This window comes from Phasianus colchicus, chromosome 3 (assembly GCF_987193195.1).
Source record: "Phasianus colchicus chromosome 3, bPhaCol1.hap1.1, whole genome shotgun sequence".
In the NCBI taxonomy this organism is placed as follows: Eukaryota; Metazoa; Chordata; class Aves; order Galliformes; family Phasianidae; genus Phasianus; species Phasianus colchicus.
The window spans coordinates 64,116,431-64,227,403 of NC_143438.1; the positions used below are offsets into that span (position 1 = coordinate 64,116,431).

Consider the following 110,973-nt stretch of genomic DNA (forward strand, 5'->3'; position numbering starts at 1 on the left):
TCTGTGCCTGTGTGAGCATTTATGGGACAGAACTACCTGGAACAAACTGCGATATTGTAACATTGCCACCATTTCCAACGCATTGAAGCCAATATTCAGCTCCATACACTCTGTTACCTAATTTTAATTTGCTAGTTCAAGTGGATGAGTCGATCAAGACACTCTTCATTTTGTACCATGACAGCTGTCCATCTGGAATGTAGCTTATCTCTCATGCTGCAGCCACCACTACTGAAACACACCACCCACCACCTCACTGTGCTCACATCTACTGTTTGGTCTCCGTAAGTGTTTAGCAAGCCTTGATGAATGTCAGTGCCATTTTTTCCACATGGAGGAGTTCTTTGACACACCTTTGCTTCATATGCACTTCCATGTCTGACGCCATTCTGTCAGACTGTAACTCTGCTGTCATCTGTCACACAGCAACAAAATATTGGATGTTGGTGGAAACATTCAGCTTCTACTGTCATACAACCATCATCTGTTCCTGATGTTGTGAGCTGACGTAATAAAATAGAAGGCATTACTTTCTGAACAGCCCTTGTAAAAATACATTTTTGGAGGAATTTTCTCACAAGTGTAGATAAAATCAGAGGGAGAGGGAGGTTCTCCATATTTTTATAAACAGATCTGTAGTGATACAACAAAGATAAGATCAGTGAGTGTTGGATTTACATTTTTTGCTTCTTTCCTAGCTACCTGTGCTATTCAGAAGTCTCCATCACTCTGCTTGAAGCAAGCAGCTGGACGCCTCTCAGGGCTTGCCCTCATCTCTACAAGAGAAGCTGAGCTGCAGAGCTTTTCAGAAATCCTATCCAGAAGTGTCAGTGGAGCTCCCAGGCAAGAAAAAAGTGAAGTGGTTGTGCAGTGTGTCATGCCACGGGAGCCATTGCCTGAGTTAAGCCCACCACTGCAGGCTGTTCACAGTGCAGGGTGGGAGCTGGAGCAGGACGCTGGTAGTGGTAGTCTGACAGAGCACTGTGGGGATGTTCCAGGTGAAATCACACATCCCAATCTTTACCTATGCAAACATTTATTTGCTTTTTTAACCCAATGAAAGGGAAACACAAGAAGTAGCAAAATTGATGACGTGAGTTCAGAAGATACACAGGGGTGCAACTGTGCAGATAAAGACTCTGCAAAGAGCAATCCATTTCAATTACAATTCATCAATGTTTGAGCTTATCTTTCTAATTCACAGTAGAAGAATGAGTCTTATCTTAAGCAATATGAGCTAGATCATTACTAATCATAAAGGATTTTTTCAGTTTGATGAAATTGATCTGCCCCTACTGGTTATTGCTAAAGTATCAAAAAATAACCTCTGTTATCAGCCCATGTCAGTGGTGAATCACTGGTTTCCTATATCTTCATTAAATTTTTTTTTTGAATTGCCTATACTACTGCCTATACTGATTATTTTTTAGATTTTGGTGTTTTGGAAAGGAATTAATTACCAGATATTTATCAAATGTGTTTTGGTAAGACTGCATATCTTACCGATGCTAAAAATAAAAGTAATTCAAACTGACTGAGGTATAGAATTATTGTTGCCATACTGAAAATGTCACTGTGACAGAATAACAAATTCTAGAATAATGAGCCTCAGACATCTGTTAGTTTCTGAACTGTTACCATTCTTTCACTGTTGTGTATGATTCTTATTTTTTTCTGTACCACTTTTAGATTGTTTTTGTACCATATGAGCATCTCTTGGTATTTGGGAAAAACTTAGAATGGAGTCACTGTGAGGTACAAACTCTGAATTGAGGTGAATTCTTCCTTCTAGTTTTGCTCCAAATTGCAGGGAGCATGGTCCATGCCTGGAGCAAGGGAAGAGAAACTGAGCAATGTGTTTGTTTATGTTATAGAAGGTGCTGCCTGCTGTTGTACCCCTGCTAAGTCATTTAATACCTCCTCCAATTTTCATCTTTCCTTCCTCTCTCCTCTGCCATGTGCATGGCATGTGCTGCATGAGCAGGTTTGTATGATGCTGTTGTCACCAGTGGTGCATGATCTGCATCATGTAATTACAGCTAAATATTTACCAAGATGAGAAGTCACACTGTTCAAGAATGATTGAGAGGTCAGTTCGACTATTCCTAATACTCTGTGCAATCTTTGCGTTAAATTCAATTTGTTTTTTAGAATTTATAACATTATCATTCAGAAAGACATATTTTCCTAAGTTGTAAGTCTAAGTAGAAAACTCTGGCTTTTTTATCCCCTCCCCACAGAAATAAGCTGCTTGCAAGCTGATTTATTACACTCAGATCATCAGTGATTTCCATTTCTCTGATGGAATCAAATTCCACTGGACTAAGTGTACTGTGAAGTGTATAGCATTCCTCCAACAATGTGTATCTTCAGGCATTAGAGAAGTACTGATTCTGAAACAAAAACAAGTGTAAGCCCCCACTGTGAATGGGGAGGAAGCCAAGCATGTTTCTGCTGAACTGACAAGCTTGGGAAGTCAAGAGACAGCTTAATTGAGCAATTGGTTCATCGACTGGCTGAAGTCTTAAGTTACATGAATGACAAAACTATCAATTATTAAAAAAACCCACAAGGTCTTTCTTGCAGCAGAAGCAGCATGTAGTAATTAAGGGTTGGGCTGTCTTGCTTTCATAGCTGAAGAGAAGGATGAGACTCCAGTTCCAACCAACGCAGCATGGATTAATTGTACTTTCTCATAATGCAGCTTTAGAAATGCTTCATATTTCACTTCATGTTTTTCCTTGGTTGTAAGAAAGAGTTTGAAAAAAATAACTGTCTTATGCCAGACAGAAAACAAATCCCATTCCTACCCTCCATCCCCCTTTCCTCCTTGTGGTTATTGTTCTGCTTTACGTTATTTTCCTTGGTTGTAAGCAAGAGTTTGAAAAAAATAACTGTCTTATGCCAGACAGAAAACAAATCCCATTCCTACCCTCCATCCCCCTTTCCTCCTTGTGGTTATTGTTCTGCTTTACGTTATTTTCCTCTGTGTTTGCAGGCAGGTTGCTAGTGAACAGACCAGATAAGAAAGTGAGAAGGTAGCAGCTGCAGCTCAGCATCCCCACTGTTACAAGAGGGATGCCGCCTGTATGGTTTCTATATGCTGCCTTTAAATACAAGACTTACAGAAAAATCCAGGAAACAAAAGTGTGGGAAGGTGCTGAGAGGAAAGTGAGAAGCTTGAATCTGCTTATAGCTCTGTCCTGACCCTCCGACCTTCTGCAAGTCACTGCCACGCTCTGCCCTCCTGTACCTGCCTTTGTCCTTAGTGCTGCTCTGTCAGCTCAAAGGGTAACTTGAGAGATGTCCCAAGCAAAAGGAGAATCTTAGTTGCAAGCTATGGGTTTATCTTTGTTCCTTCTTATCTACTTAAGCTTATCTACTATCTACTCAGTGCTACAGCTAGCTGTTTCCAAGGGTGACTGGAGATCCATTTATTCTGTTTGTCTCCCGATTTATGCTCCAAGGGGCCCACAAGGGGTCTATTACGTTTTTTTCACCTGGTTTTTGGATCTCTTTGAAATTTCTTAGTACTGTGTGCAACTTCATATATGGAATTTTACTGAAGATAATATGCTTTGTCTGGTTATCTTTGAGCCTCAAGGTGTTGGTGGACAGAGAGTTAAAAAATCCATTTCTGTTTGGTGAGTTCTCAGCCTTGTTAGTGCTATGAACCCCAAGGTGTGGGAAATTCCAACACCCTTCACTTTAAATCTCATCACAAAGACAAGAAGAGCTCTCTCTTATCCCTCCATGTGCTCTGTATTCTGGTGATTATATCTAAACAGTAGCAAGTTTTAAAATGCAAATGAGACAGAGTGGTTTTATTTTGTGGGACTGTTTTTTTTTTTTTTTTTTTTTTTGAAGAGCAAAGCCCTTGGAACAGACAGAAAACCCCATGCCTGCTTCCTGCTATTTTATTCTTCAAAGCTGCAAAACTTCACCGGTCATAAGGGATTTAGGTAGTAGACGGGCAAAGAAAAGAGAGCACAACATCTCTATCACTTTACTACCAATTAACTTTTGATCCTCTCGTTGCTCAAAAACTTGTTTTAAATTTGAGACACGGTGATTCTGTATACAATCACTTTATACATTCAAGGGAACTCACTGGTGGGACAACACCAGGACCTCATTTATATTCCTAAGTTTATGAGGAAACGGACAGAATAGCAGTGATAATATTTGCTAATGCTACAAAATTACACAGAATAGTCTTTAAAAATTGATTATTAAGAGCTGCAGCAAGATCATACAGTAATGAATACAAAAGGCAGATGAAATTCAATGCTGCTGAGGGCAAAACATGCATGTGGGGAAAAACAAGTTTAAGCATGTCAATGCATTGAATTTTCAGAGTCTAGCAGCATGAGATTTCGGGGGAACTGCTGCAGTCTCACACAGTGACAGCTCAGGATGCAGCAGTGCCACATGGTGTACACACATTAATGAGAATCTCGGCAGCACTACTGGGAGACAGGCTGGTTCTCATTATCTTGATTATTAAGTTACAATACTCTGTTTTCTAACATCCAAATGGAGGATGCAAATAAAGTTATTTGTGTGTTCTTAAGGTTAGGACTTCTGAAGTGAGAAGAACAATATAAAACTTTATCTTCTTTCTCCTTAGAAATGTTACTGGAAATCTAACTTCTCCAACACATTGAAGCTGAAATTCCCAATAAAAGTCATTTTATTTCAATGTTTTGAAATGCAGAAAAAGAATGTCTCCGTTTGGAATAAAGAGGTAGGAGCTTTTGTTATTAGAAGTAAAGAAAAATCTTTCTCAAAAGACTGCAGAAAGAGAAAAAAATAAAAGAAAATTAAAAAAAAAAAAAAGGAAGGAAAAAGAAAGGGGAAAAAGGAAAGGAAAAGGGAAAAAGGAAAAAAAAAAGTGAAAAAGAAAAAAAGGGAAAAAGAGAAAGAAATAAAGGGAAAAATGAAAGGAAAAGAAAGGGAAAAGAAAGAGAAACAGAAAAAGAGAAAGAAAAAGTATTTAAAAACGCAGAGCTCGGTTGTGAGCTCGCAGAGCTCGCTTTGTTTTTTGCTGAGCTTATTGACATCTGTGAGAGTGCTGTTTCAGCCTTAAAAACAATAAGGCAGTGAGATTAAGAAATGAGTACAGTATTTGGCATTTTAATTATTGGTAGGAAGCTATGAGATATGAACACAATGCTTTAGGAAACAAAAACTGAATTCAGGATGTACTCCTCATTGTTTACGCCAGAACTGTGCTGGTCTGACAATAAAATATGAACTGAGACACTCTTTCCACTTCTTTTTAAGAAGCTTATTAAGTGTTCTCTTTAGCTGATTAAATTAGTTTCCTTTCAGATGTACAGCCTGCAAGCTAAAAGTCTGTCTTTAGGTTATAGAACTTCCATCCCAAGACATTCAAAATGCATGAATCAGAATGTTAAAATCACAACATTTCGAAATACAGTAAAACCCTGGATTTTCTCACTTCCTGGATTTTCTTGAGCTTGAAAATGCCACGTTTTCCTTCTCTTCTTTATAACCACAAGAGACTTATTTTTAATGGAATTGTGCGGTTTTGGGAGTTGAAGTCTCACTTTCTAGTCCTGGCAGACACAAAAGAAATAGTGGTGAATATGAAATTATCCTTGTTTACTTAGACTTGTAACAGGAAAATGAGAGCTGACAGTTGGACGGTTGACATTTAGGTAGCGTAACAAGAACAGAGCCCAAAGTCTTATTCGCAGGGCTGTGTCTTTGAGGCTGGTATGGGGTTTGGCAGCTGGACTGCTCCAGGCAAAGGACAATACCAAGCTCTTGAAGACCAATGGGTGCTCTGTTAGTGATCATGACTACAGCGTGCTGCCCAGCGTTTCACCTATAGGCTTCTCCTAAAAGTTCTTATTTAACTTCAGAAAATTGTGTTTACTCAATGCAATTAGAATATTACAAACATCAGTGAGGTGGTACTTTGAGAAATCTTTCCCCTTGGGAGTTTAACTGCTTCACAATTTTCTTTCTACATTCCTAAATTTACTCAATGTAATGCAAAAATAAAAGCACTTAATAAAATACTGCTGACGTTTGTGTCCTATTTAAAATGAAAATACTGTGTAAGAAGAATGGGATACAGATGCTGAAGATACTTAGTCAAAATCGTTCCTAAGTGAAATCTGCTGGTTGTCATCAATGCAGATCTCACAACACAGCTCCCAAAATGGAGGGTAAACATTTTTCTGTATGCAACATCAGTGTTATTTGCACAGAAGTTTTAACTTAATATGGCATTCCTTACTTTCTGACAGAAGCTGTTATGTAGGATGCTGTGAGCTTTCAAGCTGTTGATGCATTTCTCTCTGGACGTGGGTGTATTTAAGTGATAGGCATAAGGGATAGACAGATAAAGACAGAAATCAGATAAATCCCCGTGCTGGAGCCTTCCTGTATACCCACACTGCAGACATGCTGTTCCCACACAGTGTAGCAGGTCGCTGCTCTCTCTACATGGCCTACCCACAGCATAGCATCCAACCAACCTCACCAAGGCGCAGCGCAGAGCCGCACAGCGTTAGTGCCTCTCCACAGCAAATCTTGCTGCTCTCACACTCAGACAGTGCCTGAGAAATGACTGTAACACCAGCTTTGCTGACTGGCATCAGCAAAGTCACTTCATTTGCTGACTATTTATATCAGACTTTTTTTCTAGGCCTGCCTATGGTAGTATAATTTTTTAGCAAGACACAGTGCAGTCTCAAAGTGCTTCATCAGAGCCATTTCTACTCTCCTCGCAAGTGCAATCTTTTTAAAATACAAATTAACCTCTATTTACTTCCGGAATACAAACCTCTACCATAGTCCCTTTTGCTAGACAGGCATCCTAGAGAAGGCACAGGTGTACCCAAGGAGCACGAGCACAACCAGCAGCTTCTTTCACCTCAATCCCTTCACAGTCATGCTGGAAACCACATTGCTGGATTGAATCCACAGGCACACAGCAGTGCTCCTGCTTTTCTAGCCCTGTGTTCAGGTTTAAAGGTCACTGCAGTGCTCAGGTGCCTGCTTCTTGGCTGGGATGTGGACTCTGGGAGGCTCACCTAATGGGTCTTCTTGAAGTAATCCAAATATAGCATCCACTGAGCCAAAAAGAATAGAGTGGATGTTGTTAGGAAAAGTAAATCAATATCTCATTGATTTCTAGGTGCACACTCACAGCTTTCTGCACAGGTCTTTATGTTATTGGCTTTCTGGAAACTAATAGGAACAATTCAATGGAAATGGGAGGTTTTTTTCTTTTTTCTTTTTCTTTTTCTTTTTCTTTTTCTTTTTCTTTTTCTTTTTCTTTTTCTTTTTCTTTTTCTTTTTCTTTTTCTTTTTCTTTTTCTTTTTCTTTTTCTTTTTCTTTTTCTTTTTCTTTTTCTTTTTCTTTTTCTTTTTCTTTTTCTTTTTCTTTTTCTTTTTTTTTTCTCAAGCTAATTCCCAGAGGTAGAATCTCTTGGTAAAAACACAAAATGTCCATCTTTGAAACCCCAAACCAGCTTCAGTTTAGGCTCAGTAATAGGGGAATTTATGGAGGAGGGCTGTTCCTCTCTCCTTTAGAATTAGCAAGGTCCTGTCCCTGGATGTGCTCAAGGCCAGCTTGGATGGAGCCCTGGGCAGCCTGGTCTAGTATTAAATGTGGAGGTTGGTTGCCCTGCATGTGGCCGGGGGGTTGGAGCTTCATGATCCTTCAGGTCCTTCCAACCCTGGCCATTCTGTGATTCTGTGATTCTGTTACACACAGCCCAGAGCCAGTGAGGGCTCAGTGCTCCTTCAGCAGACACACACAAGAAGAAAGCGCTCTCTCCATCAGGCCACTCATTGCAGGCATTCCAAACACCCATCTCAGGATGAGATATCACACTTTCTGGATACATCTTTCCCATAACTTGCACTTAAAACAAGTCATTCTTCTGGAAATGTCCACAGTGAAAGATAAATCATGGATTTCTCCAAAGTGCAGAGGTCATAAAAAGAACACCAGAACCAACAGCATTTGGGATACAGATCCTCATCCTTGATTACCACTATAAATCTGGACCAGTATTTTGCCAAATTTATCAGGATTCTGTCAGAAGGTACAGAATAGGGAATTCATGTGACATTTTGCTGAGAACTGCCTATTTACACTGCTCTGCAACCTGCTGGAAAAGCATTATCCTGTGGCAAGCCTTATTTAAATCACTCTTTAGCATACACCTGATTATGGCAATGTAAATAAACCATCTTTCATCTTGGACTAGCCATCAGTTTTCTGAAACTTACTCAGCTTGAGTGTTCACTCCAGTGAATTTGAAGCAATCTCACCTGAAATGTGTGAACATTCCTGCATTTAGATGTTACAAATGCTTTTTTTCACATAGGTCTCCCTGAGTAGGCTGCCTAATGAGGTAAGAGAATGTGTGTCCCTGGGGACTAGCGGGACCCAGCTGAGCAGACACCCCTGGGAGCAGTGTAGGCACTGCTGGTGCAGCACAGCTGTAGCTGCTAGGAAGTAGCAGGGAATTCCTGAGCTTACCCCCTGAGATCCTTCTCAAGTTGGTTTTCTGCAGGGTACCCTCATTGCACAGCATGGTTTGACTAGCTAACAGAGGAGCTGTCAGCTGAACCTGTCCTGGATTTCTGGTAAAATCTCTGGAGTTCAAACTTGAAAACTCATAATTCTTGAAGACAATACTATGTGCAGTGAATGAATCATGTAACCTGAAAGAGTTTACCTAGGACCTGGTCATATCTACAGAGAATTAAAATTTGCTACTGTATTCATACAGCAGTTCTTCTATTTACTATGCATTCATACACGTGGCTTCTTAATGAATGTATTTTTTTGTAGCTGAGACTATGAAACACCCTAATTTATCTTCAGATTTATTAGCTGTCTCATTTGGATGGAGGTCCAATAGACAATAGGTTAGATGTGAATGTGCATTTGATGAGTGGTCACTGTCAAAATGATGAGAGTTTTTACCTGCTTCTTGTCTTAGGATGTACATTAAATTTCACACAGTCAACCCAATAGAAAGATTCAGAAAGCTCTGAAGGTATTGAGCAGAGTATCTGCTACAGATTGATTCTTTGAAATTTTGCTTTCATTACGTAATTTTCCAAACATATATTTTTTAATAGTCTGATGTTTATTCTCGTTTTTGTTAACAATTTGAACTGAGTTAACACACTTCTTTCCTGCTGAATGCTTACATGAAATGGTTCACACGTATCTCATTTCATATTAAGCTGATATGTTGGACACATAAGACCCAGGGCCACCAGAAAATAGCCTGTACTTCTAACACCTCTAGTCAGTGGCAGACTGACTACTACTCAAAACTACTCAGCCTCTTCAGCTCTTGTAAGATTCTCTCTTCAGCTAGATGGAGACTTGCTGTTAGGAGAGACTCTCTAATCAAATCGATCAGATTAGCTGGATCACATGATGATCCTGTTTCTTACCTTAGCAGTGGGGATGTGTCTTCTCTGAAGTCTTTGATAGCTTTGAAATAAAAACTTGTCTTAGCAGTACTGCCTGTGTTTTGCTTGTTTTCCTGACCAGTACTGTGCCAGACTCTCAGAATGGCTTGAAGTTATTAAGTAGTATCAATAAATTAGTGATAATTGTAGTAGTGATTTAAATTCACTAATTATTCCCTGTACTAGACAACTATTTGCCAAATACATGTGAATGAGAATGCAATCAGACAGTGACAATTCTCCTTTTTTCTTTTCTTTCTTTCTTATCAGAGCAGTGTTGATGCTAACGTAACTTCAGCCTATGATAACTGAATAAGATTAAAAAAAAAAAAGAACGGGTCAAAACATGAAAGCAATGAATGTACAACATATGTATATCTTCTCATCTTATGGGGCCTAAGGTTGAAGATGCCTTTCATGTGCCCACAGTGCCTGCTCAATAATTGAATTTAATTGTTCTGCTTGCATCCAAACCCAAGGCTGGGGAAGCCAGGACCTTCAGTCCCTGCATGGAAGGCTGGACTTTCAGATCAGCTGCAGTGCTCCACGGAGATTTTGCTAACCTGAATTTAACTTCAGAACAAAATGTTGAGGTCTAGGAGAAAGAAAGAAACAACACAGACACTGTCTGAAAAGAGATGAAGATTAAAACTCTGGTTTTGCGAGGGAAAGGGAAAAATTGGTGTAGTGGAGGTCTGCAAATAGGACCAGTGTCTGCTCCTGAGGTGGGTACTCTGTGCAGCACCCTCAGGGGCATGTCAAGGAAGCTGCAGACAAGGCTCGTGTCAGCTCCCTGATAGGAGCTCCTGCAGGATGCTTTGGTTACGGCAAGTAAATTTTTCTGGACAGAACATTTCTTATATTAAAAGAATCCTACCAACTCCATTATTTCTAATAGGGGAAGCTGTGCTTCCAGATCCCTTGAAATGAGGAGGTTTCAAGGCACCAGAAAGCTCAGATGCTTGCTGCAGACTGCAATCCTTCCAGTAGAAGACCTCCTTGGGTTTAGAAAAAATCACACCAGTTTGCTGAGCTCACCAGCTTCACACTCTTTCCTCTCCCTTTCTCACGGCTCCATCTGTTTCCCAGTTTTCCTGTTTGTGTGCTCTTCGTGGCTGGCTGTCAGACCTGACCCAGGCATCCCCACTGGGGAGAGCTCCTTGAGATGCGCTGTGTAGCTCAGCCTTGCTTTGCAGTACTGATGTTTTTGGAGCTGTTTCCTGCCGACTTTATGAAATTAGGGTATACTGACAAAGTTTGATAACAAAACCACGACACCTTTGTTTCTCAGCTGGAAGGGAATAAAGCAAAATTGCATATGGAAGAAAAAACTGTATCTTCAGATAGACTCCAGATCGTATGACATCATGTGAAAAAAACATTAAAACCTGAGGGGATTTGGCTGGGGGGCAGTGTGGGCATCGATGAGTGGTGAGCAGCTGCATTGTGCATCGCTTGTTTTGTAAATATAATTTATATTATTATCATTACTTTTATTATTCCCCCTCTCTCTTCCTTTTCAGTCTTAGTAAATAGTTTTTATCTCAACCCACACGTTCTACTCTGTTGTGTTTTTCATCCAGTTATCTCCCTCATCTCTCTGAGAATGGGCAGTGTGGTGCTGAACTGCCTGCTGGGTTACACCACAACATGTTGCCAGCTTAGAAAGCATCTGGGCTTTCTTCCTCTTTTTTTTTTTTTTTAATTATTATTATTATTATTATCATTATTATTAGTGATGCCATCTGTGAGCACATAGTCTGTCATATTTCATGGAGAACTGTACCCTTCACATCAACAATTACACATATTCTATGCAATCATTTGTTTGCATTTGTATTCATCTTATGCAAATAACATGTAGGTGACTATAATCCAGAACATCGAAGGGAATTAAAGTACAAACCCATGTGAATGTCTGTCTGTAGTTTCCTTCCTTTTTAAAATTTATTTTAGGGCACAAATGTAAAAATTTACCACTATTTAGACAGTTAGCAACAGCTGTTGATACTTTATTGGAGCTGCCCTATCATTACTAATACAGCAGATAGTCTCTATATTAGCTCTGATCAAAATAAATTCATCGTGTGTTCCCATCTTTCAAGCTTTAATGGGAATTTCATTGTAATTTAGCACAACTGACATGTTCATTCGAGCCAAAGTACTGTTAATGCCTGAGTTAAGCACAACTCTCTCTTTGCTGGAGCTTGGTGATATTGGTTGCACTGGATGCTTTAAAGTCGCACAGTCCTGAACTAAATACCCAAAAATGCTGAAGAACTTCAAAGGATTGTAATGCTCAAGTAATCCAACAAGCATTAACAGTCTCTCATCCCTAAAAAGAGAATCATTTATGTAACTAATTAATTTGCCATAGTAAATAATCCGTTGACATTTACGATAAGCAACTTTATTGGCGGTTGAAACAAATATTATGTTGCACATAAAACTATAAATAGTAAGAATTTTGATGCCAGGCGTGGTTTCAAAATACTATGGAAAATAAATGAGCACTGGCTACGGGAAAGAAATTTGTAGGTCTCAGAAACCTGAGCGCGTTAGGAGAGTGCAGAAAGCGGCTATCTGCGAAAGTAACCGCAGCTTCGACCCAGCCAGCAGCCTCCTGCTGCTCAGCTGGGGCACACTGCTCCAGACATTCTCTGTCTAATCAAAGGAAAGTGTCTGCATTTTGTTTCTCATAGCTTCAGCTTTTCCTCAGCTAGAGATAACTCAGCACCAAGTCTCAGTTTAAAGGTTGATGCAGAGGGGGAGCAGGCTCTGGAGACTCATTCCCACTGCATTGGGAGGTGTGGAAGACCTCTTGCAGGATAGATAGGATAAAGATGAATGGTTGGCGTGGTGTTGGACTTTATAGGCAGGTTGTTGTCATTTTGACTGCTGATATCGCTGGCCTGTGAGGTTTGTGGCCAAAGTTGCCTGTTGTGCCCACTTCTCTTCCCTCAGTTCCCTCAGTTAGGGAACACTCCAACTGGCTCCCTTGTGCAGATGTTCTTGTTCTGTTAATGTGCTCTGGGCACAAATTCCATTTATTTAAAATGTTCGTGTGCAGCTCCTCAGATATAATGCATATAAATATATGTTTTACAAGTCCACTAGCAAAAGTTGGCAGGAATCATTTTGGCAGTGGTGGGTGAGAGAATGATACTCCACATCTCCCGAGCAGCTGCAAGGAGCAGAGCCCCAGGGCATGAAGGGCAGTCTGTGAGCTGCTTCCAGCCTCCAGCTCAGCTGCAAAGAGGCAGCAGGACTCACAGAGTGATTTAAAGTGTTAAGGAAGCGCCAAGTATCCAGGCTGCAAGCAGAGAGTGTTTCAGACCAAGGGTAGGACACAAAACAGGACTCCATTCCCACCTGGGTTTGAAGGCAGAGCAGAGTGGTTCTGTGGCTCAGAGCTGTCTGCAGACTCCATTCTGCAAATCCACTGCTCAAAAGAGGAATGTTGGGAGTCAGTGGATTAGTTAGCTCAGTGGTGTGACTGGAGGAAGCTCTGGGGACACAGGCAGCTCAGCAAGCTGTGCAGTGAACTGCATGTGTGAAGGGCACATTTCTGCTGAGAAACAAAAGCTAATGGAGAGCGTGACTCTGGAGTAAGTCAGATCTCTGGGAGGTGCGACACAACCTGCAAAGGAGAATGATGTTTCACAACAGCAGTGGGATGTTTTATATAACCTGGTCAGCAGTGATCAAACTAAGTTAAAAAAGATACTGTAGGAACAGGGGAGATGGGTGGATGAAAAGAACTGGAATACCATATGAATAAACTGTAAGAAAGAAGAGAACTTGACAAAATAAACTAAAGAGTAAGACAGAAATGTAACACGGCTATTCAAAAGACTAAAGAAAGTGAGTTGTTCCACTAACTTATCTTTCCATTTAATGTAAGAGCAAATGGACTTCTCTGTTTCAAACAAAATGAGCAGTTAGAGAATATCTGGATTTATTCAAAGACTTATAAATAAGACTCGAGCCCACTTCTGGATTTAAACCTGACAGGTATCAAAATAGAATCTATAGGTAAATATATAGGTATACATCTGGCTTTGCTACCCTAACCTCTTTGATTAGTTCTACTCCTGAACATGTTGAAGTTGTGCCTGTAAAGGGGATGCTGCCATTGCAAGACAGTGGTTTTAAGGACTGAGATTTTTCACCCTTACACTCTGCTCGTGAATCAACAAAATCTCTAATGTACATAAAATACATCTTCTGAGATGTTAGGAAACTCTACTGCTTTGGGTTGGGGTTTGAAGCCATTTGTTAGACACAGACGGGCAAAAGTGTGCTCACCACACCGTAGGGGTCCCTGGACCTGTCATAGAGGGGTATCAGATGCTTTCCAGGCTTTTGTCCGAGCTCTCTGGCACACAGAAAGATGGGTAGAGGAGATACAGGACTTGGAGTCACCCAAGTTCATATTAAAACAAGGCTATGGTTAATGATCACAGGGTTACTCCACAAAAAGAGATCATTACCCTCCTGCTACTGAGCATACATAATTGATTACAAGAATTAGAAAGAAATTTTTACTTTCTTGCTTTAGGAGTTTGACACCTCTGGTGTGGGTCCTTGCAGTAGCATTTCCTCCTTGCTTTTGTAGCTATTTCATTTATGATTTAAATGGTGCATATGCTTGCTCTGTTCTATTACTCATCTAAATCTTGTATTGAAAAGGGTAGCTTTGAATGGAAGGGATGCATGAATTCTCAGTGGGTAAGATCATTTCCATAGGTACCTTTGTAAAAATGTGGGATGGTGAAGGATACCAGGCATAGTGTTAGAAAATCAAGATACTGCCATGAGCTTCCACTGGAATAGATCATATTATTATGAAAAGGTGTAAAATACGCAAAAGTGGCTACTCAGAAATTGAAATCTCACAAGTATTACATACATTTCAAATAACATGAAGATGCTAAAGCTCACATCCCTGTTCTTCCAGTGAAATGTAGCTCCTTCTGCAAATGCTATTCCAAATATGTTAGTAGGCAGACTTCAGTTTCTATCTCAAAGATGAGCATCCCACCATTTACCATTGCATCTGTCCGGAGTCATGGATTCTGCAAAGCCCAACTTGAATTTTGCTGAATGTGAGGAGAGGTTGTATTTAGGCACAGTTCCAATGGTAGTGAAATACCCAAATTTGAGAGCTTCATTTCATTTTTAATCTTAATTTAATCTAATCTTCAAGCAAACATGCTGAAAACAATTGGACAGACGTGCACATGTGTATACCCACCGATACGTCCTTTCTTCCCCAGAAGGAGTGCTCTTGTGTTTGGATGACTGTTTTTTTTTTTTATTATTATTATTCTTTAATTGCAATAACACTATGATTAAGCAGATGCTAATTACATCCTTAATGCAATTGAATTAATGTAATAAGTAATCTTCTATCTTTTTATTAGATTCCAAGTAATTATTTACACCCTCATTATACTCTGATTTTGTTTGTGTGTTATAGAAGCTTAAATTTTCCACCCTTCCTGGTGAAATGTGTACATTTCTCAATGAGAGAACCCACGTCATCTAAAGTTTCGATCTACGTGAACTTTTCAAGTGGATAGGCATTCATTTTGAAGTCATATGATCCTGACAAGAATAGTCTCTGTGAAGTCAAGGAGAAACAACGTCTAGTATCTTTGTGTCCTTAAACAAGCTGTACATTTCAGTAAATACCAGAGATTTATTGGTGGCCAAGAGGGAGATGAAGGAAAGGCTAAGGTTAAGACTATCACATGTAACTTTCACATCACTAACGAGCAGGATGAAAATGTAGCCCTTTGAAGTCCCCCAGACTGAATGGTGTGAATACTTACCATCTGCCCACTCTGCTGCTCCTCCTTGGAGCTGGGCCAGCATGGCACATTCTGCACTGATGTGCAACATGTAGTGGTCTTTCAGGAGTTAAAAGGAAATTTAGTGTAGAGTGGGGCCTCTTGCACATTCAGTAATAAAATGTTGCATTTTACATTTCTTATTCACCTTTCATTTAAAGACCATAAGGCCAAATTATGTGAATCTCGGAAAAACACGGAAAAACTCAGGATTCTCTGGTGAGACAGATTTTAATATGCTAGGAAGACATAGGAAGCTCTTGGTTCTGGTCTGGCTTTTCTACTTACGTCACTCATTCATTCAAAGCTGCTAGCCAACATTCTTTCAGAATCAAATAATATTTCCTTATAGAAGGCAAATCAGCTTGTAAGAACTCCAATCCCGCTATGCCAGTAATTCTGTTTGACTGCAATCACATTTTCTGCATTTCATAAATAGTTGTGGTTAATCATCATTATCACTGAATTATAATATTAACTTTCTCGCTTAGGAGACTGGAGTAATACAGCAAAGGGAAGTATATGAACAGGTTTCTGATGTGGACATGCCAGGGGTGGCACCTGCGGCTCCCAGAACAAAGCCTCTTCTTCAGGAGAGAGATGGTGTCTTCTTTAAAGGACACGGAATGTGAAGGACTTAAAGGCAACGTGATTCATTCTAGAGCAAAGTGCGCCAGCCTGCTGCATTAGATCTGATCTCGTGCTTGACTTGGATTAGTTCTGCAGTGGTGAGTATTAAGGTTAGATGTACTGAGCGGCATTTTGAAAATCAAAAAGAAACCGTCAGCTGTAGCAATGGGGCTTGCACCATTCTGGGTTAGAGCATGTTCATGAAACAACAGTGATAACTCAGGAACGCAAAAATAATTTATCTGTGTCATAATTTTTGGAAACAGTACTTTTTTATTGAACATGTTCAAGGATTCCTGTTACAAAAAGAGGGTAACACATTTTGTTAGGGTCTGGGCAGTAATGCATGAGAATGCAGTCATACAGCTACTAGGCACAAGAGTAAGCTGTTCAAATATTCTTACCTCAGCTTTCCTTGGCTTTTCCCGGTGCCTCCATAGGAAGTATTCCAGACACATTTCAGGTCTTCATTGTTGTCTTTTTTGGAATAAAACCCCATAATTCCACTCTATGTCGTTAAAATGAATATACTGTAAAAACACCCATAAGTACCCCCCAGCACACTTCGTGTGCTCTGAAACAGGCTTGTATTCAGTCCCCCGACACAATAAGAAGGTCAAGTGAATAGGGAAGAATGACACAGCCCAAGCACTTGTGTCATGCCAGCTCCTGTGTGCCAAAAGTTGTTCTCCGGGCACCTGGCAAGCACAATTCATTCATTTCCCAAATGCCAGCGGCCAGCCAGCTCCTCAGGACATTCCCTCCTAACACAGGGACACTCAATAGGCACAATGGGGCAGAGCCTGGCACCAGCCTCGCTCCTGGTCACGTGTGCAAACTGTAAGGATGGAATTGCATCTTGTTTCTGTTTTCATCTCACAAGCGAAAACTTTTGCTGTAATCCTCGATGTTTGTTTTAATTTGCCATTAGCATTTTATGGAATTTCAGCACGGCTTTGGTAGATGCATAACTGGAATATTGAAAATGCTCCAGAGGTACCAAGATACAGCAATTGGCTTCTGATCTACTGCACCAAATACAAATGGCATGCTGCAGTCACCTGGCTCTGAGGTGCAGAGAGCCCACCCAGCTGCAGTCTGGCACGTGTGTGTGCTTGCTGTGTGCTCTACATCCATCAGTGCCTCCTCTGGAGGCACAGCCCCAGACCATGTGTTCTGTGCTGTGAGGCTGAGCTGAGGGTGCTGCTTCCCAGCACCTGTGCTTGCAGCTCCTGCCCTGCAGCTGTAGGTCCCATCGCTGGTCCTACACCCTAAATCCTCTATGCATGGGTGGCTGGATTTCCCAGGAACACTGAGCTGAAAGAAGCCCTGTCCGCTACACAGAGGATGTAAGCTGGTTGCAGTAGGCCTGTGTGCAGCCAGTCTCGCTCAGCTCCAGAAGACATAACATTTCTGTGTGCAAACCATCTTTGAAGTTCTCAGACACACAGCTGTAATCTGGAAGCTCAGGTCATTTCCACCAAAAATAAACTCAAGTCATGTTTCTCCCCAGGCTTGAAAATACATTTTCTTCAGTGTTTTCACTCTCTTTCATTTTAATGTGAAGACTATGAGGTGGGTGAAGTTGGGATTTGGAAATGTCAGGCAATTAGCATGTAGCCATAAGATGAACTGAAAGTGCTTCTCTTTTTTCTATTCTTTTTTTCCTTTATAAGACAGCATCTCACGTGTTTGAACACTTAACTGCTCAGATTCCTGCCAGCTGAGGCCAGCCTTCTATTATTTGTTTCAGAACTCCAGGCTTCCAATTCAAATAATCACTGAAGATATTCTGATGGCTAGAATAAACAAATATTTGTACAAGTGCCCAGCAGAACTAATGACAGACTTTACAGCTGGATGTGTGCTCTATGCATGTGGTATATTACTACTTTGGCAGATATTGAGCTATGCAAGTGCTCAGTCTATTGGGTAAAGGATGAGCATCACACGTCCACGCTGACATGGAACATCTTTGCTATCTTCAGGCTGCCCAAATGAATGAAATGTCCATAGATAAACAGGCAGAAAACAATAAAATTGCTGTTTCTGTCTGGCTGAGAAGAAACATCAGTAGACAGCAGTGGGTTTGTGCTTGTGCATGTATTAAAAAAATCCAAGAAAATAAAAAAACACCCTCCCACTTCTATGAAGAGTAACGAATGACTTTGGTCTGTCTGAGACATACATGCAAAGCATGGGCATGTGCATGGGCACAAAGCATGAAATCATTGAGCTAGCTCACTGGGCTAGAGGCTTCTGGTTTTGAGGAGGCAGCACAAATGCTGCATCCTGTGCTGTGTGTGTGCAGTCAGCCAGAATGTGGAGCTGCAAGCAGTGTTTCCAGCCGTCACTTGGATATCACAAGTCATCTGACCACAATAAAGCAACATCAATGGAGGTGGGGCTTGGGTGATGCACCCAATCCTCAGAGGTGTGTGGGTGCCCACATATTCTCGTGGGGTCTGGCATAAGCTGATGAGCACTCAGATAAGTCAGAGACAGAAGAGGTGTGGTTTATTGGAAGGAATCCTTGGTTAAAAGTTGTCCGTCATCTCAGATTTGTTCGTCTTCAGGGAAAAGCTCTTCCACCAACCTGGTCAGGCTGGAGACAGGCTGAAAGGTGCATGGGCAGGGAGAAGGAGAATGCTAATTCTTTGGACAACTGACATTGTTTTTTGAAAGAGGGTGAAATTTATGATCGGCCCATTAAATACGTGGTTTTGTCAAGGATAAGGTGAACACAACACTTTATTAGCAGCACATATGGCCATTGGTGCCAACAGAGCATCATAGCTTACTCTCTGGCTATGAGTCATCTCCCTCCGAGGAAGTTGCATGCAAATAACACTTAACAAGGATGACAAAGACTGTAGAGATAAAAGAGTGAAGAATCTGTTAGCAGTATTTCTGTAGCAAGCAGATGACTGAATGTATTTCCAAATGTTACATAATTTTTTGCATGACTCACAATAACACAGTCTATAGAGCATATGCAACATTTGGTACAGCAGCGAATCAGTGTAAATACCAACAGCATTTTTGTTGTCTGGGATGCTGACAGAAAAGCAAAACTGTAGCTGTGTGCTAATGTTCTGAATTTCAGATGGGAGCTTGCATGATTATATCGGTGTTTATTTCTTTCTTGTGTGTTTTATCCTATATTAATAGCGAGAAAGTCCCACTGGATCAAATAGTTTTCTTAGAGTGGTTTAAAGCAAAAAGTCAATAAATAATACTGCAACTGTGCCTGCATTATTGACTTCTTTGGTGGAAATCAAGACTGCTGCAACAACAAACTGTTATTTTCTGTGGGCTTTGAAAACAGATGTTTCTTTGAACATTTAATAAAGAAGAGACCTCCTGAAAACTTCAGTTATTCCCACAGTTTAAAAATTCTGTGAAATTCTATTGGATATATTTGGCTGTGAAAACAAAGGGGATGGATACTTGTGCTGCAGCTGAAGAGCCAGTGCACTGTTAGTGTTGGTTCTCTGCTTAGGTCTTCTTTAGGCTCCCTGGCTGTGTCTCACTGTGGTGTTCTTATAGGACTCCCAGCCCACTTCTTGCTTATTCTCCTTTCTGCACTACACATCCTTCACAGTTCAGATTTTTTTTTTTTTTTTAAATATGGTCAACTATCCCCTCCTCTCATGTGTCAAATCCTCACATTCTTCTTAACTTTCTATTGTTCATCCCTTCCATCTGTCTTGCATTCTTCTATTTCATTTTCTGCAGTATACCCTCCTTTTGTTTCCCCCAGCCTCATGGATGTGCACTCATGTAAAGAAGGGCTCACTCTCCAGTCCTCCAGCTGCTCTTCCACCATACCACTGCTGAGTGCCCACATTCCATCAGAAATATCAGGAATCATAGAAAATGATTTGTAATGGTTAACTGGCAGTCTTTCAGTGTGTGATCTTGTTCAGAGTAAAAATACATTGCCTTGAAATCCTACAGTCTTCTTAGTTCTTTAATTGAAAGACATTATCCTTACAATTATACAATTTTTCTTCCTGCCTGACACAGACCTCAATTTTCATGCAATTTACACCCATCTGTTTTTGTCTCAATCTCTGTGGGCACAGAAAGCAGCTTTCTAGATCAGCTGTTATGTACCAAAGATGGTTATTTCCCAGTCTTTTAACTTCTTCCCATTTCTACAGAATAAGCTTCAGTTTATTATGTATTCAGTATCGTCCCCTTTCTTTGTATTCTTTTTTCTCTCCATAAAGTCCTTTTCCCTCTCTTTAACATGTGTAGGTCTTCTGATGATGCTTTTTCTATTCCATCCTTCTTTTTCCCTTGCTTTCTACTCTCTTTTGTTTTCAGCTTCAACATGCCAGCACTTCCTTTTTCCTAAACACTCTCTTCCAGCTCTCCTGACAATGCATGCTCTGCTCTATATCATGGCCACATGTGGAGGCTTGTTGCAATCAATGCCAGGAATGTGTTGCCTCGGTATGGCAGGAATGCATGGAAGCCATCGGCTGAAATGTAAATGCCTTTTTGCTTTCTCTTTGCAGAATGTCTTTTTTAATCCTAGCCCCTGCGGAATGCTGCTGGTGCTCAAATGTCTTCCCTGTTTCCATGGTAGCCGATCCCATACTTTCATGACTTTCTCATCAGTGGCCTAAAGAAAATCCAGAACTGTCATAATTAACATGGAAAGCAGTATACAGTCTTTTTGAAGACTGGGTGGTATTATATGATAAAAGTACTTTGTGGCTAAAAATGGCTAAGTAATTAAGCACCATTATCTTAAACTATGGCATTTCAGAGATATTCTGTGGGACATGTCCTGAAGACTGTAAAATTGCAATGTTAAGTACAGCTAACGAGACTGTTCTGCAAGTACAGAACATAACAGTTTAATTAACCAGAGTTAATGCAGCCCAATTTCTAATGAACTTCCTCCCCTCCCCCCTTCCTTCTAGCTCAAGCATTTCACCTGTGTGCCTTTGGAACCAGACCTAGGGTTGGATTCTGACAGACCCCACACAGAGAGCCTGTAGCTCTAATGGCTGATCCAACATCCAGCCCTAAATGCTTTCAACCTGCAGCAGAGTTGTAGGCCAGATTCATAGGCTGCAGTATTCGGAGAAATGCCTGATTTCTTCTCACTTTCCCACCTCCCTTCCCCACACGTCTTTGAGTGGAATGCTGGAAAATGTTTCAGCTTAGGTCGTTAAGCGTAGAGTAAGGACCTCAAATGTAGGCAGCCATTCTCAACACTCCTGGTCAAGATTTGTCATTTGTGCTCTAACGCTGTGCCTTTGCCAAGATGCTTTTCAGTGAACTGTGCCAGGTACAAATTCAAGAAAGGTAAGTCTCTTCTTTCAAATTCAAGGACCCATCTCAAAGGAATTCAGGATTACCACACAAATTATTGCTGTGAAAGGTAATACCTAGAATTGTACTCTTCGACTTACCTCCATTGTTTTTTTCTAATTCAGGTAAATCAGCATAAAAAAAGCAAGACTTCAAAATCTAAAGCCTGCATTCCTTCTCTGCCATTTATTGTTCCGCAATTAATTAATCCCAAAGCCACAAAAGAAAGTAAAACCTAGCCCTTGTCTAGGTGTGCATGCCTCCACTTCCATAAAGCTTTCTGCTGAGCAAGTAGGACATAGAGGGAGACATAAGAAAGCTGAAGCAAGTGAGCAAAAATGATTTTCCAACACAAGATGCATTTTATTCCATCTAACAATCCACAGGTTTGTGTACCAAATCCAGCAATCACCATACCACACAGTCACAGAAAGCCACAGCCCTCAAAAGGACTTCTTGGTGCTCTCGGTTGCACTTCATCTCCTGCTGTATGTACAGTCCTTTTCACAATCCTACTGTGGACATTTGTAGTGGAGTTCATAACCCAGACGACAGTAGATTCCTCAGGGATGACATCATTTGTTTCAGTGAGTTATGAAGAGCCCTTATAAATCTCTGTGCATGATTTTCTCATTTCATTTTCTCTTCAACTCATTAAGTACTGTGGCTCAATCACTGCCCTGATAGTGGAGACAGTGAGTATAGCTTTGCAATTAGAATACAGTCACATAAACTGGCATCAGTATTCTGCAGAAAAATGGACCAAATTGAATCTGTGTCATGACATGTAATTCAGTGTAGGACAAGCTGCAACAGAAATACTTTTCATAGCCATACTGAGTTAAACTGGAACAAATGTTCTCAACAGGAAAACTGTAAGTTACTGGAGTGAGTGGCAAATAGCTTTCTGTGGGGAACAGGAGAATGAGCTGAATTTGCCAGACTGAGGGGTGCAGGGGCAGTGAAGAATAAAAGGCAATAAAAAAAGTAGAGGCAGCACAGAAAAATTACAACAAAAGCTGTTTGAAGGATTGGTTGGGAAATACTTTCTTTTCTATCACTGAGAAATCACTTCAAAACCTTCCTCTTGGAGAAGTGGCACTGAATATACAGCCAGGTTGCACCTACACCTCCCAGATAACCCATCCCAAGTGATGACGAAAAACATTACCTGAAACAAACACATACTGACATGATGAAATTTAGATGACTGGATTAAAAAAAAAACCAACAAGTTAATTTAACAAAATGAAGTAACATAAGATATTTTAAAAATCCTTTTGCATACTTCATATTTGCCATCATTTTCATGGGGCTGAGGGGTATACCCAACTGTTCCAGTGATGGCCACATTATAAAGTATTTAGACACAGAATCACAGAATCATAGAATTGCTCAGGTTGGAATAGACATTAAAGATCAAGTCCAACCACGACCTAACCATACTACCCTAACTCTAACAACCCTCCGCTAAATCACGTCCCTGAGCACCACATCCAAATGGTTTTTAAACACATCCAGGGATGGTGACTCAACCACCTCCCTGGGAAGCCTATTCCAGTGCTTAACAACCCTTTCTGTAAAGAAGTGTTTCCTGATATCCAACATAAACCTCCCCTGGTGCAACTTGAGGCCATTTCCCCTCGTCCTGTCACCTGTCACCCACCAGTGAGAAGAGACCAACCCTGCTCCCGCTGCAATCACCTTTCAACATGGCATGGTTTTACTTTTTCCTCCAAGTCTAAAAGCCTTTAATGTTATAGACAGTTTTCCTTAAAGATGCTGTGTATGGAAACTAAATTAGCTCCAAAAAGATAGGAGGTATAATGTCTCTTACTGAGGAGATTCTTTATGTGGGAGAAAAATGTGGATGGCTCAGTTACAGCACCTTGGCATATGCAGCTTTATGCTCAGACTTAGCCCATTTCTGTTTTTTCCTTTTTCTGTGAATATTAAATGAGAGAATGAGAAGACTACTTCATTTGAAAGGCTTATTTAATTTCCACTCTTCATTTGCTTTGTTTGCTGAATTACATTTCCATAAGAGAACAGTATGTACAATGGGCTCCCCTTCCTAAGTGGTTCAAATGAGCTGTAAGTAAAGCCATTCAGATATAATTCACAACCATGTTTTCTTAATAACAACTAGTTAAGAACGTTACTGTATCTCAATAAATAGTGAATTTTTGCAGGCCTTTATCTTTGCATACAGAGTGCTGTCAGTATCCTTTAATCTAGCACAACTGTATCTTCAGAGAGGTTTGTATGGCTGCATAATGTAATTAAAAGTTATGTAAATATTTCAAAACTTTTCATCAGATGCTTGTGAAGAGGTGCTTACCCCCTTCGAAGTCAGCACTGAGCTGCATTAATTATTCTCTAACATGTGTCCATATCTGAAAGGTAATTTGTAGTCTAAGTCATTAAATTTCTCCTTTCAAACTGAATCTCCTATTGGAACACTATTGGAAGAGATTACACACTCTTCGCATTACTTGCTGTTTTACTTTTGCAAGGAAAGAAGTTAAAAAGCATCAGTACATATTTATTTCAGTCTTTGGTGTCTCATCATTATCCTCTCACTGTTTTTCTGTGTACACTCTATGCCTTGTTTAGTTAGATAAATGAATTGCCCGAGAAAGCAGATCTCAAAGTAAAAGGTGGCAGCTCACTGCCTACAGCATCAGTGGGCCAACACACAGCTGTGCATGTAGAAAGTACTTTGCTGATAAAAAAATCCCTCACACTGAAGTATGGTAAAATTTACCATGGTAGAGCAAATCTTGCTGCTTGAAATTGTGTGTCCATGTTTTTTTTTCTTCGACATAGGAAATACTTCTCCACTTTAACCAATTTACAACCACTAAGTAAGTCACCAGTATAAATATTTCAGAGAAGAACTATTTGTTTTCTGACATCATCATAGAACAAAAATGTATTTCTATGTCCATGTTGATTTTTAAGAATTATGAACATTCATGGGCAGGGAAAGATGCAATTTCTCAGTTGACTGTGAAAACATCTTTTCTTCTATTTTCAGGCAAATCTTTTGCTTGTTGCTTTTAAGATGCCTGCATGTATTATCATATTCATATTCACTGAAGAAGTACTTCATGTCAACATTGCATTCTTGAACACGCAACGATATTGCGTGGATCTCAAAATGTCAGCAATCAGTGTGGATCACGAAAGGCAGCTCAGTGATGTCTGCTTAAGATTCCACAGAACATACATTTCTCTATCTGAAGTGACAACATTTTCTTCAGGGAGCGGGTTCTCATGTAGAAAATACAAATTCTTAGAATTAAACTTCACAATGATAGAATTTAAAAAGATAAGACATTAACAATTACATCGACTGCTCCAAAAGTAATGCCTCCTATTTGTTTCTGTGAAAACTACAACAGATACAAAGATAACAACACCAAGATAACAATGCCATTTGATAGAGCAAATTCTTAGCTACAAAACACTACTTTATATCCCAGGATCTGCCATTAGCTACACATTTTCACCAGTGATGAACAAGAGCCTGTGTGCCGTGCATGTAAAAACCCGCACCAGTGGAGGTGAGCCACTGCCACCACTGCTGAAATGCACCACCCACTGCCTTGCTGTGCTCACATCCACTGCGTAGAGGAATTCAGCGACACACCTTTGCTTCATATGCACTTCCATGTCAGAAACCATTTTGTCAGACTGCTCCTCTCTAATGGAATGCTGGGGAGAAGGTTCAGCCCCTGCTGCCATACCACCAGTATCTGCCTCTGACAGCATGCGCCAACATAATAGAACAGGAGGCATTACTTTTGGAGCAGCCCTCCTACTTCAAATATCACTACAAATATGTTTTTAGTGAACTTACTCTCCTTTATAATTAGGCCAGTTGGCCAGTGATCTGAACAGGAACCAGAAAATAAAATTCTGAGTTCATGAACTAATTCACCAAATGTGATGTCCTTAAGACAACTGTAATGGTGAATTTTCTGTGTAAAATATTGGTTTGTAATACTTCATTTTAACTGTGAACCAATGAAGACCTTAAGAAGGAGGGAAATCTAAACAAGGTATTTGCTTAGAAGGACAGCTCCTAATGGATCAGTCACTGATTAAATCAGGATCAATTAAACCATCTCAGCAGAGGCAGTATAATGTAAGATACAACATTTCAGAGATCCAAAATTGTGTATCAGATCATAAAAAAAAGACACATAAGGAAACTTGTCTTTTTTTTTTTTTTAATGTACTTTTTAAATAACTTACAGTAATTTCAAATGGGTCAAGACCTATATTCCTGGTTCGTTTCTTGTTTATTTAGTTTGCTTAAAAATTCGTTTCTGGAGAATGACAAAGGCAATTTGTAAACAGGAAGAACCAGTCTGAAACTCTATTAATAACCAACTTATTTTTATTAGAGCAAATACAGTTGTGAAAACTGTACATTATACATTTTGGGTCAAGAATTATAAATAAACTCATAGATAAAGAGTTCATTCTTTGACAGCAAGAAACTTTAAATAGACAAAATGACATTATTAAGTACATTGGCAGGCTTCATTGTGCTGTCCAAAATGTAGTGTACAGTATAACAACCAATTATAAATAGCCTTTCATGTAAAATACAGCTGTGCACATTTTAGAAAAATACCAACAATTTGTTTGAGCTTTGTTTTAAAAAAGCTTATAAATCATACATATTTATAAATGGTACTAACATGCTTACTTAAATTTATAAACATTTTCATAAGCTTTGTTACCCATTATTTCCAGAGCATAAAGTATTTTAAATAAACATTTAATAGGAATTAAATATGTCAGTTACAAAATTACCTCTCCACGTAAGGAGACGGGAGGCGATTTCACTGTTGGATGGAACATTTTGTCCATTACGTCAAGGCTTACACAGTAACTTTTAAAACTTTGTTCTTATTTAAAAATTACCTTCCTAAATTTAAAACACAATTTTGACTCTTTAAAAAATAAATATACAAGTTTTATTTTCATTTGCTCTCTTTCTGCTTTCTTCTTTATCCACACTGGTGAAAACACAGGATTCTCAACATACTTCTGTAAAAAACACCACGGTGTTATTGCCCTGCTTGGAGCTGCTTTGCTGCACTCTATTCAGTCCGCACCTATGGTACTTTAATATGCTGCATCAAAAGATAACTAATGTACTTTTAAGAATGTCGCCCGTTACACCATGCAAACACTTATAAAGTTTACAAACAGGTTCAAAAACTATATTGTATGAAATATCGTCTAACAGAGATAAAATAAACTGTAATACAAGCCCTTTGCTTTTTGCAGCTTCAAATTAAAATGCTTTCTTTCCAAATGATCACACCACATATTTTCAGCAAATAAGCATGCTTTTGGTTAATATAGGGTACAATAATTACAGTATAATGGCACATAAAAGAAACATGATCACATCATTATAACAAAGGGCTGTGAAACTACTTAAGACAAACTTTCCAAACAAAAAATTTTGAGGATTTTTTAATGCTGAGGTAAAATTATAAAAGGACTTCAAAGACACTGAAGGCATCAAATCGATAAACGATCACTTAACATGTCTAAATGCTCTACCTGAATGTATTCAACACGAAACTAGTGTTCAAAAGTCACAATAGTTTATTATGAGCATTAGCTAGCTTAACTGTCACTGGCATTAATGAGCACTCAGACAAGACTTTATATTTTAAATGCTGGCAAAACACCTCAGTGCTGAAACATAATAATTCAAATCACTAATTATCACAGCACCAGAATTAAAAAAAAAAAAAAAAAATTAAAAAAAAAATCAACATGCAAACTCCGCATCTTATCTTCCTTGCATTATTCTGGTATTTCATCTCCAGCTTAGGATGTGCTGATATCGACTTCAGATTCTTATTTTTTTTAATTAAAAAGAATTTTGCTTGCTACTGGCATAAGCATTTGAGCACTTTTAAGAAGATATCAATTTTTGCAGTTATGTTATATTGCTTCCTAAACCTTAAAGTGAATAGACTCTTTGGATTTAGGAAAATGAATTTAAGAATTACATCTTCAGATTAGAGAAAGGTTTTATCTTCTGTTTCTGCCACTAGGCAGAACCGGTAGTGCTCTCCAGGTTGGACTACATACTACATTATGGCTATACATCAGATTTCATAAACAACAAACGAACAGAATCATGCACAGGCAAATGAAATTCAATCTCCCAGAACACTGTGGGAGATGTTAAAAGCAGCAGGTAATGGAATAAGACTGGTGACTGATGCTGCTAACTATTTCTTCTAATGAGATAGGAGTGAACGCTGGAATCACTTCCACAGCAACAGAATCCACTGACCACATTCCTCTGGCAGTCGTTTTCCCATCTCCCCACTAAAAACATCAGACGGTAAAATAGTAAGGCAGCTGTTAGCTTCCATCAACAAAAAGTGCAGCTCCGTACATTTCCAGTTTAGTCACACTCTGCTGGAACAGATGGAGAAGCCAACGCACTTCACTGGTGGGGCTGCTTCAGCAGATTATTTTGTTTACTTTCCGACATGGCTGCTTGCTTCAGCTTTCATAGGACCCCAAAGCCACAAACCATCAGCAGACAAACTGATCTGGGCCCCTGGCTGAATTTTCCAAGTTTCATCTCTCTTGCGTCCCATCATCCTAACGCCAAGCCTCCTTCCCTGTGTCTGAGTATGTCTGGTGCCATTTAAAAGGCTGATGACACAACTGCAGAGAACTGTGGGCTAACACCACTAGTTGTCATGACTTCACTGAAGGGTCAAAACAGTTACATAATTAAATAACTATGTTGAATCACATTCAGGCACAGCTAAAATTAAAGTAGGAAACATTAAAAGTATGCAAATAAATTCAATCTTTATAATTTGAGGTGGGGTGGATGTGGTGATTGTATATGAAAACAAGACCTTGCTTACCTTTCCTAATTCCAATCAAGTTAGAAAATGGACAAAAAGAATGGCTAGACCAATATTCAACAGCATTACCAGGGCAATCATGACTGAGTTAGGGCCCTGAAAATAAACAAAGAGAATGAAATTAATCATAGAACCACAGAATCATTAAGGCTGGAAAAAACCACAAAGATCATCTAGTGCAACTGTCAACCTATCACCACCATGTCCACTAAACCACGTCTCCAAAAATGCAACCTTTCACATAGTGCATAGCAACAAACAGGATCTGACTTTGCTCTGAAATACTATCTAAATATCAAAAGCACAGACTCTGCTCGTGAAATGTAGCCTTGGTTAAACTCTTCTTTTCTAGTGACCTAAATATCGTCTGTATGAAAATGAACTGGATAAATAAAGGTAAGTATATTATTACACTGCCCTTAATCACACTGAGAATAACTGTCTGACAAATATGACTGTACAAATGTAAACAAAGCCATAAACACAAGAATGGTACCAGCTTAAAATAAAAGAGAATAAAGAAGTCAAACTTGAAGCCAGAGCACAGTTCCTCATCCATACAGTGGGTTCCTTCCCTGACGCCAGCCCATTACAAGACAGGAGCAGGGTTTTGCACAATGTGTTGTGTGAAAAAATGCCTTTTTTGATAACCCAAAGGAAAAAAAATACTATTACCACTCCACTAAAATCCCTAGCAATATATCCATTACAGACAAGAAAAAAAAATAAATTCAATCGGCAATACTAAAAACTTGTTTTGATCTACTTTGAAACTTGGTTGAAAATGCTTATCTTATAGAAGTATTTAGTGAATGGATGCTTTCTGATAAACAACTTGAAATAATGTATTCAACAGATGGAGTTCCTAAATTTTTCCATTCTTCTGTTAATGTATTTGGTTTACTACTACAAATTTTCACGTACGTTTGTATTTGCTGTGTGTGTATTTAGAGCAACTAGAAACTAGAAAAATCTTTTACTCAGACAATAATTTCCTAGATCACAAAAAGCCCATCAAAAACTCTATCCAGAAAGTTGAACTACTTAAGGATCACCAGCTTCTAGAAGAATGAATTAATTTTATTAGAAATTAGATTTTTTTTTTTTTATTTTTCACAAGAGGCATGCCTTGTAGAAGTTCATTATGCTTTATGGCAATGGCAACAATACCTATGCAGTTTCTGGAATAATAAGTTATAAGAAAGTACTATTAAAATTTTGCTGCAACTAGGAAGCTACTGAACATTATTAGTGCCACTATTATATTGTATACTCTTATCCTGAAACAGTCACTAAAACATCTACCAGAACACACATTTACACAGTAGGTATGATAACAGGCTAGATGTGGACTGCTAAGTTTTTGAATAAGTCACAACATATGTTTTAAGCACAGCTTAAATCTTGGGGGAAACTCATTCTAATTAGCAGTTCTATCCCTACAGGTCATGAGGTTCTTGCACCTCTTCAGAGACATCTGTACATATGCCAAGGAAATAGGCACTGAAGTTCAACCAGTGCCCGTGACCATCAGGATGCTCCTTAAATTTTGCCACGGGGTAATGGTATTAGTAGCAACATTAGCCTTTTGCCTAGTGGCAGAATGTCAAAAACATGCACTAGGAAACTGAAGACTAGGGTTTAGGGTTACCTTCACCAAAGGGATTTTGAATACCAAGTGCCCACTTACCAGTGTTTTAACCATTGGGTCACAGAACAGAAGTGGAACTACGTTCCCTACTTCCTGCTGGAAGTGAGCCACTATGCACCAAAGTATATGAGAAGCTTGGTGATGGAGAACAAGCATAAAAAATGAGAGTGCGACTCCAGGTATGGCCACGTTTCTAATAAGAGGACTGTAAGCAGCCTAACTGTGTTCACGTGCAACTTGAGCTTCATTTCTTCTTTCTCTTTCTAGCACTGTCACAGCTGTGCTAGCTGTGGTTCTTCTGTGCTTTCCTGCAGCAAAGGAAATTCAAGTTCCCACCAATTCTTTCAGAACTGATGACTCCCACCAACTACATTTGGAAACTGTGAGGTTTATACAAGAAAGTCATATTGGCAGAATTTAAACAACAAAACTTGCTTTACCTTGAAATAATAGCTGATTTAAAAATCTCTCAGTTTGGCAGTCCTGAGTATTAATGTCAATACCTACAGTGTGAGTGACTTTTTCTTTTGAAAAAAATCCCAGAATCTCATATGACAAACAAGAGTAATACATACATGTTAACGTTACATCTCTATCCACAAGGAGTGTGATTACACTACTCATTTGTGCTCAGATTTGAATTTAGCATCCATAAGGACTTGGTTTGATTGAAGTCAGGACAATAGATTCTTTATAGTTCAGCCTCCAAGCTAAAACTGCATAGAAATTGTGAGGAATAGTGAAGGAGATCGATGCCCTATGCCATTAAAATTCACTGGAATTTGGTGTCTGATTCTTTGCCTATTTTAAAATAAAATCCATCAAAATCAAGTTGCTTTATTCCTACTGAAGACCTACCAGGAATTCAAGGAGCCAAGAACTTACTCATTACCTAAAATATATCCTGAAACAGCATTCTGATAGCTACAAGACAGTTTTTGACTGAAGGATAAGTTGGGACTGCAGTTCAAAGAGCAACGTGGCATCGTTAGTATTAAGAAATTAAGGTTGGTGGAGGAAGAAGAGACTTTCTATGGATGCATCTCACAGGTTACATGGATTTAATAATCTCATCACAGTAACACTGGATAAATTAGGCAAAAAAAACCCTAGAGACTATGGTCTGAATCTCACCTACAGAGGCAGAAGAAAGCAATACTTCAATAACTTGGTTGTTGCTTTCATATGAAGATGAAAGAAAAAATGTGCAATATATTTATGATAATAATCTATTGAACCTATGCTTTACAGAAATAAATCTCATCTCCTTCTGCCTGCTCTGTGTATTTCCTTGTCTAATAACTAAGACTTTGGATCAAAAGCAGTTTCCTGATAAATTAAGAAATGATCAAATAGTATTTGTACAACTCAGGATTATCATGCAGTTAACTACTACCTGTTCTTTAGACACCTACAAAATAAACATTTAATGCTTCACAGCAAATCCCATAAATAAGACTTCAGTGTCCTGCAAAGGCTTAAAATAGCAAAAGCCAAAATTAGTCTGAGGAGTCCAAGAGTGACTAGCACAGGTGCTATAAAGAAGCTATTGCAGAAAACCTTCAGTCCTGCTTAAAAACTGCCCCTCCACGTTCTAATACGTCAGCCACTTATGCAGTTAAAAATACAGCCATACGATTAGGTTTCAGTATGCGTAGGGAAGAAAGTTATTTTCCTAAAACAGAGAGCCAGGAAGTATTAAGACTGCTCCTGTAATCCCATTGCACTATGAATTTCTATTATATTTAGCATAAAGTTCTTGCTCAGATCAGGCAAAGAGAGGCCTATTTTCCTAACATCACGATAGTTATATTCCTTAATAACTGCATGTTAAGTGAACAAAGAGATGGAAGTAGAAACACACTGGGTAATGTTCAGCCAAATGTAATGATAAAGATAAAAACCAGGCTAACTATTCTGTGCGGCTTAAAAATCTTGATCTACAATACAAAAAAACTGAGAATAATATACACAGAACATTGGTACCTGTGCTTGTACCTGACCTAAGGCAACATGGGACATGTCAGACAAATCAAATGTGTATACATAAGCAGACATTACAATGACATTTTTTACAATTCAGTCCTATTTGTTATCCAAATCCAAGACTATCTCAAACCACCTCACAATCAAGGTGAGATAGGAGCATGCAAGTTGATACTGGGGCTAAAGGCTGCTAACAAGCAATTAGAAACAACAGTATTAGTTTGCCATTAAGTCCCGATGAAGTGTCTATAGCATATTATTTACACAGTATAACTAGAAGACTTGGTAAAAAAAAGATGATTTACCTCCCATTTACTAGAGTCAGTTTCTTAAAATCTAGCAATTACTTTGGAACAGCTGATGAACAGTGACGTTGGCATCATGTTTTTATGCATGTTTTTTACCTTGATAAAATTGTGAGAGTCCTATCGCTCTTTCATAGAAATGGAATGATTCTAAACTTTGATTTTTGAACAGTAGAAAATAAGAATATAGAGATATACATTTATGTATTTCAAGTGCTTTGCAAGTACAAGTATGTACTGATATTTTTCAAGTATAAAGTCAGAAATAGGGATGCCTAAAGAATCAGTGCTACAACCGATACACCACGCAGTCTTAAAGGCCTGTGTTACATTCAGATGTGAGAAATAGCTTTGATTTAAATATGTGGATAGAAGAACTACAAATTGTATGTCCTATATCTATGTTCTTAATACACTGGAAACCTGGAAAAAGAACAGCACAATTTCATACAGCACTTTCAGACAGTCTAATAAAAATGCTTGTTTAAATGTTATATATTAAATTTTGTCTACCCAAGTCATGCTTTCTCACTCTTTTCATGAGAATCGGAGTTTGTTTCTGTTTTCTATTTCCTAACAAATATATTTTTAAACTTTAATTGAAGATCTAATGCAGGTGTGTACTTTCAAATCACAATAGTTTGTCAGAATGAATATAATGCAATGCAATTACTGAATAAAACAAACTAATTCTCTAATGCAGCATTAGAATTCTAAAATATCTTAATGTTCAGAACTGTCTGGGATAAAGAGAAGTACTCTAATCAGTTATTTTTTCCAGCAACTTTTCACTTTCAGGAAATGTATTCTACAGAGTCAAATTTATAGACACAGATGGAAGGTATCTTTGAAGAACATACCTTAAAACGTTGTATTAAAAATCATCTCCTAAGCTCTACATTCCCTCCTCACTGACACGCTGATAATAAGAATAATGCAATTAGTGTGCTCCAAATGAAGCAGAGGGCTGTAATATCAGTAAACAGTAGTTAATGTGCTACACCTGATTGCTCTTCTGTCTTTCCTGATAACAAGCTGTAAGTTCAGTCCTCAGCCTGATTATTCTAGAAGGTCAATAAACAGCTGTTCAGGTGTGCTGCTTGGTTTCTTAATGTGAAAACTCCTTCAGCTGCAAACCATGATTTGGTCAGGATGCAATATAAGAAAAATAAGGACTACTTCTAGCCCCTTATTTTCACCAGAGCTGAAGAGAATATTCCAATTCAGGCTGAAATTCTGTGTGCTCACTAAACATTTATGAGCCTGACAGCTTTGTATTACCCTAGATAGGAGTCATATCTGTGAGATTTGAAAGGTTAAAGGGCTGATATGAGCTGTAATACAGATTTGCAGATTACAAAACCACTGTGAACATCTAGTTTGATCTGCACAAAATATAAGCTTCTTGCTAAACTAAAGGACGTAATTTTGGCAAAATGTTCTTCGTTGAACTACTCATTGAGGACTGATGAAAACTGATGGCACATTTAATTAATCTCATTAATTTTAAAATAAGACTTTTAATCTAAATCTGTCTAGCTTCAACTTTCAGCTGCTCATTCTTTAAAATTGTACTGTAAACTATTTTAGGATGTGTACTTACAGAATGTGATCTAATGTGCCAAACAGATTTTCTGTCTCAAATCTTTCATTGTAATATGTTTTAATCACTCTTCCTGCACTTCATGGAACTTTCCTTTTTTTTTTTTTTTCCATTTTATATCTCTGATTTATGAATATTGTATTTTGTTTCAGAAGTTGTTGTGTTAGTGCCAAAACCAGATAAAACAGATTCTCATGTACTCTTGCTTAATCTTTTCTGTTGATAAATCTAAGGATTATATTAACGCTTCTGATGAACAGCAGACTGAGAGCTCATGCTCAGTTACCTCTTCTGATCCTGATCTACCAGCCTTTTCCAGTTCCCATCCTGCATGGTCAGGCTCTACCAACTGTCTTTCAGCATATGAGCTTATGTTTTGCTGTACTGCAGATAATTAAATTTCATCTTTGCTATCTCGTGATTTGGATCAGTTTGTACTGGTGATCTGCTATCTTCATTCTTTACCAGGTTCCTAGCTTCTCTGTCATTTGCAGACTTTATGGGCAACACATTTATGTTCCCTTCCATGTCACTAATAAGCATGTTAATAAAGCAGAACAGCATAATTAATCCAAGAATAATCTCATCAGAATACCAAATCACTGATGTTTTCCAATTACTACTTGATAAACACAGGTCAGTCTTTTAAAATGATTTTAATGTAACATTTAGCCTTTGCATAACACTGGCTTCCTTGTCAGAATAAGTAACTGAAAACCAAATCAAATGATCTTCCTGATTGAGGGCATCATTCCTCTGCCTCTTGAAGATGTCAAGCTTGTCTGACAAGATCTTTTACAATGCAAGTTGGTTGGAAATTCTTTTACCTTTCATTTTGAAATTATTTATTAATGAAATCTGGTGCAACTCAACTGTTTGCTTCAGCTCATGGCTTGACTAACAGGATCTCTAACTGAGTCACTCTGTTTATCCTATCTATCTTAATAATGAGACGCTGTTTTGTTGTTGTTGTTGTTGTTGTTTTCAGGAGTACCAAAAATGATTCAGAGAAGCAATGCTTATTAATAAAGAACAGTATCACAATTATCTAGATCTCCTCATTTGCTGCAGGTTAACTTTGGCATCTACAACTAACACATTCTTGAGTTTCTCTTGGCCAGAAATAGTTTCATAATCATCGTAAGTTCTGAATTTGACAATTCTTTTCCCTTAACAGGGAATAGAAATGCTTATTAGTCTTTTCTCCATCTCAGCTTAACTACTGATAATTCCATTATTTCTAAACAACAATGACATTTAGATTCATAGTAATCTGAATTATAGTTTTAATTTTTTTTCTCTGTTTTCTGACAAGGAAAAATGCTCAGTTTTCCACATCTCATTAAAATCCAAGTCTGGTTGGAAGCAGTTCATATTTTGGCACAAAACTGCCTGTTTTCAGAGCTACATTCAACACAAAGAGGAAAATGAAAATGGGAGAATGTCTGGACTAGGTCAGCCAGCAGGGCAGCATCCCACGTCCAAGAGTAATTAAAAGCACCTTTAGAGAATGAGACCAGAGCAAGTATGTAGAAGGACACTTCCCAAATATCCTCCAGTTTCCAATGACTTGTTGCACATGTACTAACTACTCTCAGTGGACTTTTCTTTAAATCACTCTGTCATCTCTGGAGCCCATAAAGGCTTCTGGCGTTTTGCTGGTGATGTTCTTTGGCCTGAAGCTCTAAAAATGCAACATATGCTGGCTGAACCAGAAAATACTGTATAATTTTAATAGAATGCCAAACAATTTGTCATTACAACTGGCTTGCAAAATTTACTTTATTTAAGAACATGAGTATAGCTCCTGTGTTGATACAACTTACATTAAAATGTCCTATGAGAGTAAATGCAAGTTATACAACTCTTGATGACTGTCATCATTTCATTTCTCTGGCACATGAAGAAGTGATGGAAAAGATTCTTAAATTTCATTTTTTTCACAAGATTTTTGGAAGAAACTATAGGATATGCAGTAACTTTTACATCGTGACAAGAGCTTAGCTGTGCAATTTCTAGTACTGCCAATTATCCACTAAGATACATCAAATATTGTTTTGAAGAAAAAACAAGAAAAGGTATCTATATTTGCAAATATGTATCTCAAGAAAACACACAGTAATAGAATTTTAGGCATAAACAATACCCTTGTATTTATGGATGCATTAGAGATTTATATTTCAAAAGCTTGTCTATATCTGGCTATATCAACTGTCTCTTCCCAAGTTTAAGGACTGGAATGTGTGCCCCTCATTTCGCTTTTCTATAGACAATTCTAGCTAGTAGACTGTATCCACATAAATATTTGACTGAAGTCTGAGCTTTTCCTGTCTTTAGGCTGCAAAGCTCAGCAATAAGAGATAAACGGGCAGTAAAGGTGAAAAGCTCTCTTGTACTCACCGAGCTGTTTACTACTTCTTTTTCCATGGCTGAATGTGACTCCTTATTAGCTGGATTCTTTGGTGCAGCAAATTCTGGTTTCTTAATTTTTGTGTCAGGTTTGTTTTCTTTGGCATCTGGCTTACCCCCAGATCTAGCAGGGCTTGGCTTCTGTGACTGTGGTATCCGTGCAACTGTTGATGGTGATGGGTTGACATATTCATCATCTTCTTCCCCATGCTCCCGTGGAAGCACTGGTTGATTCATTTTTACATAATAACCATGGTAGTGACCATGCAGCTCCCCATTCTCTGTGCTGATGGGATTGTGATGGGCTGAAAGCTTTGACTGGTGTTTCACAGCTATTTCTTCCTTTATTGGTGCTTTTGAATATAAAGGCTTGTTAATCATGGGTGTTATGTTCTCCGTGGCTAAAAGCCTTTTTTCTTGATTGAGTTTTGCCCCAGAAGCGGAGTTTTGCTTTTTCAGATGTTTTGAAGGAGAAGGCTCAGAAGGAAGTGGAGGGCTTTGCCTCGGACTTGCTTCTGGGGTTCGAGGTGGTGTAGTACCTTTTCGATAAAAGTGAGGTGACTCTTTTGGGCTAGGAGGTTTTTCCTGAACTTTGTCTTCAGATTTTTCTTTTACTTCCATTCCTTCTTGAAATTTTTGCTTGATATAATCAGGGCCTGGAAAATAGCGTAAGAAAAATATTACAGTTAAAACAAAAATAAGACTTCACAGTATTGACACAGTATTCAAGTATTGCACTGCGATGTCAGACTGGATGGCCTTGCTAAAATACTGGGGCTAGGGGAGTGTTATCCAAAAATTCACTGACTTCTGTAGTGATTTACCCTAACTGACTCACTAGCTGAAGCTACTGTACTTCCTAGTAATTGTTGGAAATCCTTGCTGATTCAGTTCAAAGATCTTACACCTTCAGGTTTGCAAAGGGCCATAGGATAAAAATAATCTTCATGAAGTCCAAAGGACTGAAGACTGATTTACCTTACACCTCTTTCTCTTTCTTTCTTTTTCTTTTCTTTCTTTCTTTCTTTCTTTCTTTTTTTTTTTTTTCCCTGAGAACTATGCTTTCCTTAATTACCTTCATCTATTTAACTTCTACCCTTATAATGATAGCATTTGTCTGATATGGAAGTTTTTAACATTCAGCATTAAATCTCTCTTCTACCCTTACAACCCATAGGAAATAGGGCTTGAATGCTTGAATCGCTTATTTTTCCATTTGTGTGTATGTCAGCTTGTCTTATACATGTATGTATGTGCCTTGAACTCTCACATGCTGGCTTTGTCTTCCTGAACAAATCACTTAAAACATGAAAACCAAAGTTAACACCTCTAGAGCGTAATACAGTTCTGCTTAGAAGCTAGGAAGACAAATTCTCTCACTTTCACTAGGGAAATACTTATGCAGCAGCTGGTATGAAGGATATTCTCTCCCCAAATCCTACCAAAATACCCATGAGCACATTTATCACTAGACTCAATGATCAAGGTGCATTTTTATGCAGTTGTTTACATAAAGACAAACAGGCTGAGATGCTTTGCTCAAGGTCTGTCTGATTCAATTGAAATAAAATTGTTGTAAACCTGTCTGTATAGTGGGCAACAGGCAACAATTTCTAAATTTCTTCCCAGAGGCCACATCCCAGATTCCAGGATCAAATCCTGACAGAAGTCAGATGCTGGGGAACTCTATTAAGAAAGAACTACAACAACCTTTCTGTATCTTCAGAACGCCTTCTGCAAAATACAGTGCAACTATTTTTCTGCTTCTATCTTTGCTAGTATGTCTACTTTTCTCTGATTTCTTTATCTTCTGTAAGTGAGGCTTATTTGTTTTTCATGTCAAAGAAATTCTGTGTCCAGGGAAGAATGTTTGCACACATTTTCTTCCTTTGAATTTTTAGAGACTCTAGCTGTGCTCGGCAGATACGGTGTTTTTACAGATGCCAGAACACATGCATCACTACACAGAGCTGAAATGAGAGGAAGGAACAAAGAGTAGCATGAAGTTTTCAGAAGTTATGAATCATCTGGTAAGTAAGCAAGCACTGCTGAGAATGAGAATTACTTGGCAAGGAGTTGCTTTTGAGCAGGAGAATCACAAGGATTTCAGTATCTTTGAAAACCAGGGGTGAAAACAGGGAGTTGCTGAAAAAGAAGAGACAAGTCAGGATTTGTTCTCAAATGATGTTTGAGGTAACTCTTTGAGAAGGTAAGCCTGCATTCTGTAACCTTCTGATAAAAGAGAAAGGCAGAAGAACACAAAAGTCACCATATATCAGGTCAGTTACAGTCACAATTCACAAATTTTCCATCTTTGCAGAGATGTATAAGGTAATGCCGAGGTTTTTAATGTACACAAACTTTAGTTTTCTTTTCTTTCACAGGAGATAAAACTAAAGGTATAAAGAAGAAAGGGTACTTAGAAGAGCTCTGCCTAACATTTAAGCCCAAGCCATGGAACTGTTAATTTGCAATAACTATTTATTACAGACATCTACACCTATGTTCATGTTAGATTCCTCCCTCTGGCTGGGTGAGAGCATCCCAATCTAGAACACTCTTGTTTCAGCATTACAGTGTTACTCAAGCGGCACACGAACTGATCTTGCCTGTACCCCCTATAGCACACTGCTGCATCACTGCTTCTGACTGACCCAGAAAATTTACACTGGAACAGCTCTCCACTACCCCACATATGTAAAGATCTGACATCTGTTAATATATCACAGTGCTTGGACTAAAGGTACTCTGATAAGAAACACACCTGAGTCTCACAAATGTCAGTCTTCTCCATTGAGAAGACTGATCTATAAAAACCTTCCAAAGTTGGACAGAGGATTTTCCTCCTGTGACCTCCAGGCTATACTGGAATTTCTGAAACAAGTAGGGAACCAGGTCTTGGCTGTCCATATTTCCATGCAGAAGAAAAACCAAAAAACGAACAGGCTAAACGTGACATATTTTTACTGGGTATATGACAATATTTGATGCTAAAAACACTGTGCTCAACTAAATGAGACTGTAGCCTCTGTATCAAAGTTAAGCCTGAGAGAGTCTGATCAGACATTGAGGAATTGCTTCAGTTTAACAAAGCAACCACCCTCCTGCCCCCAAACCCTTCAACACATCATGTATGGCTATTAGAGATACATCTCTTGCCTCCAGTCCTGCCAGGCACATCTTTCTGTTACTTACATTCTTGACTCTGTTCTGATGTTAGCTTTGGAGACTGGCCAAGGACTCCTTTTTTAAAATCTGTTCACTGTATTCAGTACAATCAGATTATGCACCTGTCTGAACCATTGACTCCAAGCAGAAAGAACAGTTTCCATTCTTTTCTGAGGAATAAGAATGCTTGTCAGGATTTAGTAAGCCTCCATTGTTAAAAGCATTATCTAACAACAGAGACATGGACAACAGAATCCTCCTTTTTCTTCTGCATAAGTGCACTCTACAGCAAAAGTCATTGGTCAGGGCCAATGGAGTTTGGAAAGGGAATCATTAATTCTCGATCCTAAAAGGTGGCTCAGCTGCTTGTTCCTTAAAAGAACAGGATTTGAGGGTGAGAAGAAGTGAAGGTTGGATTATCTACTTAGCAAATAAACATGGAGTTATGCTTTTCAGTTTCTAGTTCAAGCAACCAATAGATATATTCCTATGATGTTTCTGAATATCTAAGAACTGGTCTGGAAAGCAGATCCAGTAAGTTTTTTCTAACCAAGACAACCTTTCTTTGTAGAAGAACCTGTGTGTTTTCTCATGGTGAGTTGCAGGTTCTGCTACTGCCTTCTTAAAACTGACAGACTTTTGCTGCTCAGTGTTAGTTATTAGGCAGTTTTTGATTCATACAGCTGTGATTCAAGTTGAATGGCATTGATGAAGTGAGAGTTAGACAGGAGCTTAGGGAAATAGCTTCTGAAAACCTAAGGACTGTGATTATGTGTGATATATGTATGTGAAGGTGGAAGCTGCTCTGCTCACAGAATCGTAGAATATCCCACGTTGGTAAAGACCCACAAGGATCATTGAGTCCAAATTCTCGACAATTCAATATTCAAACCCTCTGTCTGAGAGTGTTGCCCACATGCTCCTTGAACTCTGACAGGTTTGGTGCCATGACCACTGCCCTGGGCAGCCTGTTCCAGTGCCCGACCACCCTCTGGTGAAGAACCTTTCCCTAATATTCACCTGAACCTCCCCTGACACAGCTCCATGCCATTCCCCCAAGTACTGCCACCAGAGAGCAGAGATCAGCTCAGTCCCTCTGTTTCCCTTGTGACAAAGCAGGGAGTGAGTTGGGCTTCAGTTTGGTTGCAGACACTCTCATTGTTCTTCTAACACTAGAATTTCTTGTGGAGTTCTTGTGTAACATGTCCTTCCTCCTGGAAGGTCTCCAGTAAGTGATGTGACAGCATGGCATGCCCTGAAAATGAGAAGAGAAGGGTGGCCTGGTTCTGCCACAGCATTTTTAGAGAGATGACAGCCACATGCTTTCCCCCATAGCCCAGTGAGGTATACATATTGGCAGCAGGGCACTGTTTCAGGATTGTGGCTCAAGCAATGTCTAAAAATGTCATCTTGCAGGATGGTGCAAATGCAGTGTTTCCCAAGAAGGCTAAGAGACCTTGTGTCTTATCAGACTGGAATGAAATCTCAAGCTCAAGGACTGCAGAATGTACCTTGGATAGCGAGAAAAAAGGTGTGGATATATATTCTTATATTTCAGCTTCAAGCTGTGCTCCTCCCTATTCAATCTAGCCAGATTCAACTGATTTTGGCCCGTGTGAAAAAGAAGAGATGGGGATACAGGAAAAGGTTAGAACTGAGGGAGAGGATGAATTCTGGAGGTGCTGAAAGTACCAGGATTCCTTGCAGTAGGCTGGTGATCCTTCAGGGAACATTTCTGAATTTCAGTCATTATGTATAACACAGTAACCTGCCAGAAATCTAATTTCCATAATTCAATATGCTTTTGCCTCACTTCAGTATAATCTATATCCTCAAAATTATTATTTTTTTTTAATTTGTCAAAACAGGTCTATATCATAACGTATCAGCCATTCTGGTGTTTTGTGGCAAGACTGCCACAATGCATTTTCAAGTGACACAAGAACATGTATTTTGTTTTCTTTTACTAAAAATAAATAAGTTCTTTACCATTATACAGAATTAATATATACTAGAATACTGAATTAAAACAGTATTAGGTAAACTAAAATATACTATATTCTAGCACATTTTAGTTCAACGTAGCACTAAATTCTCTGAGAATTAATCTGTTGCATCCTAGTCTTTTGCAGCTTTCCATGTACTCCAGTATGACCTTAGACGTGCTTACTTGGTTTATATGTAAAAAGGGACTCATGCAGCAGACACAGGTTTGAAAGCTTTTCCTTGAACCCAATTACTTAGGATAGAATTCTGTTGATATCTTTAAATAATCTCCACAGGAAGCCTTTTCATGGTGCCAGACATGTTCCTTCAGGGAGAGAATGTTGTGCAAAACTTCACTAGGACATAAGGTCTCATTCTGGGGAGAGCAGTTTTTTCTGAGCTATGTTTAAGACACTATGCAGTACAAACGAGAGCCTCTCACCATAATAGGGCAGTGAATGCCTAGTCCTGCAGACCAGGACTACGTGTGACTGAAGCAGGCCCTCTAAAACTCTGTAGGTAAGTGCAGGCTATATAGAACCTGGATGTCTCTGGTCCTCTTGGTTGATTGGTACTCCACCTGTAAACTGTCCGGCCCCTGTGCAAGAGGTACAGCATCCTCTGTCTCCTCCTGCTCTTATTTCTGAAGGCCAAACCATAACCTTTAAATCACTTAAAGGGGATTTGGATGGAAAGTACTGTAATTACACTCTCTGCAAAATGCTAATTTGAGAATTACTTGGCATTTCCTGTGAGACGTTGCTTAATTAGGTCATCACAACTTGCATAACTATACTTAAAACCTAGAGGTTGATGTGTTCTTTACCATAGAGACTGATTTTGTTCTTGAGACAGGTCTTCAGGCCTTCTATATTTGTTTTTCAGACTCTCCCTGCAAAATTTATTTGATTGTCTGTGGTAACAAGATCAAAGTTCTTCCACTGGTCACTGAAGTCAGTTGCTGCAGTCTGTATGCAAACTTCAGTACATACTACTGATGGTAATTATCTGAAGAGATGCCTCAAATCTGCCAACACTAGAGGCCTCTTTTTTAACTCCTGAATACTTCTACAATACAAGAAAATATTTGTTCTGAAAAGTTCACAGTCTAAAACTATAACACAACAGACAACAAAAAAGGAAGAAATTATTAGTTATGAATAGGTTTGTTTCCTTACTACTCATTACATCCTAGTGCAAAGTCAGGCCATAATACTACTGAACCAAATCTCAAGCCTTTTGTTTCTAAAAGCTCTGTAGTAAAAAAAAAAAATGCTGTTTTTAACAGAAATTGCTATACACTGTTGGAGAAATAGAATAGTGAAAATCACATCTTCTGATGTGATCAATAGTTTTCTGAAGTATCACCACTGGCAATAATATCTGTGATCTCATCAGATTTGCTACTTTGATGAACACTCACAAAGATCAATTAATACAGTATGTTTTTTTTCCCCTGCAATTATCCAAAATTGTTTTTTTCACAGCAGGACACCTATTTTATAATTATTCCTCAGTATTCAGGATAGAAACTAGGTGAGAGAAATATAATAATTTATTGGTCTGTTAGAAGAAGAGATTCAATGAGTCACTAGGAAAGTGCAAATAACTATATTCAGTAAGATTTATACAGAGTTTTTTATTATTGCTTCACTGCGGATATGTGTAGAGGGGGAAAGAACTATAATTAAGGTCACTAGTACTTCCTCTGTTTTATTCTTAATTTTCTAAAGGTTATGCTTGTTAACAGGAAAAAAAAAAAAAAAGCTTTTAACTGGTAGACAGCTGGCTTGAATTCAGCCCAAATGAATGGACGGTTATGCAATGTCATGTGTAGAATGTGTTGATGAACTCAGCAGAGCGTAGCTATGGTTATGGCTTCAGCAATGCTTGGCAGACGGGTCAGCCATCTTGGCAGGCTGTAATGGGACAGAATGGGCCTGGAGTGTGAGGGGGTGGGATTACAGTCATAGAGAAACTGATGACTATAATCCAAGGTGCTCAAAGAGGCACAGGGCTCTGAGAGATTAGGTTCTGACTGATTTAGATACAGTAGTTTAGGATGCTATCCCCCATAAATGTCTGCAGCACCTTTGTGACGATTATAGCATCTCAGCAGCAGGGCATGGGAGGGAACAGCTTCTTAAAGGCTGGAGAAATGCAGAAAAATATGTGAGATGTCTGGTTCTCAGAGAGCAAGAGGGCATCTGACTTGATTGTCAGTTTGGAGGTGGGATTCTCCTTGAAAGAAATGCCCTATTCCCAGTGATGCACGTGTATATTTCTAATAATTCCTTAATTCAGAATATTCATACTGTTAAAATTACTGTTTCCGTAAGTGATACTCCTGGTAACTTCTTTTCTCTGACTGCAGTGAAGGGAACTAACATGTGCCAACACTCACTAGATCCATGAATGTCATGAAGAATGATGCCTACATGCATTTATTTTTTGGACCTGTTGTGATTTGATCTGGCAGCCTGCTGTCCTTCAAGTCATGTACTACCAACGTGACCTCAGAATGTAATACAGATAGTGCATAATAATATGCTATTGCCTGCACTGACCTGACAAAAGCCAAGTTATCAATCAGGGATGTAAAATATAGAATACACAAATAGTTCACTTACAAATAATTTTTAAAGGTAGCATCATTAACCAATGCAGCCTTAAATGCAACTTTTCTTCCTCAAATAAGTAGTAACTGGTGGAAATCAGAGAAATTGCTCGCTAATTGTCTCGTGTATAACTTCAAACACTCAAATTGCTCTTTATCAAGGTTACCCTCTCAACTACTTTATCATGTAGTAGCATAAATACCCTTTATCATGAAGTCCATAAATAATTTCCAAGTAGCTTAATAATGGAAATACCTGCCAATATTTAATTTTCCTGATTTTGACATAAAAAAAATGATGTGGCTTTCTAAAAGCCTACATCAAACACTTCCTGTCACAAAGATCAAGAGTGTTGAGTTATTTATTTACTGGACACGCATACAGAGATATGTACACACCTGGCCAAACTGAAGGGTAGTTCTTAAGCTTCTGTGTTTACTCTGCTCTGATGTTTGCACAGCAAAAGACTGCGGCTTGTGAATGGATGACTATCTGCATTTCACACAGAGAGCTTGATTCTCGCTTTAAAAAGATATTTGTTGAAAAGTTCGTGGCATTATCTTATCTCACAGCGCTGTAAGAAATCTGTTGAAAACATTAAAGCATCTACTCAATCTACTCAAGCACCTGGACTTGAGCTCTTAGTAACTGCAATGACAAAACAAAACAAAACCAACAAAAAACAAGGAAATGGACTTCCAGAAAACGGTCCAAATCACATACAATATCACAAACTTGTGAGTCTAGAAGTAGGATGACAGAACAGAAACATCAATGCCATTTTGATTTCTAAGAAACCCAGACAGTTAGCAGTTCCTATATGTCTGAATTTTAGTCATTCTGAAATGAACATATCTGAATTAACAGATAAACAGTATTTTTTTTAAATTTTGTATTCCCCTAGATTTTCCAATAAGTAATTTTAAAAAATCAAGAATAAAATAATCACTTAAATTAAGATTTCTTTCCTCAAAAGGTTTCTAACTGAATCATTATGGAGTAAACACATGTACACTTGAAAGATTTGAAGGCAGGAAAGAATAGTCTACCGAATCTCAAGAAGTGTCTGCTGTCAACACTAAAAATAATCTGTACTGACTGTCCAATCTCTGCTTCATTTCTCTGGCTGTTTTAATAGGTGAGTACAGTTGCTGTAAAATTTGTAGAAAGAGACACAATTCATAATTGTAATTACACAGTAGATTGTAGCATGTAGGTTCTTACTTTTAGAGTCTTTCTCACTAGACACATGAAACAGATTTATCCCACCTGATAGACAGCAGTATGAGTGCTGTGTGTCACCTCACTGGGACATTAGCTTATGGGTACAGAAATTGCTCATGACCAGCAATCTTAATTACTGCATGGCTTTCTTTACTTCCTCTAGCTCACTGCTGATGAATACTGACGGAACCTGTTTTACAAGACTGTATGGTGTTGGCTCTTGTATTTAGAACAGGCTTCATTCTTACTGGTTGGACAATGTACACGTTGTACTTAATGTGAATGTTTGCAGTTAAATAACACATGCACTATAATGCACCTGTATTCTTTGGAACCTGCAGGCTGTTTAATATGAACTAACTGAGAAAGCATGTTTTTAGCTTTTCCACAGAAAAAAGAGCCTACTTCAGCCAAGCTGCACAGAGGCAGCACATGAGGCAGACTGAAGCCTAGAATCAGTGTATGTTTCACATGTCATCACTAAGAAGAGTATGTGAACCTCTGTCTGTGGGAATCAATTTTCTGAAAACTGGAAAAAAGTCACTGGAAAATTTAGCAAATGTTAACTACAGCAGTAGTGTTTTCAAGCTCTTTTATGTTGATCATAAAAGATGTGCAGAAGTGAAAAGCTGTAATTCTGTTATCATCACAAATGCATATTCTCAGAAGAGATTAATTGTAGAGTCTGCTAGTAACAGCCCTTTTTACCCAGTAGAACCATATTTCTTTACATTTTTCCAAGAATGTCCACACCTTCCTTGCATGATGATGCCCAAAGTTAGACACAGTATTTCAGAATGCCACTTGCGTCACGCAGAAAAGGGACTATTACCCCTCTTCTCCATGACGTGCTTCTTCTCTATATGCAGACTGGAATAGTATCAGCTGCTTCTCCCCCTGTATCACATTTCAAGAGCGTGGCTACCAATCTGCTCGATGGGGTTTGGCAACTGACCTCAACAGGAGCAGGTTCACATCTCAACTCCAACTGGCTGAGTCTGCCAGTCCCTAAGGGCTTCTTATAGCGCTTCTGAGGAACAGGTCACTGTCTTCATCTTAGACTAAGTCCAGTAATACTACTAACTAATTTGGTGAGTAATTACACGTGTAAATAATAGCATCCACTTTCTCCTAGATGTGAAATATTACTGAGACATTTGTTATATTCTGTTGCAGCTTGTGATTTCAGCATATCACTTCACTAGTACCTTTTCATTTGAATAATACTGTTCACACTATAAAAATACACAACATGCCACCCATGATATTTGGCTACTCAGTGAAGACTAGGATGAAGTAACTACCAATTTCTATGTCATTTTATTAGACTTTTCTCTCCTTGCTATTTTTCACTTCCTTTTTTTTTTTTTCTTATTAACAATCAGCAGTACTCCTCTTAGAATCAGACAGGAAAACTACCTAGACACAGCTGATCTTCCTTTTGAAAACATTATGAAATCAGAAAATACAACATATTCAAGGAAATTCAGAATCAAAACAGGGCTGATTTGGCTATCAAGCTTTATATTAAAAACAAAATACTTATGGCTCTGTTATTTATTTTTTTCTTAGTAGATTCTCCCCTTTTGCATAGCCTTTCTATTCCATGTTAAAACACGTTCCCAGCAAGACGTTGGTAACAGACTGTTGAAGTTATATCAGATACACTGCCTCTTGGGCCACATACAAACATGTAGGAAACAGCAGGTTTTTCTGCCTTGCACTGTTTTATTCCGAACACCTTTCTATTTTAGCAGTAATAAAAGAAGTCTGGCACTGAGGTGCATTAAAAGGAGCATGGCCAGAAGGTCAAGGGAGGTGATTCTCCCCCTCTACTCTGCCCTGGTGAGTCCACATTTAGGCTACTGTGTCCAGTTCTGGGTTCCGCAGTTCAAAAAAGATGGAATCACAGAATCACAGAATCACAGAATCACTAAGGTTGGAAAAGACCTATAAGATCATCCAGTCCAACCATCCACCTGTCACCAATGGTTCTCATTAAACCATATCCCTCAACACAACATCCAAACGTTCTTTGAACACCTCCAGGGTCGGTGACTCCACCACCTCCCTGGGCAGCCCATTCCAGTGCCTGACCACCCTTTCAGAGAAGTAGTATTTCCTAATATCCAGCCTGAATCTTCCCTGGCGAAGCTTGAAACCATTCCCTCTAGTCCTATCACCAGTTACACGAGAGAAGAGGCCGACCCCCAGCTCGCTACAACCTCCCTTCAGGGAGGTGAAGGGAGGTTGGTCTCCTATAGGAGACCAGAGGAGGGCCACAAAGATGATTAAGGGCCTGGGGCATCTCCCCTATGAGGAAAGACTGAGTAACCTGGGTCTATTCAGCCTGATATCTCTTTGGAGGTGGGAGGCAAATGGATGAGGCCAGGCTCTTCTTAATGGTGTGTAGCAATAGGACAAGAAGCAATGGCCTAAAACTTGAACACAGAAGTTCCATACAAACATGCAGAAGAACTTCTTTATGGTAAGGGTGATGGAGCACTAAAAAAGGTTGGCCAGAGAGGTCCTGGAGTCTCCTTCTATGAAGATATTCAAGACCCATCTGGATGCCTACCTGTGTGACCTATGGTAGTGTACCACTTTAGCCAGAGGGGTTGGACTCAATGATCTTCTGACATCCCTTCCAACTGATTCTGCAATATACACCTGGTGTATATTGGTCAGGTTCTAGACATCAGTACTCATGCTTGTGAATTGTGTGCCATTCACATTCACTACTGGGAAGATATGAAAAATATGTCACAAAACAACTGATGTTACATTTGAATGACTTATATGTGGAAAGTGACGTGAAAATAACCAGACAGTGCCCATTTTAGTCACAGATTTATACACTGCTGTCTTTACTTAAACTCTAGATATTTCAAAGGGATATTTACTTGCTACTGTGATTTATCATCATATGATTACACCAGATTTCATTTATCCATTTGCATTGTAGAAATTTTGAAATTATGAACTTGAAAGATACAAAACAGGAGCAAAATAAGGGATCAAAAATACACTGCTTTTAAAATATGAGGTTTTATCAATTTTCATGAAAGGTAAAGTGTTAATTCAATATTTTCCAATATTCGGGTTCAATGTATTATAAAAACACAGAATCAAAGAATGGCTTGGTTTGGAAAGGATTGTAGCAGTCATCTACCTCCAACTCAACTGCTGTGGGTAGGGCTGCCACCCACTAGATTAGGCCGCCCAGGGCTCTATATCCAGCCTTGCCTTGAATGCCTCCAAAAACAGAGCAATATTCACTAAGCTGCTTCAAATTTCTAGAAAAACTGATTTCTTACATCTAGCAATGGAATCAGTGAAGAATGTTATGAGTCTGAAGTCGGCTAAGAGAACTGACTGCTGCACTGGAAATGTCAGAACCATACAAATCCAACAATCAGTTTAATTCTGGTAAAATTAAGGCATGTGATCTGTTTAGTCTTCCATCCTATTCAGGCATCTTTCCAAATATACTACTAAGCTTTTGTATTTTAAGAGAAATCATTATGCCACTCATCTTCCTGACATAATGTCAGTTCTCCCTTGATCTCTAACGTCTATGCTAACAATGCTAAACTCTTGGTTTGCAATATTCCCTTACAGAGAATCACAGATTACTCTGTTCCAGGTTCCTCTTTCTTTTCTTCTTACACTCTTCATCCTGTTTAATCTCATAAAAAAACAAACAAAAAACAAACAAAAACCAAAACTACCAATTCTATGCTGGTTATGTTTCAGCTCCGTATTTGCCATCTGTTTAGATTAAGATCTGAGTAAATAGCTGTAACAAGACTAAAATTTAGAAATCTTCACTCTCTTCAAATTCTCACTGTGATCTTCTACATCATTCTAAAAAATACTACACCTGTCTACATTATTCAGGTCTATAATCTGAATCCCATACGCCTTTTTTAGATCTCTCTCTCTAAACACTCACTACTTCTGCTGTATTGCACATTTTCATTGAATAAAATGTTCTGCGTGTTAGCCATCTATTTTTCATGCACTGGCAAAGATGGAATGCAGCTGTAAAGATTTTTTTTCTAGCATTCTACCGTTTCCTCTGAAATACATCTCTAACTCTCCATTTCCTGTAAAAACAAAATCAAAAGAGCCCACAGTTCAGCAACAAGTGCTAATTGATGTGGTTGAGTAGAACTGGATGTACCAACAACTTTGTGTAACCCATATCGTGTGTTTAAAAAATAAAAATAAGACCCTTTTTCAATATAATTCAAATATGCACTAGTGTAATAAAATTCTTTTAAAATAAATTACCATCCTCTGGTGAAATTTCACACTGTAAGAGAAATTTTCACAGTATAGATTTTGTTAGCTGAACTTCAACATGCAACAAATATTTATGATGCAGTTATAAATAGTGTTTATATTGGAAATGTTGACTGCTGTGATAATACTCTCATGTGATAGTCCCTAATTCATCTTGTCCTTGGCTAATGGACACCTGGACAGACCAATGTAAAAATTTATTGGATAAGGACAGTAGTGGTCCAGTTCTGTGTCCTGGAGTTCGTGCTTCTTTTTGGGGGCAAACGAGTAATTTTGAACAGGAAAAAGGAGGCAATTAGAACTCTAAGGTAGCACCATCCTCCTTCTTTCATACTTCCCATAGTGGCAGCTCAGAGAGGTATACCTAAGGCTAGCTTTTAAGAAGGTACTTCAGGATAGCAACTTAACAGTGACAAAACTGCAGTTAGCAGGCTAGCTGCCTGATAGTCCAGCTAGCTTTGCAGACAGATTTGATAGCCTTTATTGGCAATCCACAAGTTGTATCTAGATGTAAATTAACTAGTTCAATACTTAATAGAAGCCTGACAAAATTACAGTGATTTCAATAGCTTTACTTCTCTACAGGAAATTGGCTCTCTTTTTTTAGCTTAAATAGTTAATTATGTGCTTTTTTTCCCCCCCCTAATCAAGTCAATTCATTATGTCACTCAAAATTATTTTGGAAAAACTTAGAAAGAATCCTGGAAAAATGAAATTGGTTCATTTGCAACCTCTCCTTCCTTTGCTTTCTCCCAAGCCTGCTCTTTGTCCCATGTGCATTCAGGAGGTTTGGGGAGTAAGCCAAGCCAGCACGTGTGTTTGTCAGTGCGGTGGGTTGGATGCAGAATGCCAACAAGTCCTCACACTGAGCAGGACAAAAGATGTGGGTGGGGGCACCCATATTTAGGATTTGGCAGGATTGGTGAGAAATTTGGAAGGCATGTGGCTAGCCAATAGTTAGAAAAAGAAAGAACAGAACAAGAACAATGCTTGAAGCCCACCTTTTCTTTTAGCCCATCTTATTACTTTGACTGTCAGATACAACTCCAGTGCCTTTGTATACTTCTGTAGACTTCTGCAGATGTGTAAAAAGAAGATGGAAGCAATAAATTGTAGAGAAGAGGTGTCACAGGAAGAATCTAGACACCAGTTGCATGAGGATAATGTAGCAGTATGTCAAATCACTTAAAAAACTGAAAAGACTTATTATATATGACTAAGAATAACTAGTGAGCTTCCTTACGCTTTAAGGCACAAATTGATAGCATAGCTGGTAACTCTAATCAGGGAAAAATGTTCACTGTAATTGGCTTCTTAAATAAAAATATCTGGCCTCAACCACATGCGCTTAGCCAGAACATTCCTGTTAATTAACACCAGGAAGAAATCTCTCCTTCCTGTCCATATGGAGTTTGCATTTAGTGAACTGGAGGAGATGGAGACGGCAGAGAGGAGGAAGATGGGGAGGATGTGCTTTCTTCCGAGGTTACAGACATCAACATCTGGTCAAAAGAAAGTTTAAAATACAATTTCTCTTTAAGACATTAGAAATCTGCAGAAATTTCCTACTGCTTGAAATGCTTTTATTTCTGAAACTTTATTGCAAAATATTAAGTAATACTATTGCTGTAACAGTACCCAAACATTATAGGAAATAATGGTGGTAAATACTAATAATTCCTTTTATTAGAAAATTTTCATTTGCTGTTCATATATTTCATCTAAAATTCTGTTCACTTCTCTAGCACGTGTTAACTGTTAAATTGCTTCTTGATTGCTCTCATGCCTTGCGCGGGAGGTCAAAGGCTGGAAGAATTTTCTGGTGAGCAGTGTGTATTCTTCAAGCAGCTGGTTGGCTTGACAAATAATCTGCCATAAAACAATTCAGATTTGAATTTTCAGAGCTTAATTGCTCCATGGTAAAGTGCCCAGACTCTTACCCTGCAGCAAAGTACTTTTACCCTCTTTCATGTAATCAAATGTTATTCATTCAAACTGAATGAAAGAACAGCATACATTTGCTGCAGGATATGTATGCATACAGACAATTACAGCTTAGCTGTCCAGCCTGTGTAAGTTCATACTTTAGTTTACCTCCTGACAGCATGTTTACAAAGTAAATGCTAGGGATGCCTTGTAGAATTTAGCATAAATAGGTCAGTCACATCCATTAAACTTGTTCAAGATTAGAACAATCTTCCCCCTTTTTACTGGGTGCCAAAAGCCTTTTTTTTTCTATTACATCTTCCATTAGTCATTTACCCTTCTCTAGGCTTTAACAAGTGACACAAAACAGCCTTTATTGTTTTTCTCTAAGCAAAGAAAATCTCAAACTGTCCCTAGATGACTCCTTTGAATGAGAAAATGGCTCAGGTTTCATTTGTTTCCTGTCCTGATATGCTCTTTTCTGACACATCTGCAAGTTTAGTGATGCCTGGAGGAAACAAACAGGTCAGCGCTGGCATTTCTCAAAATTTGTTTTATTTGGTAATAAAAAGGCCTGTAAAGTCTGGTCTCTATGAAGACTGGAACACTTGTTCAATCTACGAAACCTACAGCCTTGTGGGTAGCACTCTGCAAAGATATGCCATCATTATAGCTATCAATCACTAGCCAAATCTCTGCTACAGCTAAAGAAAATTTTTCCTGAGTCCCAGCTGAATAAGGTTACATGAAACAGCTCCTTGTAGGCTTATGACCACTTAGACTATGGCTTAGATCTTTCCAATCATACTTGCTTTCCCAATATGCAAATATTAAGGTAATTATTTACTGGTAAACTAAATTTGAAGATTTCTATAGTGCTTCAATCTTCATGATTCAGACTGACACTATTATTCATACCTACTGAATGCTACTTTGCTTCCTACCACTTTGTTCTCATTTCAATCTCATTTCGAGCTACATTAAAAAGCTAGAACCTCTTGGCAGTTCTTGATGAATGTTTTAATGAACGTAACACGAGAGAGAAAAGCAATTGGGAAGTGAGAACTGTCATGGTACAATGACTTATGAATATTCACTGTAATTATAAATTGTGTGTAATACTGGGATATATAGCCCAGAGTGTCTCATATTAAAAGTCTGAAATTTGAGAGCTTTATCAAAGATTTTCATATTTATTTAAAATGCATCTACACCTTAGGTAATGCAGAAATAACTTCTTTAGAGAGAAATGCTAAACTTTTTTACAGAAAAGTGTATGTACTTTAAATTTTCTCTCTTTTTTGTTGATTTGCTATGTACGTTTACTCCTTACTGACAGCTTACCTCCTGATCACTCAAAGCTCTTTAAGCTTAGAGAGAAAAATTATATTTTCCCACCACAAGTTATTTTCAAGACAACTTAGCACAAAGGAAAACCTTTTCTGATGAATTTCTTGGTGTCGCATTTCATACCATCATGTACTTATATTTTCTCTCGAGTCCTCTAGCCATTTCTTTATTTCAGGGGCTTAGCAGCTTTGAAATACTTTCAATCCAGATGCTTTAACTCCCTCATTTTTATCCTCAACCAAGTTCTCTTTTCACAGGGTCCCCACTATTAGTTCTTAGCCTGGAACAGGCAGCCAAGAGAGGTTGTGGATACCCCATCCCTAGAGGTGTTCAAGGCCAGATTGGATGGGGCCCTGGGCAGCCTGGTCTAGCGTTAAATGTGGAGGTTGGTGGCCCTGCATGTGGCAGGGGGGTTGGAGATTCATGATCCTTGAGGTCCCTTCCAACCCAGGCTATTCTGTGATTCTGTGATTCTTAGCATGACTAAAATTAGGATTTCTTGACTTATGACTAATGAGATGAACTGCTGCTATAGACTGGAAGTTCATCAACTGATAAAAGAATGAAATAATGCAAAAAAGAAAACAATTTCAGTATAATGGGAGTAAATATGGGCCACTAATATGATGAATCCAGAGACAAGGATGTATAGAAGCGATTTCCAACAGTGAAAGGTACATACTGATATCACGTTAAAGCCTATAAAATCTTACTATTCAAAATACTTCTGTAGAGCATAGTCTAGAATTCTGGTCACCCATGTGACACAAGGTCACCCAAGAAAGACACATTTAAACCTGGATACAAAGGTAGACTGTAAGACCTGTAAGCCCCAACCCTTTCCCTAATAACACTATAGAAACCTCAATTTCTGTTTATTTATGTTCTCTGATGTCTTATGTTGGTATCATCTTGAATAAGCTATTAAACAGCCAAAGCTGTAAGCCTGATTCCAACTTTTTGTCACTTTTTAATACAAAGCAATATTAACAAATAATTAAAAAATGAAAACAAAATCTGGGGCAGCATGCAATCTTCACTACCTAACTACTGTTTCTGAAAAAATGACAACTATCAAAATGGAATAATATTTAATATTTAACACAGAATCATTTTACTGTGAGGAACAAAGACTGGCCACAAACCAAAAGCAATCTATAATTACCTGGTTGGTAGAAATTTGGTGAAAGTTCTCTGGCAACTGCTCTTGCAATATCACTTTCCTGACGAGCAGACTGAGCAGCCTGATCCGCAGCATCAGCTTTAGCTCTTGCATGTGCAGTTCTGTACAGAGTAGAAAACAAGTTATATGCAGAGGAGTCTTTTATGTGTTGCACCAATAATGAGAGAATAAAGTATTGCTTCCCTTAGCTACTGTACACTTTACTGTACAGTACATTGTTATGGCTACATGCTCTCTACAACTGCAAATCGAAGCACACAAATTACTCTTCTCAGTTCTTCAGCCCTGCTCATCCTTGTATCATATTTACTTGTAGATACACAATTTACAACCCAGCTTTATAGACTTTCTAAGTAGGAAAACAACAAGTATCCAAATGAAACAGAGATTATAATTATACGGTCAAATGCTAACACATGGAACACAAAGTGTACAGGAGGTCAGATTGGGACACTACACTCCTGAACAGGGAGCTCTGAGACCAGGACACACAATCTTCTGAGAGACTGCAGAATGCCTTTAAAAAAAACACAACACTTTGACAACATTTCCTGCCTGTGCCAGAGGGGTTGGAACTTGATGATACTTGAGATCCATTTCAGTTCAAGCCATTCTATGATTCAATGATTCTATGATACGATTTCAAAGTTAATGATCAATGCCGGGTAAAAAGCAAAATTGTGGTACATTGGCCCAAAAATTTGAGAATGTCTCCCACAGTCAGACTATGTTGGAAATGAATGGGATCAAAAACTCATGTCTTCAATAGGCATTTGTATAAATGGGGACTTACCATGCTTACATTCTTGTAATTCACTGAATTTCAAATCCAAAACAGTGTGGAAAAGGCAACTTTCAAAAGTCAAGAAAACAGTTCAGAATATTTTCATGAAGTAATCTGCCCTCAGCTTCTCCCTTTTTTTCCTTCTGTTATTTCTTAAAAAGTCTTCAGAATAGCTTGTGCAAATGCCTCTCACTTCAGACTGCACAAATTGATTGCTGTGTTACTACGTGATGGCATTGCTTTTTCTCCCATCTTCCTTCATCAGTTCATTTTTAAATGGTCATCTGTTTAAAAATCCCTGATAGCAGCGCTCGCTGCGTCTTTCAGTGCTAGCGGATAGCCTAGAGCTATAAAATGGTTCATTAGAACTGAGGGGAAGCTAAACATAGCAAAAACAGCAGTTTTTCAGACCTACTCAAGATATGCATAACATTTCTGAAACAGTTATATTCAATTTCATCATCTCAGGAGTTTTCTTACTGTGCTCTTGCTGAAAATTGAAGTAAGAGTAAATTAGGAAGACAATAAAAGCAACCATTTGTATCCCATGGGCCTGGCAATATTATTCAAAAGAAATAAAATAAATGAAACCCTCAAATTTTCTATTACTTTTATCTAAAAATTCAGTTTTATTTTCAAGGAATAAAGAAAAGTTCTGTGTGTTTTAGACAAAGGAAGAATTACAAGTTAGCACTGACTTGGATGTGTGGTAGACTTTGCATTTCTAAAAAGATGCTTAATCCCATAGGGTTCTAGTATAAACACAGACATAAAAAAATCCCACAGTTTCATCTGTGGTGCCTGGAGAAGATTTATTTATGTCCTCCCTAAAATATGTATGGGGATAAATGCTGAATGTTATTTCAAAGGTTAGCTTGTCATAATTTAATGGAAAAATATCAGCTCAAGTTGCCTCCTCATCGGTCCCCCTAGGTATCTAAAAAAAAGATTATAATAGCAAATAAACAACAACACCTTTAACTTGTAGTCAGGATCAGGAAAGAAACTGTTAATCAAAACAAACACACTGTATAATCCCATATGTACTCTGTGCAGTTCATGAATGGTTGTACAGTATGTACTTGCTTAGTAACAGTAATCAAAACTGTTCTTTCTCTATAATCATTATTTTCAATTAGATGAGCTATTCTTAGTTCCTGCATAATTATGTCTATGTAGCATAAACCTAATGAAGCAATCATAGCACTGGGACACTGTTTTATGAGACAATAATGTCTGCAGATGGATAAACTAGACTCTGATCATCCTATTGTGATCACAGAACAACCAGACAATTCTCATGTAAAAACAGTCTAATGCTATTGTCACAGCTGCAGTAGACATTTTAAAAGCTAACATACTAAATGACCAGTATTGGAAAACTGTACTGCCAGTTGTTTATTGATGTGAATTTTCTGTAGTATTATAGTCAAGAAGCAAATGACACATCCTGCCTAAGCATGTATGAAAGTGGCAGAGGCACTGAATGGAGACACAGATAATGAGCTAGTGATGCTTGGCCACATGCAGCTGGGCGGAAGCAAGCCACAGTAGGAACACACGGGAACAGAAGGTAAATGAACGCTACCTTGCTTAGCTGCCCTAACTCAGACCTTTCATTTTTTTTTTAACCTATCACTTCCTGCTCTTCTGCTGCTTTCGTACTGGCAGTCAGGAGCCCTAGCAGATCAGGATGGAATGGCTGCTGAGACGTGTGCTGTTGATACCCCAAAAATCCACAGCAGAGAGGGATGAGGCAGCATGAGCTACAGGAGAGCAGAAACAGAAGAGCAGCAACGGTGTCCATGCTCCCAAGCAGACTTTCTGCCAGCCAAACAATGTGTGCACATGGTCATGCTGAGACATCACCCTAATGGCCTCTTCAGTGAGCACCAGCACAATACTTGGCAAATAGAGAAAGAACAGAAGAAACGGGCAGAATCTGGCTTTTGTATCTAACAGAGCTGTGCATTCCAGCTGTGAACATGTGCTTTTCACTTTGTGATATTTGCTTTCTACCACCTTGGTGTCAGGATACTTTACTAACTGGCAGTGTGTACTTTTTTATTTCAATTTGCAATCATATAGTCAGATTTTTTTTTACTTCCTGCACGCTCACTTCTGTCAGACTCAAATAATGTTTCAGCTACTTTTTTAGTTCTTCTCATTCTCACTTCCATGCTTGCTTTCCCTGTATGCTTTTCTGTTTTTTTTTACATTTTCAGTAATTCGTCATGGGATTTAAGTCTGTTGTGTATCAAGTCAAAATCAACCACATTTGAACAACCACCCTCTCCTTGAGAACTCTTTTCCAGAGCACTCTACACCTATTGCTGTAACAAGAAATGTTTATGAGAACTTTTGGAAGAGGAAACTCCAAAACAATTTTCTCTTTCCCAACCAAAAAAAGACTTCTGCCTTACATGCTGTTCTATGCACTCTACAGGCAGATTTCATCTCAAGTTTCAGCATCAAGACAGACAGTATGTAGGAAAGTATGCAGCAATCCACAAACTGCAAAACAGCATAGGAAGATGTTGATGTGTTTTGCAATGATGCATTCAGATTCCAGTGAACAAGAAGAAAAAGGCACTGTGATGATTTTTCTGTTAGTTCAACAGATGATACTTTGTGAAAATTAATTCTCAGCAACTACATCACATAATACACATTACCAACTTCTGAAATGCTGTGTGTATTTATTTATATTTGCATCTATTTGAAAGCATTAATATTCCATGAGATGTCTCAGATGTGCTTACAAGCTTTCAAACTAGTATAAAAATATTAAAAAAAAAACAAAAAACACAATTCACATTTTGAGGGACAGTGTGCCACCTAATTGACGAGTTCACAGTAGTCTTAAATGCATTCACAATAATATCTGTGACAGGAATCAGGCTGTACTTACATTAAAAAATGAACCCCCAGCAACAGCCACAAGTTCAGACATAGCACTGGTATGGTATGTGGAATCTGTAAACATACCAGCCTACATCATGATAGAATAAGGGCTGGAAGATCAGTGATTAACTGCATAACTATTATTAGTAGAAACTTCATTCAGACTCCTATCAGAGTCAGATTTTGAAAGTCTAAGCTTTCTAGACTGTGGGGCAACTGGTACCGCTACTAGTATCTTTTTTCTTCTCTGTTTGGTCGCATTGGTAAATATATAGATGGATTCTGAGCCACATTCAAGGGATTATAAGCACAGACTTGGAGGGGATCATACTGTGTCCCCTTTCAGCCATGTTACAAGCAGATTTCCATCTACTTATGTCTCAAAAGTGACTTGGAGGGGGAATAGTGAGGGCTGAAGAGCTTAAACATTATCTAGCACTCTGTTGCAACAATGCTTCTATATAATACCATTTGTCTTGAATGCATTATGTAATATTTATCTAAATTTATACTCCATTTAGAACTGTCCATTACCCTTGAGATTATTTTGCATTTCCATGATATCCTTCAAAGTATTTGCAATTCATGTCCAGCCAGTGTCAAGTGAAAATGTAAGCAACATATTTACTTTCTTTCATTCATCTTTCAGCTTATATTAAGCCCAGGGATTCCAACATAAAGCTTGCTGAGTTTTACTTGATATATACAATTTCCTCACTTTTCAGTCTGCCAAATATATGAACCACAATTATGTTCCTAAATACAAATTATTGTAAATTAATAATCTTAATAATGTTACTTACTAACAGGTTTCCATATTGTAAAAAAATAAATAAATCAGTAAAGGTTAAACCTGCATAAAATACTCAGAGATATACAAGAGCTGCTCAGAAAGTAATGCCTCCTATTTTATTATGTTGGCCCATGACATCAGAAGGAGATGTTGTTGCTATGGTAGTAGAGGTTGAACCTACCCCCCCCCAACATTCTGTTCCATTTTGTTGCCATGTGACAGATGGCAATTGAAGGGCAGTTTGACAAAATGGTGTCTGACATGGAAGTGTGTCTGAAGCAAAGGTGTGTCACTGAACTCTTTCACGTGGAAAAACTGGTACCCACTGACATTCACTGATTCACTGACATATTTTTGGAAACCAAACAGTGGACGTGAGCACTGTGAGGTGGTGGATAGTGTGTTTCAGCAGTGGTGACAGCGATGTGAAAGACCAGCAACATTCTGAATGCCAGCCGCAGCTGTCACACCATGAAATGAACTTGTGGCTGTTGCCTGGCTGATCAGCTCAGCTATGTGAACCAGCAGGTTATGACTAGGGAACTGCATATGGAGATGAATATTGGCATAAATGCATTGAAAACAATGGTGGCAACACTGGAATATCACAAAGTTTGCACCAGGTAGGTCTCACCAATGCTTCACATGGGAACAGAAAGAACACCATATGCAAGTTTGTCAGGACCTACTGAACCAACACAAGGCTGAAGGTGACAGTTTCCTGGATCATATAATTACCAGTGACGAGGCATGGTGTCACAGATGCAAGCCAGATCAAAATGGAGTCCATGGAGTGGTGACATGTAAACTGATGTACACTGCCCTTTGGGAAAGGGGTGATCCTTATGGATTTCCCAGAACCTGGACAGACTATCACATCTGATCACTACATTTACTGGCAAAAACGCATAACTAATGCTGGTGACTATGTTGAAAAACAGTGTTTTGTAGCTGAGAATTTGTTCTACCAAACAGTGTTATTGTGCCCTTTGTATCCATTACAGTTTCCATGGAAATAAATAAGATATGTTCATTTCAGAGAGACCTATGTGTTTAATTCATGGCAATCTTCAGGTTTGTCTGAGTAACCACATATTGCAGCTTACTACCTATGTCAACCCTTCTAAAACTGGAATTCTATTAAAAAAGTCCGTTTTTCTCAATTCTAAAATTCACTTATTTTTTCTAGTAAGCAAAGAATCCTATGCTGTTTGTTGCTTTTTTATTTTCATGTATGACATTTTACAACCTTTTCTTCTACCTTTCGGAGGTTGAACTCTGCAACATTCCTATAGATATCAAAAGAGTTTCAAGAAGAGATCACGATTAAGAGAAAATTTTGAAGGAATAATTCTTCAGTAATTTTTTTTTACCCTATTTCCAACTATGCATTTTTTTGATACAGCAATTGAGAGACTGTCATTTATCAAGTACACTAATCATCTTGCTCATCTTCTTTCAGAAATAATACTGAGTGGAAAACTATTCTCTTATGGTAGCATAAAATTATGTCTGCGCACAACTATATAGAGTTACCTAGGAACTCTAGGCTCAGCAACCCAGTACTGTAGAATAGCTCAGAGGTGAGGCTACGTCACTAAGTATCAACAAGACATGAGAGATTCAGAGGAACAGAGCAGTAAAAAAATTATGTACAGATATTGCAACATGAAAACTTCATGTCACTGAGAAACTTAAAGTGCTTATGAAGTGCAGACTGAACTGACCAAATGAAGCATATGTCTTCAAATCAAGAAAGCCAGAACTTAAACTCTCTGAAGTACTTTATTTGATTAATCTCCTCTGTCTTGCTAGATTTCAATTTCAAGAAGCTGTTCCCTCTCAACGAACTGACTTCACTCAAGGACTGGACTAGCTTGGTACTACTAGCAAACTTTCATGTAGTGAAGCATAAGCAGAGCTACCATATGCACAGTGCTGGAACCTTGGCCCACATAATCTTACCTAATGGATTTTGCTTCTGCAAACTCCTCTTTTCCAGTCTCAATTTGTTTCTGCTTTTTTTTTTTTTTTTTTTTTTTTCCCCCCCAATTCTATTCCATATTAGAACAGAAAAAATACTACTTTTTCTTAAAAACTCATGAAAAATGGATGAAATTCCATAGAATTGGCAGACAGTCAATCTGGTTTCAGTACTTGAGAAAATAACCTGAGGGTATTGACTAGTTTGCCAGATGTCAGTCCTGAGCATAAATAACAGCATAAATAAACAGAATTTACATCCACAAAGATTTATAGACTAACAGCATACAACGCCAGAAACCGTTTCTTAACAGAAAGTAGATTTTGCCAAACACTTCATACATATATAATGATTACAGGCCTAATACTTTATCAAGATTGCCTTGACTTAACATACTTGTTTTTTTTTCCAGGGTTTCTAATTTTTTATCCTATGGCAAAATAATTAAATTGCATAAACTATGTCCAATTAAAATAAGGCATATCAAAATGGCCTAAAAGCTAATTCAGACACATCTCAAAATGTAACCCAGAAGACATCAAAATTAAGAGTTGAAACGTGCATTTTATCTTAGGAACTGGGTTTTACTCCAGAGTAGTTAAATATTTTAATTTTACAACATCACAATAAAATCTAAAGCATACTGTATTAGAGATGGCAGATTATACAACTTTCTGATTCAAACAAAACCCAGACGGATATTTTATTGTGTTATATCCTAAAGTTTAAGGATAACAGCTTTAAAAAGCACTGCATTTGACTGTACTGAAACAGAACACTGTGGAAGGAAAAACCTCGCCAGTACGAGAGACTAACATGGAAAATGGCATAGGAATATGAGATCAGCTTGGATGGCCCCACACTGCAGCAAAAGGAAGGTTTAATGTAGTCTTTCTACAACTAAGAGACAAAAAATAAGTGTAAACAAGAATTTGTTATTGTGTGCAACATAACCCAGAACTCACAAAACCACTGATGGAACAATACCCAACTCATCTATGTCTCAAGAAGGGAAAGTCAGAATCACAGAATAATAAAAGTTGTGAAAAGAAAAGCTTTTTGACCTAAGCTTATGCAATCTCACATCTACTCAATATTGGAATAACACTGGGAAGTCACTTATCATGGTGTACACATGGGTACTCAGTAGTGGAAAATGCAGAAGACAAAACGGAGAAGACCAACATTTCAGAAAGGCACAGCTGGTACAACCATTAGAACACAAATCTGAATGTACTCAACTTTGAAATGCTTTGAATAAATTTTATGTAAAAAAAGATTTCAAAATCTTGCAAATGATATTAGGCAGTATACTAAAAATCTTCTTTAATCCATTTTCTGAGAAAAATAACATGGTCTTTTGTTTACAGGAAGCAAGATTAGACAATTTAGAGGCTGTTTACATTACGTATTTCAGGCATCTGACGTCAGTGCCTCATTTGCGACATCCCTCTCACTCAGAAACTTCAAACATTTGCAGTTTGATCCTCTGAACTGCATGGATGACCACTCCTGCAGTGGTCAGTGTGAGCACACTCTGTGTGCCTATGAATGTAAATAATTTTACTGTGAACATCAATCTGTGTTTTTACTACAGATTCAATCTTCTTAATGCTTGTTTAAAACTGTTTGCATACTCCTTTAGACACCTATGGTCCCCTTTAATAAAAACAGGACTGCTCCACAATTTAAGGAGCTGAGGTAACTGTTTCTATAATCTATACCAATTTCTATAATTTATATTTATTTTTGGGATAGCATCCCAAAAAAGATGGCATTTCTGAAAATCCACTTCTAACATAGAGCTGCAAGTCTTATTTCCCTTATTGGTCTTCTAGCCCTGCAGACCCTCTCACACGTTCAGCAAAAAACCTCACATGCAGATGTCAGAATTTAAAAAGTGTTTTTGGATTGCTGTTAAAGCATCAATAGACAAGCTGCAATTACACTGTACTCTCCCTAACCTTAGGTGTCCCACTAGCCTGGCATTATTTATGTTCACACCAGACAATCTGCCCATGGGTAATACACATCTTCATATGATGTATTTACTTTCATCTGTTATTCTGTCAGGAGCTTGAATGAGCAGAGTTTTTCTTTCTTATTGATTGTACTTCATCTCAGCACTAGCACAGAAATCTTAAGATGATACACTCGTCAATTTCAGCAAGATGAGCAATATAATTTCACACAGGAGGCAAGTTCTCCTGGGGGACAACTTACAACTCAGTGGACAAAAACCACTCGTGTCTGCTCCTAGGGAATTTTCCCAGTGGTGATTTCACAGACAGTATCTTTTCATGTCACTAACTCCCAAGTACATCTAGCGTATACATCTTGACGTTTGTCTATCCTTCTTCATAGGACAGACTACATCCTAACTGATTTTATTACTAAGTCTTCTTAGAGAGCAATATTTTCTTCCAGTTCCATAGACTCCTAACATCTCCTGAAGACAGGAGATTTTTGGAAAAGATAAAGGAAAATCTGCCAGCAAACAATTTGTTATTTCTGATCATCGTGGCCAACTATGCTGGATGACTAAAGAAACTTCTGAACCTAGCTGAAAGCATAAAAAAACCAGTACACTCTTGAGCTTCAGCTGCTTCTGATGATATAAAAAAACAGAAGGTAGAAATGCATCTCTTTCCTTCATCATAAAAAATGAGTTTCAAGGAAAAAGAACTTCATGTAATAATGATTTAGCACAAAAAAAGTAAACCCACTAAAAGAAATAGGAACACAGGCATTGTGCCTGACAATTTGAAGACGTGATAAATCTATGCAATATGTTTTGTTACCGAAACAGTGCTCCAAAAGTGGGTGTTTGTGCTGTACCAATAAATTGATACTACCTACACACCTATTTATGTACTTACAGTATGTAGCATGCTGTAAATGATAGAGCTTTATACATTTTGTGTATGTAATGCTGTGTGGTCAGTGCTATGACCATTTGCTTACAGAATTTCTAAGGTGCATTTAGAGCACTGCATTTTCCACGTGCCAAATTTTATTTTATTTTTAAACTGCACTGCTCTCTACACCTGTGACAAATGAAATGCAATGGTAGGTATGACAAGAGTGCTATCACCAATACCAATATATGGCAGCTCTTCAAAATCCTGCTCATAAGAAAGCAACAACAAATCATGATCCCAGCAATTCAGATGGATAAAAAAGAACAGCTTGCAGAAAAACAGAGTCTAGGAGGTATCTTTGCATCAAAAGAGACTGTTTTCAATTTAAACAATACTATTTTTCATCGTTCTACTGAATTCAGTCACTTTCAAATGTTTGTAAAAATAAGAAAAATAAAATAAAATATGAAAAATACATTTTCAATAATTTATAATTAGAATAATTCCAGAAATTTTTCAGAAGCTCCGTTCATCAATAAACATATTCATGAAAACCAGGCCAAACAGTGTCCTTGACAATGTCTATATTCCTTAATCTGTTCTCTATATAGAATTGGTATGCTTTTTTAGGATAAGAATTTTTTAAAACTTATGGGGGAAAAAAACAGTCCAGTGTGTCGCCTGTCTCTTTTCCAAAAGCTTAGGACAAACTTATTTCAATCATTATCATTTTGTAGGGAATTGAAATCTTAACAAATGAGAATGTCTGTAAACATGTAATTCCACTTAAATGAAGAACACAGTAGAATTACATTTGGGAATAATCATAGAAACACAGAATCATTCAGTTTGGAAAAGTCCTCTAAAATCATCTAGTCCATCTGTCAACTAATCACCATCATGCCCAGTAAATTATGTCCACCTTTCCTGAATATCTCCAGGGACAGTGACTCCACCATTACCTAGGGCAGCCTGTTCCAATGCTCCACCACTCTTTCAGAGAAGAAATTTTTCCTAATATCCAACCTGCACCTCCTGCGGTGCAACTTGAGGCCATTACCTTTCATTCTATTATTAATTACTTGGGAGAAGACAGTGACCTCCCACTTTGCTGCAACTTCCCTTGAGGTAGTCAATCATTTCAGACACAGGGCAGGTGACAGCTATTTCACAGTTTTTGTTGTCTCTAGCATGAAGAAAATCTAGGCTTTCAACAAATATAATTACAAAAAATACAGTTAATAGCTTTAAAATAAATTTCTCACACATAGGTAACACATGCATAAATTAGTATATGTGTATACATTAACCCTCTGTTAGTGATCTACAGTGCTACCCAGTCTGAAAGAATGACTGCCATATCCTGCCAGCTAAGAGAAAATTTGAAGAAAAAAAAGAAAAAGAACATTGCTCTCTGCTGGTTCCATGCGGGCTGATGAGCTCAGCCAGACGCCTGCGGGCACTTTGTGGAGTCCACGCTCTGAAAGTTCACAGCAGGCTATTATTCCTGCTTCAGAGTGGTCCTTAACTGCTTTGTTCAGCTGAAGTCATGCACATCTGCACTGTGAGGCTACAGATTAATTTCTGTATTCTAATGTAGTAATCACATGTAAAAGTAACAACTTATTTCAAATTCAAGGACTCTATTGTTTTGAGCCTCTCTGAACAGTCATGGTCTATTTCCTCCTTTTAATTTGCTTAGAACAGCCCTTGTAGCCCTGACATTCTTCTCCTGCCTTTTTCAGCAAGCAAATATTCTCTTTTCTAAGCTGCTAGTAACAGAATTTCAGTATAAATACAACTACATGCCATGAAAGAGGAAGTATATCTCAGTATTATCAATACTAATTTCTTGTTTTTCTCTTTTCACATAAAGAGATTTATCAGACTTGACAGATATACCTAGAGGTTGATGGGTTTTACTGATTTCTATGAGTAGACACTGGAGCAATTACTAAGACAAAAATCTGCAAAATAACCTGCCCACCACCTCCAGCAAAAAGCTCTTTCTGCTTCATATCACACAAAAACACAAAATAATTGATGTGGGAAGGGTCCTCTGGGTATATCTGGTCCAACCCCACCTCAAGTAGTGCCACTCAGAATAGAGTGCCCAGAACCATATCCAGGTGGCCTTCAAAAATCTCAAAGTAGGAGACTCCACAGCCTCTCTGTACTACCTGCACTTGTTCTCTGTCACCAACAGTTATACCCCCTTGTTATTTACAGAATATAATTTCTAAAACTAACATGACTCTAAAAAAGAACACCAAATAGTATTTTATAGTGAGATCTGGTGCAAACCTAGGCATATCCTAAGCCTCAAAAATTACATCCAAGCTATCCTAAATACATTACCTTCCTAAAATGCAGACCTCTGAGCTTTGATGCATATTGGAGAGGGCAACATGTTTCATGTTTTCTCTTTTCCATAGCAAAACCACTATAGGGTTGTTAGCTTGCACAAAGCAATGGATTAGCTGTGCTGCACAGAATGATGATGCTGCATAGGCACAAGAGCCTTTTCAAAGTCTTAGCCATTACTACATAGGTACCAACTAAGTTCTTTACTCTCCAAGTCTTCAATAAGTAACACTAAAGGAGTAACTGGTGTTACTACAGCAATTTCTGTAGCTGGCTACTGTTGGCTGAACTCCAGCAGGTGAGAGAGGACTACTTTTGTCTGCTATTTTTCTTGAGGACATTGAAGGAGTCTCATCATGCTATGGGCATACATCATGACAGGGAAAGGGCTTATAAATTCTGCGAAAGGCAGTGTCCTAGAACAAGCTTGTAGGCTGGTTGTGTACACAAGCTTGTCAGGTTGTGTACCAAGGTAAGATGATCCTTCTTAAAGCTTTTATGAATCTACCTTCATCTAATATGTACTTTATTTTATGAATCCCATGGGCAAATATGAAGGTCAGAAGCACAGTAGGCCTCAGTGTTGCCTTAGTTTCTCTGCTGAAGCCTACACTAATGGGGCTTAAAGAAGGAGTGGATGATGCTCTTGAAGAACTACTGAAAGAGCAAGGAAAGAAAATATTGTAAGCAAAGTAAACGTTGTAAGTAAAGTAAACCTTGCAGAAATTGATAAATCAAGAATATTGGTGCAAGGTAATTCATTGATTATCCAATTTTACATAATTAGCAAAATAATAGCAATAAAATTCTCTTACATCAAATTTTCAGCTGTATCTATCAGTGAAGTTTATGTCCACTGAACATTTGACCTTATGCTTAACTGACAATATTTTAAAAATGGTCTGCTCAATATAGCCATCTTGCTGCTCTGTCATGAACATGCTTCAGCAGCAAGTGGATGTATATGGAATATGATTTCAAATTAGAAGGGAGAAGGCAGTTCTCCCTTCTCAGAGAGGATTCAAGAGTGAGTCTCTTGAATCCTATTAAATAAATAACATTTTCACTCTCTGTGAGACAGATGCGCAGTGAAACGTCTGCTGAGATTAAGGAAATCTTTGCTATGAAGCACAGCACTGAAAAGACTGCTAATGTACCGCAACACATTAGTTTTTGAATTCTATGGACCTCCTTCAACATAACTTGAAATGTGCTTGTGCTTCGGGCAGTTTCTTGTTCTTACACTTGAGCATGCAAATTCAGCTATACAGTACTGCAACTTCTGCTTTTTCTTCACAGACCAGCAAGTTTGATAGTGAAATACTGTTTCAGGTATTCAAATTGTTGCTGAAAATACAAGATACAAAATAACCTCAGTTGAAGGGGCAGCATGGAAACTAAATTTCTTTAAGGCAATCAACGTGGAATTCCACAGAAGAGGCACAAATATATATATATATATATATAAGTTTAAAGTTCTTCGGTCTAGCATTTTCATGTACTGCATGTTCACTGCAATTCATATATGCAGAAATGCAACCTTTCTGGTAGTTTGTTAGAAGAATGATATACTTTTTCTCCTGTTTTCTGGGTCTGAACAAGAATTGAAACTGCAAGGCTGTTCAGTTCCACGTTATTTCAATGGAAATCATACAGCTCAAAACATTCTCTCTCATCACCAAGCTATCTGGACGGAGTTTATAACTTAAACATACCATATATTTAATAAACAGTGACAGCATCGTGGAGAATTTTGAGATACAACAACCTTTACTGGTAATTCCAGGTATACCATACATTATCTTCCTAAACCTGCAGACTATGAATCAGTCTTATAATTTAAACACGAAATAATAAAGTATTACCAGACTGGAAGAGAGAAAATTTACAGACAACTGTGAATCGCTTTAGGACAGGAAAGAAATGGTCTTTCTTATCTACCTTGAGAAAATGCACGGCATTTACAGTGCCAAGAAAGCAGAAGCTGCATCTACAGCTCTTATAAGAAGTGAGGTCAAGCAAAAGCTCTACAGAGTAATCACTGCAGAAGTAAAGGAAATAAGAGCTGTCTCTAACAAAGAAGATTGAAACTGAATTTACTAGACAAGACAAATGGTTTTTACAGAAAGATGGCTTAGCTCCTAAACAATTAAAGTTAAGGGAACAGGAAAAGATAAGAGTCTGAAAGGTTGTATTTTCTAGAGCAGGTTTAATGAGGATCTCTGCGTTCTTGTTAAATCTATGAGATTGTCTCAAAAGTAAGAATATTGACCAAGAAAAAAAAAAAGAGAGAGACTCCAAAAGTAGTACTTAGAAGCATCTGGCTTCTAAGAGAAGACTGTGGCTGGGATACTGGGACATTATGCTCTTTTGGCAGTTGAACAGTCTGTGTTCAAGAGCAGATGTGCCCATCTCCCATTGCTCAAGGTCAGAAGTCCCAGCTCTTTTGGTGAATATACAGTGCTGTTATCTACATGTTGAAGAACCACAGGCTCTAAAATGCTTCCACTTCCACCAGAACCTGATGCCTACCTACAGCTATATACTTCAGGCAATTGCTGGTCAGGATACCCAGTGTTCCAGTACTTCTTGTGAAGTTACTTGCCTAACAGTGAATCCTTTTATTTCATTAAAATTAAGCTCTTCTGTGTTATCCTAAGAGTGAGGTATCACTCTGCCCTAAATGAAAAGATTTTTCTTGGCTATCAAAACCAGTTAGCCAAACAACTGCCACAAAGCTGAGGTGTACAGTTTCCCCCCAAAAAAGTCAAGTCACTTGTGGCCTCTGATCCTAGGTGTGCTTTAGCATAACAGAATTGCTCTGTATAATTAATACAACTTAGGTGGCTAGATCGGAGTCCTTGTAAAAATATTCAAGCTTTTTTTCTTGCCTATTTCTAAATTAGTCACGTCTTACTTTAGCTGGTATCCACCACAGTTTTTTTACAGAATTTAGCAGTCACTCATTAATGTGGATAATCCTGCCTGAATCAGAAACTGAAATAACATGACCTCCCAGATGTGATCCATTCCCATGTGCCTGTCTTTTGAGTTTTCAGACACATTAATGATGTTCCACAGGCCCCAGCTCTTCCACATACTCATGCCTCACTGGCAAAGCAACAAGAAGATTCTCATCTCTCACTGGTGCAGATCACCAATGAGTTTCAAAAAGTACCTGAAAAAAAAAATGGGGTAGTACTTCATATGAAGACAAGTGGCCTGTCAGTTGTCACTCAGTTCAAAGTATCACCCACAAGATACTCCCTTAAGATGCCAATCGGGCTGGTGCGGGGCAAACTACAAAACACAGAAGGAATGCCCCCCCTATTCTATCACTGTCAGAAGATTCTGGTCAATGGATCTATGTTCAGCTGGTCACAAGTGGCGTCTGTGTCCCCGAGGGGTCTCTCTTGGGATCAGTGCTCTTTAATATCTGTTACCCAGATGGTGTGATCAAGTGCATCTTCAGAAAGTTTGTACACAACACTAAGCTGAGCAGTGCCGTTGATACAACAGAAGGAAGGGACCTGGACAAGCTTGAAAAGTGGGCCCACATGAACCTGATGAGGTTCAACGAGTCCACGTGAAGGTGTTGCACTTGGGCAACAGAGTGTACAGACTGGGAAAAGAACTTAGAGTTGGAGGACTTGGGGGGTGGTAATGGATGAAAAGCTTGATGTTAGTCAGCAATATGTGCTTGCAGTTCAGTAGGCTAACTGAATCCCAGGCTCCATCAAAAGAGGGGTGGCCAGCAGGGAGAGGGAGGTGATTGTCCTGTGCTGTGCCCTTACGAGAACCCACTTGTAGTAGCACATCCAGGTTTAGGGCCCCCAGTACAAAAAAGATGTGGAGCTTTTGGACTGGGAGGGTCACAATGATCAGAGGGCTGGAGCTCTTCTTTTATGAAGAAAGGCTGAGGCAGCTGGGCTTATTCAGCCTGGCAAAGAGGAGGCTCTGGAAAGATTTCATTACAGCCTCCTAGTTCTTAAACAGAGTTCATAATCAGGAGGGAGACTGACTTTTTACATGGGCAGATAGTAACAGGACAAGGATGAACGGTTTTAAACTAAAAGAGGAAATTTAGATTAGATTTTAGTAGGACATTTTCAACTCAGAGGGTAGTGAGACATTGGAATAGGTTTCCAAGTGTATGGGAACTGCTGAGTCACGGCCTGAACCTCTGATTAATCACCTGAGGTGAGCAATGAGTCAGCCCTGGGAGCACAGGTGAAAGCAATTCACCTGTGCTGCAGGAAGGGGTGGAGCCTGGCTCCACCTCTCCTACACCCATTTAAGAGCTGACTACCAGTAGGGAAGGTTCTTTCTCTTTGGAAGATTGACTCCACTGGAGTTTCCTGAGCAAGCCCACAACACGGGTAAGCATCCTATTTATTCTCTTTGTCTTGCTGTGCCTAACTCTCTTGCTTATTTCATTATTGTTATATCTTAATATTATTTGATTATGTAATATGCCTTTATATAATTTTCATTGATTATACACCAAGCAAAGCTGTGGAAGTCCCATCCCGGCAGGTATTTAAGGCCAGCTTGAATGGGGCTTTGGGCAACCAGATCTAAAGAGCGGCAACCCCATCCATAGCAATGGGATTGAAGCTAGATAATCTTTATGATCTTTTCCAACCTAAAGCCTGTATGATGCCTTGAGTTCATACAAATGAAGAGAGCAGAGATCAGAGAAACCAGACCTCCTCAGTAATGTTGTGAAAGTATAAGGTGCACTTGGTTTGACAGTTTTGAATCTGGTATAAATAGTACCTCCAAACCATTGAGGGATGAGTTTAAGTGGCTCTATCTCATCATTTATAAACAAGATCAGTATTGAGATCAATACTGGAGTAACTATGGCTAATGGTGTCCATGTTGGGAGCATAAATGGTGCTATCACCTCTTGAATTTAGACCTCGGTAGGCTGCAAGGGTATCAGTACATTGGTAGTTCTTGTGACAGCTTGCCATGACATTTGAGCTGCTTCAGAAGATTAGAGTTTTGGTTATGAACCTCCCAACTTGTGCATTCCAGCAGATAAGAGAAGGCATATGAATAGCTGAACACTCTTCTTTTTTTTTTCCACAAAAAGAATATTTGTCTTTCTTATTCTTCCTGTGCAGGGATGATTATGTTGCTTACGAGATGAATTAAATTTGAAGTATTCAGATTTTTATCTGTAGTTTAAAAATCTCTGTGCAAGGGCATCTGAATCAGAGAACATGAGATCGTGACAGACACATATGTTTTGATATGCTGGAAGAATTTTTAAATGTTCATGCCAAGAGTAAGTATTTTTAATACTTACCTAATATTCTCTCTTACCATAAGAGGATAATGAAGAACTATATTTGCTATCTTTTATGACACTATGCACAAGTGTGATAAGGCTAAGGTAGGTATAGGTCCATGAAGGATGCTGTTATTAAAATCAAACAAAGCAACTATGTTGCAATATAACTTGCCAGAAGCATACACAATACCCAGAGTGATATACCTGAAGAAGAAATGTCATCTGGTGGGGCTGGAGCATGATCTACTGCAGAGCTTCAGCTGAATGTTGCTTGTGTGTGAATGAGATTTTTGCCAGCACATGTCAAGAGCTGAATTTAGCTCTGTTGGAGATGAGATAATTAAGCAAAGAAGAGTCCACCTCCAGCTAATTACTTTTCCTCCTGCAGCAGCTCTGCATTAAAACCTATGAACTACACCTAACACAAGTTTTTAAAACTTGAAGAATGTGAAATAAGGAATTCAGAAACTTTATCTTTGGTTTTTCTTTAATTTTTAAGAGATATTTGGTATCCATCCTTAAAGTAAACTAAAGAGAGAAAAAGATCTATTATTTGGGTTAACTAATAGAGCCTAATGTCAAAGAACCAAAGAAAGCTTCACAACTTTTTTTCTGTTAGTACTGGTAATGTCACAAGTAAAATTACTCAGTGGATTCTTGGCAGGTTATGCCTATTGCTAATGTCCTTTTGAGTAAGTCTACACATTATCTCTAAACTTTTCTACAGTTCTTTGTGGTAATGCATCTCTTCAGCTGTATTTTTATTTTCTCTATGAATGAAAATGACTGCAGAATTAGATTTGTTTTACATGTAAAATATATCTGTGAGTAAATCCATGAATCCTACTTCCTTCTGCACTGAGTACCTTTCCCAACTTTAGCAAAATCCAATCCACTTTCAAATCATATTAGGAAAAGGCACCATAATCCTGAAACTACAAAAGAGAATTTAGAGTAGTTAATCCAAAACATTGTACGTATAGAAAATCCTAGCTAAAATGTAATTTACCTAAGAAAAACAATCTCTACATCACTGTCTGTTCATTTACTTACTACAAATCAGGCATTTTTAAACTTAAGAAACCTTATTTTTATCTCCATTTTTACAATGATTTTTAGATGGAACAAATTTTCTCTCATAAATTGGTTTCTGTATTTTCTGGGCTGAAAGGCTATAGGACAGCAAGCTGATCTCAGATGACAATATTTATGAAAGGTCTGACAGTCTTTTTCTCCATTACCCTTCAGATGACATTTCTTTAGAGTGCTTAAGAGGAACAAAGCATATGTTGTTTAAGCAAGTGCCCTGAACAATGGTAATGCTTCTTAACAGTGGCAGGCTTATGTCAGAAAACAGAAACATTAGAAGGCAAGAAGCCAAGCACCTTAGTAAGGTAATAAAATATGCTCAGCAGCAATTAAGCTGTGAAAGGGTCTAGCTACACACAGGAAAGAGAACTGAAAGTATCTGACAGTATCCTTAGCGAAACTAAATCTTCAGATGAATTTTACCAGTAAATCTAAATGTAAATGATACAGCTTAGAAAATTCCCTACAGCCCACTGGATCTTTGACCTGGACCATTTTTGTCTTTCCCTCTGTGAATTATGAAGACAAAAAAAATAATCAGTGAGGATAGTCTCTGAATTCAGGGGCAGCACTACATTCACTCAGACAAAATAGTGCATCCTTGACACTTAGGGTAGAAGCCAGAACCACAGTTTTTCACTGTGTCCAGAGGAATCCTGAGGAAATAGGATTTTGTTTTCAAAGCATTATTTCTAGCTTAAACTATTTTGATGCTCTATGTTTCAATCTACAGAAACATCCATTCTTTGGCAGGCACAGCTTTCCGTGTCTGTCTTTCCCTATTTGAGGGACAATGAGAGAACACCAAGTTTCCTAGCCAGTACATTCATACTCAAAATGTTTAGAACTAAATCTTTTTAAAATTTGAATGTTTTTTTGCCCAAATAACCTCAAATTTTGAACTTATTTGTTGTTGTAGCTGTGTTTTCTGATCTGTTTCAGTATCAGTATAAAATTAAATTTATTATTTATTTTGCAGCCACCAAAAGTGTACTTACTTTGACAAGCAGGAGAGCTTAGAAATAGCTATTGGAATTGATGAATGACAAAATAAATTGGCTACAGGAAACAAGTAAAGTTTGGCAATATTAAACAGACATACGTGTGCATGCTTTTGGATATTCAAGTGAAAAGAGGAACAGTTACCCTATGCATTTTTACATGGCAAATGTGGTTTTGCTTTGCTTTGTTTGGCTCTCATTGAAACATTTTTGCACCAAATAAATGTGCCTGTAAGTACCGAGAACCACAATGTGGCTCTGGGAACTGGTAACAGAAGCCTGCATGGCTACATCTCTATTGTTCACAATCCAGCTATAGCTGCTGCCCTCAACTCACTTCTGCAAGATGGGGCTGACCACCACCTCCTCCTGGGCCCTCTATACTGAGCTAATGCTTGGGTGCTGCAAGGTGATACACCATCCTGAGCTTCAAGTAGGCAGAGGCTGTTGATAACAGCAGTACAAGCTGGCTGCAGACATGTGCTGCAGCAGAGTCACACCTCTTCAGGACATGGTCACAAAGCTTCAACCTCAAAAGTCAAGAGCTCCACATCTATATCCTGGTCAGTATCCTCTTTGCCACCCTTGCTTTGAAGACTGGTCATGCACCTCCTGGGCAAGCTGGAACAGGACAGATCTCCAGCCCTGCAGATGATGAGACAGACTGTGCTGATCACCCTGGACATGGAGAAGACACTGCTCAGTAGGCAGCTGGAATCGCTCCTGCAAATTTTCTCCACAGGAAAATCACACCTGGGGGAGCTGTGCCTCATATAGATGAAAGGGCTGCTGCATAGATGCTTGAAACAGACATTCCTGTGACAACCTGGGCAGTGACCACCTGGCCTCTCTGACATGGCCCATTTGCTCTAGGAGCTTTGGCCTCTACAAAAAAAATGCAATAAATAGCTTGCATGAAGAAATGCTGATGGTGAATGTCCTTCTCAAGGCTCCCCCTAGTTTCCTGAGTCAGCTGCCCAGTACCACAGTGAGATGGCGTTACAATACTGCCAAGATGCCACAGTCTCTCTGGGCTGTCCCTTCCTAGCACAGCTGAAAGAAACTACCTTCTTCCACTCTCAGCCACTTGCTTTTCCACTCAGATCAGTTTTTGCCTCATGTTTCCAGCTGATCCCTGGTACTCAGGCTTAAAACACGCTTTAAACTCTATTATGTTGCCCAGTATGTACCTCCCTGAAGGAAGCAAGGCATCGACAAGGCTGAGCAGGAGAGTAAAGAGCTAGTTGTAAAGACTACTCAACCATCTTTCTTACAACTGAGGGCAACAGAGCCTTGGGTCACCCTCTGCTCAGTTCTGTGAGGAATCGTTTCTGGCTTTGTAGGGAATGTTGGAATCTGGAAAATGTGACAACAAAACATACAACAGCTGCTCCTCTTTCGTAAACAGATTTGCTCTCAATGCTGGAATTGTTTGTATATTTCCCACAACAAAAAATGACCAGTCCATAAAACAACAAGGTCTTTCTATGACTTATTCACACGATTGCAAAATGCAAGCAAGGATTTCATACCTTAGACAGCTTGAGATATTTCTTCACTAGGGCTCAGCTTGCACTACCATGCAGATTTCATGATACGAAATTAAGAATTAGCTCAGATTCAGAAACTGAAAAACCACACCTGACAGAGTTAGGTAAAATAAGCAAGATACCATGAGAACACTGTAAGGGCTGTTTTGACTTGGGCAACTTTATAGTGTGCTTTTGCAATCACTGCTCATCCTCTACAGCTGGAGGGAAACATGGCATCCTTCATTTTCATGGATTATTCTTTGTCAGGCTATTTAATGAGCTTTGTATTGGTCAAAAGGATTAATCTTTTGGTAGTTGCGCAAGTAGTTTCAAAAGATGTAAGCAATTTGTTAATTCAATATATCTTATTCTAGTCTTAAATCGTGCTTCTTATTTGAAATATCAGTCCAATTTCTAGCTTGCTAACATGCTTATGTTTGTACAACTCTCTCAGTAGAGAGAGACTTCTCTACAGAGAGATGATCTTTGACACTATTCAGAAAAACATCCATCCTTGCAAATGAAGGTCAGGAACATCTAATGAGAAGTAAGCTTATGGCAGCACAGTATTTTGAGACAAGAAAGAAGTGTTCCACATACAGAACCCAAAAGACTAACACAGAAAACAAGATTCTCGTTTTCATACATGATAAATAGGATGTTTTCACACAAAATAATATACAGGAGTACAATTGTTGAGAACATATATTTTCCCTTTTTCAGGTCCTCTTCTGGACCATAAAACAGACAATAAATTGAAAACAGTTAATTTGAGGCAGATATGCTCTTGCTCCTTTATTGATCATGACACACAATTTAAAACAGGCACACGTAAAGCAGACGAAATTTAGGGGAAAAAATCCTTAAAAAAAAAAAAGTATTGGAATATGAGTAAAATCAGAAGAGTTGCACATATGCTACCCAGCAGTACAGTAAGGTCGCACTTGGAAATAATTGAAATCTTATGTGAAAAGAAAAGAGACTGAATGTAATGAACACTACCAGAAATGACTACAAATACTGTCTTATAAAACCATCAATTTATGTTCAAACAAATTATTTACAATATCATAAAAAGATCATAAAGAAAAAAGCTCCAAGGCTTGCCACAACATCTGGCCCATTTCCTGAAAATCATTGTAGTGGGGCTGAGAGAGTCTCTGGAATTATTTTGATGGCCCACATGCTCATTCTGCCTTTGAGTTTCCTGAAGCAAATCTCTTGCCTATATGTATAGGATCATGTATTCATATGTTTTGCCCTTTGGTGATGCCACGACAGCTCACCTGGCTTACTCTCACCATAGCTCAGGCATCTCTCTGCATTCTCAATATTCACACAGACTGACACTACAAGAAAAGAAGCTGTTCCGTGAATTTTTACTACAGCTATCCTGTTTTCATAACCTTAGCTAACAAACAACAAATCAACACAGATCTTGTGTGAGAGGCTCACCAAGTTTTCTACATTTTTACTCTGTGCTTAGTCTTTCAAAAAACGAGAAAAAAAGATCAATCGTACACATGAAAAATAAGCTTGCTTTTTTAAAAAAAACCACACATTTAAAGTTCTTGGCAGTTACATTATTTTAATGAGTGCACAGATTTATGTACTACAAAATTAGCTATCTCTCGCTTTACATTCACTGCATCACGATGTTTACAGTATGTCCCAAGACAATAGCTATGTTGCAAAACAATATTAAGTGATATAATAAAAAAATTAATAAAGATCATGCTTTGCTTGCAGCTATTCAGTTGATGTGGAAAACCAGGTTATAGCTGATGAGATGGAAAGAGCGATCACCATAGCAACAATTTACCACTTAACAATGAAGGGGGAAGGGTGCATCCTCTTTGGCTACTTGCACATGTAAACAGCATTAGTTCAAAATTCTCAAGTTCAGCTATGTTTTTTGTTCTTTCAGTAAGATATGCAGTAAAAAATTGTGCTAATTAGTACTACTGCATTACATACAGAATCATATGTTACTCCTATTAGGAACGATAAGAAATTCGGTAACAGAATAAGACTATGATGATGATTTTAATTAAAAATCCTCCTTCATAGCTGTCAAAGAAAAGTATGTGTTGCTGAAGAATAACATATCCTAATGAAGTGGTGATACGTCAAAAGCATAAACTCCTTACTTTCAGCCACCTAAATAACGTATTAAAGAAAACTGATATATTATCAACTTATTTTAAAATGAATGTTTTCGTTAAAATAATTGATACTGCATACATATCACCAAAACAATAATATGTTTTGGCTAATTTAAAAATATCATCTTAGTTCACTTTTTTTTTTTTCTTTTGGAATTATCTGTCTCCTGTCAGTGAAAGAGTGTGTAAATTAAAATTCATTTTCACTGTTTTTTCCTGAGTCTGCTCCTACCCTCACACACAAAAACACTTCAACATCTTTAACTTGCGTCACCCTGAAGTTTACTTAATCATCTTCAATTCTGTCCATGCTGTTTAGATACACTCCAATTAAAAAACAACAACAGAGATGAACTGTTAGCTACCACTGAAGCAAACGGAATGACACAGGAGCCTTCATAGCTGTGTACAGCCTTTGAGGCAGGCACTAAGCTCAACCACTCATTATTTTACTGGGTATTTCTCTTGCATTCCTGCAGCATGCACACTTTGTCCTCAAAGCACCTTGGTAAAATTCATTCTGAGAGGTTCAAATTGCTGCCATTTTATACAGAACAGGGATTGAGGGGAAGGCATTACGAAGCCCAGCAGTGCTGCATTTAGATGGGAAGTAAAGAATTCCTGATGCTTAGAACCTCTCATAGTGAATGGGAGCATACCTGATGCATAGATTAGGTGCTGAACAGTGCATTAGGACAAGAGGAATCTTAAATTTACTGCAGGAAATGCTAGGAGACATATTCAGTTTGCCTTCTATCATGTGGACTTATATGAGTCTGTGATAATGAGTTTCAAGACCCACATTTTTTTTCTGAATTTAAGCTTTTCATCTAGTGCATACGTATTTTAATATGGGTCAGTATTCAGAAAACATTTCCAAAGGCAAAATCTGCAACGCTGTGCATCTTTTGTGTTTCTGTTGTGATTAGGACACTGAAGTATGAAACCTGAGGTGTGGGTGCCTGCTCTCAGACTGATCCTGAGCTACATGCATAGCAGCAGCATGACATGGTGCCAAGCTGAAGGGGTCTTTTGTGAAAAACAGTTCCCACTTTTCTGGTTGAATCCTAGGCACTCTGCTGCCAGGATTACAAAACTAGTGAGTTCCAAAATAGGAGGAAATAGAAGAATGTGACTTAAAACAAACAAAAGAAAACCAACAAAAAAAGTGCCCCAATCCTGCAAAAGAAATATTCAGCACTGCAGAGGCACCTCTAACTATATAAGGTTGCTTGACCTTTAGTCAGCAAACATATGCTGCATTGCATATTTCAATGAAGACGTGGCTAAACTAAAAGTGAAAGAAATATTCTCAATACAATGCTCAAAATGGCGATGTAACAGAACGAATGCCTTTAAATAAACTGCCCAGCATAAGAGAGATTTCAGAGGAAGTTTGTTGAATGTGAAAGCTTGACTGAGAGTAAATTATACCCCAAAATGGTCATTTTTAGGTATCAAAACAAAAAAAAAGTCTTAACATTACCTATGATATACAAGTAGTACAACTCAAAATCCAGTTACAAGAGAAGGCAAATCTGTGCAGAGCTGATTAATTATCTTGCAAACAGCTCAGAAAAGTCAGGAATGATGCATTCAAGTATTTATTGCAAAAAGAGTTCTTGATGAAATCTCCCTGTAAGAAGGAGGTGTCAGACTAGTCTCTGTGATCAAAGTACCTTAAGAAGGAGGGGGAAAAAAAAAGATAGCTAGCAGTATTATTACAGAAACATAAAGAGGATTTTCATATACAAACTGCGTAATCACCTTCAAATGCTAAGCAAAATACTAAAAAACCTTGCAAAACAAACAAAAAAATACACTACAAAAGAGAGACAAGATAAAGCACTTAGAGGTGTCAGTAGAATGGCTGCATGAAAGCACCCCAGGGATAAAGGGATCAACCCTGCTCCTGCTGTCACATGAAAACTGTATGCAAATAAGTAATTCCCTGACACAGGGCTTAGATATCCAGAACACTACAGATGTAGATATGGCTGCAGTATAACAGTTGAGACCTAGAATAAACACAGCCACATCTGTTTTGCTTGAAGCCTGCTTTTTTTTCAGTGCAATCAGCCACGCAAGAGGCATTGCACCTGACTGAAGAAACACTGCTGGGCCTCATCTAAATATGCAGACATGGTTCTTTCCTGTATGGCAACAAGATGCTGCTGATGCTCAATGCTCAGGAAGATGGAAAGGCAGGAATCCTGCTCTCCTATTGCTGCTAACTTTCTTCTCCATAGCGTGGACAAACTGGTGTGGTAATGCAGGGAACTGACTACAAAGAGCTTGAATGGTGGCTCCTGACTCCCCCACTTCACTAGATACACAGCGTGGACTGTGAGCAATGCCAATGCCCAGTCAGTCTGATGTTTCCCCTTCTATGTTATTTCCATCCAGTAAATCCCTACCCACTCTCAGCTGTGTTCGAGAACCCTTCGGAGTCGAGTGGGCTGCTGTCACTAAGACAATTCATCCAGCCTGTTCCCAAGCTCTCTTGTTCAAGGACACTTGGGAACCAGCTGCAGACAGGCCGAATTGTCACCCCCACTCTGGAGTATATTCTTAACATCTTCTAGCTTTTGCATCGCCAAGACTTTGGCACATGATCTTACAGCGACAAAGGTAAAACTCGAAAGTGAAATACAACCCCGAAAGAGAAATTCCTGTAAGAGATCTTCTTTCCCTCACCCCCTCTCACCCTGCGTTTTCAAGACAGGACAAGATGGAAAAGAGGAGAAAGATTTAGAGGAACAGGTGCACAGCACAGTACAAACCTCACCATGGTCTATAAACAAGCTAAAGGAAATAGTGGTAGAAATGTGGAATGACAATGCAGCTAATCTCTCAATCTGAGCAAATTTAGGACAGTATGAGCAAGCATCTCCCCCGTTCCATCGACTGTTCCAAATCCATACAACTGAAAGAATGTTCAAAGGAGCCAACCAGCACCCAGGAAGGCTAGGATGAACTATGACAAGTGGGAAAATACAATTTCATAAAAGAAACATGCACCTCAGAAACACTCCTTTATAGAAAAGTGGTGTATGACATATAGAGAAGAAAAGATCAGAAATGGTTGGACTTTGGTGAAATGCCAGGACAGAACAAGAAAAGAAACTTACAGCAATTTGTTGAACACTTAGCAAAGCCTAGCAGTCATAAGCATAATTACTAGACAGTGCTGCAGCTGTTCGTTTAACTGCTAGAAGAAAAATTGCTCAAAGACACGGGGAGAATCAAAGCAGAGGCATATATTGTGATTCTAACACTCTGATTCAGCAGAAACATTCCTATCTTTAATTTGGCTTATTTGCTTATAACAGAAGTAAGGAGGAAACGCGTTGTGTTTGTATACTAAAGTGCTTTCTGCAAGAGGGAGAAGAACCCTCATACCCAGTCTGTGCACAGTGTGGCTGCTGGCACTGCACTGCGTCTGAAAGGTCTGTTAATAAATATTTGCTTAGTATATCGTAACTTGAGTATAGGAAAGAAAAATTATCCCCCGTATTAGTGCACTATAGATGACCTCTACAAACCTCACATACTTTTCCCAGCAAAGCAGAGAAGACTACAGCTCCCTTTCTCAGGATGAACAGGTTCCTCATGCTGCTTCCAGATCCATTTAAAAGGACAACTCAAGTTTCTGATCAGTCTCCCCTCACAGCCCACAAAGAAAACACCAAGATGTTCACCCCAACAGAAACTACTGCAAAGAGGCCAACTATTTGTACAACTTTTTGGTTTTTAATGACAAAAGCAACTGAATTGCTTCTAGTACGTTGAGAGTTACTAGAACAAAGAAATATTTTAAAGTACAGTGGTTTAGTACAAGGACAGGTCACAACAGATGTGGAATAATTTCAAATCTGTAGAGATTTACACAGAGAAAACAGACCTTGGCCTCTTTATCACAGAGCCTACGCATATATTTTTTTTAATCCTGAGTGTAAAATCTCAGGACCTGTCCTTCTCATTTACTACAAGACAGAGTTTGCAATATTTGCAATGAGATATTCCACTTAGAAGTTTCAGGTGTGTTTACATGAAGTAGCATTTCAGTGCTCAAAAGCAGAATGTATGTTTACAATGTGAAAAATGTATCTGCCAAAAGCTTAGAAATTTGAAATTGTGTTTCTGTACTGTATGACAAAGGCTCCTGTTCCATAAGAGACAATAATGTATTCCAGCAGGTGGAATTGAAGGAGATTTTTTTTTCCTGTCAAGTTTATTTCATTTGTTCTCTGCAAAAAGCTAAAGAATGTGAATTACAGTTTTGGAAATTATATATATATATTTTAATAGGTTTCAGTATGAAAGCTTTCAAATTGGCTTATTTTAAGAAAATGAAATCCCATCTGCACATTACAGACACTCTGCTTCTGGATTTGCAGGATTAACAGTACAGTCCATTACCAGTGGACATAGATGAAGAAAATTTTGAAGAGATGAACTATCAGACACATGAGACTTCATCAGCATTGGATACAAAAGAAAGCTCACACTCAGTGAACAGTCACATAAAATCATCTCAGAAAGTTTTGAATTTTGAAGTAATTGGGAGCATTGGCTGCACAAAGGTACAGAAAAACAATAAGACTCTGAAAATACAGCCTAATCATAGCAAAGCTCCTAGCTGATGAGCTGGAGGTTGTGGGTCTTTTTCTTAAATATTAAATCATTCTTAGATATTTTCACATAAATTTGTATTTTTAGTCAAAACATTTGTATTTAATGTAAATGAGAAAATCTGAGAGTCTGGGTGGGGCAGGGAGTAAGTCAGGGTGATCATCTCAGATGACAAAATGTTGTCCATAGAAGTATTTATTTTTTAGCTCCTGTTCAGTACAAAACTAGAGTGACTGCACGTCTCTAACACACTAGTGTGTGATGTTAAGCTCTTCCTCTGTCTGTCTCTATGTGTGCCTAAGACACCTGCCACAAAACGCACTGGAAGCCAACACAGCAAACAAGGTTCTAAGCACAGCCCCCAAGCTTGATTCTACTTCTTTTAAAGTTCAGCCAAGTAAACTTATACAAAAGTGTATCATGTCTCATTCAGCAATTAAAAAGACAGTAACTGAACAGATTCTGCTTTAAAGTTCAAGGACAATTGAATAAGTTTTGATTTCCATGATACTATAAAGCTTTGCAAATTATTTCCCCTACATATGAGGAGATATTTAGGCGCTACAAGGCATGTTTTGCAGAATGCTGAGCTGCATTAACTAGCTTCATAAGAAAGCCAGATATTTCACACAGTGTAAAAGCAACATAATAAAATATTGATAAAGGCAACAGTAGAAATAGATCTGAAATAACATGAAAATACAAACTTGTAACTCTGTATAATTAATGATTGAAGTACCCAAAATATTTGCAAAATACATTTTTAGAAATTAAAACAGATAAAGTTCATTAATAATATTCCTGGAAATAAAAGCATCTAAGTTATTAAAGAATTTTAAGGGCTTTACTATGTTTTCACACATAGTCACCAAGGCCATCCAGGTTCTGCACCTCCATGGACACACCGTGTATCTCTGCATGCAGAACAGACAGGTGTATGGTACTGCATCCAGCTCAGTACTTGGGGTGTTGCTGACATTATAACAAAAAGACAAAATACTTTGAGCACAGTAGAGAAATGGCAGCCTGAAAGTGACGTCATTTGCTGTGTGGAGGAGCTTTTATTTTGAAGGAGAGCTACACATAAAAAACAGTACAGGAGCCTTCAAACACATGGCAAACAGTCCATTACACTGCACATCTGCTGTCAACCTTTCACGAGTGCTCTGTTGGCAAGCACCCCAATCAACTGCTTATTCATCTGGTACCATTACCATAGATGTCTCCAGAGGACAGAATGACATTCTCAAGTATATTGCCTACAACGATGCTACTGAATTATGACTTCACATCAGGGCAATCAAACCTGGCTACAGAATGGATTTCAGCTAAAACTGCAGGTTTTTTTTTTGTTTTGTTTTGTTTTTAACACTACACTTGGTTTTAAAAAACAAAACAAAACAAAAAAAACAAAACAAGAGAACAATCAACTTTGGAAAAAGCAAATAACACATGCTGGGTAAACAGGATTATATGCATCACTCCTGATCAGGCATTGGTCTATTTTATTCTTTTGCAATCCTCCATGGCACATAAGAAATTACCACCTTTAGCAAACAGCCAGCTGGAATGTAATGCAGGTAAGCATTCTTAGCACAATACACATTATAGTCTTCTCTTTGTCCAAACAGTCGAGAAAGACATTTCTGAAGAAAGGAAGCCTAAGTTCTCCTTCCAAGTGTAGAGAAGAAATAACAAAAAAGGGAAAAAAAATAATCACAAAAAGTTTTTTCTTTTTCCCTTGCAATTATCATTTTAGAGGCATCTGTCTCTAAAAAGCCTCTTTCTCAGGGCTATGAGTGACACAAAGTTATCAGAGTATTCTTCCCTAAACTGACTTCTGAGTTTTAGTCTTCATTCTATGTCATCCTGCATATAGTAAAATGAGTAACTTCTACAAAATGTAGGGTTTCCATACAACAGTCTTTGAGCATTCTGAATGTTCTCAGAAGGATTCTGAGCACTCCCCATTCCTCATGTGGCTTCCTATATGAATGGGAAACAAGGAGGGGGTGAACAGTCATGTTGGAAGAACAGGAAGATGCTAATGACGAGATATAGAAGAATAAATAAGCAAGATACTGACTTGACAAAATAGGCAGCAGAAAACATGCACAGTGTGCAGCAAAAAGCCATAAGTGCACTGGATCTGATTTTATCTGAGAAATTTATAATGTCTGCTTCACATTTACAGTAATATCACAATAATTCATAATCAAGACTACTTTTTTCAGTATAAAAACTGCTGTGAGTAAAACATCTGAGGTCAAGAAAGACGAAGAAGGTTTAATATGAAAAGATAAATTCAGTGCAATTAATTTTAAAAAAGGGTACATTGTCATTCCATCCATCTGTCCCTTCTTCCCTTCTTGACTCGAGAAGATGGTAGCAAAAGATGGTCAGGAGCAACAAGACATCAACAGCATGCTGTGGAGAACAGAAAGGCACTCCTTTGCTATTCTTGAAACACCCACTCAGTGTAAAATGCATTTATTACTTTGGATAACAGAAACTTCTGTCAATAATTCATTTGAATAAGGAAGGATAAGAATTTAGCATTTGATATCCCTAAAAATGAAAGGCTACACATGCCCACACATATCTGCATAAATGAATATAAGTTCATTTCTTCCATCAAAATATGTCTGCAGGTTCCAAGTTTGCCTCCTTTGATAGTTTATATAGCTGATCAGCTACTATCAGATATTAAAGATCATTTATTGTCCTAATGCCTTTATTTCTGAAGTCCTCAAATCCCCAAGCCCTTGCACAATATGGGTAAAAAAATAATCTGACAATCACACTACATATAATAGAAAAACTGATACTGAAACAATGCTGATGCTGGTATTTTATTATGGAAAGAAAAAAGCTCCCTGCAAATACACAAAGTGCAACACCATTCTCAGAAAGGTCACTGGGAACTTGGTCACTCATTCGAGTTCTGTCAGTCCCTCACAGCAAGGAAGGCATAATCAGCCAGGACCTGCTTCTGTAATGTTATAGATATTTTTTTAAACATTTCTTAGTGCACAGCAGTAGTATAAAGGCATCCCCACATGCATGAAGTTTCACATTTTTCATTTGTATTACCAAACAACATTGACCCACTCCAGTGTATTTGGTAGGAGAAAAAACAGTAGGGACAGTATATCTCTTCACTACACACTGAAAGCTGAGTACATCACATATAATACACGTATGTATAGAAATGCAAATACAAATGTAAATAAATTTGGTTTTATAAGGGTTTCTGCTCACTAGCATGAGTTCTCAGATAAAATAACAACAAAAAGAAAAGGTAGAGGACTAAGTTTTGAGCAGAATCAGTAGATGATAAACATACATCTGTGCGCAGTATAGAGAGCCAATGATAGCACAGAAAAGATGGGCTTCTGTATCAGCTGTTAGTGGACTATATTCCTGTCAAACACTGATAAGCTCCACTCATGCGCTGCCTTATTTAGTCAGACTTCTCTGCTGACACACCAGTGCACAGTAACAAGTGTGCATGATCTTTCCAGCCCAGAGAGGCTTCAGCTCCTCATTTCACTAAGATCATAAAGAATATTATATTGCTCAGTGCCATTTCCTAAGGTGTTATGAAAAGGTTTTATCTGGTCACTTAAGAATATGCTACCAGTAGTACAACTGTACTTTCAATAGTACTTAATATGAGAACACAACTCAGAAAAATCTGAAAACCTGATCATAAAAAAAAAAAAAATGCAGACACTTTAAGAATGGAGATATTTATTCTGTCCTAATCCCAAGATATTTACTTTACTATTCCACTCTTTGGAATGCTAAGAAACATACTGCATACTGGAAGGCATGAGAAGGTGTTTAAATAAGCCTGTAGCTTGGGAATACTATTTTAAGATTGAGTGTAAGTTGGCAGTTTAGCTCTGTAAAAGTAATTCAGTCAGAAGATTAAACTTCACATGCTTTTTACCTTATGCACCTAGATACTACTCCTGTAAACTATTTTCCTCAAGTACTTTTAGTTAGACTTACTCTATGGTACATCACATATGTAAAGAGAACATTTTTAGTAATGCTAAAACCCAGTATCTATTACCTTTACAACTAATTCACTGTTGCCACACACTAATAACTAAAAGATTTCTCATTTTGTTGAATATATTTAAAAACAATCTGCATTTCATGACATCACTTTGCTTTTATTAATGATATCACTATCCAGTAGCTTGTATATTGTGAATATACTCACAACTAAACTGCTACCAGCAAGATAAATTAGCAGAGAACATACCGTGAAAGCGTGCATCTCTTCCGTTTTGTCATCATGTTTCACTTACTTGCTAACTTGTAAAATGAAGTAATCCATGATGAATCTTTTAAGTCCTTAGCATGAATTAGCAAGATTCTGCTGTCTATTATCTCACAGTTACTGTCAAAAGGTCAGCTCCTGAATACAGAGTATACACTAAATTCTACATATTTAGCTTCCTTTGGAACTATGGCAATATATTCTATTAAAACTCACTCTACTGCACAATGCTATTAATCATGGTAGTTTAAGCACTCAGTCCCTAGCCTATCTTTTTAACAGAGCCTAAATGGCATTCACCAATGTAGAAGTACACCAGTATTCATCAGATACTATTCTGAAAGTAGGTCAGATTATGCAATCTTTCCCTTTGCACATGTTGAGAGTACATATGCAAACTTGACTAAAGAATATGCACAACACAGTGAAATACTGAGCAAGTGTGCTCTACAACTGGAAGCTGGGCAGTTGTACAAGAGCAGTCCTGACTGTGAGCTGGTTGCCTCAGCTGGTAGGAGCCTCCAGAAACAAGGATGGTTTTCCACATTACCACAAAAATACAACAGATCCACTGCCTCAGAGAGAACCAAGCTTGTTGGCTCACTTTGTGCACTGCTCTGCAATGCAGTCCTTGTAGCCTGGCCACATATTTCTAACCCTGTTCCTCACCATAACCGATTTGCTGAAAGATCACATTGAAGTTTCTGGCATGCTTGGAGAGAAAACTCATGTAACTAAGATCAGCTGTGCACCTGATGTCCAGCCTGTGGCCTGAGGGCACACACAATGTGTGGCTCACAAGGCCAACTTACCTAACCCACAGGCAGCTCCGGGCTGAATGAATACTTGGGGGAAGAGCAGCATGTGAGTAGGCTGCTGACTGAGTTATCAGGAAGTAACAGCAACCCACTCTCGATCAAGATCCTTCCCATTGCTCCTCTTTCACACAGCTGTCTGATTGTCGCTACCAGGATTTCACAGCACATTCCATACCCACCACTGAAGACCCTTTGGGACACAAGCACAGCTGGGAGCCAGCTGGCTGAGCTGTTCTAGCACCCTCCTTTTTCTCAGGAGCTTCTGTCCCACCACACGTGCGAAGAGTCACCCAGCGTGCGCTGCCACTAGCAAAGTGATAAGCACCATAAATAGGGAAATTTGGCACCATAGTTTTGATGGCCTTCCAGAAACATCTGCTGGACAAGCAAAGCTGAGGCAAACAAACCATGCTGAATGCTTTTTATTTTCCTTAATCAGCTAGTAGGCTGAGGATCTTTGCAACAGAAAAACAAATTCATTCCAGAAAGAAGTAACAGCAACCTTTATAATCAGCTATTTCCAATGTAAACTATGTAATCTATAAATGATTTTTCTCACAAAGATGCAAAACCAGAAACGAGATCTTATAGTAGAGTAATAAAAACTAAACTGTATCCTCAGTTAAGCTTTTCAAAGCAAAGTCTCCCTAATTTCCAGAAATATGGATATCCTTAGTAACTGAGCTGGCTTATCTTTCTAGAATAAATTCTGTCACTCCCACTTGTACTAAGCTGCATCATACTGAAATCTCAGGATTTTTTGGAACAGTGTGCAGAATGGCACGACATTCAGCAGGAGTAACAGAAGACAGAATGTGACACACTGACTATTACAGAAGCTTTAGTGTTTGGAAAGAGAAGTGACTAGATCTCAGGAAGTTCTCTGCAATTCATAAAATAAGCCCAGAATTTTAGTCTTCCTGGGAATTAGGAAAAGCAGACACCTAGGACTGCACACTTAAAACTTGAAGGTTTTTGCATGGTTAACTGGGCTACCTTTGTACATTTAACTCACCATCTCCCAAAGTACTCAACTCATAAAGAACACTGTTCCATCAGTAATGTCCTGGTATTACTGCGATCGGTGGGAGTTTTCCTGTTAATGTCAGCAGAGCCAATGTTTGGTATTTTCAGAATGGATTACATGAAGAATAATTTAAAAATCTGACAGATTCCACTCATTCTTTTATTTTCTAAAGCTACAGTTTAAATGGGTGATAAGCCATTGAAGTGCTCTTTGATTAGAACTTTAGAAAGTCATGTTTTGTCTTCTCCTAAAAAGAGTAACATCACATGCATCATTTTAAAATTAAGTGGTATTTTTATAACCTCTTGGCAAACCTTTCCCCCTACACCTGCAGGTTCCTCTCCTCAGAAACAGCTGAGTAACAACAGTGATGAGTTGCTGATCATTGTATGCAAGATGACAAGTTGACTAGGTTTGATCATTTCAGTCATTTTATGTGTGTATAGTGGACAAGCTCCAGAGACTTACAACCAAAGATAGATGAGTTTTTTGCACTGTAGGCATTGATTCTGATCAACCCTGAGCAAATTAATATATTGGATGTATTGGAGTATTTCAACAAATGATGCCCAGTTATCTTTCAGGATGTTCTCATGCCCTCTAGCCAGCTGGCTGTATGTAGCTTTTTCCCTTAAATGCTAACTGATTGCTCTGATGATATCATTTCCTTTCTTCACGCATTTGTTTTTTTCCTTTTTCATTATAGCTACACAATAGAAAAACAAACAGTGGAACGGATGTAGCTTCAGACTAAGGTGATGCTTTGTTGACCTTAGGATAGGAGCTAACTTGTCTCATCACATTCGCAAAGAACAAGCTCTTGCAGCCCAACCATAGGCAATGTGATTATAGGCAGCAGTTCCACCCCAATACAACACCAGTCTCTTGCAGCAAAGAAAAAAAGCCAGCAATCTATAAATTTATCTCATCACACACTTTTGATCAGTTAATTATCTGCCCTCTTTAAACTGAGCCCCTTTTTCCCTTATTCACCAATGCACATAAAATTCTTTGAATTATACCATCTACTTTTACCAGTACTACTTATGCACTCAAGTAGTGAAATGAACTACTTAGAGATAAATAACTGCATATCTATCAGGGAAATTTAGAGGATAATCTTGAAGTGAAAAAGATTTAATTAATCTTACGGAAGATGAATGATTTTCTTCATATTCTCTCCCTACAGAGACCTCTAGAACTGATTAACTCCTTCAAATTATTTCACTTGTATGACTTATAAGCATAGAAGGAAGAAGACACCCAGCTTTACAGCTGGTCACGTTGACCCGATCTTCTCTTGTATTTGCAATCTTTCTAGAAAGTGACTCGTCTTATTTCGGACTTCCACAGCCTTCAGCAGAGATCTAATTTATTGTTCATTAAAAAATATCCCCCAGACAAAACAAACCATAAATCTAAAGAAAGTAACAGGCATACCAAACCAGAGTGGCCAAAAAAGAAATAACACAGCATATGAAAGAAGCAGCACTTTCAGATTTTGAAATGTTATCAGTTATCAGAAGCCTTCGGTATATTTTACTTTTAACATTTTGGACTAAAAATGAATACTTAATATTAAAAAAAAAAAAAAAAAAAAAAAGAGGAATAAAAAACATACTTGCATCTCTGAAAGAAGATCTGATATAAAAAAGATTTTTTTTTTTTCTGCTGGATGTAATGTAAAGTACAGATTTCTAAAATGCACCACAGCATGAGAGCAGCAGCCAACAGAAATCGGATGGTTATATAATTTGGTGGTTAAGCAAAGATATTTTTAGTACTTTGCTAATCCATCTAATGCATTTCTTTCCAAGAGAAGAAAATGCATTATACTGATAGCAATAGCAGGGTCAAAATACAGGGATATAAGCAAGGAATTTACTTTTTCTAGAAAAATGAAAAAAGTATAAAATTCCCATTAAGAGCATTCATTCCTAAGTAAGGCTGCTTAGTGGTTGGAAAGTATAACAATTATACAAAAATAATTGATCAGAGAAGCTAAAGCATTTATGAAAGCTTTCAATATTTATTTCTCCTAAAAGCAATCCCACAACACAAACTGAGACAGTGACACCTCAAGCTAAGGAATCAAATAGGAAATTAACTGTATAGACAATTTCAGTGCAGCATCTGGCAAAGCACACCAAAACTACTCTTCTGAACAGAATATATTCTTGAAAATACTGACCTGAGTTAACACACTCCCTACCTGTTGTCGGAAACAAAAGTGGACTTAGCTGCTAGAAGTTGTATTTAATCTATTCCCAAGTTTCATTTATTAATAGATAGGAACATCAAAGTTACCTAGAAATGACAGCTGTTTCCTCAGCTGACTTGCACCTAAATAAATTCAATTTCTGTCTCCCTTGAAACTTCCACTTGCAAAATGAGACAATTTATTGCCAAAATACAAAGGTAAGAAGATTGGAACATGCAAGGTAGTTATATTGTGGAAGAGACAATTAATCATCTCAGTTTTAAATAGATTGTATCAACTGGCTTAATGTTTAACAGTGAGTAATTAGAAACAAATAACCCAGAGAAAACTGTCACCTTATTTCTGGGCAAGTGAATTTCTGTGCAAAACCAAAATTATTTCCTAAAATAAGCACTATGAAGTCACACACTGACTTGAATATGCAATTTCACGTATCAGGATAAATATTTTCAAGACCAATTCATTCTGTTTTTCAGAGAAAGTTATCTTTTCCATGCTCAGATATACTGAAAGAGAACAGAATTCCTTGAGTAATGAGGGGCCTTGAAGAAGCAAATGAGGCTCCCCAGAACAGCTGAAGCTGGCTTTTCTCAGATTGGCCTTTCAGAACATCAGTAAGGATGTTCTTTGAACAACTGACCAAAAACACCTGCACTATTACAAACAGTTGGATTAAATCTATTGTGAAGCATCAAATAAACATAAGAATGGGTTCCACAAGGAAGCCAGCTCAAGTTTTGCCAGACCAGTATTTGTACAATCCTTTCCCAAACTCCAAAGCATAGTTTGTTTATTTTTTTGGTCCAAGATGTAATACTTCTCTTTTCTGAAAGGATTCCAGTCTATCTTACCTCTGCTGGAAAGAGAGAAAATCCAGGTGTCGAAGGAGTGTTAGAGATTTTTGAAGGCTTACCTATCTATGCATTCTGAGCTTCCTGAAAGAGACATCAACTCCTTCGTACCGTTTGCTCACTGCAGACTCTTTGCAAAAGTTCATCTTGTTATGCAGGCACTGTACCTCTGACAACTTTGTTAACAGACCTCAAGACCACTTTAACAGTATTTCAATCATCACGGATGCAAATAGCAGACAAACAGACGGTGAATTATATCTCAAAGCTGAACCTTAAGAGTTAACTGTTGAAAGCCACTTAGAACATATTCTGATAAATTAAAATTTAAAGAAAATATGTCAAATTTAGGACAAACACCTTCACGACCATTAGAATTGCCATTTTTTCTAATCACTCTCTGCAATCACTGCCCAGAGCCACAGCAGAGCTAAAAGCTAAATGCTTATCTGCTTCTCTAAACTTCCTGCTAACAAAGGCTAACAGAAGCTCCACTAAGCAGTCCATCATAAACTTATACATTTATAGATTAAACATTTATAGATAAAGACTGCAATAAGAAAATCTTCAGTACTTTTTCTTTATAACAATAAATATAGAAAATTATGTTTTTAGAGATTTTAACCAATAGCAGGAGGAGAGCATTCTTTGCAGTAGTACGCTCAGAATTCAGATAATGTATGCACTAATTTTTGTTTCTTCCATTTCAGTCTTTAAACTGAAAAAGGTTTAAACTCTGCATCAGGAAAAAAAACAACCAAACAACAAAAGAGAACACTTCACTGATCTGGCACCCTTTAGTGGTGCTCTTTAGCCACCAAAGGAAGAAAGGGAAGGACTTTTCAACAGAAGCTATCAACAATTGCTTCAACTCATCTATATAAATCAAACAGTTGGAATATCAGAACAGCTCACCAGCTTATCTGCTCTGTTGATAACTGTAGAATTGACAAATGCTATTCCCACCTTCTTTGTAATTCACAATTTCCAAAACCATGCTGGTTTCTGAATCAGAAAACAATGCTAATGTCTGACAATCTGTGTGTGTGCATATACACACACAAAAACAGAATGAGTGCAATTATTGGATTTTTAGTAGAAGTAAAATTAAAATCTTGGTCAAGCTATATTAAGGTAACGGCAGAACTCCAGACAGTAGACATAAGAAAAAGACATCCTAATGTTTCAAGTTCCACTCCATCTTCACAAAGCGTTCTGACAGCTGGCATCTCGTTACCACACTATTAAATTCTGGCTTCTTTAGTATGCCTGAAATACATTTTTTATCTTATTGCTAGGCAGTACGTACTTTGTCTTCTTCAAGATATTCCTAAGACGCTTATATAATTGATATCATAAATTCCAGTAAGGGAGTTTAAAAAGTGAGCTCGTGTTGAATTTACAAACAGAACCAGTTCCTATGAAGTTATTGCACCTTTTGTCATAACTAAGATTTATTACTTTTACTTCTCCAGCAAAGCTTCTAATAGTGAGAACCATAAAACCTAAGCTCAAAATAAGCAGCTATGAAGTGTCCACATCAGCCAAAAGAGTGCTTTATCAGAGGACATCTTTGAATCTTGTCTCTTTCCACATTTGCATTTTAAGTCTAGCATAGCTTTAAGACTGACATAATCCAATACTTCTTTCTTCTGAAACGGCTTAAAAATTCAGAGAAAGAGAAGATGTTTGTAATGAATCACTCCAAAATCTGAAAGTGATGTTAAACCAGCAGCAAAAAACATTCTCTCCTTCATCTTACACATGTCAGCAAACTGATAGGAGTTTAAAGTGGAGGTGCTACATTGTAGTAGTATGAGAAGTAAATAAGCCTAAATGTCAGTCCACCAGACTCAGGGGAATAAAAGAGAAATATATGCCTTTCTTTTTAAACTCCTAGAAAACAAGACTGAGAACTCCTATTTAATTGGTTTTGTATTAGCAACATAAGAAAATTCCTAATGTAGTAATACCATCACTTTCAATCAATCTTTGTTTTTAAGGTACCAGGACCAAAATATAGCAATTTCCTTATCAGAAGCTGTCTATAGCCTACATGGAGGAACGCAGGAAAAAATAAAAGAATAGTTAAAAAACAGAATATAATACATAAAAGCTTAAATCACTGTTTTAAGCAATGGGAAAGCTGGCCACTGGATATGCACAGGTCCTTAAGCTGAGAACCCCTTACATACATAAAACATCCAGGAAAAATATGTCAGCAAAACAACAGAATCTGTGAATGGCAACATTATACAACAGAAAACTCTTAAAAGACAAATTAAGTTCAATTTAATTGTAAGAGTGAAGTGTGAGGCAAAACAATATCCCCTCATACATAAAATGACAGGATTTGTGGTGAGCTCAGGAATGATGTAGTCTTGGGATGCTTCATCTATACAGAACTGGGGAAGCAACAAAGGGAAATGACAAGAATAGTCAGTTGTTTGTTGGAGATGATATAAATTTAAATGGTTTTGAGGGAATACAAGCTCATACAGGAGAAATCTACTTCTGAATACTAGTTGCTAGGGATCAACTCTGCCACACTGGACTTGAAAGCAGAGAACCACATAATAATGAAGAAGCAGAAAACATAACAGTATCAGCAAATTGTAATAAAAGAGGAGAATAATAATGAAGTAGTCAAAAGAAGGTAAATCACCATATGGAAGCATATACCAATGTTTGTTACATGCATTAGTATAGTGTTAATTGCTAGAAAAAATGAACGGAAGTTATATGTATCAACGATAAATCAGTATTCAAGAAAACAGCATCACTCAATGAACGACGCCAGTTTTCATGAAATTAATCAGTTATTATTTGGAAGATATTCTATGAGATCAATACAAGGGGCACACAAACTACATCATTTAAATGACTTTCGTTGTTGTTAACTGAAAAACATTCTACCATACAGAATGTTAAGCCAAAAAAACTGCATTTTTCCTTATTTCTTTGAAGAGAGAAGCTGAAAAACATCTGTATTAATTAGTTTAGTCTGAACAAAACATCAAGTAAATTTCTGAAGCTTCCACTAGCGCTACCCTAGCCTTACGCATATAGCTAGACTAGCTAAGATATAAAATACCTTTGTTTCTGAGTATGTTTTTATAGCACACAATGAGTTTTGTGGCTTTACACTGTGGTTCACATGTGACTGACCACTACAAACCATACAGATTTTATATTTTAAGTGGAAATTTCTTTCCATCATAGAAATTCCCCTGAAAGACAAGAGAGACAGATACTGTTGGAGACTTCGTTTTTGAACAACTGTGGTAATACAGATCAAAACTGAGATGTTGTATAACTAACAAGAGTCACAGTAACAACTCATCTAATTCTTTGTCCACCAAAAAAAAAAAAAAGTCTTTTACTACAATGTCTCAATACCATCAAAAAAATCATTATGCTTTCATACACATCTGCTAGACTACCACTGTAATGATTCAGCTCATAAACAAAGCATTCTGGAAAATGAACAAGAAATCCTTATCCATGTAAACAAAGAAGCATTTTAAAAAGTTTATATATTTTAAAAATAAATAGAGTCAGAACTTTTCCTTTCGTGCTTAGTTTAAGCAGTAGTGCAGCTTATGTCTTGAAAGCAGAGAACACTTTCAATCTTAAACTATCAATCTGTAGATTTCAAGCAAGTTAGAAAAGTAATTGTGGGGTAACAAAATCTTTGTCTAGTACAAACTCATAGTGAGACCAATCACACTCCAGAACTGACTGCCCTTCACTTGCTGTTGTAGAACTGTTCCTGAAGGTATTAAGAAATGCTTGTTTGCATTCACACTAGAATCAGTGCAGGCCTTTCATTTTTTCTTTTAATATTCTTATTCAAACTTTTGGCTGTAAATAAGTGTATTTTGATATAGGCACTTCAATAAAAAAAAAAAAGTTCAAACACTTGAGGTTTTTTTAAATTTCTAGCTGAGTGTTAGCACAGTAATTTTATACATTTTCAGCCATAAAATCTTACTGCATTAAATATTAAGACAGCAAATCTGTATAAAGAAGTTTATACAGTTTGTTATTTCAAAAACATCATTATTCATACCACAGCAAATAATGGAGAAATGATCCAAAACTATATTCTTTTCCCAGTGAATTGTTTCTGAAATCTGAGTGAAAATGCGCCCCACTGAAGTCAGTGGTGTAACTCACAGGATCCAAGGAGCACACAGTTTCCTCTAAAGGATGCAGAATTAACATGAAAATTACCATCCATAGTAATTGAAGGCTTGAGGGTTTTTTTTGCATTCATTTTGTTACACTGCATTTTGTTGCATTCAAATATACTGTGTAGTAAAGTGATTAAAACTAAATTTGTTTTGAAACTAAGCAACTCATACTAAAGCAAGCAGTCTTATATAAACATTCAGTATTTGCTGGATCCTGTGCCTCAACACAATGCTCATATTTCAGTGATAGTAAATAAAGCACCTCAAAGATGTGCAGGGCAATAGTCTTACAAGTGTCCCCTTCTGTTTCTTGGGTAAAGCAAGCTTGGTAGAATTGGCCAAACCCACCACAGAAAGCTGTATGCAGTGCCCATTTTTCAGCACTGGCTGGGAGTACTGGAAGTTGTAATCTAGTGTGAAGACAAAGTATAGGACTCAACACACCTAACTGTAGTTCTTCCTCAAAATCAGTCTGTCAAGGTCAATCTGAGAGAAGCAGTCAGGGCAAGGCAACAAATACTATGAAGGAACCAGCTACTGAGCAATTTCTTCAAGTAAGTCCATCACATACAGCACAGCATACCAAAACTTACTCAGAATTGAGGTTATGAGAAAGATAAATGCTGCCCTACTGCCACCGCTGTGTTCTGGGGCAGATAAGTGAGCAGCGCGGTTCAGAGCAGGCACTGCCCAATCTTTAAGCCAATGCTAAGCTGCCAGGCCCAGGCCTGGCTGATTCAGTGCCAGGACAGGCTCTCTAAATTATCCTCAGCACTGAAAATGTCACAAGACAGCTACGAGCTCCAGAAGACCACCGTAACCCCACACATAACTGAGTCCAAAAGCATTGTGCTGGGTGGCAGCTCACAGGCCAGCCCTCCCGCCCCATCCTCCTGTGGCCCTTCCACCAGGCTGACGCTGCTCAGCAGCAGCCCCACAACACAAAGCTGGCTGCCCGCAGCACAGAGTCAGACCCAGAGTTTCAGTACTTTATGCAGCAATATAAAGGCCGTACCTAAGCCGTAGCATCTGTGGACTTGGAATCAAACATGTTAAAAATAAAATTGAGTAGTCTGAAAAAGCTGCTGTGAGAGAGAAATCGCTGCAGAAAAAGCACTGCTTAATCCCCTCTTAGAAGTGATCCCTGACTGGATGCTTGCAAGGTAAGGCTATCTAAGCACACACAGCTAATTAACAAGGAGCAATTGCTCTATATTATTAGCTGCACATATTAATTTTACTGCTATCTTGATCTCAGGCCCTTTCAGAGACGTGCCAGCTTTTTTTTCCATTTGTTGGACATCGCCATTTTCCCAGACTGCAAGGTCTTTAGTCAGGGTGATTTGTTTGCACTGTGCCTAACACAAAGGCACCATTATGCCAGACTGAAACCGCAGGTGCTTATGCAACACTGACAATGTAACTCTTCAGGTGGGCAAAAGGTCTTGCAGCATATTGTGACAACACAAGTTATTAAATTATCTCAAAATTGTGAAAGAGTTTTAGAAGTGTTTGTTTCCATGGAAAGCAGAATTAAAGATATATAGTTTACTTAATTCTTTAGCCTGTTTGTTTTATGAACTGAAAGATCAGTGGAGTACAAGGAAAAGATCAACAAGGAAACATTTTATTTCTTTTGATTTCTTTCTTTCCTTTCTCTCCATTATCACTATCATTCAACTCCTATTTCTTTTACTGTCTTTTCATCTTTTCTTTTTTAGTACTTGCAAAGTTCCTTTTTCTCCAGAGAGACAACGCTAAAAGGAGAATTTCTAGTTGAGTGTTAGCTAGGAACAATCTGAAGGGAGAAAAGACTGGCTGTGAGCTCTCAGTTCTGAACCTGTAATATTGACTTTCCTAGAAAGAATCCGGTGTATGAAAGACTGCATATAAACAAACATCATTCTTTCTGCTTCCAGTGCTACATATTCACTTACAGTATTCACACATTTAAAAACACCCAGAGATACTCAGTATGAGAATGCAGATTTATATTCAACTCCCAAATTCCAAAATTGCTACAGTTTATACTATTGTAAGTAGTGATAGAGGCAAAGTTAATAAACTAAATGCTCTTCCAAGGAGGACTTAAGACATTTTCATACTATAAAAGAAGTTTTCTAATATAATTCCAGTAAGCAAAAATAAAACGTAAAGAAAATCCAGTCTCTCATAGTGAACTTGCCAAGGCTTACCTCTTATAAGTAAGAAATATAACAGGAATAAAAAGAAAGTTCAAAATCCCTATGGTGAGAAGTATCTGGTATCAAATTTCTGTTTGACTCTTGCTTTGGTGGACTTTTGGGGATTTTTAATATCTTCCAAAACGTAAAGTACATATCCTACATATCCTAGCTTTTTTTTTTTTTTTTTTTTTTTTTGTAATGCATTTCACATGTGCTTGAAATAGACAGAAAAATAGACAGAAATCATTAAAATTTTCTGGAAGGGAGCATTTCCTTTTAGAGACCAAGCCCTCAAAAAATACCTAAAGTAAACCTGACCAGTTTCAGCACAAATTGGTGCTAAAGATGAATTTGATCTAATTACTGCTCATAATCACTTAAAAAAAAAAAAAAAAAAAAGAAGAAAAAAAGACCGTTAAATATCTTAAAAGGAACAAATATCTAACATACTTCTGTAATTCCACAAAATCTAGGATTTTTGTTTTTATACCTTAATATTTTGTCTTAAGTATAGTTAGGAAAACTATAATATACAAACTAAATTCCCAGGCTGCACTATCACTCTAAAACTACTGTTATTTGTTGCTAATGTATAATCTGTTATGGATAGAGATCTGTGTAGCAGAGGCTAGTAACTATTTCCCTCATATACCAGTTTTTCATACAACTGCACATTTTTATAAAGCTTCCTCTTCCATCTTTAGAGAAACAATGCTGCTGCAACTAAACACTTCAGTAATACCTCAAAACCCCAACGGATGAGTCAAGAGAGCCACTGTAAGTTCAGGCTCAGGGAAGCTACATTTAATCCAACTTTTAGATCTTTCTTCATACACCAAACTATCATGATAGATAAAGAGTGACTACACAGATTATTATGGACTTTTAGATATTAAAGGCCATCAAGAATATAAAGCAAAACAGTGGCTGGTCTTGCTGATGACGGTGTGGACATCTGCAACAGGTCAAACTATCAGCCAAACCTGGCACAATCAGCAGGGAACTATGAAGAGGAGAATGGAGTCTGGTTTCCTTTAGCTCAGCAAACATTTAGGGAATGAACAATACAGGAGCAAGAGCACACAGCCTGAAAGGAAGGTGTCTGACTATGGCGAGTCAGGGTTTCTAGCTGTTTGGAATAGAAGAGTGTGTGTGTGTGTGTGTGTGTCTGTGTAAGACAGGAAAGGTTTATGTAGAGTGATCTTCCACAGTGGAAATCTACAGTGAGTGAGCATGCATTGCTATTGACATCCATCAGTCAGGTTATACACACAGAAAGTTTTAAAGGCCATATGGGCAGAAACACTTCTGTGTCTGTATTATATGTTAGAGAAATGAAAAAGAGGCACTCCTGGATTTCTCCCTCTCCCCTCCACCCATAATACTGATCATTAGGAAACAGACAAGACAACCATTCATCTAAGACACTGCAGAAATACTACTATCTGAGGCAGGTGCAGCTGAAGTCTCCCAGACTCTTCCCAATCTCTCCTCACCTAAGTAAAGGAAAATAATTGCTCAATTCCTATCACCATGCTTCCAGCACGGTGAGATTTTGCAAAAGTTATGTTTGTAGAAATTTCCCAGGGGCAATATTCTGCATCAGTAATAGGGTAATCTCACTGTAAATCAAAGGTATTTCATTTTTGTTGACTAGACAGCAACATTTATCACTCTAGTAAACTAGCAGTCACAAATCAATAGTGAACCTCAAGTTTCCAAATGATAGAAGCAAGTTCTCTCATCCTGAAACAGGACTAATCCAGTCAGTCCAGAATGCTCTTCTAGAAACTCTTCTAGATGATCTGACTCTTGGATAGTCAGTATTATTGACTCTGCCAGCATGACAGACCCTTAGTTCACATAATGCCATGGACTTATTCCCAGTTGTTGATCCTAAAGGGAATTCTGAAAACTTGAGAGATGGGAAGCATCATGTCTTCCCTACTACATGAGTCCCATATGCACTCACAAGGGAAGTTTATGTAATATTTATGCTTGATGTTGTTTGATTAGGTGTCAGGCTTCTTTGCCTTTGACTCTGTGCCAGTACAGCCAGTGCAAGGCTGCTAAAAGAGAGGAAACTTGTACCTGCAGCCTTGATAACAGTACAGGTAATCACAGGACTGTGTCTGACAGATACTCAACTGAGAAACCAAAGGAGTAGCGCACGGTCATAGGTGCACTACTACAGATGACTTCCACTGCCCACTTTCAAGAACTTCTTTTCAAGAAATAAACACTATTTTTATGGATAGCTCCAAAGAAGAAGCAATTTGAGAAGGAGGGACAGGAAACAAAACACTTTAGAGCCATATCTCTTCTTAAGGGGGAAGTGCATACACTGCACCTTGTAACTGAACGATCTCAGGCCATAGTTTTGTTAACATCTTTATATTGACTCAAAGTGGTGATTACCGTATCCACGCATTCTGTCACTCATTTTTGAGAGCTAGGGCTTACATACTGACAAAACATGAATGGGATCCAGGAACTTCTTAAAGTTAGCTATTACGGCTCTGCTTCACTAACACAGTAAGCTGTCATATAATGCCTTACATGTATTTATAGAAGCAGTAGAATATATGCTACCCTCTAGTTACTTTGGTGCCCAGTGCTCATAAAGCTTCTTGAACAGTACTCTAAATTCTTCATATTTATGTCTCAATTACTTTTTGCTATGAGCCATCTACGTATTTCAGCTTTCCCACTTATGTAGTTTTCGGTCTTTTCTGTATTTTTGATAACAGTCAGAAAAAGGAGAGTCACTGAACATACACTACTGACCATACTAAATCAGGAATCAGTTGTTCAGCTGTAAGTGTAATGTGACAGCCTCTTTCTAAAATAGCAGGAAGATTTTCTTTCATGCACATTTCTGGGTTCTTTTTTTGGTCCACAGCATATTTCAAGAAAAGCCTGCCTGAGGAAACAGACCAAAACCAACAACAGAGAAACTGCTACAGAAACTTATCTGAAGGCATTAAAAATTAAATAGCTTTTTAAAGAGCTCTCAGTCTTTATAGTAAAACCTATTAACGTTGTCCAGACTGATCTAATTAATTCCATTTCAGACAACTCTGTTTGGTTGTTGGTTAGGAGCCCGAAGCAGAAGTGACATTTTTTCCTATAACTCTTAATCATATTCCTTCACTTTTCCCTTCCATCTCAAACACTTGACGGTGGGGAGAAGCCCACTGCTATTTGAAGAGGTGGTCACAAAAGCCTGATGAATTCAGACTGCAGGAGAGCAATACTTCAAAGCTAATGAAACCTCATACAAACATTCTTTTCAGCAGTTACTCTTCTGGCAACTGAAACAACAGCCTCTAATCACAAGAGCCTCAACCATTATTCTTACACTGTTCACTCCCTCAGATAAATACTTGCATGTTAAGATCCCCAGTGGAAAATGTGTAATTTTAAGAGTCTCAGAGGATTCCCCCAAAATTATCAACACAATAAGCACAACTGCTTATGGGAAGATATACCTTTGTCACTTCACATTCCCCACATAATTTCATACATTTCCTTAGCAGTTTTATGTTCCATGCAGTAAGGACATACTGCAGCAGCTCTTAAGGTAGAAACGTACAAGCCTAGAAATCTACTTTCATATTATGGAATATATGAATAACTTTAGTCAAATAAGTTGAAGTTTTAAGTTTCATATGTCTAATTTAAGTTAAGCCAATTAGGTACACATTTGAAACTGAAAGACAACATTTAAACACTTGCACTTTTGAATACTTCGTCATCAGTAAGAGCTCACTTACTATAAGATCTTTTTCCCCAAGAAGTCAATGACGAGCAAATATATTTTGCAGTAACATACCTTGAAGTTGCAATTTCCACTTTCGTTCTTGCCATGGCAGCCGCTCGCTGTGCACCCTCTATTGCTCTATCCACTTTTTCTCTAGTTTTTGTGTTTCGTATTGGTATAAGTTGCTTTCTTATTCCACGAACCAAAACATTATTTTTGTATTTTCCTTCTTCTTTGGTGCCATCTGGAAACATGGTACATCCATATCCGTGCCTCCTGTTATTTAGCCATTCTCCTTCATATTTCATGCCATTTGAACGCTCACTAACACCAAAACCACTGCGCTTGTCATTCTTCCATTCACCCATATAGGTTTCTGTCGTGGTGGCATCAACGTGGTCTTCCATAGGACAATAATCACAGTCACCATCTCCAAAACTAATTGTAGAGTTGGCATCACTGGAACTAATTCTGCTCATAGCAGCATCACTCCTGACGGAGCTCCGTTTGCTAGATATTGAGGATCTAGATTCAGATTTTCTAAGTTTTATACTACCAAGAAGGGATCCTCTTCTGAATAAGCCTCCTTTTTTCTTAATTCCCATGGCTTCTGCTTCACTGTGAAAATTGAGCACAAAACCTCCTCTTGTTCCAGCCGGACTGTCTGCAGTGATGTCATGCAGAACGGTGCCATTGCTCTGTTCACTTCGAAGTGAAGCTAGAGATGTTCGTAGAGGTGAACGGATCACAGTTGCCATGCCATAGGGTACACTCTGACGTACACCATATCCATGTCGCATTCCTCCTGTCCATTGTCCCTGGTATGTACCTTTTAAAGTAATTAGCAGAAATTAAATTTAGAAAGTTGTAGAAGACCTACCAGTCTACATTCAACATGCTATTGGCAACACCGTGCTGTTAAGTCTGTTTTAGGAAACTAGAAACAGGAGAAAAAAAGATTACAACACATGGGACTACACAAACTACATACTTTTTGTTACTTGTTTTTTTTCATAAATCATTTTTTCCCTTAACAAGGCCCTTGCTTTCCAAGCTGCAGTAGTTTATTTTGACAACTAAAACACAGTAGCTATCATCGTAAGTGTTTTTTGAGCAGTTCTGCCCAGGGAAGAAATTTCAAAAGAAATCTGAAAGGCAGAACTCCCTCAATGTTTTTTAAAGGGAACAACAAGGAAGAGAGAAAAGGGTGGAGGGAAAGAAAGCAGGGAGGAAGCGGAGCACTTGGGCTCTTTCATCCAGCTGCTCACAAGGAGAGCTAGTGGGACGAGTAAACATCCTGTTTTTTTAAGACAACTGCAGACCTCTCCCTGTCATGACATACTCAACAACCTACTAAATTGTCTTGATCACAAGGCCCACCTGAAGACCGCTGTTATGAAGCCCTATCACACAATCAAATATTTTAAAAAGATTTTGAATGTACTTGAATGGAAGGAAATGATAAAACGCTACAAACAAAACCTCCATATATATTGCTTTTTATGAACATTTTTTTGTTTACTCAATATGATAAACAAAGTACACTAGCTACCTAAAATACTGGCAGTATAAAGCAAGCTACACTTAACTCTAACTACCCTTTCTGAAGAAGGAGTCACAGGAAAGCAGCAGACTACCTTCACTGCCACCTCATCCGTTGAGTAATTCCCAGAAGAGTAGGTCCTTTGCTTGAGAAGTAGCTGAACTCAGGTTTAAAGATACAAAAATATTCAAGCTATTTGACAGTCATCAAAAATATGAAAGGCTGCTGTGACACAAAAATACAATCAGATTATTTTTCTATTTACATTCTGCAGTATGTTGTGACAGAAATGCAAAGGCTTTTCTACTTTTTTTGCCTTCCATTTATGCTGCAGTATATACAGAAGACAAGACAGTAATAAACAGAGTATGACACACCACCCTATCTATAACTACGTTCCATTGTTTATACTGCGGCCATAATTATTTTTGAGTGTTTTTTCAAAAAGCAGTACAAAGAAGAGCAACACGGTATTTGATATGAGAATACATGCTTATCTGTGTACATGCAAAGCTGCATCTGAGCCAAGAAACAGCATTATCATCAGATTACTGTTTCAGACTATTTTATTTCTTGTATTCTCAAAAAGCATTTTCATTTTGATAAGACACACGCTCCCATGCCTGGGCTCTGTAAGCCAAAGGAAGGTGTGAGGTGCCCCACTGCTGGCAAACAGAAGATAACTTGCTTTCTAAGATCATTTCACTGTAATCCCTATGAAACTTCTTCAAGAGAGACAAAAAAAAAAAAAAAAAAAAAAAAAAAAGATTTCTCATCCACCTACTACTATTTCTTTTAAAAGCTATTTTGACTCTGAATATTCATACAGAAGCATGAATAAGCTCTCCCTAAAATATCTTTGAGCTTATTTTGCTTCAACTGAGTACATATTAAAAATGATTCTTCAGAGAACTAAAGATCAAACGTCAAATTCCATGACTAAACAAAGTTTTGTAAACATATTTGTGGAATACCTAGAGTTTCAGATGCAGCTCAAAGATTCAATTGCTTTGATATTGAATCTCCTTTGCATAAGCATGGTATTTTGGCTGTGCTGGTGTCAATTATCTATCGATTACTGTTTCACTGTATTACCTCTTCAGCTAAGCTGCATTTCAATGTTAACATGCAACAATTACATTTACATTTGTGAGATTTCTTTCTTATATAATACTAAATAGGTTTGACAACATAACTATTTTGTGTTGGTAGAAAATTCTACTAAGTGGAAGGTTTTTGTTTTAACAGATGGCTGCTGACATAAACCAACAACTTTCTTCGTTTCTTTCTCATTCTCTGTATCCTGGATACCTATTGCTGTATTGCTTGTAAGGGTGCTGAATTCCAGAAACATGATTATTTTAAAAAACTCAGCATATGGAGAAGAACAAATAGAGACACGAGCACAAAACAGCAATATGACATACACTGAAAATACTGCAAAAAAAAAAAATGATCATATGGTAGTCTTTTTCTTAATTAAACAGACATTTCACAGAGATATATTAATATTTTCTGGGCATAAATGACTACATTTTGTCCTCAATTATAACTGGAAAAACCCTAGTATCGTAATGACATGCTGAAGCAAAGAATCTGGCAAGGTACACTGCACTGCTACATGTAACAATCTAATATTCTGCATCAGTTCGTTAACTTCATTTGAAAATAATAAATCCAATTCTAATTGTGATTATATCCCAGAATTACATTACAGCAGTATAACTGTGGCTCTCCACATTGCTATTTGAGTGTCTGATTCAAAGCAGAAACAATCCCTTTCAGCACAGAATTTTATAAAAGTATAAATGGCCTGCCTATGCTCCATTTTTTCTTACTAATATTTTGACTTGAAAAAAAAAAAAAAAAAAGCTCAAAAATAGTTAATCAAATTAGGATTCACGTTTTTCCCTGCTCTTTAGATAGAAGTGGTTACTGTTGCCCAAAAGGGTATTAAAATGAGGGCAATTGATGTGCTGCTGTTTACTTGTCAGATTTTTCTTTCTACTAGGCCAATAAAATCAATGCCAGTGTCTTCTAAAGAGAAAAGAGCAAATGAGGCAATGAAAGATTCATAGTGAACTGGCTCTTGAAAGAGATTTAGTTGGAATTTTATGCAGCCTTGGAGGCAACAAGGATTTTTTCTAATATAAGAAATTTGTAAGAGAGAAGGTTCAATACTAGTGCTAGAAAGCTGATGCTTTCCTTGATTTTTTTAACTTAAATGTTAAAGGAAAGATATTTTAATGGTACACGGAGGGCAGTTTACAGAATAAGATGCAACAGACCTGTAGAATCATAGAATGGCCTGGGTTGAAAAGCACCACAGTGATCATCTAGTTTCAACCCCTCTGCTATGTGCAGGGTTGGAAACCTAGAGCCACATCCAGCCTTGCCTTGAATGCCTCCAGGGATGGGGCATCCACAATCTCCTTGGGCAGCCTGTCCCAGTGTGTCAGCACCCTCTGTGTGAAAAACTTCCTAGAATGGAGACTTTAAGTACCATGATTTATCATATCAGACTATAAATGCATTATCTCCTTCATCAGAAGAAATTATAGACATCTTCAAACAATCAAGGTATTTGGTATGTTAATATTGTAATATAAAACACTACAGCATACAGTACAAGACGATAAAACAGCTCTTCTTATGAATAAAGATAGAAACGTGGTATCTACCTAGCTCTATACATGGATATAAATATGAATGATAACATCAACACATCATTTCTCATTTCATCATATATTATAATGCACTGTCTGTAGCATTCACTGAGGGTCAACTTTTAAATTTTTGATTACCACTGTGATCACGGAGCTAATTTAAAACTGTATTTGACCATAAAACATAAACCTTACTTTCTAAAAGCCAGGCTTCTTGTAGCAAAAAAACCCAATCATTCAGCAACAGCTTCTACTGACCGTGGTGCCCCTGAGCAGATGTTCATATTTTCAGCCCGAAAACTAACAGAAAGTGTACTTTTAAATTTTGTTTTTGCTGACGAACTGCTGTAAGGTAGAATGTCATAACCTGTCTCCTTAGAGCTACATCGTGCCATCCTTTCCCAGACTCCCAACTGTATCTTAGAGCTGTAAATGTCATTGCCTACTTGTGGCTCAAATGTAAAACTGTGCCGTAAAAAAGCATGGAGGCCACTGCACTAGGAACTGCCTGACCTACTCACAACCTTTACATTCATCTTCTGTGGTTTAATAATTTAGGTGCCACCTTAATGTTTTCACATGCTCTTCAGACTCAAACATTAGATAAACAAACACCTAGAAAGCTGACTTCTTAGAAATCAATGAACGCATGCAATGCCGATGGCCTTTTCTTCACATGCATTTGCCACTACAGATCAACAACACACGTTCTTACAGCAGTACTCCTGTTACTGCTACTGCTGGCAGTATCATAAGTTGCTAACTAATTTACACATACTGAAGCATCAAATTAGGCTGCAGTCCCTCAGTAAACAATTTTCAGGTAGGCAAGTGGATTCACGCGGATCCAGGGAAATCAAGGCAGCATGGAGGAGGCACAGAACTCCAGATCATTGTAGGGTGCAACCTGAAGGGTCACTTGAAGGCCAAACATAGGCATGTGCAATGAACAGAGGACCATGATCCACATATAATTCACAGTGTTTTTCTCAAAGACTCAATGGAGCGACAATTTTAATGCATTCAGACAAGGCACGATCCATACTACTGACAACGTGCAAAGCAGTGTGTGCAGAAACACTGAGGACTGCCACTGGTATTTGTGTTCCCTTTTCCTTCCTCAACTTCATTTACTAATATCATCAAAGCAATTAGAAATAACCTATTACTAATACAAACAAACAAAAACACAAAAAACCCACAACAGTAAAAAGGCCAGTATTTTAGTGAGTTTGAAACAAAGTGGCAGTTTGCATAGTAAAACCCATCATTTTCCAGTATTCTCAGGTCAGAAACAGCTTTCCTGTAATTATTTCACAGTGTATTAAAGACACATATGTAAATCTGGCTGCCTTGTAAAAGCATTTCAGACATTCTTTTAGTGTGCAGATACAGCCGTTGTACCCAGAGCATGAAAACAAAGATCCATCTGCAATCATCTGACATATCGCCTGGCTTCATTCACAAATGCTTCTATTAAAATCAATGGGATTCACACCTTCTGTCCACATGAATTGAAATGTCTAAAAGACTGGGACTTTACTAGCAGATTTCAGTTAATAAAAATAAAGAATTTACAGAGGAAGCTGTTCATTCCAAGTGCTGTTTCAGACAAAGGGTTTCCTGTTGGTTTAAAGCCTAAAAATTTACAGATTTTAACCACTGAATTATCAGTATTATAGTGAAATAAAAAGTATCCACAAGAAGTCTAAAGATGGAGATACAAGGAACTTTGGTTTGTGAAACTCAGTAGCAATTTATTTTTCTGGATAAGAAAAACAAACAACAACAACAACCAATCAAAACTATGGCCACTAAGAATTCAGCTTCTGAGTTACGAGACAAAATAAATCTGAACAAAATTCAAAATGTATTATGTGATGAAAGTGAAACTGAAAATTTATCTATGTGGGTTTGGTTAGGCTTTTAAATCCTCAAGACAATAGCCAAGCTGAGTGTGATCATCAGAGCTTTCCACATCAGAAAACCGTTTCCACGTAGTTACAAATATGCGCAATCAAGGGGATTAGAAGAGTTCAGGGTACAAAAAACATAACACTGCATTTTCTCATGGAAATGAATCTCACCCAATTCACTACACTCTGTATTTCAGAAAAAGCAGAAGGGGAAAGTACTCCACCTGTAAACATCTCTTTTGCATAATACAAAATCATCTATTCTGTGATGCTATTTGTGCAGTTCTGTCACAAATCCCTTAACAAAACTCCCTAAAGAAACCAGCAGCAGCACCATTCAACAGATCTGATAAATAGGCTGGTCCTTTAATCTCCTCATTACGAAGTTACAAGTTACCACTAATTTAGTTAAGTTCTATTTCTTGCACGTTACACGTGCAGCTTGCTCAACATTGCAGCAAGCAGTATTTCCTTAAAAAATAGCACACCTCTAATCCTAAAACTGAGATCAGCTCTTTCATTTACAATGGGACAAATCAACCACAAAACTGCATGGCCTGGAAGGGACCTTAAAGATCACCCAGTTCCAACCCCCATGCCATGGGTAGGGATGCCCCAACTAGATCAAGCTGAAGAGTAACTCCACGCAGGTTGAGGTGGCACTTTCACTGATGTCAGTAACGTTCCAGCAGCAGAAGGCTAATTTAAAAACACTGGGATTACTTCTCCACACAACATGTGAAATGATGCAGGCGTGGTAAGATGAGGTGGAACTAACCCATCAAGTGAGCAGAGTCCTGAGTGACCCCACTAAGCCTGAGCTCGAAAAGCACTGCTAAAATGGGTGTGGGGTGCCCAGCCCTACTGCATGCATCTGTCTTCCTATGGTGAGCTAGGGGGTGAGGTGGTTTCATCCATCACTCGTCCAGCTTCTGTGCGTTTCAAACTGCAATTGCATTTGAATACAGTGCAAGTCATTGCACGGAGGTGCAGCTAAGTTTCACTCATGTCATGCACATTCGGTATCAGCTTCACTACAGTTGAGTTTATGAGTGTAAACCAGCGTACGTTATCAGTGTAGGGAGGAAACACGGCGACATGGGATGAGGCTCTGTTCTGAAGTTTACAGTATTTTACCACGGAAACAGTGGTGAGAGAGTCACAGAACCACAGCACATCCCAACTTGGAAGGGTCCCACACGGATCACTGTGTCCAACTGCTGTCCCCTCGCAGCACCAACCAATCCAAGCCCCACTTCCAAGCGCCCCTTGAGCTCCGGCTTCGGTCACCGCCCTGGGCAGCCTGTTCCAGCCCACCACCCTATAGCGAACAGCCTTCCCCTAACCCCAGCCCGACCCTGTCCGAGGCTCCAGGCGCAGGGATCTCGCCCTCCTGACCCTCGGCGAGCCCGGCAAGCGCTGCGGGGAGCTGCCCCGCCACGGAAAGCCGCGGGCTGACCGCGGTTAGCCCGGGCTGGGAGACCGCGATAAGCCGGGAGCGCCGCTCGGCCGAGCCCCGGAGCGGCCGTTAACGCCGGGCGGGGCGGCGCTGGGCACCTGTGGCGCCCGGTGCGCCGAGGAATCCTCGCCGCCCGGCGGCGCGACGCCCGACGGCGATCGGGTCCGGGCCCTGCCCGCCGAACGCGCGCTCACGCAGGCGCGCCCCCTTCTCGCCCCCCACCGCCGCCGCTGCCGCGCGCGGGGCGCCCCCCGCCGGCGCCCACCTCCGTCGCCGTAGGTCTCGACGCCGTAGCCGTCCTGCAGCCCGTTGCTCCAGGTGCCCTCGTAGCGGGCCGGCGTGCTGAGGCTCTGCCGCACGCCGTAGCGCCCCTTGAAGCCGTGCGACCACTCGCCGCGGTACATCCACCTGCCCTTCGTCTCCACGCCCAGCCCGTGCCGCTTGCCCTGCGCCCAGTAGCCCAGGTAGGTGTTGCCGCTGGGCCAGGTGTAGCCGCCCGCCACCTCGAAGCCGTGCGACCAGGAGCCGGCGTACTCGCCCTGCCCCTTGGGCCCGGTGCAGATGCCGTGCCCGTGGGCTTTGCCGTCCTCCCAGCCGCCGCAGTAGGTACCGCCATCGTCGAAGTCGAACCGGCCGCCCGTCATCCAGGGCAGCGGGGCGAGCGCGGCGCCGCCGCCGCCTCCCACCCGCCCGCCTGCCTGCCGCCCGGCCCGCCGCTCCCCGCGACTGCGAGCGCTCCGCCGCCGCCCGCCCGCGCCCAGCCCGGCCCAGCCCAGCCGCAGCCCGGCGGCGGCAGCGAGCGGCGCCCGCCCCCCGCTCCTCCCCGCCCGCCCCTCCCCGCCCCCGCCCCCGACCGCCGCCGCCGCCCCCGGGAGCGGGCGCGGGAGGCCGCCCCCGTAAGGTGTCCCCCCGGGCGGGGACGGCGGGAGGGGGGTCCGCGCACTGAGCTCCTGTGGGCGTTGTGAGTGGCTGCAGCCTGGGAGGTAGCGTGCTCACAGGTGGAACTGAAATGTGTCGGTCTTTGGGCTCTAACGCTGCTTTTAAGTTAAAGTCGCAGGTGCAGAGCTGTGCTTTGTCCGTGTCTTCAATCACACCCCAATCCCGCTGTCCCAAAGGGGCATACGGCCGCAGAAACTCAAGCCTCGAGAGCTGAACGAACGCCTTCCAAGGACGGCGCTGGGAACTCGGTACAGAACCTCAAGTTGTGCCCCAGCTCCATGACCTTCGGCTGACTGAATGGCGTTAAACGCTGCCAAGTCTTCCTCTAGGTATTTGATAATCAGATAAAAATACAGGGGTGAATGACGGGAGAAACAAAAGAGCATAGAACTAGTGGAGAAGGAACTGAAAGGTGGTGTTGTCCCAGGGCATCTCTTCTGAAGTCTGGGCTTTGTGTACGTTTGCAGCCGTACACTAAGAGTGGAAAGAAATCTGAAAGCAAATGTCCCTTTTCAATGGGGATTCTGTAAAAAGCATGTGAATCATACTTGCAAATCTTCTATGCTGTCTGGACACAGAAGAGTGGGGAGACGGCCAGAGTGATGTTAGCAGAAGTTCATAGGATTTACTGGTAAGGGTAGAAACTAAACTGCAGATGAAGAATTTCAGTACGTGAATGTTTCAGTATGAACTATCAGAAGCTGGAAGCTAAGCTTCAGAAACTAATGCCAAATTCAGCCCAACAATAAGCAGTTTTGACTTAAACTGAAGGAAAATATAGCGCATATTAAACATTCAATTTTAGCTGAGTAAATTGTCAAGCTTTGTGCTTCGCACCACACTGTTCTGCGCACATCTTTGTGCTCGTGTGGGCAGCACCAAAGAACCTGCTCTTCCCACTGTCACTGCACCATGTCCCACCTCATCTCCTTTGATCAGAGGAAGTGTGTGCTATGAAGCCCAAAAAGGGGCTTCGGGATTTCTTGTTCTGCTGGAAAATGCATAGATAGATGTGTTTGTGTACACATATTTGCATGCATATGAAGAGAATAAGCCAAAATTGAAGAAATATGTCTTGTCCATGGGAATACAGGGATGTTTCAATGCCCCTTTGTGCCCTGGGGATTTTGCTCTGTATCTGAGGAATGTGAAAAACCAGGCAAGAATGTCCTATCTCTGTCAAAGACACCAGGAAGTCTTTCCTGCATCTTTAGGCAAGGAGGCTTTATAGTCTTTATAGGTCTGAGACCTGAATGAAGTGGGAGCTTTTGTGAAAAGCTGCTATTAGTGCTGGAGCAGAAGCCTGAAAAGTCACTGGTTTGCTGAAAAAAATCAATTCAGTGTCCTCTGTTCTTTCCTGAGCTCATCAGGTTTTATGCCCTACATATCTTGCATTTCTCAGCCAAGGAAAGGATTGTAACAGTAGTGATCCCAGAGGAGCTTACTGCTTTCACTCTGCTTGTATTGATCACCCTTTCCCATTTTCTTTCTTAGAACACAAGAGAAAGCCATGTTGTGTTTTAGCCTAGAATCCCAGAAGACCAAGATTGTTTATCATTGCCTTTCTGTGTATTCCTGGTCTCCCGCAAAAGGACAGAGCTGGCACAGAGCAGGAGCAGAAGTGGGATGTTACAAAGAAGATGCTGAAGCATTACACTCATAAAATGTCTATTAGTTATTTTGATTTACTCCCTTGATTTAAATTACATAGAGTTAATATCAGGTCATAGGAACC

At 38.6% G+C, this 110,973-nt stretch overlaps 1 protein-coding gene across 3 annotated transcripts; it reads right to left on the reverse strand.

Annotated features, from left to right (window-relative positions):
• Positions 1 to 25,745: 25,745 nt before the first annotated feature.
• On the reverse strand, positions 25,746 to 109,033 carry JPH1 (junctophilin 1). 3 transcript variants are annotated; one of them, XM_031604829.2, is made up of 6 exons: positions 108,565 to 109,033; positions 100,788 to 101,544; positions 53,928 to 54,046; positions 36,174 to 36,838; positions 28,229 to 28,324; positions 25,746 to 26,363 (listed from the first exon to the last, which is right to left on the reverse strand). In XM_031604829.2, exons 1-5 carry the CDS (start codon positions 108,941 to 108,943, stop codon positions 28,244 to 28,246), a joined length of 2,001 nt encoding a protein of 666 aa, XP_031460689.1. In that variant the 5' UTR covers positions 108,944 to 109,033; the 3' UTR covers positions 25,746 to 26,363; positions 28,229 to 28,243. The 3 variants fall into 3 exon arrangements, with proteins under 3 accessions (XP_031460689.1, XP_089993852.1, XP_031460690.1); XM_090137726.1 differs by lacking the exon at positions 25,746 to 26,363 and adding an exon at positions 27,170 to 28,122; XM_031604830.2 differs by lacking the exon at positions 25,746 to 26,363 and adding an exon at positions 27,172 to 28,063.
• Between the last annotated feature and the right edge of the window lie 1,940 nt (positions 109,034 to 110,973).

Excerpts from the sequence above, each read along its gene's own strand:
- JPH1 (XM_031604829.2), bottom strand. The coding sequence starts at position 108,943 with ATGACGGGCGGCCGGTTCGACTTCGACGATGGCGGTACCTACTGCGGC. Across the intron at positions 101,545-108,564 it reads CGAGACCTACGGCGACGGAG|GTACATACCAGGGACAATGG; the intron begins GTGGGCGCCGGC and ends TTACTTTAAAAG. Across the intron at positions 54,047-100,787 it reads GTGGAAATTGCAACTTCAAG|AACTGCACATGCAAGAGCTA; the intron begins GTATGTTACTGC and ends TACTCTGTACAG.